Source organism: Blastocystis hominis (assembly GCF_000151665.1).
Source record: "Blastocystis hominis, Singapore isolate B (sub-type 7) whole genome shotgun sequence assembly, scaffold_2".
Taxonomy (NCBI): Eukaryota; class Bigyra; order Opalinata; family Blastocystidae; genus Blastocystis; species Blastocystis hominis.
In genome coordinates, this window is record NW_013171827.1 from 408,320 (window position 1) to 544,002 (window position 135,683).

The 135,683-nt window shown below is 45.4% G+C and overlaps 40 protein-coding genes; 25 read left to right on the forward strand and 15 right to left on the reverse strand.

Moving 5' to 3' along the window:
- Positions 1 to 5,204: 5,204 nt before the first annotated feature.
- GSBLH_T00002585001 (uncharacterized protein) lies at positions 5,205 to 8,209 on the forward strand (the record flags this gene model as incomplete). XM_013041056.1 has 4 exons in its annotated part: positions 5,205 to 6,305; positions 6,354 to 6,684; positions 6,715 to 7,981; positions 8,015 to 8,209. The coding sequence occupies 3 exons, from the start codon at positions 5,205 to 5,207 to the stop codon at positions 7,353 to 7,355; spliced, it is 2,073 nt and encodes a 690-aa protein (XP_012896510.1). The 3' UTR covers positions 7,356 to 7,981; positions 8,015 to 8,209.
- A 1,691-nt stretch (positions 8,210 to 9,900) lies between these two features.
- GSBLH_T00002586001 (uncharacterized protein) lies at positions 9,901 to 14,096 on the forward strand (the record flags this gene model as incomplete). XM_013041057.1 has 5 exons in its annotated part: positions 9,901 to 10,077; positions 10,109 to 10,212; positions 10,250 to 10,425; positions 10,517 to 12,593; positions 13,063 to 14,096. The coding sequence occupies 5 exons, from the start codon at positions 9,901 to 9,903 to the stop codon at positions 14,072 to 14,074; spliced, it is 3,546 nt and encodes a 1,181-aa protein (XP_012896511.1). The 3' UTR covers positions 14,075 to 14,096.
- A 27-nt stretch (positions 14,097 to 14,123) lies between these two features.
- On the reverse strand, positions 14,124 to 15,325 carry GSBLH_T00002587001 (uncharacterized protein; the record flags this gene model as incomplete). XM_013041058.1 has 4 exons in its annotated part: positions 14,124 to 14,475; positions 14,506 to 14,716; positions 14,748 to 14,993; positions 15,029 to 15,325. 4 exons carry the CDS (start codon positions 15,323 to 15,325, stop codon positions 14,150 to 14,152), a joined length of 1,080 nt encoding a protein of 359 aa, XP_012896512.1. The 3' UTR covers positions 14,124 to 14,149.
- A 4-nt stretch (positions 15,326 to 15,329) lies between these two features.
- Positions 15,330 to 16,681, forward strand: GSBLH_T00002588001 (uncharacterized protein; the record flags this gene model as incomplete). XM_013041059.1 has 7 exons in its annotated part: positions 15,330 to 15,752; positions 15,783 to 15,833; positions 15,863 to 16,013; positions 16,046 to 16,101; positions 16,133 to 16,318; positions 16,347 to 16,425; positions 16,458 to 16,681. The coding sequence occupies exons 1-7, from the start codon at positions 15,726 to 15,728 to the stop codon at positions 16,679 to 16,681; spliced, it is 774 nt and encodes a 257-aa protein (XP_012896513.1). The 5' UTR covers positions 15,330 to 15,725.
- An 11-nt stretch (positions 16,682 to 16,692) lies between these two features.
- Positions 16,693 to 17,137, forward strand: GSBLH_T00002589001 (uncharacterized protein). XM_013041060.1 has 5 exons: positions 16,693 to 16,732; positions 16,762 to 16,809; positions 16,842 to 16,919; positions 16,967 to 17,011; positions 17,043 to 17,137. The coding sequence occupies exons 1-5, from the start codon at positions 16,712 to 16,714 to the stop codon at positions 17,106 to 17,108; spliced, it is 258 nt and encodes an 85-aa protein (XP_012896514.1). The 5' UTR covers positions 16,693 to 16,711; the 3' UTR covers positions 17,109 to 17,137.
- Positions 17,138 to 20,912: 3,775 nt separating this feature from the next.
- Positions 20,913 to 21,947, forward strand: GSBLH_T00006451001 (uncharacterized protein; the record flags this gene model as incomplete). The annotated part of the gene is made up of 3 exons (XM_013041061.1): positions 20,913 to 21,007; positions 21,034 to 21,863; positions 21,916 to 21,947. 3 exons carry the CDS (start codon positions 20,913 to 20,915, stop codon positions 21,945 to 21,947), a joined length of 957 nt encoding a protein of 318 aa, XP_012896515.1.
- A 932-nt stretch (positions 21,948 to 22,879) lies between these two features.
- Positions 22,880 to 24,361, forward strand: GSBLH_T00006452001 (uncharacterized protein; the record flags this gene model as incomplete). The annotated part of the gene is made up of 1 exon (XM_013041062.1): positions 22,880 to 24,361. The coding sequence occupies one exon, from the start codon at positions 22,880 to 22,882 to the stop codon at positions 24,359 to 24,361; it is 1,482 nt and encodes a 493-aa protein (XP_012896516.1).
- A 182-nt stretch (positions 24,362 to 24,543) lies between these two features.
- GSBLH_T00002590001 (uncharacterized protein) lies at positions 24,544 to 26,378 on the reverse strand (the record flags this gene model as incomplete). XM_013041063.1 has 9 exons in its annotated part: positions 26,168 to 26,378; positions 26,050 to 26,132; positions 25,902 to 26,020; positions 25,795 to 25,873; positions 25,236 to 25,764; positions 25,056 to 25,202; positions 24,912 to 25,024; positions 24,815 to 24,882; positions 24,544 to 24,786 (listed from the first exon to the last, which is right to left on the reverse strand). Exons 1-9 carry the CDS (start codon positions 26,245 to 26,247, stop codon positions 24,544 to 24,546), a joined length of 1,461 nt encoding a protein of 486 aa, XP_012896517.1. The 5' UTR covers positions 26,248 to 26,378.
- A 1,380-nt stretch (positions 26,379 to 27,758) lies between these two features.
- Positions 27,759 to 29,968, reverse strand: GSBLH_T00006453001 (uncharacterized protein; the record flags this gene model as incomplete). The annotated part of the gene is made up of 2 exons (XM_013041064.1): positions 27,759 to 27,869; positions 27,911 to 29,968. 2 exons carry the CDS (start codon positions 29,966 to 29,968, stop codon positions 27,759 to 27,761), a joined length of 2,169 nt encoding a protein of 722 aa, XP_012896518.1.
- Positions 29,969 to 32,190: 2,222 nt separating this feature from the next.
- Positions 32,191 to 34,058, forward strand: GSBLH_T00002591001 (uncharacterized protein). XM_013041065.1 has 7 exons: positions 32,191 to 32,624; positions 32,656 to 32,778; positions 32,809 to 32,932; positions 32,963 to 33,056; positions 33,086 to 33,237; positions 33,268 to 33,853; positions 33,883 to 34,058. Exons 1-7 carry the CDS (start codon positions 32,598 to 32,600, stop codon positions 33,971 to 33,973), a joined length of 1,197 nt encoding a protein of 398 aa, XP_012896519.1. The 5' UTR covers positions 32,191 to 32,597; the 3' UTR covers positions 33,974 to 34,058.
- Positions 34,059 to 34,094: 36 nt separating this feature from the next.
- Positions 34,095 to 35,473, forward strand: GSBLH_T00002592001 (uncharacterized protein; the record flags this gene model as incomplete). The annotated part of the gene is made up of 10 exons (XM_013041066.1): positions 34,095 to 34,222; positions 34,257 to 34,394; positions 34,427 to 34,475; positions 34,506 to 34,583; positions 34,616 to 34,675; positions 34,705 to 34,831; positions 34,863 to 34,930; positions 34,964 to 35,272; positions 35,303 to 35,392; positions 35,423 to 35,473. The coding sequence occupies 10 exons, from the start codon at positions 34,095 to 34,097 to the stop codon at positions 35,471 to 35,473; spliced, it is 1,098 nt and encodes a 365-aa protein (XP_012896520.1).
- A 496-nt stretch (positions 35,474 to 35,969) lies between these two features.
- Positions 35,970 to 36,489, forward strand: GSBLH_T00006454001 (uncharacterized protein; the record flags this gene model as incomplete). Its single annotated transcript, XM_013041067.1, has 2 exons — positions 35,970 to 36,041; positions 36,079 to 36,489. The coding sequence occupies 2 exons, from the start codon at positions 35,970 to 35,972 to the stop codon at positions 36,487 to 36,489; spliced, it is 483 nt and encodes a 160-aa protein (XP_012896521.1).
- Positions 36,490 to 36,664: 175 nt separating this feature from the next.
- On the forward strand, positions 36,665 to 38,466 carry GSBLH_T00002593001 (uncharacterized protein; the record flags this gene model as incomplete). XM_013041068.1 has 6 exons in its annotated part: positions 36,665 to 36,905; positions 36,935 to 37,227; positions 37,257 to 37,416; positions 37,448 to 37,547; positions 37,576 to 38,380; positions 38,412 to 38,466. The coding sequence occupies 6 exons, from the start codon at positions 36,665 to 36,667 to the stop codon at positions 38,448 to 38,450; spliced, it is 1,638 nt and encodes a 545-aa protein (XP_012896522.1). The 3' UTR covers positions 38,451 to 38,466.
- A 246-nt stretch (positions 38,467 to 38,712) lies between these two features.
- Positions 38,713 to 39,150, forward strand: GSBLH_T00002594001 (Cold-shock protein DNA-binding; the record flags this gene model as incomplete). XM_013041069.1 has 5 exons in its annotated part: positions 38,713 to 38,751; positions 38,786 to 38,850; positions 38,883 to 38,929; positions 38,960 to 39,021; positions 39,052 to 39,150. The coding sequence occupies 5 exons, from the start codon at positions 38,713 to 38,715 to the stop codon at positions 39,142 to 39,144; spliced, it is 306 nt and encodes a 101-aa protein (XP_012896523.1). The 3' UTR covers positions 39,145 to 39,150.
- Positions 39,151 to 40,941: 1,791 nt separating this feature from the next.
- On the reverse strand, positions 40,942 to 42,935 carry GSBLH_T00002595001 (uncharacterized protein; the record flags this gene model as incomplete). XM_013041070.1 has 6 exons in its annotated part: positions 40,942 to 41,031; positions 41,065 to 41,133; positions 41,169 to 41,240; positions 41,275 to 41,364; positions 41,400 to 41,493; positions 41,517 to 42,935. 6 exons carry the CDS (start codon positions 42,933 to 42,935, stop codon positions 40,961 to 40,963), a joined length of 1,815 nt encoding a protein of 604 aa, XP_012896524.1. The 3' UTR covers positions 40,942 to 40,960.
- A 3,147-nt stretch (positions 42,936 to 46,082) lies between these two features.
- On the reverse strand, positions 46,083 to 46,710 carry GSBLH_T00002596001 (uncharacterized protein; the record flags this gene model as incomplete). The annotated part of the gene is made up of 5 exons (XM_013041071.1): positions 46,083 to 46,188; positions 46,218 to 46,303; positions 46,336 to 46,463; positions 46,493 to 46,627; positions 46,656 to 46,710. The coding sequence occupies 5 exons, from the start codon at positions 46,708 to 46,710 to the stop codon at positions 46,083 to 46,085; spliced, it is 510 nt and encodes a 169-aa protein (XP_012896525.1).
- A 1,386-nt stretch (positions 46,711 to 48,096) lies between these two features.
- On the forward strand, positions 48,097 to 49,056 carry GSBLH_T00002597001 (uncharacterized protein; the record flags this gene model as incomplete). XM_013041072.1 has 3 exons in its annotated part: positions 48,097 to 48,313; positions 48,342 to 48,531; positions 48,561 to 49,056. The coding sequence occupies exons 1-3, from the start codon at positions 48,160 to 48,162 to the stop codon at positions 49,054 to 49,056; spliced, it is 840 nt and encodes a 279-aa protein (XP_012896526.1). The 5' UTR covers positions 48,097 to 48,159.
- A 664-nt stretch (positions 49,057 to 49,720) lies between these two features.
- On the forward strand, positions 49,721 to 50,748 carry GSBLH_T00002598001 (uncharacterized protein; the record flags this gene model as incomplete). XM_013041073.1 has 4 exons in its annotated part: positions 49,721 to 49,832; positions 49,868 to 50,000; positions 50,031 to 50,427; positions 50,462 to 50,748. 4 exons carry the CDS (start codon positions 49,721 to 49,723, stop codon positions 50,678 to 50,680), a joined length of 861 nt encoding a protein of 286 aa, XP_012896527.1. The 3' UTR covers positions 50,681 to 50,748.
- Positions 50,749 to 50,957: 209 nt separating this feature from the next.
- Positions 50,958 to 52,826, forward strand: GSBLH_T00002599001 (uncharacterized protein). XM_013041074.1 has 5 exons: positions 50,958 to 51,330; positions 51,362 to 51,438; positions 51,469 to 51,532; positions 51,564 to 51,627; positions 51,658 to 52,826. Exons 1-5 carry the CDS (start codon positions 51,006 to 51,008, stop codon positions 51,782 to 51,784), a joined length of 657 nt encoding a protein of 218 aa, XP_012896528.1. The 5' UTR covers positions 50,958 to 51,005; the 3' UTR covers positions 51,785 to 52,826.
- Positions 52,827 to 76,057: 23,231 nt separating this feature from the next.
- Positions 76,058 to 78,664, forward strand: GSBLH_T00002600001 (uncharacterized protein; the record flags this gene model as incomplete). The annotated part of the gene is made up of 1 exon (XM_013041075.1): positions 76,058 to 78,664. The coding sequence occupies one exon, from the start codon at positions 76,058 to 76,060 to the stop codon at positions 78,662 to 78,664; it is 2,607 nt and encodes an 868-aa protein (XP_012896529.1).
- A 2,959-nt stretch (positions 78,665 to 81,623) lies between these two features.
- On the forward strand, positions 81,624 to 85,303 carry GSBLH_T00002601001 (uncharacterized protein; the record flags this gene model as incomplete). XM_013041076.1 has 1 exon in its annotated part: positions 81,624 to 85,303. The coding sequence occupies one exon, from the start codon at positions 81,624 to 81,626 to the stop codon at positions 85,257 to 85,259; it is 3,636 nt and encodes a 1,211-aa protein (XP_012896530.1). The 3' UTR covers positions 85,260 to 85,303.
- Positions 85,304 to 89,923: 4,620 nt separating this feature from the next.
- On the reverse strand, positions 89,924 to 91,775 carry GSBLH_T00002602001 (uncharacterized protein; the record flags this gene model as incomplete). Its single annotated transcript, XM_013041077.1, has 8 exons — positions 89,924 to 90,211; positions 90,239 to 90,661; positions 90,693 to 90,800; positions 90,829 to 90,901; positions 90,937 to 91,367; positions 91,399 to 91,474; positions 91,510 to 91,587; positions 91,621 to 91,775. The coding sequence occupies 8 exons, from the start codon at positions 91,773 to 91,775 to the stop codon at positions 89,924 to 89,926; spliced, it is 1,632 nt and encodes a 543-aa protein (XP_012896531.1).
- A 175-nt stretch (positions 91,776 to 91,950) lies between these two features.
- GSBLH_T00006455001 (uncharacterized protein) lies at positions 91,951 to 93,204 on the forward strand (the record flags this gene model as incomplete). The annotated part of the gene is made up of 2 exons (XM_013041078.1): positions 91,951 to 92,008; positions 92,051 to 93,204. The coding sequence occupies 2 exons, from the start codon at positions 91,951 to 91,953 to the stop codon at positions 93,202 to 93,204; spliced, it is 1,212 nt and encodes a 403-aa protein (XP_012896532.1).
- Positions 93,205 to 93,269: 65 nt separating this feature from the next.
- On the forward strand, positions 93,270 to 94,093 carry GSBLH_T00002603001 (uncharacterized protein; the record flags this gene model as incomplete). Its single annotated transcript, XM_013041079.1, has 2 exons — positions 93,270 to 93,572; positions 93,608 to 94,093. The coding sequence occupies 2 exons, from the start codon at positions 93,270 to 93,272 to the stop codon at positions 94,091 to 94,093; spliced, it is 789 nt and encodes a 262-aa protein (XP_012896533.1).
- Positions 94,094 to 94,343: 250 nt separating this feature from the next.
- GSBLH_T00002604001 (uncharacterized protein) lies at positions 94,344 to 94,752 on the forward strand (the record flags this gene model as incomplete). XM_013041080.1 has 2 exons in its annotated part: positions 94,344 to 94,579; positions 94,618 to 94,752. 2 exons carry the CDS (start codon positions 94,344 to 94,346, stop codon positions 94,727 to 94,729), a joined length of 348 nt encoding a protein of 115 aa, XP_012896534.1. The 3' UTR covers positions 94,730 to 94,752.
- Positions 94,753 to 95,142: 390 nt separating this feature from the next.
- On the forward strand, positions 95,143 to 98,152 carry GSBLH_T00002605001 (uncharacterized protein; the record flags this gene model as incomplete). The annotated part of the gene is made up of 7 exons (XM_013041081.1): positions 95,143 to 95,191; positions 95,224 to 95,692; positions 95,721 to 95,901; positions 95,933 to 96,021; positions 96,050 to 96,416; positions 96,448 to 96,542; positions 96,574 to 98,152. 7 exons carry the CDS (start codon positions 95,143 to 95,145, stop codon positions 98,150 to 98,152), a joined length of 2,829 nt encoding a protein of 942 aa, XP_012896535.1.
- A 526-nt stretch (positions 98,153 to 98,678) lies between these two features.
- Positions 98,679 to 100,233, reverse strand: GSBLH_T00006456001 (uncharacterized protein; the record flags this gene model as incomplete). Its single annotated transcript, XM_013041082.1, has 4 exons — positions 98,679 to 98,975; positions 99,008 to 99,795; positions 99,831 to 100,109; positions 100,131 to 100,233. The coding sequence occupies 4 exons, from the start codon at positions 100,231 to 100,233 to the stop codon at positions 98,679 to 98,681; spliced, it is 1,467 nt and encodes a 488-aa protein (XP_012896536.1).
- Positions 100,234 to 102,126: 1,893 nt separating this feature from the next.
- On the reverse strand, positions 102,127 to 102,768 carry GSBLH_T00002607001 (uncharacterized protein; the record flags this gene model as incomplete). XM_013041083.1 has 4 exons in its annotated part: positions 102,127 to 102,267; positions 102,300 to 102,488; positions 102,523 to 102,683; positions 102,733 to 102,768. 4 exons carry the CDS (start codon positions 102,766 to 102,768, stop codon positions 102,162 to 102,164), a joined length of 492 nt encoding a protein of 163 aa, XP_012896537.1. The 3' UTR covers positions 102,127 to 102,161.
- A 2,127-nt stretch (positions 102,769 to 104,895) lies between these two features.
- On the forward strand, positions 104,896 to 105,918 carry GSBLH_T00002608001 (uncharacterized protein; the record flags this gene model as incomplete). XM_013041084.1 has 4 exons in its annotated part: positions 104,896 to 105,068; positions 105,099 to 105,161; positions 105,191 to 105,780; positions 105,818 to 105,918. The coding sequence occupies 3 exons, from the start codon at positions 104,896 to 104,898 to the stop codon at positions 105,606 to 105,608; spliced, it is 654 nt and encodes a 217-aa protein (XP_012896538.1). The 3' UTR covers positions 105,609 to 105,780; positions 105,818 to 105,918.
- A 3,223-nt stretch (positions 105,919 to 109,141) lies between these two features.
- GSBLH_T00002610001 (uncharacterized protein) lies at positions 109,142 to 110,904 on the reverse strand. XM_013041085.1 has 7 exons: positions 110,866 to 110,904; positions 110,359 to 110,833; positions 109,685 to 110,325; positions 109,557 to 109,654; positions 109,477 to 109,525; positions 109,298 to 109,446; positions 109,142 to 109,263 (listed from the first exon to the last, which is right to left on the reverse strand). The coding sequence occupies exons 2-7, from the start codon at positions 110,750 to 110,752 to the stop codon at positions 109,188 to 109,190; spliced, it is 1,407 nt and encodes a 468-aa protein (XP_012896539.1). The 5' UTR covers positions 110,753 to 110,833; positions 110,866 to 110,904; the 3' UTR covers positions 109,142 to 109,187.
- Positions 110,905 to 111,039: 135 nt separating this feature from the next.
- On the forward strand, positions 111,040 to 112,604 carry GSBLH_T00002611001 (uncharacterized protein; the record flags this gene model as incomplete). XM_013041086.1 has 6 exons in its annotated part: positions 111,040 to 111,187; positions 111,220 to 111,364; positions 111,401 to 111,456; positions 111,491 to 111,916; positions 111,948 to 112,423; positions 112,457 to 112,604. The coding sequence occupies exons 1-6, from the start codon at positions 111,062 to 111,064 to the stop codon at positions 112,602 to 112,604; spliced, it is 1,377 nt and encodes a 458-aa protein (XP_012896540.1). The 5' UTR covers positions 111,040 to 111,061.
- A 51-nt stretch (positions 112,605 to 112,655) lies between these two features.
- GSBLH_T00002612001 (uncharacterized protein) lies at positions 112,656 to 113,183 on the forward strand (the record flags this gene model as incomplete). The annotated part of the gene is made up of 3 exons (XM_013041087.1): positions 112,656 to 112,785; positions 112,820 to 112,935; positions 112,968 to 113,183. 3 exons carry the CDS (start codon positions 112,656 to 112,658, stop codon positions 113,181 to 113,183), a joined length of 462 nt encoding a protein of 153 aa, XP_012896541.1.
- Positions 113,184 to 113,435: 252 nt separating this feature from the next.
- Positions 113,436 to 114,302, reverse strand: GSBLH_T00002613001 (uncharacterized protein; the record flags this gene model as incomplete). Its single annotated transcript, XM_013041088.1, has 3 exons — positions 113,436 to 113,810; positions 113,846 to 114,238; positions 114,270 to 114,302. 3 exons carry the CDS (start codon positions 114,300 to 114,302, stop codon positions 113,436 to 113,438), a joined length of 801 nt encoding a protein of 266 aa, XP_012896542.1.
- Positions 114,303 to 115,398: 1,096 nt separating this feature from the next.
- Positions 115,399 to 116,922, forward strand: GSBLH_T00002614001 (uncharacterized protein; the record flags this gene model as incomplete). XM_013041089.1 has 5 exons in its annotated part: positions 115,399 to 115,654; positions 115,687 to 116,271; positions 116,302 to 116,396; positions 116,425 to 116,597; positions 116,627 to 116,922. The coding sequence occupies 5 exons, from the start codon at positions 115,399 to 115,401 to the stop codon at positions 116,847 to 116,849; spliced, it is 1,332 nt and encodes a 443-aa protein (XP_012896543.1). The 3' UTR covers positions 116,850 to 116,922.
- Positions 116,923 to 117,957: 1,035 nt separating this feature from the next.
- On the reverse strand, positions 117,958 to 120,220 carry GSBLH_T00002615001 (uncharacterized protein; the record flags this gene model as incomplete). XM_013041090.1 has 9 exons in its annotated part: positions 117,958 to 118,284; positions 118,316 to 118,445; positions 118,476 to 118,626; positions 118,657 to 118,746; positions 118,785 to 118,936; positions 118,967 to 119,082; positions 119,113 to 119,448; positions 119,474 to 119,600; positions 119,631 to 120,220. 9 exons carry the CDS (start codon positions 120,218 to 120,220, stop codon positions 118,072 to 118,074), a joined length of 1,905 nt encoding a protein of 634 aa, XP_012896544.1. The 3' UTR covers positions 117,958 to 118,071.
- Positions 120,221 to 120,812: 592 nt separating this feature from the next.
- On the reverse strand, positions 120,813 to 122,571 carry GSBLH_T00006457001 (uncharacterized protein; the record flags this gene model as incomplete). Its single annotated transcript, XM_013041091.1, is given in 8 exon segments — positions 120,813 to 121,029; positions 121,058 to 121,188; positions 121,205 to 121,519; positions 121,549 to 121,770; positions 121,801 to 121,928; positions 121,958 to 122,241; positions 122,266 to 122,378; positions 122,458 to 122,571. The coding sequence occupies 8 exon segments, from the start codon at positions 122,569 to 122,571 to the stop codon at positions 120,813 to 120,815; spliced, it is 1,524 nt and encodes a 507-aa protein (XP_012896545.1).
- A 107-nt stretch (positions 122,572 to 122,678) lies between these two features.
- Positions 122,679 to 127,357, reverse strand: GSBLH_T00002616001 (uncharacterized protein; the record flags this gene model as incomplete). XM_013041092.1 has 1 exon in its annotated part: positions 122,679 to 127,357. One exon carries the CDS (start codon positions 127,355 to 127,357, stop codon positions 122,723 to 122,725), a length of 4,635 nt encoding a protein of 1,544 aa, XP_012896546.1. The 3' UTR covers positions 122,679 to 122,722.
- Positions 127,358 to 132,254: 4,897 nt separating this feature from the next.
- GSBLH_T00002617001 (uncharacterized protein) lies at positions 132,255 to 132,536 on the reverse strand (the record flags this gene model as incomplete). Its single annotated transcript, XM_013041093.1, has 3 exons — positions 132,255 to 132,350; positions 132,380 to 132,447; positions 132,479 to 132,536. 3 exons carry the CDS (start codon positions 132,534 to 132,536, stop codon positions 132,255 to 132,257), a joined length of 222 nt encoding a protein of 73 aa, XP_012896547.1.
- Positions 132,537 to 133,252: 716 nt separating this feature from the next.
- Positions 133,253 to 133,812, reverse strand: GSBLH_T00002618001 (Ribosomal protein S8). XM_013041094.1 has 2 exons: positions 133,600 to 133,812; positions 133,253 to 133,565 (listed from the first exon to the last, which is right to left on the reverse strand). The coding sequence occupies exons 1-2, from the start codon at positions 133,727 to 133,729 to the stop codon at positions 133,306 to 133,308; spliced, it is 390 nt and encodes a 129-aa protein (XP_012896548.1). The 5' UTR covers positions 133,730 to 133,812; the 3' UTR covers positions 133,253 to 133,305.
- A 360-nt stretch (positions 133,813 to 134,172) lies between these two features.
- GSBLH_T00002619001 (uncharacterized protein) overlaps positions 134,173 to 135,683 on the forward strand; it is a gene marked incomplete at both ends in the record, with an annotated part of 1,575 nt that continues 64 nt past the window's right edge. The window contains 4 exons of the mRNA XM_013041095.1: positions 134,173 to 134,207; positions 134,244 to 134,346; positions 134,378 to 134,520; positions 134,553 to 135,683. The exon at positions 134,553 to 135,683 is cut by the window's right edge and continues 64 nt beyond it. Of these exons, the coding sequence (XP_012896549.1) occupies positions 134,173 to 134,207; positions 134,244 to 134,346; positions 134,378 to 134,520; positions 134,553 to 135,683 (1,412 nt within the window). The remainder of the gene's footprint in view (positions 134,208 to 134,243; positions 134,347 to 134,377; positions 134,521 to 134,552) is intronic.

Genomic DNA, 135,683 nt, shown 5'->3' on the forward strand with positions numbered 1-135,683 from the left:
TTATCATTTCCATGAATGTTCTATCCAAACCCAATCAAGTCATGTTCAATATTGTGGACTCAATCAATGTGGTGACAAACACCAATGGTGAAGAGGTAATGATCTCGCCTGGTTATAATACACTGACTGAAATCATTGCCATTCTGAACACCATGATTAATACTACATTCTCAATTTCCACAATGGCTACAAGTTATGAGTGTATTTGGATCCAGTCTCCTTACTCTATCGATTTCATGAGGTACATATGATATTGAAACGATCATCGCAATGTTGAATGCGAGTGATGCTCTATTTGAAATAGTGTATAGTGGAGAAAATGCATTTCGAGTCTATAACCAGTTTGTGATTCTTCCTCTGACACAACTTATTCATTCCTTGAATATAGTGACTCATTTATCGAGGTGTGTGGGGAGCATAAATGAGATCAAGGAACTACGCAAGCCAGCAAAACGAAGAGGTGCCACTCGAATGATCATTAGTGGATTCAAATGAAACATATACTTCATCGATCTTATCGATTTCTCTTCCAAACAACACAAATCGATACAGGAAGTGTTAGGAAGACAAAAGAGTACTGGATTCCACAAGAATCGTGGATACAAATATGTCCTTGTATGTATTGATGGATATTCGAAATACCTGATGACTCAGAAACTGAAAAGCAAGAGTGCTACAGAAGTCACTCATGCGATGAAGGACATCATTCAAACATATGGTGAATCACCAAAGCATAGTTGCTCGGATCGAGGTACCGAGTTCACCAATGCCATCTTTCGTACCAACATCCTGGACAAGTATGACATCACCATGTATCATATGGATTCAGCGAATAAGGCGGTACTAGCTGAACGAGCAATTCGAGATATCAAGGAAGACATCATGGTTCCTTCTATTCATTCAATCAATCAATGGAAAGGTGTATGGTTTGATTTGATCGATGGTGCAGTTCGTAGACATAATGGAAGGAAGAACAGAGACATCGGATATACACCCAATGACATTTGGAACAACGATATCTTGTACATGGAGAAGACAGAACCATCCAACATGACAGTAAAGGACACAACACCTCAATTCGATGTTTGTGATTATGTTGGAGTGACACGAAGACCTCGCATTTTGGAAAAGCGATCATTGACGATCAAATGGTCTCAGGACTTGGTTGAAGTGGTTGATATTGACGATCACATCATGCCATTGATGTACGAAGTGAAGAATGTGGAAAGCGATAGCACCCAAAAGTGTTATCATTGAGAACTGCTGGCTAGCAAATGCAAACCACAACCAGCACCACCCATCAATCGATCCAAGAGTCGAAAGGAACCCAATGCATTGAGAGAGGCAGCAACATCACATCGACCCATTACGAGCACCCAGAAGAAGAAACAACAACCTCGCCCAAGTGTTTGAAAACGATCGTGATGCTCTTCACACCTCCCAAACATACAAGAGAAGGGATATTCGTGAATGTAGAGATCGTATGACTCTCACTTGTCCAATCTATTCCATTTAGCAGTTTGGTATGGGAAAGGGTCACAAGATTGTTGAGTGTATCGATGAATGGCACATCGAACAATCACACACCATCCATTGAAACATTCACCTTGTATCCCTTACCCACAATCGATTCGATGGAATCACAATGTTTGAATAGGGCATCATTCTCATTGTAACATGGAATCGATATGATTATCAGATATAAAGCCGAAGGTAATTGGAATTGGCATTGATTATTGAATGGTTGAGTGGATGTGGGTGTATGTTCCAACAGTGTGGCATTATTGACTTTCACAAAACAACCAAAAGATATCGTTCATGAATATTGAGGAACGCCATCCATTGTCTCACACACGAGGACATGTTTGCCGTCGTTCTCGGGCATATTGATGAACATGTTATCGAGCTTCCTGAACGTGTAGTTGTTTCCATTGCTGCTGAATATGTACGACATTGATTCATTCAATTTACTTTGGTTGATTTCGTTCATAGTGTTTGATATACACACCCTTCAGATAGGCGCCATCATCGATAAACAGATCGGACAACTCGGGAGGCACTTCATCATTCACGACCTATAGACCACGCGTACATAGTAGTTGGAGAAGAAATAGATCGCACGATTCTCGGTGATTACACCGATAATGTGAGGAGGCAGTAAATCATTCCTCCAAAACACATTCAGAGGCACACCGAGCAGACCATTGGATTCCGATTGAGGCAATAGATACTCCCATTCATCCTCGGTAAACAAGGGAGAGTAAGTATTATCTAGAATCATCTCGATGCAATTGTAGTCATGCAGGATCAAACCACAGTTCACATTCGATTGTGGGGTACGAACACTAAATCCGAATAGTCTCTCTGAATTGATCGGATACTTGGTATGGATAATGATAATGTCGGCGAGTTCGATATTCTCGTCCTCCCAAGTACATACCAGGGAAGACCATGTGTTATTCTCGGTTTTCTTGTATTTTACATAATCAAAACGTGAAATAGGGTTAAAATAGATAAATATAAATATATTAATATATAAATGAATAGACCTACTCACACATTGAACCCCAATACAGGACGAGAAATTCAAATTAACGGAGCTCGCTTCTGGAACCTTCTCAAGCATGGATTTAAGTACAACGAGAAATTGAATCACTTGTACGATACACCTATGCCATTGAATACCACGAAGTACGTTCCCAAATCGAGTTTTATTTCTCCCAGCAATCGTTTCACGATTATTGGAAAATCTGTGTATACTGAGTACTCCATGACAACTATAGACCACGAGGCGGCAAATGGGTGAAGATGAGCAAAGAAAAATCCGAAGTGTACGATAATGATTGGAACATCAAGAATATATTCATTGACGATTAGAACGATGATTCGAACGATTCGTCGTCCGAGTCTGATTACATCGACATCGATGAATTCGAATATGAAGAAGACGGACATGCGATTTTCCCATTCTAGGTCGGAAATCTGCTAACTATTTCCAATTCATAAATTCTTCACTTTGGATTTAAACAATTTGTCACCTATATATAAATGGATACTCATCGCGACGAATATACTATCAACCCTGAGACTGGACGAAAGATCAAGATTGACACTCAAATCTGGAAGCGATTGGCAGCCAAGTATTACATGATCGATGGGAAGTTCACCGATCAGACCATTCCTGATTCACGAGTGTATGTGTCAAACAAGGTATGGATGAGAATATGAGGTCAATGGAGGCAGCAAAGAAACCAAAACAAACAACTCCTCGGAAACGAGTTGGTGATCCCAAAGGAGAGCGTAAGTATCTGATTGTGGGAAGCAAGGCATGGAACGAGCAATATCTCGAATATGAGTGGAATAGACATGAATTCGGTGAGAAGCGAAAACAACCGTTGCCTGAATTCATGAATACGGTAAAGAAGAGACGTCAAACACGACGAAACAAGTTCTTCACTCCGTTCGATTGCAAAGTCGCGGAAGGGCGCTTGTCGGATGTGATCGACTCGTCACTCGGGTATGCACTCACGTATTATCACCACATAGATAAGAACATGTACAAGGAATGGATGAATGAGAAACGAACCAAGAAGGACTTCCGGCTCAATAACGATGATGACAAAAGACTATGGATTCGACTTCCGGATGGAAAGAGCGAAGAGGAAGTGGAACCGATAAACTCGATGATGAACGAGATGGATCAGTTCAATGAGGTAGCGAAGAAGTACATCTTGAATGACATGCGCGATTATCTTAGTGTTTATCATTATCATAGCATACAATCTCATGTGGACACATGCCGGAGAGGCCAAGATCCTCAATCACACCAATGATCGATTGGGACACAGTCATATTATACGCCGAGAACGCAACGACGAGTGGTTGGAAGATTATCTGAAATGGTACAGAAATGCCATGGAGGAACAAGAGATCGAAGGAAGTGGATTTGAGTACTGTAATTGGATCGGTTTCCATGTCGAAATGTTCCCACTTCGTACATTCGTGGACTACAAGCACCACACACCTTTTATCATTGGACGCACTGTGATCACCCCCAATATCGATGACAACCGATGCCTGCAACGATATCTCATTCTGGCAAGTGAAGGCGGACACAAGATCATCACAAATCGCAACATTTGCGATGCGAGTGTGTACAACAAGTGGTGGAAACAACCTGACAAGTACAAGGTATTTGGAGTGACAATTCATGAGGTGGAGGAAGCAATGGACATTTACGATAACAAGGCATTCGATCAAAGTGAAGAGAATTTTGTGAGATTGGAAGAACTGTTGAAAGTCTCTTTCAATGTCTTCGAAATCACTCTGTTGCCTGGATATGATGACTACTCCAAGGACAAGTAGATTTATTCACGAGCTTTCAGATATACAAGCCGAATGGCAATGGAGGAAGTGTGTCGCTTTGCATCGTGAATGACACACAAGAGGGGAAAAAACCCAAGCACTTCTTGTACATCAAGGATTTGAGCGATTTCAAACATCGTATCTTTCGTCAGAGTGATGCGAAGAATAGACATACAGCAAGAAACGTGAAGTGCAGATTCTGTGACGACTTTTTCGGATCTTGCAAAGCCGTTCATGCTCACGAAGTACAAGCGCATCGTGAACTCGTCAATGAAAGCGAAGAGTACGATTTGTAAAACGAGGAAACTCGGTTGCGATTCACAAACCAGCGATACGAAATGCCAGCAGCTGTCGTCGTGTACGCTGACTTCGAGTCAGCCATTGATGACAAGAACAGACACAAGCCGATCATATTGTTTTATTTGGGCATGTCACACGTTCTAGACATCCAGAAGCCACTTCGAGTCTTCCATGCACCACACGAGAGCGAAGAAGATCTTCGTCCTTTCATAGACTATCTCATGCAATTACAAGAGAGAGTGAAAACGTATCTCTTCGATGAATTACCCCTCGAGAACACTCCCGAAATCGAGAGAGATTATCAGTCTACGTCTGTGTGACCATTCTGTCGTAAGAAACTGGAGGACAACCGGGTGAGACATCACGCACATGTGGCAGGTGAATACACCACAGGGAAGGGAGAAGTACGCCACTTCGAAGCCGGACAGTATATCTGTACCTGTTGCAACAAGTGCAATCTATAACTCTCGTTCAACAAGAAGAACTATCGTTTGCCAGTCTACTTCCACAATGGATCTCACTACGATTTCACATTCATCATGAAACTCATCGCGACGATGCCTGGCGGGAATCTCGAAGTCATTCCAACCACTGAGGACAAGGAAATGCAGATCGAGTACAACGGCATTCAATTTAAGGACTCGTTGAAGCTCATCAGCAGTCCACTGCGTTCCATTGTGGCTCAGACACTTGGAGGTAACTTGGACCTCTATGTGCACACCAAACAACAACTACGCAAGTATTGCGAGTCTAGAGGCAAGCAATGGAGTGACGAGTACATCGATTTGTTGACACGGAAAGAACCCATGTTCTACAGTCTCATCAAGTCGTACGAGTCATTGAACAATACAGTCATTCCTTCTCGTGAGCAATGCATTGATGATATGAAGGGAGAAATGATGCCCCAAGACGAATATGATGACATGGTGAAGCTGTGGAAGACCTTCGATATCAAGACATGGGGTGAATACTACGAGTTGTACAATGTACTCGATGTAACTCTCATGGCTGATGCATTCGAGCATTTCCGAAACACCACACTGAATGCATTCGGTGTTGATCCAATGCATTACATCACAGCACCACAAATGGCCTATTCGCTATTCTTGAAGGTCACAATGGAGGGTGATCATAGTAAGAGTAGCCTCATGACCCTCGCAAGGAAATGGGCTCAGGATATCATGCGCATCAACGCCAACGAGGGACTCGCCGAGAAACAACTGGTGAAAGTGTTCTTGAATCGCATGGGTGAATTCTATGATAGCAAGGGCATTCGATTGATGGAGACAAATGATATCGATGACTTCATGCGATTGTTGAAGAACCTGCGAGGAGGTATCACTCAGATCGTGAAACGGCATGCCAAGGTTGACATTGACAACAAGGAGCAAGCAACGTCGTCCCAAGGCATCTACTACCTGGACGCCAACAACCTGTACGGTGGAGCTATGCATCGAATGATGCCTTACGAATTGGTGGGTGTACCTGAACGTCAAGAAGTGATGGAGAAAATCAATCATGACCCGAATGGGTGGGTGCAATCACTCAAGACGTTCGGCAAGTATGGATTCTTCATCGAATGTGACATCGAGGCACCAGTGGAACTCCACGACAAGTTCAATGACCTGCCATTCTTCCCCGTACAGAAGGCAGGCATGTACTCCGATGGAATCAAGAAGTACGCTGAGAAGAACGACATTGTGGACAAAGTGAAAGAGGTGAATACACCGAAGCTCATCTGCGATCTTGTGCCTCGTCAAAAGTATCTCGTACATTACTCACTGTTGCAACTGGGCATTCAACAGGGATATCGTGTCACGCACATTCATCACATCATTCGTTTCAAGCAGGCACCGTTCATCTTCGAATACGTGAACATGCTGAGTGAGAAACGAGCCAAATCCAAGACCACTGTGGAGAAGAACCTGTACAAGCTGTTGGCAAACTCGACCTATGGCAAATTTGTGGAGACTGGATTGAAACGGATGAAAGTGAAGTTCGCTAACACATGGAATGAACGTGAAGCCATCATTCAGAAGCATGGGTAAGATATGATCGCCGGGATAACCATGTATTCCGAGAATCTGATCGGCATCAAGCTGAATACACCGGTGCGCAGGGTGGTGAAGCCATTCTTCATCGGGTTTGCCATTCTCGACATGTCCAAACACATCATCTACGATTTCTACTACAATGTGCTCAAGAACACATTCGATAGCGTGGAGCTGTTGGGACAGGACACGGACTCGCTCATCGTACAACTGAGCGACAAGGGCAACATCGTTCACAAGATGTGCGACATGTACAAATCGTTCGACTTCTCGGAATTGGATAACACTAGCTACTTCTATGGTGAACTCGTGAAGTACTATGAGCATGAAGTGGACAAGAGCAAGTTCCCTTCATTGGACTCGTTCCTCAACTTCAACAAGAAGTTACCTGGTCCGATCTTCAAGGACGAACACAACGGATATCGCATCACAGAATTCGTTGGACTGAGACCGAAGATGTACTGCTTTGTTGATGAGAAGCATGTGATACACAATGCAGCAAAGGGAGTTCCTCGCAATGTGGTAATCGATGGTGAGAGAATAAGCGTGAAGAACATCGATTTGTACAAGCGTGTCTTCGAGGCCAAGAGGAATGGAAATGTAATCATTGAGGGCTCCTTCAAGAGAATCAATAACTAGACCTTCGATATCAGCACGAAGGAGCAGACCAAGACACTCATGACGTGCACAGACAACAAACGATGGATCTTGGACGACAACGTGCACACACTCGCGTTCGGGCATTACCGACTGAAAGGCATGTAAAGGAGATGTTGATTTTTACTTTGTATTTTATCAGATAGTGTATAAAGGGCAGACAATGACCAAAATGGCATAAAATGGTAGAAATAACTTTCGCGCTTTTTACGTCATGGCTATCGAGGTAGCCGAGTTGACAATGGTCGAAAATGGCGACCAGGTAGAAAATAGGCAGCCAGGAATAAAATAGCAGAAAAAGGCGTCGTCGATTTTCGGCTAAGGTTGATTTTGGTGACCTTATTTCTTATGAAAGCCAAAAAAGTAAAGTTGTCAAAGTCACCTCTCAGACCCCGATTTTAGGGCATTTTCCTCATGGATTTGAGGTGTAAGGGCCTGAAAAGGGCAGAAAGGGCAGAAAAGGGCAGAAAAAGGGCAGAAATATTTCTCGCGCTTTTTATGTCATTTACCTACTACTAGTGAATATTGATCGTTTTTAGATATTCCAAATCTTCAATATGTCAAGCTACCTTACGCTTACCAGAGAGTTTGGTCGAAATCAATATCGAGTATTGTGTTGATTGATTTGATTTCATTCATAGATGTTTCTTCCATTCTAGCTGATCATGTTCATATCACAATGGATACAGCTGTGTCACCAAAGCAAGCACCGTTATCTATCATATGGTAATAATAGAATCGATGTTTCTTTACCTTATTTCAATATATTTCTACTTCTTTAATTTCATTCCATTCCATTCAATGATTATTGTATATTCTCTATGTTTCTCTCTGCTTGTTTCTTTGTTCCACACTCCTTACCGTCATTCATTGGTCATTTCAATAGTATCCAAATATCGATTTGCTCTTTTTCTTCTTTACAACGGAGACTGTTTTAGTTTTTTCCACTTCTTGTATAAACAGTTGAATAAGTGAAATGGGTAAAATACCGAAAGTGAATGATATGACTGATACAATCTCGATTGTTTCAATGTTCGTAGAAAGGGTTGTTTTGCACTTGAAATATCACTAACTAAATTATTGACGATTCAATTAGATTGTGAAACAAAAATTACCATAATTTTGAAGGATACGCAGTATGATTGACTGAATGATTTGAATGATGATCGTCTTTTTTCCACTCCTCAACAGTACTCTCGAAGTCTTCTTTCTATTCACATTATCACCCTATTACTATTATTACTACTTTAAATACTCTATTATTGTTATCGGAGTGGAAGTGTGTGATGTTAACTGCTTCATTTCGAATCTGTTACAAATTTACACAAAGCTATCAGTATTCTATTTCCATCATTGATTTGGACACATCCCATTTGTTCACTGTTTTCGATTAATATTCATTTCTACTCCTGCTATTATGATTCTTGTAATTCTCTATCTAATAATCAATAGCCATTTTTACAAGAGAGAGAATAACCGATAATGGATCATACCTACTAATATCGCACTCTATCCTGTATTTTATTTTATACATACCTTATGATATAGATTTCTCTACAAACAACTCCCCTATTCAAACAATGATTCACATTGTTCGCACTTCCGAAAATCCATGTATCGTTATTAACACATCAAGATATCGATTGAAATCTAATGCTGACTCGACGAGTTTAATAAACACACTATTCTATCGCTAGTTCTTTCCTTCTTTTTTCCCTACTACAACAAACAAACAAACAAGGAATCTATTCTTCTTTGTGAATATTTGCTTCTTTTCACCCCGTTTATCATAAAACTCAGTACTAACTAGCGTATTATTTTACAAATCGACTCTGATAGTTCAAACTAGTATTACAAAGTGAATCCACACAAACTATCGACCTTTCATCAATACCCACATACGGTTAGAAATAGACAGAAGAGAGAAACGCATTGTTTTCGAAATCTCTCACAGAGTTGCTCAATATTCTATTCCACAATCTTCTCTCTTTTGTTAGTGCACAATTAGAATCGTAATTTACACCAAATTCAAGTTCTTGATATTCCCTTACACTCTCTTACCCTATCAAGCTCATTTTCATTTCTCTGTATCTTAGATGACTGCCCACCTCCAAAACTTCAACCCTTCCTGTTCATTTTCCTTCTCAAACTCTCGAATTGATATTACCAGGTTTTCGGAAATCACACTTCAAAAGAACGCAAAGCCGCCCAAACCAAACCACCAACACAAAATGACTCTGTCCTCAATCACCGCTTGTTCTCAACCTCCAATCACCCAACTCTACTAACCACACCCTTCCATGGTTTCGTTTATCGATAAATCACATAAGAGGATAAATGGGGAATCCATGAATGAATGAAACTCCCCAAACGTAGAAACTCATATAGATTTACCTGTTCCTCTATATATTGTAGCTGAACAATAATGCTGTCAAGATTATTGCGTATTACAGCGCCTATTGCTGCAAGGTCTTGTGCCTTTAATACTACTGCTGCTACAAAGGCTGTTTTTGGCCGTTCGCTGTCTATGCGTGTTGCTTGCGATGGTAACGAGGCAGCAGCTGCGTCTGCTTATAACGTCTCTGAAACAGCCATCATTTTTCCTATCACACCCTCATCCCCTATGGGAGAGCATTGCGATAACTGGTCGGTTCAGGGACGGAAGAATATCTTTGGACAGCCTGTGCGCGTCGTTGAAATGCAGGTAGGCCTCGTTTGACTGCTTCTATCGTTAGTCTGAGGCGGGTGCTATGGGAGCCCTTCATGGTGCTCTGGTGGGAGGTGCTTTAGGTACCACGTTCTCCTCCTCGCAAGGTTTGATGCTTATGATTCCGGATATGTACGTTTTTGGTGATGCTGGCGGTTCTCATGATTAGGCTGAAAGTTGCCGGTGAACTGCTCCCCGGAGTCCTTCACGTGGCCAGCCGTTCGGTTGCGAAGCAAACTGGCTGTCTGTACTGCGATTACAGTGATGTGTTCACGACTCGCGGAGTTTGTGGTTTCTCTGTCCCCTCACCCCTAGACCGGCTTCAGCTACCTGTCCTCTCACTCTGTGCAGGAGGCTCTGGACAACATTCATCCTTGGTGGCGTCATATTGCTAAGCGTCAGCGTCTTCCTCTGTATGTTGTGTACTAGATCGTAGGTAGTCTGGAGAGCAGCTACCCGATGCTTCACTTCTTCGATGGTTTCCGCACCTCCCACGAAGTGGCTTCGATCGAGATGATAACCCCGGACGAGGTGAAGAAGATCTACCCGTTCGACAAGGCTCTGGAGTTCAAGAAGCGCGGATTGAACCCCACGCATCCCGAATGCATGGGTGTCGTGGAGGGTGGCGATACTTGGATGCAGCATGCTCTCGCCAACGGCCCTCTGCTCGCCAAGATCCCTGATAACGTGCAGGCGGCGATGGACAAGGTGGCGAGCATCACGGGTCGTCAGTACCATCTGTTCGACTATGTGGGCGCTCCCGACGCGGATCGTGTGATCGTGGTGATGGGCGCCTCGGCGAGTACCGTGGAGGAGACGGTGAACTATCTGAACCAGCACGGCGAGAAGGTGGGTGTGATGAAGGTGCATCTGTGGCGCCCGTTCTCGCTGAAGCACTTCACTGCTGCGCTGCCGAAGACGGTTTCGAGCATCTGCGTGCTGGACAAGACGCGCGAGGATGGCGCGTACGGAGAGCCGCTGTACGAGGATGTGTGCGCCGTGGTGAACGACATGGACCGCAAGATCAAGGTGGTGGGCGGCCGCTTCGGTATTGGAGGCAAGCAGTTCACGCCCACGATGGCGAAGGCGGCGTTCGATAACCTGAAGGCGGAGAAGCCGAAGAACCGGTTCTCGCTGGGTATCGTGGACGATGTGTGCCACAGCGATCTGCCTCTGGGTCCGAAGATCCACGTGGGAGGAGAGAACACAAAGCAGTGCATTCTGTACGGACTGGGCTCCGACGGAACGGTGGGCGCCACGCAGGAGGCCGTGAAGCTGATCGTGGACAACACCAAGCTGAACGCGCAGGCCTATTTCGGCTTCGATGCGCACAAGTCGGGCGGTCTGACGGTGACGCATCTGCGATTCGGTCCGGAGAAGATCACATCGGAGTACAACATCGAGAACGCGGACTACGTGGGTTGCCATACCAGCGGGTACGTGCACAAGTACGACATGCTGAGCACCATCAAGGAGGGCGGAACCTTCGTGCTGAACGCGCCCTGGAAGACGGTGGAGGAGCTGGACGCCAATCTGCCGCCCGCCATGAAGCACCAGATCGCGGAGAAGAAGGTGAAGCTGTACGTGATCGACGCGACGTCGGTGGCGCAGAAGGTGGGACTGCGTCAGCGCATCAACATGGTGATGCAGGCGGTGTTCTTCAAGCTGTCGAAGGTGCTGCCCGAGGACCAGGCCACCAAGCTGATCGCCGACAACATCCGCACCCGCTACGCGAAGAAGGGCGAGGAAGTGGTGAACATGAACATCACCGCCATGGAGCAGGCCGGAAAGGAGCTGGTGGAGATCGACTATCCTTCCTCCTGGATCGACTACAAGATGGAGCCGCTGCACAAGTTCCCTCCCAACGCGACGGACGCCTACAAGAACCTGCAGTACCACGTGGCCATGATCACTGGAGACCAGCTGCCCGTGTCTGCGTTCATTCCGGGCGGTCGCCAGGAGACGGACACTGCGCAGTTCGAGAAGCGCGGCATGGCTACGATCGTACCGGTGTGGAACAAGGACACCTGCACGCAGTGCAACCAGTGCGCGAGCATCTGCCCGCACTCCGTGATTCGTCCCTTCCTGATGGACGCGGAGGAGACCAAGAAGGCGCCCGCCAGCTTCACGTATCTCCCCGCCGTGGGCGACGAGCTGAAGGGTCTGAACTTCACGATCCAGGCTTCGCCGCTGGACTGCACGGGCTGCGAGGTGTGCGCGACTGTGTGCCCTACGGAGTCGCTGAAGATGGAGCCTCTGACGAAGGTCTCTGCGGTGCAGAGCAAGAACTGGGACTTCGCGATGACGCTGACGAACAAGGGCCATCTGGTGGACAAGACCACGGTGAAGGGACTGGCCTTCCAGGAGCCCATGCTCGAGTTCAACGGAGCCTGCGCTGGATGCGGAGAAATGACGGTGGTGAAGATGCTGACGCAGCTGTTCGGAGATCGCATTTCGTTCGCGGATGCCATGGGATGCACGATGGTGTCTCTGGGAGGCACTGGAGTCGTACCGTAAGTAGTGTGATTTGATTTGATGTGATGTAAATTGAATTGGGATGGGTGTTTGATTCGCTGGCTCACGGGATGAAAATGAGGTCCGTGTTTCTGAGAGGAGACTCGTTGACGTGACCTTAACCTTTTCTGATGGCTTTGAGTGAATCAATGAATCAATGAATCAATGAATCAATGATTGGAAGGAAGGAAGAGTGATGTAAACGTTGTCCGTGTTTCGTCTGAGAGGAGACTCGCTGACGTGAAAACCAACGATTCTGACGTTCCTTCGTTGCTCGATGGATGCGAGGATGAAATGCAAATCCATCTTTCGTCTGAGAGGAGACTCGATGACGTGGCGTTGCTTTCTGAGATCCGAGATCCGAGATCCAAGATCCGTCCATCTCGCACAGCATTCCAAGAGAAATTTCAGCATGAATCATTGCTCTTGAACCCTTGCTGTGTTGAACCCTCTCTCACCTCCCTCTAGCTTCACTCGCAATCAGCGTGGTCACGGACCCACTTGGGGCTGCTCCATGTTCGAGGATAACGCCGAGTACGGCTACGGTATCTACAAGTCGCAGGTGGTTCGTCGCAACAAGCTGACCTCCGCTGTCGAGGCCGCCCTCGCCTCCTCTGCGCCTTCCCCCGCTCTGAAGGCCGCTCTGCAGAAGTGGTACGACGGTCGCCAGGACCCCGATGTGTCCATTGCCTGCTACGACGAGCTTCTCCCCTTGCTGGAGAAGGAGAAGAGCAAGCCTGAGATCAAGGCGGTGGCGGACTACCAGGACATGCTCCCCAAGGCCACGACCTGGATCCTGGGAGGCGATGGCTGGGCCTACGATATCGGCTTCGGCGGTCTGGACCACGTCATGGCTTCGGGCGACGACATCAAGTGTCTGGTCGTGGACACGGAGATGTACGCTAACACGGGAGGCCAGCAGTCGAAGGCCACGCAGATGTCCGCGGTGGCGAAGTTCGCTGCGGGCGGCAAGCGTCTGATGAAGAAGGATCTGGGCAAGCACATGATGGGCTACAAGAACGTGTACGTGGCGTCGATCGCGGTGGGTGCGGACCCGCGCCAGGCCATCAAGGCGCTGATCGAGGCGCAGACGTACAACGGACCGGCCATCGTGATCTCCTACTCGCCCTGCCAGCAGCACGGATTCCCGAGCAAGCTGGGAATGAGCCACCTGGCCGAGGAGGAGCAGCGCGCGGTGGAGTGCGGCTACTGGCCGCTGTACCGCTACGATCCGCGCCGCGCGGAGAAGGGCGAGAACCCGTTCCAGCTGGATTTCAAGAAGCTGAAGGGCAAGGTCAGCGACTACCTCGCCGGACAGAACCGGTACAACATCCTCGAGAGACAGCAGCCCGCCGTGGCCGAGGAGCTGCACAAACAGCTGCAGGAGGAGATCGAGAAGAGACACGCCGAGCGCGTGCGCATGGCGATGTCGGACAAGCAGTTGTGGAAGGAGCTGAACAAGGTGTACGGAAAGAAGTAATAATGTAACTATGTTAATCACTGTCGTGTTTGTTGTTCTCAAAGAGCCAAGTAAACGACCTAGGAACTACGACTCTCATTCTTCGGGCTCTCTCTGCTTTCGAGCCACGGTTTCCTTCTTCTCCTTCTCCTTCCTCAGAATCTTCAGCGCCTTTATCTTGCGGACCTGCATCTTGTCCACCTCCTGCTTGGTCATATGCAGCCGTCCAATCTTCTCGCCGAACACATTCTGCGTCACGTTCTTCACCTTGGGAGGCTTGGTCACCTTCGGCTGGATCAGCGAGAGCTTCTTCAGCTCCGTCGTGTTCTCGTGCACGCGTCGGATCTCAAAGTCGATCGACGGACCCATCAGCTCGAGATCCACGCGCGGAATCACGCCGCCCACTCGCTTCAACTCGGTCGCTACCCGTGAATTCGCGCTTTCTCACCCACAATACACGCGGAACAGCACCACAGGCTTCTCTTGCGTCTCATCGCCGATCGCCGTCACGGAAATAACGTAGCTGAGTCCTGTGAGGTTGACGGTGTCCACTTCCACGCCCCGGAAGAAGTCAAGAATCAGATTCTTCAGCAACATATGTCGCTCCGAATATTGCCACAAATCGCTCTGGAACAGGAACATGGGCTTCTGACCGACCTGACTCTACATGGAATGCGGAGAAAAAAGAGAGAACCTTCATTGATTTGAACGAGTCGATTGATTTGTAGTCCAGCACTCCCAGCTCGATCATATCGAGAATTTGATAGTTAAAAAAGCGTCCCATGACGAGGTTGTTCGGACGTTTCTTCGAGTGGCTGGCAACCATAAACAAACTGCAGTCGTTCTTCTTTGATAAAAATTCGAGCGAATCCACTGCATCAAACGGACGAATATCGTTCTTCCTTGAAAGTGACTTAAAAAAGGGTTTCTTCAAACGAGCCTATGGAAGCTAAACGAGACAATAGAGATACATACCAAATCTTTCATTACATTGAGTGTTCGTTGGTTGGCCGTGGTTGAGCGAATGAACATAGCCGACTTGGGATTCTCGTTGATTTTCGGTTCAGCACGCTTCAAAGCACGTCGCACTACTCCTCGCTGCCTCTTTGTCTTGGGAGCGCTAGACGCGGGTTTTGTCGCCGAAGCTGTAGCAGCCTCTTTCTTTTTCCCCTTTTCAGTTGCCATTCCACTTTGATGGAGAGAAATAACTATTTTTTGTGTGGTTAGCTCACTTTTTGCTTCCTTTGATTTATCGAAAATGCTTGCTTGCATGAGAAATTTCAACTTCGCGAATACGACACGTATTGTGTTTGGAAAAGGCCAGATCGCAAAGTTGCCGAAGTTGATTCCTTCTGGCAAAAAGATCTTGATGACCTATGGAGGCGGTAGTATTAAGCGCAACGGAGTCTACCAGCAAGTGATGACTGCTTTGCAAGGATACGATGTTACAGAGTTTGGCGGAATTGAAGCGAATCCCGATTTCGACACTGCTATTAAGGCGGTAGACATTGTGAAGAAGATTGGTGTGGATGATTGTTTCCTGCTGGCAGTAGGCGGCGGTTCTGTTGCTGATGGAACGAAATTCATCGCTGCCGCTTCAAAGTACACCAAGACAGCGGATCCATGGGATATGGTGAAGTCTGGCGGAAAGGGCATTGAAAGCGCTGTTCCAATGGGTTGTGTTATGACTCTTCCTGCTGTTCGTGCTAGTGCCTGGCGTAATTCATAGACGGGTTCGGAGAGCAACAACGGAGCTGTGCTGTCGCGCAGAAGCTGCAACGTAAATCCTTCCCTTTTTCTTTCATGAAGGCAAAATACGCGTTCAACTCCAACCTCCTCTTCCCTCAGTTCTCCATCCTCGATCCCGAGACCACCATGTCTCTTCCAACCCGCCAGACCGCCAACGGCGTGGTCGACTCATTCGTTCACGTCTGCGAGCAATATCTCACCGTGTGTCTGAGTATTACTTCCGATTCTTTTCACGACTCTCAGATGCTGACGTGCAGGATCGCTACGCAGAGGCTCTTCTCAACGTCCTCATCGACAATGTCCCTCTCTCTCTCTCTTTCTTCATCTTAGGGCAAGCTCGTGATGGCCAATCCTCACTCCTACATCGCTCGCAGCAACATCATGTGGGCCGCGACGCAGGCTCTGAACAAATGGCTTTCGCAAGGCGTGATCGTGGATTGGGCGACGCATATGATCGGCCACGAACTCACTGCCTATCTCGGAATGGACCACGCGCGCACGCTCGCTTGCATTCAGGTAGAATTGACAGGGATGTAGCACGTAGCCGCGCGTTCTGCGCTTCCAATTCGACGCGAAGATGCAGAAATTGGCGCAGATGGGAGTGCGCGTGTTCGGAATTTCGAGTAAGCGATGAGCGTTCAGGGATCGAGAGTAGAGGGAACCGTGCCCGAGATCGCCATGCAGACGATCGAGAAGATTGAGGACTTTTACGAGAACGTGATGGGCGTGCCGACGCATATTTGCCAGTACAAAGTGGATCAGAACAAGGATTGGATTGGTGAGGTCGTGAAGAAGTTCAAGGAGAATAATGTCGTTTTAGGAGAGAATAAGAGAATTACTCCCGAGATTGTGGGACGTCTCATTGAAGATAGTTACTAATTCTTTCTCTTGGAGTCTTGTGTTTGTTTTATGAGTTCGGATAATAGCACGGTACGAATAGACTGTAGTTTTGAGAATAGATCCTTGTTATCCAGGAACTGGCGCAACTGGCGTCCAATTTGAGAGAAGTTGCATTCTTTCTCGGTCGCATCACTCATAGACGTCCGATATCATAGAGAAGTTAAATAACCGTGTGGTTGAACTCAATCAAAGTATGAGAAAGCTAGAACGTTGCTATGTATGTATATATTTATTTATAAAGTTTAAAACTCTCTGACGCTGTAGGGAGATCTGACACTTCCCTTTCAAGTTTCGGTGTATGAACATAGTGTTTGAATTTGTCCCTTCATTCACTGCACAGATTCAAAACAACGCGTCTTCCATCACGAACAAGACGGAAAGCATCCAGACGTCACCCCTTCAGTAGCCAGTTTTGTAACATTTTCTTGTCCTTTTTGCTTTTTTGATGGAAAACACACAGGAAACACCAACGCAGACAGATAGATATCAAAAAAAGGTACTTCTCGTTTATTTGTATAAGTTGCTAGTTTTCCGAGCTTGCTGATAGAAAACGATTATTTCCTTACAGTAAGAATTCCCATCGAATATCATCAAGTAGAATACGACTCTGACACAGAAAATGACGGTGATGTGTCTTGGAAAGCGAGACTTAAAGAGTTTGAGCCTCATTCAGTATATCGTAACCATACATATCCTAAGTCAGGAGGTCGACTCGGGAATTGTTATTTGCTCTGGGGAGACGAGCTGAAACATGACTATTTTCCCTTTGTAGCCATTGTGGGTCCCGACTGGAAAATGCTTTTTATGACGCTGAGTCTGCCTTTGATTGTTCTTCTATGTTATGTTGGATACTCACTCACTCTGCAAGTATATGAGTTTTGGGGATTTGTCTCCGCAGTTGCTGTGTGTTTGCTAAGCGAGTTTTTCTTTTTGATGACGACAATGAGTAATCCTGGAATTGTGTTTCGAGGCATGCGTCCTACCACTGAAGATAATCCTGTGCAATGCGGTATGCGATTTCGGTTGCTTTTAATTGATATAGAGGAGTGCCATTGCGATCGAGTCTCCTTTCGTGTCCATCATTGCTATCGTTGTAATTTATGCCACTATAAGGTGGGAAATGGAGACAGGAATGAATCGTAGTTGGATCACCATTGTATTTGGATGGGAAAGTGCATTGCTGTAAACAACCTCAGGTTTTTCTGGTTATCTCTGGTTTTCCTCTATGTCTGTGCTATATGCTGTATGGCGATTCCCTTTATAATGAGGAACTTGTAAAATTCGGATTTATCGCTGTTTGTTTTCAGTCATTAGTTCTCGTATGAATGTTCGAGTGATTTTGGAGACTCTATCAAATGGAAGGTCTTCTTCTAATCAAATTAGAGAGGCCCTCGTGTCTGTTATGAGTTTACCGTATCAGGGTTCGTTTTAAATATCAAGTTTCATAATTATGTAGAGCACGAGAAGAAGAATTATGAGGCATTAATGAGGTGCTGTAGACTCATTCTCATGAAAGATGAACTGAAATACCTTCAAATATATGTCATAGGAGCAATGACGCAACTCCTAGTTATGCGTAATAGCTTTCGTTCGATTATTATCTGAAGAAACGGCAATTCCTGAAGACTTGAACGATACTTTAGTTCCGATTGTCGTGAATATTTTGGAATCAGAGCTAAATGCAGAAGACCATACGGGAATCCTGACTTGTCTGACTTGCGTTTCCTCTCTTTGCGTTTACAGTATTATTCTTTTTATTTTGTTTCTCTCTAGTTCACCAGTGTTCCCAGCTATGCAACAACGAGATGTTTTCTCTTCTTTCTCGTGTTACGGATCTCTACTTCGATGACCTCGTGATTATGCAGCAAGTTTCCACGATTACCATGTTTTTCGCGGGTCTGGAAGGCTGGGAATCCTCTCTCATGGACAGTGGCCTCATCCAAAAGATCACCTCGTTCACGTATTCCGTCTGCCAGGATCCAATTCCCTCGATTTCTCTGTCCAGTTCTGTGTATCCACTCGTCTCCATCACTCGCAATCTCAGTCTCTCGCGTCGAATCATCGCTCGGTTCTCACGAATAGCCTCAGGCATCGACTTCATCTTCCGCTATCACTTGCTTTCGTGCATCAAAGACGTGTACATCCATTGTCGAGGAACGAACAATCTCTCCGATCTCGTCTGTCGCATTCTCCTCCGCCTCACCGCCACGAGTCGCTTCGATTTTTTTCTTTTCTCTTAGAAGAGAACTGCGAATCGATGTTCAAAGAGGGCGGAATCGGGCTTCTCTTCGCCGTAGCGAAATCCTGCGTGGGAAACGAGGAAACCATCCGCATGTGCATGCAAGTTCTGCGCGTGATCGCGTTTATGGGAAGTAGTTTTTCTATTTGCCTCTCAATTAGGCGACGAAGTCTCGCTGCTACTCGAGCAAAACCTCTTTCTTCTCATGGAAATGGTGTTCAAATCGCACCCACTCTCGTCGTCCGTGCTGCTTCACAGTCTTTGCTGCATGATTTACGTTCTGAAATCGCATGGTACGCTTCTCTCCTCGCCTTCATTTGCTTCAGCGATCGATTTGGATGACTTGCTGGACACCCACGTCATCCAAACCATCGCTGTGATCCTCGAGCGCCATCGCGAGCCCCGCTTGCTCCGCGTTTCCTACATTCTGCTCTACAACATTCTAATGAAGGCGAAAGAGAGTACTTTTCGTTCCTGGCGTCCATCGCAGCGGTGAATCAGCGCGTTCACAAAGAAATCATAGCCCATCAAATCATCCATCTCTCCGTTTTCGTCATTCAGTTCATCTCGATCACCTCCGAAGCGCTCGTTTCCCTTCTCAACTTCCTCATCCTCGCCTGCAAAGACAGTACTGCGCTCTCTTTTGTTTCTTCCTGACCTCCAGTCAACATCCGTCGTTTGCTTTATTCCCTCAACATCATCACCATCATCTTCAAATTCATTCGCATCCAGAACGTTCCGCTCAACGTCCAGGAGCTCTGCATCGCGCTTCTCTCGCGTCTCGCCGCTCTGCAGCCCTGTCGCGAAGTCATCGTGGAGCAGGGCGGGATCGCGACGCTGCTTTCCTTCATTCACGACAACACAGAAGAATCGATTTGCGTGTTTTGCGGATTGTCGTGCATCGGATATCTCACTTATCATAGTTTTTTTAGTATGGCGGAATGAATGGAAGATGTGGAGGTCTGCGAGCAGCTCCGCGAGATGGATGCGATGCGGCTGATCGTGTATTGCTGCGTGAAATATGTGGAACGGCACGATAAAGGAATCGTGATGCAGGTGCTGGGAATCATCTCCAGTATGTTCGGAGTGCTAAGCACGAGGAAAAGCCAAGGTGGAAATAACGATGGATTGGGACTGTAGAGCGGCTGGTTGTCTCATTGCTCGTGAATGATGTGATTCCGCTGCTTGACAAGCTGATGATGATTTACCTTCGAGATGAGCGGATCATTTACCAGTGTGTTTCGTCTCTGGCCGTTTTGTCGTTTACGCTGGAGGGCCGAACCTATCTGAAGAACACAGTTGATATTATAGATCACTTGCAGCGCATCCTTGCGTTCTATGAAGATAATGATGATATCGCCAATCTAACGACGATTACTCTCACGAACCTGGGTTGTGCTGTGTCTTAGTTCATTGTTTGTTTTATTCAGTACGGTCAGTTTTTTTCTGAAACATGAGCAAGACGCTGACGGTATCTTGGGGAGGAATCTTTGATGGATATGCCTCTCAAAAAGTGAAAGTCTCTGGCGATGATGAAGAGCTCGTAATTCCTTTTAATGAACCTCATGAAAGCATGTACTTGACTTGCAAATGTAAAAATAATGCATTAAATGGCATAGGGCACATTTTTTGCAATGGAGAATGTTTGGCAGATCTTACTTTTGAGAATGATAAGCTTCAGCGGTCCTTATAAGATTTACTATAATGGAAAAGTGACTTCTTGCGGAACTCTTCAATTAGGAAAGCGAGAAGGCGAAACAACAGAGTACTGTGATGGCGTAGTCACTTTTAAAGGGTCGTACATGAATAATCGGCGTGAAGGAGAGGCAAAGGAATTTGATATTCACGGCTTTCCAATCTATGCTGGGAAATACAAGCGAGGAGTGAGGATTACCACTGATTATTTTGTATCGTATAACGCTGTAACATACAAGTGCCATCTCTTGGATTCAACTCTGCTTCGTGGTCAATATGATCCCTACACGAGCCAGTTTCACGGCTACTGTGTCGAAGTCGATTTTAACAACAATCCAATTCAGCTTTCCTACTATCAAAACGGTGATCCTGTATGTCAGCTTCGTTTATACAATAGCGGTAACATGATGGAATTCAACCAGAACCATTCTGTTGTGTACGTTGGTTCCTATGCTAACAATCCTGGCTTGTGGTATCCTCGTGAAGGATTTGGATTTGAATTGTGTCACTCTGTTCCTGTGTATAGTGGAAACTTCCACAATGATGCTCGTGAAGGAGAAGGTCGTGCGTATTACATAAACGGCTCTCTTTTATACGATGGAATGTGGAAGAATGGGCAGATATCGGGTCAAGGAGTTTGCTATTGTGAAGATGGCTCGATTTTTGGAGAAGGAGAATGGGAAGAGAACTCGCGACAAGAAGCAGACGGAACATTTGCTGATTTGAATCGTGCGATAAAGGAGGATCGGGATTTGAAAGACATCATGTTGCACTCCATATCGTTTTGTCTTCGTGGAGAAAAGTTGCAATCGATGGCGGATGTTTACAAACTGGACACGATAAAGAGAGTGAAGAGTCGTGAATGTATCGAAATCGAACCCATTTTGGAGGATAGTTTGGGAGTGGGATCGAATCCGATCAGTTCCATCGAGGTGGGCATTGAGGTGCTTTATTCGTTTTTGAACGAAGAGAATTTCTGCCAAGATTCGTCCGTTGTGAACACTCTTGCCCATGAGAATCAGAACAATGGAACGCAATCGATGGCGAGCGTGGATCCAAAAACTTCCAATCGATTGTCTACGAAGAATCCTCCTCCGGAACCCCCTGCTTCCGACGCGAACAACGAGAATGAGCGCTTGTCGCTCGTGTTGTCTTCGATTGAGAGCATTCCCAAGCCTGGAGATTCTTCTTTGGTCTCCATCTCGACAATCCGAGGACTTCTCTTCAGTAAGGACGCGAAGCCGCTCTATCCCTCGACGATTCCGGAAGTTCCGGAAAGAGACGAGCAAGTGGTGGTTCGTGTGCCGATGAAGAAGACTGCTGTCGTCGATGGCAGCCGATCGTCGGTTATTTTGCGATCGACGAAGCCAGTCCTCACCGAAGAAGGAACCCCGAAGTCGGACGAAACGCCGACGTCGAATGAATCGCCAACGTCGAATGAATCGCCAACGTCGAATGAAACGCCGAAGTTGGAGCGATCTGTTTCTTCTGCATCGCAAAAACTTGGATTGAGTGGGGTCGCTGCGACGCTGTCGACGTCTGCCTTCAGCAAGATTCCAGAAATCCGAGCCAGTACTTCCTTCCAGTTTACGGGCATCGATCAATTCCCCAAAATCGATGGAGCCTCGTTGTATGATTCCACTGCTGAATCGCAAGGCGAGCCGAATCCGATTTCCAATTCTGCTCGATCGCAAGTCGTGAATGAGCAGCTTCCTCCTCCTCCTCCTCCTCCAGTGGCGAATGAGCCGCCTCCAATGGAGCCAAAATACTCAACTCACTTCCCTCTGGTCAATGAACCGCCTCCTCCAATGGTGAGCGAGCTGCCTCCCATCCAACCCAAGTATTCGACCCACTTCTCTGCTACAACCCAGCCTCCGAAAGTGGAAACGGGGAACTCGATTCATTCATCTACTATAAACAAGCCTCCGAAAGTGGAAACGGGGAACCTGATTCCTCCTCCGCCTGCTGCTTTGAGACAAACGAGCACCGAAGCGATTCCTCTCTATATCCCTCCTCTTAACCAGAATCGAGATTCCACTCCTGCGTTCCCTTTCGTTTCAACCGTCAAATTGCCGAAGGAAGCAAACGACCAACCCGTGCCATTGCCTTTGCCTTTGCCTTCCCAGTACCCAACTCCATCCAATGAACCTAGTCAATCAATGCCTTCTTCTACTGTTGCTTCTGCTTCTTCTTTTTCTTCTTCTTCTTCTGCTGCTGCTACTGCTGTTCCACAAAACAAACCAATGAGCCCAATCCAGCCAAACCAAAGCGGCAGCTTGCCATTCGCCCGCTCCACTCAATCTGCGAGTCAACTCCAACAATCGAAAGGATTAACGAACTCGTTATCGAACTCATCCCTCCGCAGATCGACCTCCTCGTCCAAAAGAGGCGTCAAAGGCCAGAAAGTCGACACAGAGCGAGATCTCATCTATACAGGAACGTTTATCGATGGCAAACTGCACGACAAGGGCGAGGTCCGAACGCTTTCCTCCAACGCCTTACTTGAACAAGGAACTTTCCGGGACGGATGTTTGGTCAATGGATCGATTTACAACCCCCACACAAACGCAATCATCAGCAGAGGAATGTACAAAGACGGAAAGCTCCACGGCCACGGCATTCTTTACTACGCTAACGGGCAGAAATACTGCGAGGGCGTTTTTTCGAACGAGAAGCCCCACGGGAAAGTGGTTTTCTATTGGGAATCGGGGAAGATGATGTTCAACGGGACGATCATCGACGACCAGCTCTGCGACTTGTGCAAATACTACAACGAAAACGGCGTTTTAACCAAAGAGGTGGAGTATGAGAATGGAAAAGAGCGATCGATTGCCACCTACGCGATGGGTCGCTGCACGTGCAAAGCCTTCATGCAGAACGGAAAGCGCGAAGGACCCGGCCAGGAATGGGATCTGGCGGGGCATCTCGTGTTCAAAGGGCAGTACCACGACAATCTGCAGTATTCTGGAGTGTATTACAGCTATTCAATGCGAGGCATGGAGGTGATCGGCTACGTTCTGACCCTAAAAGAGGGAGTTCCCGATCCCACCGTGCAGATTTTTGCGACTCCCAACTTGGAAGCGATGGCGATCGACGAGTCGTGGCGCTGCGTGTACGTCGGAGGATGGAGCTGCATCAACAACAACCTCAACATGATCCAGAAGGCCGGGAACGGCGCGCTGTATCTGCCAGACGGGCGAATTCTCGATGGGCAGTGGCAGAGCGATCGGATCCCGCCGGAGACCTTCGCCACCGTCTACGCGCCCGAAGTGCCCGAGCGGTTCCCGCAGCGGAAGAAGGCGTGGTATGTCGGGAATGTGTGGCTGGACGACAGCATGTCGGTGCTGCAGCCGACGCTGTATTACCACGGCCGCGGCCGGTTTTACTTCCCGGACAAGAGCTACTTCGAGGGTCAGTGGAATCGAGGCGTGTTGGAGAGCTATTCGTGCATCTTCTGGGAGAACGGGAAGGTGAAATACCAGGGCCAGATCAAGCAGTACGACCTGAACGATCCGAGCTGCATCCACGAATATCTCCCTGTGGGCCTCGTTCGGTATTATCCGCTGAGTCAGAACCTGATCGTGGAGGGGCAGTTCGACGACCATTACAACTGCATCAACAACCCGATCACGCTGTACAGGCTCGATGGATCGCAGATTTGCCAGCAGAACGCGGACTACTCGATGGAGCCAGACAATTACAATGTGCGATATGTCAATTTTTGATGTTCATTCCCTGTTTGTTCCTATCATTCGTCATCGTGTTTGTTCCTTTCCTTTCCTTTCTCATCGTGTTTGTTCCTTTCCTTTCCTTTCTCATCGTGTTTGTTCATATATTATCCTTCCTCATCGTGGTTCTCTCTCCCCACTCTCTTTATTCCAACAAACACTCCCAGCTACCACGTTCCTCACTTCAAATACTCCTCCTTGAAGAACTCCACCACGCGATCGCAGTCCTCGTACGTCGTCAGATACCCCAGCGAGATCCTCACTCCGCCCGCCATCACTCCGTTCACCACCGTCAGCGCCGACTGATGCACGCACTCGTTCGAGAAGCACTGATGCTCCCGAATCTGCTTGATCACCATCTCCTCCGACAGTCCCAGCGACGCGTACGCCGCTCCGGGGTTGCAGTGCCATCCAGCGCGCAGCTAGCTCGCAGTTTCTGCCCAAACCTACGTGGATTCGGTGCTGCGCGGCCGCTTTTTCCACCTCGGCGAACGAAACCAGCGAGCCGCTCGGGTCCACTGCGATGCACCGCGAATCAATCGCCTACGCACGTTCACCGTCACGATGGGGCCCTGCAGTCCCGCGGGAGTGTCGTGGTTGCCGTAGATGCGAAGGAGAGGCGATCCGTTGGAATGACGCAGTGCGCGCAGTTTGGACGCGCTGTGTGTGATGCGGAATGAGCATTGCGTACAGATAGCGTGTCACAATCATTGTGTGCGTGTTCACCGCATTAATTCCTCCGACTTCTTTGATCGCCTCGAACCCGGGAATAATACTCAAAATCCCCATGAAATTTGGAGTTCCGTCTTCGAACCGGCGGGAAATCGAGCTTGGCACACTATTATAAAATAGTCCGGATTTGTGGAATTACCGATGATCCCCCGATTTTGTGACCGTCTGCAACACGCTCCCTCCTCCATAGTACACCTTGTTCAGCACATGAGCGCTCTGTTTTCGAACCAGAAGCGCTCCGAGTCCCGTGGGGAAGCCAAACATTTTATAGAAGGACATCACGACGAAATCAGCGGGGAATTCTGTCAAGTTGAGATCGTGCGTCGGAACGTATGCAGCGGCATCGAGGAGGACGTACCAGTTCCCCTGGCAGTGGAATCGGTTCTTTCCTTGGATCTGCGTGATCCAATGCAAAGGGAAAATTTTCCCAGAAAAATTCTCTTCCAGAGGAAACGCGAAGAGATTGTTCACGGGATCCGAGTCCGTTGGCGAGGACTCGGAGGCTTGACATTCCTGCTCGATGTCAGTGCTGCTCACAACATGAAAAGTGGCTCCGTTGTGCAGAGCGATCTCGCGAATGCCTAAGACCGAGTTGTGATTCTCGCGCAGATAGTAGAAGTGGGACTTCTTGGACCAGGAGAACGTTTCTCCGATGAGATGCAGGCCAGCTAGAGGTGATGAACTCATTGCATGCAGACCTGTTGCTCCGGAGGTGAATACTACTTCGTAGTCGTCGCTGGTCGTGTGAAACCATTCAAGAATGGCCTGACGAGCTTTCTAGATTCGAGGAGGACAGAAAACCGACATCCACTTCGATTTCAGAGTTCTTACTTGCAGGGCTATTGCTGTGTGTATTTCCAAACGGAATATTCTTAATAAGGTCAAACGTTTTTTTGATTTGGGAATCTCGGTGTTGGCCAGCACCTTTATAAAATCCGTGTCAGCAACAATACCAGTATAGTCCATGTATGTGGAATCCTTAAAGCGCGAAAAGTCTTCTCTTCGAATTTTCTCTAGAAGTCCGTTGTAGCCATATCTAGGTGAGAAAGGAAGAACAAAAAGAACACATACCCACTCTCATCCACATAAATCTTACGAAAGCTACTTCGCGAGGCGGGACTTACTAGAAAAACATCTTTTTCAGATTTCATTCCACCCCACTGTCGAAGCGACTACAAAAATAGCGATTATGGAGCACGTACTGCAATTTCGCAAGCTCCCATAACCATCAAGAGTACAGAACAAACAGCAAGCAGCGCAAATTCCATTATTCCAGAAATCATAAAATTCTTTGAAAAAATTCTGTAAATCTGTTTTCTAACAAACAATCTGTCATACCACAAACAACACACACTACAACTAGGCAAAACGGCTCGCATTCAGCTTCTTATACCACTCCTGCATCTGTCCGATCTGTTCCTTGACCACCTTTCCCATCTCCTCCGAATGCACCTCCAGCTTCTTCATACTCACCGAATGATCGCTCTTCATCTCATCGAGCAGCAGCTTGAACGTCTCTATCTGCTGCGTCAGTCGCACATAGCGGTCCGAGCAGGTCCCTGCGTCGGCCAGCACGCGTTCCTTCAGTCGCTTTTCGTCTTCGCGCAGCACTTCCAGCTCCAGCATCATGCTTCCGTCGTCCGTCTGCTTCGTCCGGAAGAACCCGCGCGACTTCCCCGCGTTGCCTCGCGCCGCTCCGTCCTCTTCGGGCGTCGTCACCGCGCTGAGCTGCGTCTTGACGAGCGACAACTCCGCGAGGAAGGCCTGCTGGCGACCGTCCCAGTCCTCCTGCAGCACGGCGATCTGCGAGCTCACCATGCGCTGGGAGCTCTTGACCTCGCGGAGGGAGGTGGCGAGGACCTCGACGTTGGTTTGGAGCGCCGAGACGTCGGAGACGAGCTTGGGCTGCGTGATGGAGGAGGAGGAGAGGAGATCGATGCGCGTTTCGAGGGAGGAAAGCTGGGATTGGAGCTGGGAAAGCGAGGAAGAGGACGAAGAGGAAGATGAAGAAGAAGAAGAAGAAGAGGATGAAGATTGCTGCTGAGCGGTGGAGACTAGATGCTGAGCGGCGTCCAGATTGGATTTCATTGTCTCCATCGATTCATTCAGCTCGTCGTGCAGCGCACACACTTTCTTCACCTCGTCTTTCATCGATTCCACTTCGCGATTCATTGCAGACAGACAATTCGACGCTGAGTCCGAAGTCGATTTCAAAAGATCCATCGATTCTTTCTTCATTCGCTCCATTTCATTCAGCATTTCGCTCGACGACGTCGTCGAATTTTTCATTTCGTTGTTCATCGACTCCACTTCGCCGCGGATTTCGTCCACATCCGATCGCAGCGAGTCCAAATCCTTCCAATTCGCCATCGCCGATTCCACGTCGCTGCGCAGTCCGTTCAATTCGTCGATGTTTTGTCGCATCGATTCGATGATTTCTTTCGTTTCGTCCACTCCGTTCATGGTTTGCTGCATGGTGGAAATCTGCAGATTGGTTTGTTTGGCGTTGTCCAAATCGATCTGTAGATTGGAAAGGTCCTGTCGAATGGCCTCGAGATCGTTCTGCACGTCGTTCCGCAATTCATCGATCTGAGTGATGGTTTGTTTCATTGAATTCAATTCGTTTTTCACATCATCAATGGTTTCAATTTTCTGCTTCAATTCATTCACTTCCGTTTTGGTTTGACCCAATTCGCTGATTTCTCGATTCATTTCCTCCACGCTGCTCTTCAGTTCCTCCACTTCCTTCGCGTTCTCCTTCGCGCTCTCCAGACTTTCCTTCGCCTCGCTTCCCTGCCGCTCCAATTCGCCCACCTTTTCGTTCATTTCCTGCACTTCGCTCTTCACTCCATCCACCGCCTCAAACAGATTATTCACTCCACTATTCACATCCTCCATTCCGCTCTTCAAGATCTCGATCTCGTCCTTCACCGCCGCCATCTCGCACGTCGCTTCGCTCTTTCCGCTCTCCACGCTCGCCGCCACTTCCTGCGTTTCTTTCTTCACGCTCTCCACTTCGCTCTGCAGCTCGTCCACGCGCTTCGACGTCGCTTCTGCACGCTTCGCCGTGTCTTCGATCAGCGTCCGCAGCGGGTCCAACGCGGACATCGCGATCGTGTCCGACTGCGCCGAGCTCATCATCGACTTCACCGCCGAATCGGCGATCGACTTCGCCGAGCTCGCGAGCGATTCAGCCGAGCTCGCTCTGCGATTTGCTTCGGCCGCTTCTTCCTTCCATTCCGCGGCTTCGGCTCGGCTCTTTTCGAGCTGGCTTTCCAGCGCCGCGATGCTCTCCAGCGCGGAGGCAGCGCTCGACGCAGCGTTCTGCGCCTGCTGGCTCAGATTCTGCACGGCGACGCTCTGCTCTTCGGCCAGTCCGTTCGCAGCCATCGCGGTCTGCTCGACCTGCGTGAGCTGGTTGTCCATATCGTTCACAGCGTCGGTGATCGACGTGATCTGCTTGATGATGTCGTCCACCGTGGGCAGGACCGAATCCAAGTTCGACTGCAGCGTCTCGATCGCCGCTTGGGCGTCCGCTTCGCTCGCTTGCTGCGCCGAAGACACCGCCTGCAGCTGGTTTTGAAGCGTCTCGACGGCTTCCTGCGCGATTTGGAGTTCGCTCGCCGTGCCGTTGAACGCGTCGCGGAGCTGCGATGCGTCATTCCGGACCTCTTCGAGCTGGCTCACCGCGTTCTCCGCCGTCTGCTTGGCCTCCTCAGCCGCCGCGTTGAGTCCATTCAGCTGGCTCTCCAACGCATCGGACCGTTGCTCCTCGGCCAAGACGCGCTTCTGCAGCTCCTCCATCTGTCCATACGCCGATTCTGCGATCTGCTTTGCGTCCGACACGCCGCTCTGCAGCTCCTCCACTGCGCTCGACACGCCGCTAACGGACTGTTTCGTCGCCGAGACGTCCTCCTCCACGCCTTCCAACGCCTTCGAGAGCGACTCCGTCTTCTGCTTCGCCTCGTCCGCCTGACTCATCGCCTGCGAGACGCCTTCGGTAGCGGCGGAGCACTGCGATTTGACCTGGTTCAGCTGCGTGCTGAGCAGACGGAGCTCGGCGGCGAGCTGCTCGTTCGAAGCGGAGGCGGATTGGGAGCCCTCAGCGGTGATGCGAGAGACTTCATCGAGCATCGCCGTGACGGACTCGGATGTCTTCAGCACCTCGTCGGCGTTGCGATTGCATTCCGCCGTGCTGCGAGCACACTCCTCGGCGTATTGTTGAGCGGCGTCCAGATTGGATTTCATTGTCTCCATCGATTCATTCAGCTCGTCGTGCAGCGCGCACACTTTCTTCACCTCGTCTTTCATCGATTCCACTTCGCGATTCATTGCAGACAGACAATTCGACGCCGAGTCCGACGTCGATTTCAAAAGATCCATCGATTCTTTCTTCATTCGCTCCATTTCATTCAGCATTTCGCTCGACGACGTCGTCGAATTTTTCATTTCGTTGTTCATCGATTCCACTTCGCCGCGGATTTCGTCCACATCCGATCGCAGCGAGTCCAAATCCTTCCAATTCGCCATCGCCGATTCCACGTCGCTGCGCAGTCCGTTCAATTCGTCGATGTTTTGTCGCATCGATTCGATGATTTCTTTCGTTTCGTCCACTCCGTTCATGGTTTGCTGCATGGTGGAAATCTGCAGATTGGTTTGTTTGGCGTTGTCCAAATCGATCTGTAGATTGGAAAGGTCCTGTCGAATGGCCTCGAGATCGTTCTGCACGTCGTTCCGCAATTCATCGATCTGAGTAATGGACTGCTGAGCGATCTGCACGTCGTTCCGCAGCTCATCGATCTCCGCCAGATCGTTCTTCAGCGCCGCGATGTCTTTTCGCATCGCCTCCATCGTCTGCGCGGTGCCTTCCATTCCGCCCAGCGTCAGCTGCAGCGTCTGCACGTCTCTCTTCACGTCGTCGATCGAGTCCACCGCTCTCTGTATGCTCCGCATGTCTCTCTTCACGTCGTCCACCGCACCCACCGTCTGCTGCAGACTCTCCACGTCTCTCTTCACGTCCTCGATCGCATCCGCCGCCCCCTGCACCGCCTGCAGATCGTTCCGCACCTGCTCGATCTCGCTCCAGTCCTCCCTCAGCGCCGCCACCTCGCCCTGCAGCGCCTGCACGTCCAGCTTCACCAGCTCCATCTCGCCTTCCTCGTTTCTTCCTCCTTGCTCTCGACTCGCTTCTTCCTCCTGACTCTGCTTCACTTCCTCCACCGTCTGCTTCACTCCCTCCACGCACGACTCCAGCCGCTCCGCCCTCTCCTTCACGTCCTCCAGCTCGCTCAATCTGCTCTGCACCGACTGCTCCAACGCTCCCAAGCGACTCTCCACATCGTTCGCCATCGCTGTCTCCATCTCCAAGCTCTTCAGTCGCGTGTCCAGCTCCGCCAGCCGCTCTTCGCTCGCCGACTCGCTTCCCAACCCGCTCGGTTTCTGCGCAGCGACATGCATTTCCACCGCACTCAGCTTCTGCGTAAGTCGCTTCTCGCAGTCGTTGATCATTCCGGTGGCGAGCGTTTTGTTCTCCGCGACCTCCTCTTTGAGATACATCAGCGACGTCATGAGCGACGCGGTGTCTTCGTCCGGCAATTGGTCGACTGGCTGATTCGGTAAGGAGTCCAAGCGATCATAAATATCCTCCGTGTCCGTCTTCAGATTGCCGATATCGCGCTGGATCGTCTGCATCCGCGCCGACATGACGGCGATCTGCTTCGTGACCGAAATATCCTGATTCGAAGTCGGCGTTCCCAGCAATTGCTGCATCGAGTTCACCTGCTTCTCCAAATCATTCAGCTGCAACGACGAAAACGACTGCCCCGCAGAGCCTCCGCTCGCTCCGCCGCCCGTCAGCGAGGCCTGCGAGAGGTTGTCCACCTTGCGACGCAGCTGGACGAACGAGGCCTGCAACTCAGCGATGCGATCGTTCCACTTCGACATGCTCTCGTGAGCAGATCGCTCATACGCCTCGATTTTCTTGCGCAAGAGCGCGATGTCGGACTTCGAGCCACCGCTGACCTCGCCTCCGTCCACGCTGCCGTGCGAGGTCAAGCTCCGCGAGTCATCGCCACCCCCCGTCTGGACCTCCTTGCGAAGATCTTCCAGCTCCTGCCGCAGATCTTCGATCTCTTGCAGGCAGGACTGGTTCACCATGGCGGAGTACACCGAGTCTTCGGAGGTGATGGAATCGCGGAAGCTCCTTCGGAACTCGACCGACTGCGAGTGAAGATGGTCAAACGTCGGATCGCGCGGATGGATGAGATGCAAACCAGAGATCATCACGAGTTCATCTCGAAGGGATACACCTGCCTTCTTGATCGTGTAATTTCCGGGGAGGATACGTCCGTTCAGAGCTAAAACGTAGTGTGAAGGAGTCATGTCTGTGATCGAACTGTCTCCATTCTAGTGTTAATCGACGAAGATTCCTCTACAATCACTTCCTCGATCAGTTCCGCCATCGTAGAATGGTCGGAAGCAACGAACTCGTACACTTTTCCTTGAAACTTGATTTTTACAAGCGTTTCTTTCAGTTTCCGGTAAATCTCCACGACCGAACTGGGTGTGACCTTAGCTTCCCAAAAGGTCTTGTTCTCATTGGCAAGAACTCCATTAATAACAATACAGATTTCGTTTGCAGGTATTTTCACTTGATTCTACATATCAATTTTCGAAAGTGGGACGACCGAAAGGTATTGCCGTAACCAACCAATCTTATTGGATTCGTTATAGTTCGCGACAAATTCCTTTTTGTCAAAACGAATTGTCAATCGACCCTCCACCATTTTTTTTGAAAACGGTCCAGAAAAAACTGGACTATTTTTACCTTTTTGTGTTTTGTTGATTTTTGCTGTTTGGTTGCAGCACAATGCATGTGGTGAATAGCGAAACGGTTGCCAGCACTTTCGACCGAAATCGAAACTCGTGCACTGTACATGGAGGGAGTTGACATGGTTCTAAAGGAGCGGACCGAGTTTCTGAAGCTGGAGTGCTTCTGTGTGCGATGGTTCGTTGGACCATCATTAGAACCGCGGTTATTTGGACATCAATCGATTAAACGGTTCCTCAAACTCCGTGTCCATAAAAAAGGTGTACTCGCATCTTTCTTTTGCGTGCTTGATAGTCTTTGACTTGATAAACGTAATTGAAGCTGCTTGTTGTCTTTCTCTTTTCATTTTGCCTTTGCTGATAAGTTCATTCATTTCGATATGGAATCTCCAAATACGATGTCCCCGTCTTATTCTACTACTCTGGGCGCCTCAAACGACTCGAACCTTGAGTTACTTTTGTATGTGAAGTGTTGTGTCCGTTGAGGATCTAGGTTCTTGTTTAATGGGAGTGCGTTCGTTGACAAAGCAATTAGTAAGGTCGAGGAATCCTTCGGGAGGGAAAATAGAAATTTTGTATATCCAAAAGATTGCGTTCCATAGGCCCCTTAACTTGCACTTGCCTGAAGGCGAGGCATTATGCCCGACTATTCTTTCAAAAATTTTATTCAAAGATGGATTGGCATACGTTTAACTATGTTGTAAATCCTCTCTGAGGATTGTAAAGCATAGGACACTGCGTTAGCATGCTGCTATCTTGCCCTAAAGGTCCAAGATTCGAAAGAGTGGCGAGCACTGTCGGTCAAAGAATTCCTAAGGATCACTTATCCGTCGTGGAGGGATAAATGTGATCGAGTCGATATGCATTCGACTCATTATCTCTAGAGTACAGAGACTATGGAGTACATCTTGCCTCGAATGGAGTGCATCGTACTCAGTGGGATCAACTTTGACCTGACTCTCAACATTCCGCATAAGTATGTGCAGAAGTGCTGTCACGCGGCATATGGTAGTGGTTCGTAGCCTCCACCATCTTTAGGAGTGTGTTGTGAGGAGGTGAACAAGCGTCTGCCGAGCTTGCCCTCGAAGGACGTCGACTTTGTCCACCTCATTCGCTTTTTTCTTGACATTGTGTACGTCTCTCTCTTTCCCTCTTCCCAAGACTCTCTTCCTGGCTCTGTATTGTCTACGAGCCCAAAGTCCTGGCCGCTGCTGCCGTGCAATACGCCTCGGAGAAGCACATCGCCCACTTGAAGGCGTTCTACCGTCCGTCCTGGCTGGCCTCGCTGGGCCTTTCCGACTCCGAGGTGCAAAGTCGTTCCCTGCATTCCGCCTCATGCGCAGACATTCTCCGGCAGCGCCACGAGCTTTCCTACCGCCTCAAAGCCCAGCAATCGAAGGAATCGGGCGCCGAGCAGCGCGCTGCGAGTCGGCGGCCGCGCACGCCGCTCTCCGACTCCAGTCCCGACCTCGGCGATCTGGCCAAGCGCGCCCGCCTGCAGCCGCCCGCCTCCAAGTCCCCCCGAGACTCCAGGGACTCCAGGGACTCCAGAGATTCCAGAGACTCCCGAGATTCCCGGTCTCCTCGCGACTCTCGCGACTCTCAAGACCCCTCGGTTCCCTTGGTTCCCTTGGTTCCCTTGGTTCCTCTGGTTCCTCTGGTTCCCTCGGTGTCCGGGGCCTCGTCCCCCTCGCAGAGCGCGCCCGCGCCCATCGCGCCCATCATTCCCAACCTGCGTAGCTCCGCGCAGCCCGCGCCGCTGATCCCCGTCCAGCCCGCGCCCTTGCTCCACTCGGCCCCGCTGGCCCCGCTGATCCAGGCCGTCCGCGACGACTCCAGCGCGCAGCCCGCGCCGCTGATCCGATCGGCCGCGGGCGCGGCGCAGCCGGCACCCCTGCAGCCCGCGTCGGTGGGCACAGAGGCTGCCAAGTAGGCGTGGAGAGGAGGAATCATGGCAGAGAGTCGTTCTGGAGGCCGCACGCAGCGCCGTTTCCGGCGTATAAACGGACCGCGGGGACCAAACAGGAACTCGTTGTAAACGCTATTTGAGGGAGACGCGCCCTCGTTCCTTTACTGAACCATACAAAATAAAAATAAAAATAAAACCATTATAACTATACTATAACTGCCGAACGATGTGTTTGTTGCAGACCGACAGACAGATGGATGCATGGATGCATGGATTTCAATTTTCGCAATGCAGGGTGCTGAGTTGAGTGTTTCGCGTGTGTATGCCGATGTAGTGGCGAACATGCCCCCAGAATACGCCGATTACGACGCGGTGGACATTAAGTGGGAGTATGCCTCCTTGGACCTGTGCGATATGCTCTAGTTCTCCGGAACGATACCAAATCATCCGCAAGGTGGGAAGAGGCAAGTACAGTGAAGTGTTTAAGGGAATCGATGTTCAGACAGGAGATGCTGTTAGTATCAAGTACCTCAAGCCAGTGCGTTTTGCAAAGATCAAGCGGTAAGTTTCGGATCCATAGCGTGACGTTTCAGCGAAATCAAGATCATGCAGCAGCTTTCCGGCGGTCCGTCGATTCTCCCTGTTTTCCTGTCTAGATTTGTTTATTCCTAGCTACTGGCGACCGTGCGTGAGCCCACAACGAATGCTCCTAGTTTGATAACTCGCTGGGTGGAATCGAAGGATTTTAAGGTTTTTTTCACTCAATGGGCTGCTGATTCTAGGAGTTCTACTTCGGTCTCACCGACTACGAGCTTCGCTACTATTTCTACAAAATCCTGATCGTATTTGCTGTGCTGTATGTTCACTGTAGGGGCTGGACTATGCGCACAGCCGAGGAATCATGCATCGCGACATCAAGCCCCAGAATATTCTCATCGATATCAACACGAAGGAAGTGTTCATTATCGACTGGGGCCTCGCCGACTACTACAAGCCTCGTATCAACACTCTTGCCCTCCGACGCTCTAGACGAGAAATACAACGTGCGTGTGAGTACGCGGAACTACAAGGGACCGGAGCTTCTCACGAACGACAACGTGGGCAGCGTAATGAAATGCTGATGTCCGTAGTACTACGATTACTCCCTCGATATTTGGTCCCTGTCGTGCATGCTCCTCGGTATCGTGTTCAACAAGACGCCGTTCTTCCGAGGCAAGGACAATTACGATCAATTGCGGAAGATCTCGGAGGTGCTCGGCAGCGCGGATCTGGACAAGTACATCGAGAAATACAACTTACGGCTGAACCGGGAGACCAAAAGCCTGCTGTCGTACTTCCCGCGACGGAATTGGAAGGAGTTCATCAATCCCTCGACAAAGAAATTTATAAATGACGATCTGTTTGACTACCTTGATAAAACGCTGGTTTATGACCATAATGTGGGTGATGGAGGGAAATGTTGTTTGTAGGATCGGTTGACCGCCAAGGAGGCGATGGCGCACAAGTGGTTTGATCCTGTACGCGAGGATGTGGAGAAGGAGCTGAAGGAACGTCAGCTTGTCGGGATGCGGTTTGGGGATGATGAGTAGATGCAGCAGAAGGGAGAAGAAGCACCGAAAAAGGCACACATTGAGGAATAGTTGTGTTTGTTGGAGAAATAATTATGAATGAATGAAAGTGGAATAATAATAATAATAGGTTATGGAATGGTAACAAGAGAGAGAGAGAGGTAGTTTGTGTGGAATTGTATGCTACACAATATAGCGAGTAGGATATACTACAACAGGCTTCAAATAGTAATAACAATAAACATGAAATGTTGTGAATAATAAATAATAAAGCAAAAAAGAACTCCGAAGCGGGGAATCGAACCCCGGTCGTCCGCGTGACAGGCGGAAATACTAAACCACTATACTACTTCGGATCTGTTTTAGAAATTCTACTTGGATATATACATGCCCGATTCACATCGATTCATCTTGGATTTCCTGCAAACATAACAAACTATAATAGGTACAACTCATACAAACATTTCTAAGGAAAACCTTCACTGTCGGTTGTGTAAAGGATTTTCATACCTATTTTTATTTCCTAAAGTATGAAGTCTCAATATCAATTGAATGAAGTAGTTTTTCGATGGCATTAGAAACATTGATCCAGGGAAGGATAATATCGATCCCAACGCTTGATGAAGACGTAAAGTTGCAGGTATGCTATTCACCTCGTGCAACGGTCTCATGTCTAGCTTCGTGCGTGTGGAGAGCCTATTTGCTTGTTCGGAGAAGGTCCTGGCGATCGACGAAGCCGACTGCGCAATATATTAATACGGAAAACGCCAACCGAAGAAGATTTGGCTCTGCAGCGAGAAATAGTAGAGCAGAACTCCTCTACGGTGAAAGAAGAAGCGAAACCGAAAGAGACTGTATATACGCGTGCCGCTCCCGAGCTCATCGCGGCTCGTCAGTTCATATTTTCCTATTCCATCGAAAAGTCATCCCACGCTCCTTTCACTCATATTGCAGATGCAAAGAGCGCTTGGAACGTCAGCGGAAGGAGGAAACCGACATGGATTATCTTCGATCGCACGAACTTCAGACCAAAGCTCTCTGGGACCAATACAGCGTCCCTTCTCTCTCTTTCCCTCTCTTATCTCTAGAACCTCTTCGTGGAGTCCTCTCAGTTCGGCGCCGACCGTCCGATTTCGTGCTGCGATTTGAATAATGGAAATCCAGAAATCGCCTCGAATTTGCTCCTCACCGGCTGCTTCGGCGGCGAGGTCCGGCTCTGGAACGTCGACACGACGGATCGGATCTATTCGTGGAAAGCACACGATGGCCGCGTGTGTTGCGTCAGCTGGAGCCCCACCTCGACATTACATCTCGATCACGGCGTCCTCGTCAACCAGAGCTCCGCGCCCGTTTTCGCAACGTCCTCGCTGGACAGTACTTTTTTCTCACGCTCTCTCCCTAGAAACCGCGAAGCTCTGGTGCATCCATGATGATCATCCGTCTCTGGTCCACACGCTCTCCGGACACATCAATCGCGTCAGCGCGGTGGCCTTCCACCCCTCAGGTCCTTCTTTCTCTCGTATCTCACCCCAGGCCGCTTCGTTGGCACCGTCAGTCTCGACTCTTCTTTTCGTCTCTGGGACGTGGAAACGGGGAACCAGCTGCTCCTCCAGGACGGTCACGCACGTGACGTCATGGGCTTATCATTTCAGCGCGACGGGAGCCTCGCGGCGACATGCGATCAATCGGGCGTGTGCCGCGTGTGGGACCTTCGATCGGGGCGCAGCGCGCTGGTTCTGCAGGTAAGCGACGGAGCGGTGAGCGGTGACGCGCAGGGCCACGCGAAGGGAATGCTGTGCTGCCGCTTCGCGCCGAACGGGTTCCAAGTAGGTCCGAAAACCGCGGTGAAGGGTAGCTGGCGACGGCGAGCGACGACAACACGGTGAAGATGTGGGATCTGCGGAAGCAGAAGGCGGTTTATACGGTGCCGGCGCACAGAAATGTGATTCCGGATATTCGGTTCGATGCGTCTGGCGAGTTCTTGGTGAGCGGAGGGTTCGATCGGACGGTGAAGGGTAGGAGAGGAGGAGGAGGAGCGAGGAGTAGTGTGGTCGACGCGAAATTTTCAGTGCGTGAAGACATTGGAGGGGCATGATGGGAGTGTTACGGGAGTGGACTTCTTGACGAACAAGGTGGGCGTGGTGTCGTGCTCGCATGATAAGACGTGGAAAAAGTGGAGTTGCGATGTTTTTTAAGCTTTGTGTTTGTTTGAATTTTATGGAAGGCGGAGAAAGTTTTTTTACAGTGCAGTACTATAATTCAACGATTTCGAAAAAGAGACCGAGGAGCGAGTTGCTACCTGTAGGAGAATGTAAGAAGAAGGGTAAATTGCAGAGTGGTGCCCAGGAGGACAAAAGCGCTTTTCCAGAGACATCGAAGATGGTGGAAACAGGTTTTTCCATGCTGAAGCCCTGGTATCCTGCTGGGAATCCATCCCTGGTCTCAAACAGAAACATCTCGTATGATAGCAAGGAACTCGACTCCAGTGACCAGTCGGTTCCGTCTAGCTATCTTTCAGGTTCGCAAAGTGGCTTGGGACCTGATCTAACCTTCACTCCTCCTGTGGGGGTGCAGATGGTCGAGAACGTCCCAAGCCAGCCCTGTTTTCAGTATTACTACCCGTATTACCAATCGCCAAGTTACCTCCCAATTCCTCAGATCGTTCCACCCCCTCCAAGTGTTCCTATTATCAACCCGATTGTGTACGATAATAACATTGACGTCGGTATGTCCGACTTGCATTATGTTTCTTCAGATGCGTTCACCATTTTGAACGCGCGTCCGCGGCAAGACATTCGAATTCCGCGTCTTTCAAAACCGTTAAAACACCGAACTCCTTCGGAATTGATTCCCTCCTTACTTCCAACCCAGAAGAAAACACCTGAGCTAATCGGTGTAAAGCAGCCGGAACGAACTTCGGATTCTCCCTCTGTGATTGTGCATTCCAATCCGAGTAATGAAGAAGACAATGGAGACAAAGTATTTGTTCTGGGCTTTTCTTGGAATGAAGTACACACTCCCTGTGTTTCTGAAAACGATATTTGGGTGAAGAAGTGATTGATCATTACTCAAAGCATTTTTGCACTTTATATATACATATACATATACATATATCTCTTATGAATAGATAGATAGATAGATAGATCACGTTTTGTTCGATAAGTGTTTTGCTCATTGCTTTTGTAGATATTAATTAATTAATTAATAAATGAAAGAAAAAAATAGTTTTTTGAGTTTGTTTGAAAATTGATGAAATAACCGCGGTTGTTGCAGAACGAGTAGAAACTACTTAAGAAATATTTCGCGGTAGGATGTTTGGTTTGGTAAAGTCTGTAACATCTGTCGTTCCCGTACTCTGCGATTTATGGAGATTAATGGTTTTAGAGAACAGCTGCTTGTTTACGTTATGTGTACACTGGAAAGTGCAAGTGGTTCAACAACAAGAAGGGGTATGATTTTCTGTACACTAAATTACGTATAGATATGGTTTTATCATTCCTGATCCTGGCAGTGACCTTACTACAGATAGTAAGGATACTCTTTGTGAATAACATGTAGTTTTCGTTCACCAGAGTAGTATCAAGAGCAGTGGTTTCCGTTTCTTGAAAGAGGGTGAAAGTGTACGTGTTCGAGACGTTCTTGATGCATAGGTGGAGTTTGATGTCACAGACGGACAGAAGGGAAAGGTAGCTACCAATGTTACTGCTCCTGGAGGTCTTGCTTTTAACCGGGTCCTTGTTTAATGGTTTTTCGTGTTTGTAAATAAGTAAACAAACAAACAAACAAACAAACAAAAATAAGTGATAAAATAAAAGAGATAAAAATATGGTACAAGTCAAACAGATAAGTGAACTCGTTTGGAATCAGCCTCCACCTCATCTCTCCGACGAATTCGTGCGTGTTTCAGTTCGAGAGAGTGAAAGCTCTCATATTTGGAGTGCTCTCCATCCACTCGCTCCATCACAAAATCATCATCCACTGGAATCAACTCAATCTCTTCTAACCCAGTCAAAACGGGACTTTCTCCACGGCTAAACTGCAACGTAGCCCCGCTCGAGTCTTCTGACGCTTTTCTCAAGGATCGTGAGAGAAGCAGCTCATCCTCGTTTTCATTCAGCGCACTGAGCTCCAGAGAGTCGTTAGAAAGAATACTCAAATTCACAGAAACCGTTCCAGAATCCTTATGTGATACAGTGTTTGCTTCTAATGATGACTTTGGTTGAGGAGAACAGTCCTTCTTCCCAACTGAACAACTTGGCCTGTTAATTCGTAGCGATAACACGCGATTTATTTCTTGAAGAATCCGCACATCGCCAACACTGTCTTCGGACACTACTTTATCTCGATATATTTTGCACAGAGACATTAGATCGGCCAGAGACATCTTTTCCAAATCAGGCAAAATCCTAGTAATATCTTCGGAAGCTAATTCGGCTTCATGACTCATAGAGCCTGATTTTCTTTCATTCGGCTTCGTAGCAAGCTGTACAGTAATATTTGCATTATGATCAGACTTTTCTGGAGCTGAATTACAACTAGCTTTACTATCTAATGTAAGAACAGAATGGCAATTATCTTGAATCTCCGAGTGATCACATTTATCATCATTAGTTCGTATACAACTTGATGGTTCGGAAAAGCCAGTAGATTCAATCGTTTCACTTCCACCTCTTTCTCTGGTGCTATCTGAAATCTATTCTATCAAGAAAAAACGAAGAAACAACCTGAGTTAAGGATTTGGCAGATGAAGGAATATTCACATCTTCTAAACACAAATGCTCAGACAACACTGCATTTAGCTCACTCATGAAACAAAATAGAGAGATAACTATAATAATGAATTGCTAATGACAGATATAATGGAATATAGTAATATGTTTGAAATATTAACGACAAGAAAGTTCTTGGAATACAAGAATGCGGGTATCATTCTGATGGGTGACTTACACAAATTGACTACTGCTTGTTTTTGGAAGAAGCATAGAGAAGCAGAGATTATTCTGATTGACAATACTGAAAGTGAAAGACAGTGGAACATTATTATAGCTAAAATATAGTTTACTTTTTGTCCGTTGTATTAGAATTAAAATCCGGTGTGGAATAGGTATTGGGGGATAAATTGCGTTAAGTGTGAAGTGAAAGATTTTCTAACTATCCATATATGTATGTATTTTAAACTAAATCAAGAAGAAGTGCCATATTGAAACCATTTGTTAACAAAATAAAAGAATTATTCGAACAGAAATGGTTTTGATAATATGACTAACATTTCATAAACCTGCTATTGGAGAGAATGATAATGTATTTATGTATCATATTATGGAAAAATACTGCTATTACATGGTATAACTATGTCTTATTTTGAATGCATGAATGAATGAATGAATGAAATGAAATGTAATGTAATGAGTTAATGGAATTGCAGAAATATCTATAGGCATAAGCGACTCAAAATGGCATGATAATACACATTGACACTCGAACCAATATGATAGAAGAGTAATTTGGGATAAGAATATGCATTGAACAAACAACATTATTGTTTTATGAATATGCATTTCACAAAGACGTCACACCAGTTTTGCTATCTGCTTTAAGTTCGACAAGATCAGCAAGAATGGAAGAAATATCTATGGATGAAATCAAATCAAGGAAAATAATACTAGAAATCAACTTCGAATTAACTCTTTCGAATGCATATGGCAAATCAACCTGTTGTAGATTTGGAATATCTAAATACTATCGTAATATATATCATCCCTAATACTTTCCAATGTCACTACACGAGCAAAACGGAAACTTTCACTTTTAGAACGGATAAATGTTAGATTCGGAAGGTCTATTTAAATCATTTTGAATCATTTCATTATTACTTCGCATTATCAAGGAACAAGATTCATCTTCATTACCTATCCCAGCAAGCGCATTAGTACCGAGTTGAATGGATCGTAATGATGGAAGATCTAGATTCATTATGTCCTTCATTTTCATTCATTACTTTCGATTACAGTTGAAACAGATGCACAGAATGCACTATTACCTAATGTAATGGATTGAAGATTTGGAAGATTTAATGATAAGAAATATTCACTCTTATAGTAATACCTCGAATCACAAATGAACTAAAATAGAAATTGTATGAATCATTTCCAATTGTACCAATTTGAATAGATTGTAAATGTGGTAGATTCCACAATTCAAATTCTCCAGCAAAGTCAGTAAAGCTGTATTCACCAATTTCAATCGATTGCAATGATTCACAGTTCAATATGTGGAATGATTTCGATTTATTATTTCCATACCTATTCTTTTTCTGAGTAAATGAATTGTTTCCGATTTTGATCGTTTTCAATCGATTCAATCCATCGATTTTGCAGGTTGTTACTTGATTACAAACCCCATCTCCAAATGTAGCACATTCATCTTTATATGTATACAGCCTATCTAGAATACTTGGCTTGAAATATCTTGTTACCTTATATATAGATCGAATACTCCTTATATAATTGAAAAATAAAAAGATGAGACCAGGGATATATATAATGTCCAGGAATAACACCACTATTATAGCAAGAGGGTTGGTAAATGTATATGTGGAGACACATAACCAAGATACTGAAGGGAGTATTAAATTTACCATAGCATACAGACTTTTATGTTGTCCTTTCACCCATTCTCCATCATATTCTATTATATTGTTTTTAAAAGATGTTCCCAATCCATGCCGTTTTCCATTTTCAAACTCACCGTCATAAATAACATTCTGGCCATCCTGATCATATTCTTTTCCAGATACTCGAGAAAATCCTGTCTCAATGGAACCTTCATAGTATCCTTCAAAACACTTTACACCATCTTTGTATTCGATCATTATATCCTTTTCAAATCGATATAAAATCGCTATTTCTTCATTGTTTTCCCAAATACTGGCTCGGTCCAGTAATCCTGCTTTATAAAAGTAGCACAATCCTTCATTCATTCCATTTTCATTCTTGTGACAAATCGAAATCACATTTCCTTTCCCATCCAATTCTTTCCAATAACCTTCCATTCCATCCATTCTTTCATACTGACGGACCCTACATCCTTTTTCAAAGCGCCCTTCAAATATCACATTCCCATTCTTATCATACTCTTTTCCAAATCCCTGACGATACCCATTTTCAAAATTCCCTTCAAAATATAATTCGCCTGAATCATAGTACAATATACATTGTCCCTTTATCTCATTACTTTGATACTCGAATTCTGCTATTATCGTATTGTTCTCTGTTTTGAGAGTAGCTTTTCCATTTAATTTTCCATCTTTCATCTTCGTTTGAATAGTATAACCTTGATGTGGAGAACCAATGTTCAGAATCACATTCTCACTATCAGTATTTTTTATAGTACTAATGGGAAATTGATTAGCAATACACCAACTCCAAATATCAACCTCAAACCCCGATTTGTTTCCCTGGTCATGAGACACGTTCAATGGTGCTATTTCGACTATACAACTTGATTGAATTCCAGAATCCGTAGATGAATTCATTAAAAAATGTAATATTTAAAACCAAAAATAAGAAACGAACATATAGTATTTGATTGCAGTATAAAATACTTTTACTGGATTTTTTTATCTCCCATGTACACTATTATCAAACGGTAATACTACAACATAAATATAATGATTTACTTTTATAATTATTGTTAGGATTGTTCATTTATCACAATTACCATAAGAAATATCAATTATAGTATACTCATCAGTACATATGCCTAACTAATACTAATATAGTGTCCACTAATAATAATAATGGTTTCACATACTCACGACTGTTTGCCACCACTCATTAAGCTTCTCTTTTATTCTTTTCACAAAGCCTATAGAAAATGTATAATATAATGCAATCTATTTCCATAGATGTATATTAACACGTTGTTGGAACAACAACATCATCAGACATGCACAATGAATTCTGATCGTTCCATTCTACTATTTCTAATTCCTATATTCTACAATTACAACTATTGACATAAAACACATTACGTGATGTGACAAAAACGAAAGTGAAACGATAAACCAAATATATTTAATTCTTTTAAGCAGATATACCTAGCATATACCAAAATAGAAAGATCGCATTTCCACCTATTTTCTCCCTTCCAATTAGTATTCTGTTGGCACATTATTATCGATATACTGAAACTACATCCATATAATGTCTTTTAGACGTGTTTGGTAATATATTTTAATAAGTTCGCAATTCTTTTTTTTCTTTGATTATACATAAGAGAATTGTTATTTGTTGAATATATTATTTATTTTAAAAATGAATTACTCTATTGTAGCGCACAATAAAAAGCCGTATGTCACGTGCATTTCATATGGCTGATATAAGGCATAAACGATTTATTACTATGGCCAACCAATTTTCTTGTATTTATTATTGATAAAATCAAAATATAGATTCGTTAAAACAATCTAGAGAATCTAGATACTTACTCAATGACTACATTACCAGGGAAAAGAAGATTATTTCCCATAATGGGGTACAATATGAAGTCACTCTATTTCAAGGAGATCATTCCAATGAGTATTTGTTGAGTGAAATGAAAGAGGGTAAAGTAGAAGGTCGTTGCCAATTATTCAATCGAGGAATCTTGAGCCTTACATGGATGATGAAAAATGGTAAACGAATCGGTGAATTAACTGAATATGAAAATGGTAAAGCATTACAAAAAGAAAACTGGAATTCGATTCTCGGAAATGATGGAGATCGAAGAATGATAGAAAATAGTAAAAAAGGATTGATGATGACAATTCGAAGTAAGCGTGGAAATGATAATGATGAAGAGAATGATGATGGTGATATTGTGATCTATCGAGGTGGATTTGATGAAGAAATGAATCGAAATGGTTATGGAATCGAATATGATATAGAAAATGATGGTAAAGAAAAGATAGAAGGATATTGGTCAAAAGACAAATTGATTCGAATGATTCGTGAATTTGATGTTGATAATAACCAAATGATCGAATATGCTGAAAACGATGATGAGAATAGTAATGATGAAATATTGAATCGAATTCCAGTATATATAGGAGGATATAGTATCGAAAATGGTAAATTTGTCCGAAATGGATTGGGATATTTGCTTGATGAAAGCAGTGGAACAGCAATTCGTGAAAGTGAATGGGAACATGGCAAAGAAAAGGATGGAGGAATTCAATTGTATGAAGGTTGGTATGTGAAAGGAATGAATGAAAGTATTCGAAGTGTATTGAAGAATGAAAATCTGAGTGAAATGAAAACTGAACCAATTGTAAATGTGCCTTCCAAACGAATTGAAGTGAACAATAGTTCTGAATTGAATGAAATGGATTTGAACGTAACGGAATTGGTGACAACTAATTTTATCTGTAACGAGATAAATGTACTAGACTTAAACAAATTCAAATGGTTGGAATCAATTGAAGTTGGTATAGAATGCTTCAAAAGAGTGCAAACGTTCAATATCGATGGATTGAATCGATTGAAAACCTTGAAAATAGGAGAAAATGCATTTACTGAAAAAAAGAATTGCAATGGGAATAATACTAGGAAATCCTTCCACATATTGAATTGTGAATCATTGGAGTCGATTGATATTGCTCGATATAGTTTCAGTGATTTTGGAGGAGACTTTGAATTGAAGAATTGCCCACAACTAAAATCTATCAAAATTGGAGTGTTCAGAAATTACTCAAACAATTTCCTTGGTAGTTCATTTATAATTCGAGGTATTGATGTGATTATGAATATAATATGATTAGATTTTCCTAATTTACAATCAATCACCCTGGGATATACTGCATTCAGTGGATCCAGCTGCACAATAATTGAAAGTATAGAATGAATGTGAATGAAATGACTGATATAGATCTTCCATCATTACAATCTATTACACTCGGTTATGCTGCACTTTGTGGAAGTAATATTTATGGATGTTCCTTGAGAATGCGAAGTATATATGAAATGATTTGAAATGATTGAATGCATAGATCTTCCTAATCTGACATCACTTATTTCTGATGGATGGAGTTTTTGTTATTATTGTGCGGTGACATTGGAAAGTAGTTTTGAAAAGTGCTGAATGTTGATAATGTTTAGATATTCCAAATCTTCAACAAATAAAGCTACCTGATTCATTCCAGGAAGTTCGATCGAAATCAATTCTGAGTATTGCTTGATTGGTTTTATTTCGTTTATAGATGTTTCTTCCATTCTCGCTGATCTTGTCAAAATCAAGCAGACATAGTCTTCACAATCCAATTTATGTGATACGCTCAGATTCTCTTCAAGGCTTTGAGTTATTGTGAATGATTATTTGTGTGTTATGTTTCAATCATGTTGTTCATTATTATACTAAGTGCAATAGTAAATGTGTCTTAACTTTTACCAAATTCAAAGTGCATCACTGTTTCCTCATACAAAGGCAATCATCTATTTAATAAAATATAGTCACAGTAACTAGAAAAACTGTTACAAATCATATTATAAACCGTTCTTTTATCTTCAAAGACGTGTATTCCAATCGAAGTACTATTCATTACTGCGTAGATTACAAGAAGGATTTCTCTCTTCGTCACATTACAATGATAGCATAACTCTGAACTCTTTATCTTCTCGTCACCAATCAATGTACCACAGATTATTCAACAAACACAAGAGTCAGATTTACTCTTTTCAAAAAAGTGCATGAAAAAACGAATCGGTAAGATCGTGTTAGTTCGCTTTTTATACTCTTCCCACTCCGGATGACTATATTCAATCGATTCCACATCTTCTACCGCTCCATTCGCTTTTCTTTGGTTATGATGCGGGTGGCAAACACCGTTCCCCATACATAGAACAGAATTATCCACGGGAGCCAATGCTACGCATTATCGCTTCATTGCCACTCTTCACATTGGACAGGAGAGCGTATGAAGAATAAATAAGAACTTCACCGAGGTAATTAGGACTTCGAATGTATTTGTACATTCCATCCATGATCAGTCCCTTCTTATACTGTAGAGTGTAGTATTTCTGAGCATCTGGTTGAATAGGAATGCTCTAGTCCTACCTGACACCATCATGATTGCCACTCCCAAATTGTGCATTAACACACAGATCGCCATGACAACAGTTGGCGGAGCAGTCGTATAACCTGCTGCAATCAAATAAGGAGCAACCCAGTAAGGAATTAGAATGAAAACCACTATGTAACGATTCTACAACTGTCCTACTGGCACCAATACTCGATCCAATCGTGCAACTCTTTTCAAAAGCAGGATCTGGCATAACCGCACTTTTTAAGAGCCAAATGAGTCCATAGGAACCATGCAATGCCCAGTACTTGTGAAGAAAAGCACTGTAGTGATTCTGTTTTAATGGATATGTACAAAAGAAGTTGAAGAGAAGTATTCTTGAAAATCAACATCAACAAGAGGACATAGATAAACGTTCCTCCTTTCTAATAGAAAGTATGAATAACGACAATCGATACCTGCAGATTCACCGCTGTCTTCACCTTGAATATTTTGGGACCACCAAAACAATCTTCCATACAGTAGAGCATAATCGGCTCAAGCGCGCAGTAAAACTTCTGAATTAAACTCATTTGCGTTTACACAAATCTGGTACGAAGTACAATAATGAAACTCCAGGTGATTTTGTGAGAAAGTATTTCTTATTTCCATATCGATGAATCGAAAACCAATAGATTCATCGATTTGGAATTCAACGACTGGTTTGGCCTCGCGACAATGAAACGCAGGGCGGACCGGTAAAACCGATTATGACTGTGTTAGCCAAATCTGATGGAAACTCCAAGGGATGATAGGAAGGTACTAAAAATCGGTGATATTCTCGCTATGATGACGAAACGGCTGAGTTCAAAATGTCTTTCGGGACATGATGTAGAGACTTGTGTTGGTACATAAATCTGAGCGAGCATTTCTTTCTACACCTATTTTCGTGAATCTCGTATCGTCGCATTATATATGAACCCCCACATATTTGCAATCCACCTAATCATTTACCTCTTTATTATTATTATTATTATTATTACCTAAATCAACAATCTCTGCTTTTCACACACATTTTTTCAGTTATGAGTAGTTATCGCGGTGACTATTCTTCTGAACATAGTAGAAGGCAATAGTATAATCTTTTGGAGTGATTTCTAGGACACATTCCAGTCATTCGAGACGATCGAGCCAACCGACTGAAGACTCTTACGGAAGGGGAGAAAATCGAACGTTCCGATATTCGAGAGGTGAATATGAGGATCGTGAGGAAGATTATCCTCGAGAGTCGTATAGTCGTTACGACAATCAGGAAAGGGATAACTATGGATCTCGCAGTTCTCGACGAGGTCCAAATGACTCTACGGCACCTCGTCGTCCAGCTCCTCGACCCAATGACTATAAGCGTCGTCTTCCACCTCCTCCAGACGATTATACGGATTCCTATGAATCTAGAATCGTGCAGCGTCCACATCGTTCATCATCTACTTCTGAACGTTATGGCTACGCCGAAGAGGACTATTCTCGTTACAATGCAAAAGAAGACGAAGACGCAGACGAAAACGTGTACTATGACAGTGAGGGTCGTTTGTTTGATCATGCTGCGCCTCCTCCGACTCCTGCTCCGCAACCCAAAGAAAAACGCGAAGGTTTGCAAGGCCTCATCGAGATCGTGAACAAGATCCAAGAAGTGTTCGCCATCGTGGGCAACAACGTCCTCGACATGCCCCAAATCGCCGTCGTCGGCGGCCAATCGAGCGGCAAAAGCAGCGTTCTCGAGAACATCGTCGGCAAGGACTTCCTTCCCCGCGGGAGCGGCATCGTCACGCGCCGCCCGCTCATCCTGCAGCTGATTTACGACGACTCTGTGCGCGCAGGTTTGCGTTGGAGCGCGCTGTCGACTAGATTTCGGCGTGTTTTTGCACAAACCGGGCCGGCAGTACTTCGATTTCGACGAAATCCGCGAGGAAATCGAAGCGGACACCATCCGCGAGACGGGCACAGGCATCTGCGTGTCCGAGCGACCCATCATTCTCAAGATCTACAGTCCGCACGTGATCAATCTGACGCTCATCGACCTCCCCGGAATCACGCGGTTCCCCTTTGTTTCTCCGATTTATGTAGAGTGCCGGTGGGGGACCAGCCGAAGGACATCGAGGTGATCATTCGGCGGATGGTTCTGAAGTTCATTCGGCAGCCGAACTGCATTATCATGGCGGTGACGGCCGCGAATACGGATCTGGCGAACAGCGACGCGATCCAGATGGCGCGCGAAGTCGATCCGGAGGGCCTGCGAACGGTAGGCGTGCTGACGAAGCTGGATTTGATGGATCGCGGGACGGACGCGTTCGAGATTTTGTCAAATCGCGTGATTCCGCTGCGTTTGGGGTACGTGGGAGTGATTAACCGCGGGCAGAAGGATATTGACACGCGGAAAAGCATGGCGAAGCAGTGGCGGGACGAAGAAGAGTTCTTGCGAGCGCGGTATGCGTCGATTGCGCGGGTGAACGGAACGCGATTTCTGCGCGAGAAGCTGAACCAGCTGCTGCTGAACCACATCAAAGTGGGCCTCCCCGCGATTATCACGAAGGTGAACGAGTTCAAAGCGGAGAAAATGTGAGAGAACCGGCTCTCGCTGAGTGGTAGCAAGGAATTGGAGGCCATGTCCGTCGGGCTCAGCACGCTCTCGCAGATGCAAATCGCCTTCTTCGATTCGCTGAACCAGTTCGTTGCGCGCTATCAGCAGCTCATCGACGGAAACGCGTCCACCGAAATCGGAGAAGTCGTCGGAGGCGCGCGAATCCGATACATTTTCCACGGTTTCCACTTTTTGAGAGGTGGGATCTAGACGTGTTTCGATCGAAAATGGACGCATTGGACTATGTGCAAGAGATCCCCGACGCCGGTTTCCCCTTTTGTTTCCCCTTTTGAAGTGCAGAAATTCTGCAGGACATCGCGAATCAGCAGGGCGTCAGCGGCGGTCTCTTCACGCCCGACCAGTCGTTTATCAACCTCACGAAGAAGGGGATCCTCACGTTCTACCCGTACTGGTAGTTTCGTTATGGAATTCGATCGAATGCAGCGAGGACTGCACGCGATTGGTCGAAGAAGAGCTCGTCACGGACCTCCAGCTCGTCGATTTGCCCATCTTCACGACCTGTCCTCTCTTCAAACAGCGGCTGTTCGCCGTGCTCCAAGCCCTCATTACCTCGTTTCCACGTTTGGTTTCCACGATTGGTAGGCAGACGCAGAAGACCGTGGAGCTGGTTCGGCAGCTTTTGGCGATGGAATTGACGCTGGTCAACGTGCGACATCCCGATTTCAACGGGACGCACATCGAGAAAGTCCGCGTGGAGGCGACCGCCGCGGTGCAGAAGGTGGCGATCCCCGCGGGGAGTGATGGGTAGGAGCTGCTAGCGAAGAAGGCGAAGCAGACGCCGAGTTATTCGCTGCCAGTGGTGGAGAATTGGCTGTAAAGGAGGGGAGAGGACTGAAGAGAAGGGACAAACGGAACAAGTTTCACCAGTACCAGCGACGTTTTGTTCAAATTCAAAATCGAATCTTGTTTGTTTGCCCGTTTTGGGTCACTTTCAGAACCTATGCACACAACACTTCCATAAACGATCCTTCTTCCGAGCCCCACTCGTTCTCGCTCGAAAACGCATCCGCGCGGATGCTGGAGGCCAACCAGGCCGCAGGCGAGTACGTCTTTGAGATCCAGGCGGAGCTTCGCACGCTCCAATTCCGCACCAATCAGCAGCAAACCGCGGAAAACTGGGTCAATTGGGTCACGGCGTGCAGCAACGAAAAACGCTATCAGGACACGCTGAAGCAGTTGCTGCACACGACGGAGGAGGGAGAGGAGGATGCGGAGAGCGTGCTGAACGACGCGGCCGCGATGGAGAAGAAAATATCCGCGGAAATCGTGAAGCGGATTTTGAAGTCGTATTTTGACATCGTTCGGAAGAAGCTGATCGATGCGATTCCGAAGGTAGGAGAGCGAGGAGGAAATGGATAGAATGCAGGCGATTGTTTATATGCTCGTGAACAAGGTGATGGAGCAGATGACTGCCACGGTGGTCGAGGAATTGTTTAACGACCAGGCGGTGGTGGAAATGCTGGCAGAGGACCCGGGAATCACGAAGAAGCGAGAGGAAACGCAGCAGGCGATTGTGTATTTGGATGAGGCGATCGAGAAGATTAACTACATGCAGGCTTCGGGCGATTTGGAGAGAGGGGAGTGAGTTCCACGTTGATTGAACGTGTTTTACCATGAGACTCAAAAGGAATTGTTTGCTCGAGAGATTCTTGCTCTATTTTTGTTTGAATCACTCTTCGAAAGGCCCTAACACTTTTAGGATTTTCAGAAATAAGAAAATCCAATTCCGAAAAGAATACTGGATTATTGTTTCCCGCGATTATTTATTTATTTTTGGGACAGATCGCTTCTTCAATCAATCTACCTCATTTTGCATTTTAGGTGAGAGTAATGGTGGGGAAACGATTCGACTCTGACTTGTAGGGGAATCATGAAGTGAATAGCAGCCTAATTCCTCTACTAAAGTGTGCATGTTTATTGACTCTAATAGTAGAAGCGAAAAAGAGAATCGGACATTTAGCGTGAAGGTAAACAGCTTTGTGGCTCGTCATGAGTATTCTGTGCTTCGACATTTTGCTATCGACAAGAACGGGATCCAACAAGACTATTTAGTGCGTGTGATCAACAAGTCTACTCTAAAGAAGAATTCTAGAAGATTGCCATTTGATGTGAGTGATGATGTGCTGGACGGCATTGACAATTTGTACAACGAGCTCGAGATTCGCAAGCAACTCAGCCACCCTAATCTTCTGTCGCTCTACGCCATCCGAGACACGACCAATTATGTAATTCTTTGTTGGTTCTGCGAGTGTTTTGTTTTGTTTAGTTGAGGAATTTTGCGGCGGCGGACTCTGCATGAAGGCCACCGACGATTACCAGTATTACATCCCCACTCGCGACGCGGTTCCTCCCCGCACGCTGGCTAACGCCTAGAAAACGTATTCGGAAGAGGAAGCAGCGCGCATCATCTTCGATGTCTGTAGCGGGCTCTACTACCGTTAGAACCTCCACACTCCTCACATAGCTAGTTCACTCTCGACAGATTTGCCATCTCAACCTGCGTCCCGATCGATTTGTCCGCACCCGCAGCGGGTCCACACACTTAGAACACTCAATAGCTAGGGACACAAAGATCTCAGGTCTTTCCTACGTCTGCAATGTACACAACGATCTTTTAGGTGGATTACGCGAGAGCTTCTCGGGAGACCGCTTCTTTCAGGCGCCAGAGTGCTGGAAGGGTGCCCGATGATTTCCCGCTCAATGGTAGACGGACTCTTTTCGTCGTATTCGGCAGATATTTGGTCCATCGGCGTCTCTCTGTACGTCTTGATATACGGGAGACTGCCCATCCAATTTTCCAATTTGATGGATTATATGGTAAAAATGAAAAACTATAACTCGCCTCCCCCGCTCGACGGGATTTCGAGTGAGCTGAAGCAGCTCCTCACGTCTTTGCTAAATCCTGATGTCGCTTTACGCCCAACGCTGAAGGGCATTTTGGTAGGTTGATTGGCAGGACTTTTCCAGATAGACTTCCCAGTGGATAAAACATTTTGGATTTTCGTTTCAAGAAGCCGGTTTTTCTGAAACGTACAGTTATTTCTTGATTATCAAGGTAGCTCGCCACTCCAAAATAGTTCAAGTAATTCAAACATTAACTGGACGTCTCCATCGTTCCTGCATGACAACGATGTTATCGATTATCTCGTCACGCTCATTGACGACGTAGGTCCGTTTTTTTCGATTACCGTTAGAAGCTCTTCTGCCAAAACTCTGACCCTGCAGCAGTTTCTTCTACCGCTTCTGCGATTCGACGAGATGCAGAGGAGTGGCAACAGGCGTTGATGCGCCCCGTTTTGCGCATCCGTCGTTGTCTGCGAAGCCAGAGCGTCAGCTGCCGCGTGGAGGTAAAAGCAGTCGATTGATGGGACGTAGCTTCCCCACCAAGAGCAGCTCTGGTTCAAATCTTCAAATGTATGTCAATTTTGCTATCTGCGCTGTTTGTTGTATGTGGAGAAGGGCCAGGCTGTGATTAGTTATGGCTGGTGGCAAAAAGTGAGGTCGGGGAGACGGGATGATGCGTAGAAGGTGGAAGTGATTGATCTGACGACTGCATATTTGGTAGAGCATGCAGAGAATGTACGTCTCTTTGAGGTACGTTTGGAGAGCGTCTGGGACGTAGATCCGCACAGAAAACGGCGATTTTTATTTGTTCAGAGTCAACTCTGAGTTTGATTGCCGCTGTTGGGAAGTAGCGATTTCCTATGCCATTCGACTAGGAAAGTAATGGTGAAGTGTTTGTTTGAGTCACTTGAGACAAGAGAAGACAAGAGAAGAGAATCGAATTGGGAGGAATGATGGATGTGCGACAACAAGGAGAGATATCGTGCAGAGAGGGTCAGCGAGAGAAATGAAAAAGAGATTTGGAAGGCACGAAGTTATTGTTTTATTATAAAAAATGGAAAGGAGTGAAACACACAGAAGATGCGTGATGACTATATACATTCAATCAAATTGGTTTCTAGAACAATCAAATAACTCTATCATTTCCATAAACTTCATAAATAGATATCGCAGTAATCTTCGTTCCAAATTATTCCGCTCTCTACACTTTACTTGCCGAGAACACGCTCACGTATTGTAGATCGCACGGTCGTTAAAATAGTTAATTTCGGGCTTCTTCATCTGATCCATCAGCAATTGGAATGTCTACCAATCGACTCAGCCCCATTCAATTTACCTCTGACGCAGCCTGCGAAATGGTTCTGCGTTGGGAATAGAGCTTGATTAGGATCTCGAGGAGCGGAATGTCCGAGAGGAAGTAAATGCACGCATTGTCAAAGTCATGATCTTTCAACATTACTTCAACATCGTCATAGGAACAAAACGAAAAATATTGGTTTAGACATATCATTTCGGAGATATAGTTGGCTTGATACAGACTTGTCATCAAACAAACATAATGTTCCTTATTGGTATGCAGCGACTCCACTGCAAGTCAAGCAAAACACACAAAACAAAAAACGATTTAAAAAGAAAGAGGAAGCCTTGCTCCAGAGACGAAGATGATACTGAATGTTGGGAATCAGTGAAGAGCGCGAGAATTCGGATTTGGGGTGAAGGCAATAATGATTTTCTGGCGGATTCCGCTGAATAAAGGGAAGTACATCCACTGATGACAGATCGAGTTTACTACATGGTTTTTGAGTGTTTGGAGGCTGGCAAGGGCTCTTTATGTCTAAAATAGAATAAATGTAACAAAAAAACGTGATATAAGACTTTCGACTTCTTCATGATCCCAGTCAAACTGGTTGAAATGGCTTCGCTCCCAATTCTGCAACGCCTAGAAAGGATGAGGAGAGAAGAAAAGAAGAAACCAAATTCCAATGTAATTCATAAAAATAGAAATAGCCAAGCAAATAGTAGGAGTAGCAGAGAAGAGCGTCGTTTTGCCCCTGCGGAGCTTCCTTTGTTGCATTTTCCACAAATTTCAGAGAATCTTCGATGTTTAGGTTGGACTGAGACGCAGAACTAGGGAAAATCAATCACAGGTAAAAAAACACACGTTTGCAAACTACCTCTATTACTTCGAATACGATCGATCTCCGTTAAAAGAGCAGCTAGATGCATATTTAAAGTTAGTAAACCTTTCTGGGAGCTTAAGTTTGCCACTTCGCAATGGTCACGCAAATACTGGTAAAAGGAATACTATACATATATTTGAAACTATCCAAATAATAACAATTTCCTGACTATTCAAGAAATCATGAAGATGCCATATCATTAAGTTGCGCTGAGTAAATATTTCTAATACAGCCTTCATTAGCATAATTTTCTCCCCTTCGGGCAGGTTTGTATTATCATCCGGCAAAGTCCATCCATTTACACAATACTGTATTGCTCGATGAGCAACAGATTCCACTACTGATAATACAGTAATAAGAATACGTGAATATACTTGCTGGTCGACTATTGCTAGATCCCCTTTACCGTTTTGTAATAACTCTTTGCGGTGTAGTAATATGTCTACCCAAGTAACTTTGGACATGAAAAAACAATAATTAGTGAATAACAGCAATTCCTGTAAAGTGCCTTATTCGTATTGCTGTTATATAAACATGCTTAATAAGGAGTAAATGCTTTTCCTTACCATGTGGTTAATAGCACTCGATAAGCACATTACAGAAACGTCTATCTAACATGTGATTCATTTCGCAAGTAATGCACCAAAATTATGATAACAATAAGATAGGCGACAAATGGAAGTGGCAAAGTACTAATACCGTGATATATACAGGTCTGACGAGTGCATCGATAAAAATTGAATTCAAGTGATTGTATATATTAGTATAGAGTGTCATACACAACAACGATTGACCAAAGAATCGTAATAGGGAATTTTGAACAAATGAGCAAAGAAATGAGTACGTATTGAAAGTATAATGATCATTGACTTCAATGACATGAAATGTAATGCGCAGTATTTTACTAGAACCACCTTATCTATTAATAGGGGACAAGATCAGCAAGAAGTGGAGCTACATCTATGAAAAGAACCAAATCAATCAAACAATACTCAAAATAGTTTTTGATCGAAAATGACTGAATGAACAAGGTAAACTAACATGCTGAAGATTTGGAATACCTAAATACAATCAATCTCAATAATATTATTATCTACTTATTAATGTCAATGAATTAGCCTCATAGAAACTTTCTCCTTCAGAATTGATGTAAGTAAGATTCCGAAGATCTAGATTTAAACAATTCGAATCATTTCATTTTTACATTTCATTTTCAACAAACTTGATTCATCAGATTCTCCGTGAAGTGCAGCACGACCGAGTCGAATGGATTGTAATGATGGAAGATCTATATCAATTATTTCATTCTAATTCATTCAATACTTTCAATTATTGTTGTTACGGTATTACGGAATACTTCATCACCTAATTCTATGAATTGTAGATTTGGAAGATCTATGTATTCAACTTTTCAGTCTTATAGCAATACCTTGAACCACAAATGAACTAGAGTTGAAATTTTCTGATTCACTTCCAAGTCTTCTGGTTCGAATCTATGGAGTGAAAGTTATCCAGAAAATAGGGTAGTCACACAGGTGACAACCAATCTCAACACCCATGCTCTCTATGCCTTTTTTCAAAACGAAACAAGAAGTAGATAAGATTCTTAAGTAATACTGTGCTATTCGATTGAAACTAGTAAATGAGAACATCATTTTGGTTGAAAACGTAAATAACCCTAATTCTAAAAATGTACGTACTATACGAATGCAGAATATTAAACAGTTCACTACATCTACAACAACTCTCTCCTGACTTGTTCTAACCAACTAATAATGTTATCATCATTAATATTATTATTAATATTCACTGTAACTCATGTCATAAAATATCCACATTCCTTCAAACGAAAGATACTGTTCAGGAAAACAATTGTGAAATGGAGTACTATCACAAAGCAAGCAATGCTGACTCATTCTAGCACATTAATTTCATACAAACGATACTGATTATTAGAAAAGCAATATTGATGGCTATTTCCATATAATATTAGTGTCTTTATATAGCTGCGTATGTTTCTTCTATGTATTCCCCATTTCATGTGATTTCAAGAATTAGCTCTAATTCACAAGTATTTATTGTAATAAGTAGTAGGGGAATGACGTGAAAAACGCGGAACCCAAAGTCGCCCCTCCGACCTCATCTACGAGAGTGCGCGGCTCAAAGTCGCCCCTCTGACCCCATCTTTGTTTTCGCGTATTCCCGTCAGAACACAAAAAATCCCCCAAAGTCACCCCTCAGACCCCCTCAACTGGTACCTTGATTTTTGCGTTTCATAAGAATTTCAGCACTCATGAGTAAAACACGAGTGCTGAAATGTGCGATATCCATGACTATTATGGTTGTTATTGCTGGTCAATGTGATCATTTTCGACCATTTCTGCCATTTTCTGCCATTGCCTGCCTGGCCACCGTATTGTCCATAACAAGAAACGCGCGGAAACCCATGGCTGCCAATTTCGGCAAATTTCTGCAATGTTAACCTGACTTCCATTGTAGGCCATGATATCCATGGGTGTGATGGGGCAACGTACGTTGCCCCGGGAGGAATCTTCGATTCCTCCCCATTGTCTTGTTGACTAAGGTAAAGAGAGAAAGACCATGCACTACTCCATGCTTATTCAAGGCTCACCTACCAACGGCTCATTTACATGGGTTAATCCGTACAAGTACAAGAATCCCTATATCACTTCCATGACTGTCCTGTTTCATCCTAATGGTTCGATGTTCAACAACGTGGACACGACGAATGTGATTACTAACAGCAATAACGAGACTGTGACAATCCCTGCTGGTTATTACACGATCAGTGAGATCATTGCCTTGCTCAATACCATGACCGATACTACATTTTCCATATCGACGAATGCCTCGTCGTTCGGTTGTATCTGGATTCAGTCTCCACACACGATTGACTTCACGGATGCACCTGACATTCGTGAGATCCTCGGCTTCGATGGACGAACGGTCATTCTACCTGCTTCGTTCAGTGGATCGAACGTGATTGATATCACGCGAAATCGCCAAGTGATCCAGGTCTACTCGACGATCGTGCGATCATCGGACTTGAAGATTGCCAACCAGAACAACAACCTGCTCACCACGATGATCATTGACGATCCAACGGCTGACTATGTGCGAAGTGTGGAAGACGTGTGCATACCAATGATCACTCGGTTTGATCAATTGATGTTCGTGTTCCGCGATATGGATGGCAAGATGATGCGACTGAACGGCGAATTCGAACTCCAGTTGACGATTGAGGACGTGATGGAGGAAGTGCCTTCATCGATGGGGGAAGCTTCGCTTCCCCCGGGGGTGACATCGTCACCCCCAACGATTGTCTCTGCAAACCAGTTCAGTATGATTGAAGTGTTCGGCAATACCACCAAGAAGGAAGTGAAGCTGGACAATCCTCTCTCGTTCGACCAGTGCTACATCTCGTCTGTGTCGTTGTATACGGACTTCGTGTTGCACAACGTGCCGACTGATCAAATGGTGCTAATCAATGCTGGCGCTACGATTCAAGAGATCACGATACCACGCGGTGCATATGACATCGAAACGATCATTGCAAAGCTGAATGCAAGTGATGCCCTGTTCGAATTGGTGTATAGCGGTGAGAATGCGTTCCACATCACGGTAGATCACTTCTACATGATTGATTTCACGAATGCACCAGAGATCCAATCGATCCTTGGTTTCGAATCGGACATCTTGGTGAAAGGAGTGGATAACCCGAAGCGCTACTACATGTCTTCCTCGTGTAATCACGTGGTTGTTACTGATGGCACTGTCTCGCACATGTTGACATTGCCTGTCGGTTACTACACGTTCTCCGAGTTCATCGAGGCTGTCGGTGCTGAAATGGTGAAAGTGCTTCCTCTCATATCCATGACGATCGAGAATGATCATGTTCGCTTCAATGTCCAAGCAGACGGATGGTATTTCGATCGATCCAGTGTTGACACGACGATCGATGGTTTTGGTTGGACTCCATGGTTCAAGCTGTCTCCATCTGTGCAGAACCTGTGCATCGAACGACCAGTGGAAACTTCGTTCAACCCTGAAAGCGATTCACCACCTGATATGACGAATGATCAAGGTATTGGTGGTCATGCGTACATAGGATCAAACACCTTCATTGCGTATGACTGGAAAATGCGTACGAATGATAATCGGTTCCTGCTAAAGCCTCTCGCGACATACACGATGCGCCTAGCTGATGGCTCAGTACTCGATAGTGGTGAATTCTACATAACGGACGATACGTCTACCCCGATCAAGATGAATACTCTTACAACCACATGTTTTAATGAACTCAATGCTCGATATGCGAGTGCTATGGAGCTACCTCCATCTCACCAGAATGCGATTGCGTGGACGGTGAATGACAATAGAGAAAGCATGTCATGGACTGCGAAGGACTATGCACCAGAATTGGAATTGCATATCACATCGGAAAATACAGGTGACTTGGTGTCATCGAATGGTTCTTCGATCGGACCTTGGTATTCCAAGGATAGTATATATCACACGAGAGTGTTTATCGATACGACGAATTTTATACTTGGAATACGTGGATATGGCGAAAGACCTCTCACAATCCAACGAGGTCATTATAGCGCTGTTGATATCGTGAATATGATCGCTAATGTGATCAATAAGATATATGTAGATGCGTCTCTCGGAGGGTACTTGGTATATGTCATTGCAGATAATGGTGGTCGAGTACGAATGGGATGTCGAAATGGTACAGAACCACGATTCATATTGTTTTGTGATAATCCATGTTTCAAGATTATACCCGGACCATACGCTGAACCAGGTGGTGTGTATCTGTCTTGTTATTTCGAGTTTTATCGCAATTACTACATCAGGATGCCCGAGTTGACATCACCTTACGAGTTTGCGATGGCAAACATCGATGGTCTGAATGTGACGAATATGATCAAAGGTAGTACGTATTCCGATCGTGCTGTGTCGATCGAATTCATACAACCGACACGTGTTACGTATGTGAGGAATGATGAAGTTGTTGTTCCATCATTGGGTACCTTCGTTGACTGGGATCAATCTGAGTCGTACACGGCTAACACGACGATTCGCTTCCCGTACGGAATGATGACACTGGACGATAGTGCTGCTGAGACAGTCATTACGTACACGGATGACACGGTGAACCACAAGTGGACCATACCATCACGATTGACACAGGCTGACATGATATGGCGCTTGAACCAGTGTTTTGACTCGGCTGTACTGAACATACGATGGAAAGCTGAGTCAGATGCGTACTACATTCACGCGGACTACGTGTTCTCGTTGAGTGGTAACCTGGGAACCATCGTTCCCGCTTCAGGATCGCAATCGCATACATGGCGTATCCCTTTCGACGATGGTGTGTACTATGCCAACTATGGTCCGATGGTTGCCGAATATCCTGTCGATATCACGAACGGTCTATCGAACATACAGCTGTATTGCAACATCGTGAAAAGCAAGACGATACCACTGCTTGCGAATGTCCCGATGGACAGCTTGTACAAGAATTACTTCTACAAGAATCGCATGTTGGTACCATGTTCTGAATTGCTTGATCGCATCGTGTACGAATTGAAGGACGAAAATGGTGAACCGCTATCGTTCATTGGGAACGTGTACCTGCTAATCGGATTCACCGTTTCAGGAGGAAATAATAAATGAATCTAGTGTTCAACATTGCTCGAACGTACGAACATGAATTCACAAGTAACAATCTCATCAAAAGCGACATGGTAATCGACAGAGTGACTATGAAGGGAGAATCGCCTGGCACCTGCCTTGTCCTTGATCGAGTGAACAACATGCAAGAACGACGACAGTCTCCGTTGGTTGTATTGAACGAGGAGTTTACGGAGAATGCACACATGAACGTCGTGGTACCCAAAAGTCGCAAATGGTCATTCTCGTTGACCGATAAGACCGGTGCAACGATTGCCCTGCCAATGCCGATTACAGTGTGCATTCACTTCCATGTTCTCCAAAGTAAATGAGTCATAATCGTGCACTACCGGTGAGTGTGATTAACCACAATACAGTAATTCCGAAGAACAACGAACGATACCATGAAACGTTCAATACAGTGATCATGCCTCGTGACCTTGTGTACAAGATCACTTCGATTACATGCAAGATCGATACCACTTCTCTATGGAACATTCGTGCAATGAATGTGGTGAAGGTTCAAATGCTGTCAGGGTTTGAAATGGTGTACAACGTCGGTCCTGGCTACTACTCGATTACCGAGTTATGCCGTGCGATAGCCGATTCCATCCAGGTAGACGATGTTAACCGAGCATACTTGAACAGTGATGTGGCGACCGCTGTTGACCTTAGTGGCGCACCTGATTACACGAGTATCCTCAAGTTGGAAGGTATCGTTGAGGCAGGTATGGTAGCGAGTGAACCCTACGACATCACGAATGGCATGAGTGTGATCCGAGTCTACAGTAGTATCAATGCTCAAACATTCGGTCTGAAGAGTCCGTTGATCGATAACCTGATTCATGTATCGATGGGACTGAACAACATGATCACCTGGGACAACCTATCGATCGATGTGATTGAACAATCGAACCTGGACTACATTGACTGGGTACTGACGGACGCGAATGACCGTCCGATCTCCTTGAATTCGAATGTGTACATCTCATTCACGATATCTTGTTACACCAAAGTAAAGTAGGGGAGACGGCAAAGTCGCCCCACATTGTTCCTCCCATAGTAAATGGATGAATACGTTGCTACAATTCCAATCATTCGATACAAGCCACACAAAGTGAAGTCGAGAAACATGATGGACAAGATGTTGAATCGTTATTTCGATAAAGTCGTTGAAAGTGAATTCAATCAACAGCGAATGAGGAGCGAACAATGGCGACAAAAGCGAACCTTGTTTGATTCGTACATGAATCTCTCACCCGCTGAACGTCGCCGTGTATCCGTCTCTGACATGCGTGGATATCAAATGCAGCGAATTGACGATGAGAACGTACTGTTGTACTCATTCGAGGACAATGTGGTCTACAATGCTAAAATTGACAATAAGTTCAACAAGATCATTGTCCAGTCTGTGAATCACAAGTTGTCTGACATGGAGAAACGAGCTATCTTTGATAATCCATTTGGATATGAGCCAGTATCACCCTATCGTATCCGCTACCAGAGATCACAGGTTGGCGATGCACAAATCGTGAATATAACTGGTGATCTTGGAACTAGCATCAACGAAATGAAGAATGCTGCTGATGCCATAACGGTTGCAGCTCAACAGATGGGAGATAGTATCAACACAGTTACTCAACAGAATGCAGCGATTATCAATGATTTTGCTGGCTTGCGAGACGATGTGGGTGAACATGGTGATCCAAATCGAGATGTCCTGCTGTGGAATGACGATAATACTACGGCATATAAAAGAGGTGTGACACACACTACGAAACGAGGTAGTACGAAATATAGAGATTTGGTAGCTGAAGGTCGCGTTGAACGTGATCGGTGGTTGATCAAACCTGAACAACAACCTCTGAATGTGACGAATCAGATCGTACAACAGATGGATGTGACGTCCATTATCACCAAGTTGGATGAAGTGATAACTGTGATGAACAGCTTCGATATCCAGGTGAACCTTGGCAATATTTATAATGCAATAGCTTATGTAGCACAACGAATCAATTTCCTGGAAGATAAGGACAAGGGTTATCCTAAGATGTTAGAATTGTTGGAAGGTGTACAAACAAAATTGACAAATACGAACGATGGAATCAAGTCGTTGAGTGATAAGTATGCTGAAGTGGCAACAAGCATTGCAACAGGAGATGACAATTTGATCCAGAGTATTGGTGACTTGGTAAATCAACAGAAGGCTGTGATTGAGGAGAGTAATAGATATCTGCAAGGAGTCGAAGCTCGTCTGCAAGGTATTGAAAACAAACCTGATCCTCCTGCAATTGCTGATATCCAAGCATTGATTCCAACCCAAAGTGAAATGCGAATCGATGAATTGACAGAGTTCATGAAGGCGCAGTACAATGATTTCTTGAAACAATGGCTAGAGCGAAACAGCTTCATTCAGCAATTTGTATCTGCTGAGTTGGCAAAAGCATATGATGAAATCAACAAACGGTTGGTTGAATCATTCAATACATTCACACCTTTGATTCAAAACGTGTCCAATGAATTGCAGACTACGAATCAGAATCTGATAGCTCTTGGTAATGCGGTTGCAGAAGAGGGAAAGGCAACTAGGAAACAACTATTGGATGGTACGAATGCTCTGGGCAACCAATATGAACAAGGACAAGCTCAAACAACCAAGTTAATCAAAGATTCTACGGGTGCAATTGTTAATCAACTCACTGACAATCAGACTCAAACTAACAACCTATTGACAAATGGATTCAATTCCATGAGTAGCCAACTCACTGACAATCAGACTCAAACTAACAACCTGTTGACAAATGTTGGTAATGCAGTTGTTGATGGACATGCTCAAACTGGTCAGCTGATTACTACAATGAGTAATCATTTTGCTGATACTCAGCTGTCCCGGGAACAATTATATCAACAATTGTATCAGCAGAATATGAGAGGAATCCAGAACTTAATGGATGCCATTTGGCAATCATATGAATATTTCCGGAATCAGCCACAAATTCAACCTGTGATTGTACTGGACGGTCGTCAATCTGAAAGTGTAAATGCTAGTTTCACACCTCAAGCAATCGATCAAGTGAATCGAGCTGCAGCCTTGATTGACGCGTATGAAAGTAAAGATTCTAATGACACCAAGGAAAGTTGGGAAAGCGATGATACTCGCGAAGATTTCATTGCTTTCTCAAGTTTGCTTGCTCGCAATTTCAACAATCCTGTTTTCGCTCAATTTGCTAATGACCTTGGATTCTCACGTCTCTTCAGGGCTTATCGTGATCGAAATGAAGACCCCGAACTGATGAGTTTCTTCATACGAGTAGCTAATAGTAAGGATCTAACTCCTGATTATTTGGACTACATGAAAAACAAGATCAAACGGTTTGCTGTCAATGTAGATCAACAATTCGAGCAATATCTGCAAAATACGTACAACACGATCAAGGATATGTTCATTACACAGGGTTTCAATGGCTAATGAATATATCTTTGATCTTCTTTTCACTTTGTAGGCATGGGGCACTTCGTGCCCCCGGGGAAATCTACGATTTCCCCATACATAAATGGCAATTCCATTCACTGTTGATATATCTGCCTTTTATGGCGAACCCGATTTCCGAGAACAGGATAGTGGAACGATTGTGGATCGACGCAAGACATTGAATCTACACAAGGAACTCGAAGCACCAGTGCAATCAAAGCGATCACGAAAGCGAACACCAAAACGAGCTAGTAAGACGAAAACAGCTGGTGCTATTGCTTTCAATGGGGCGACCAAGGACACCGGTGGAGCCATTGCTTTCAAGGAAGGTGGTGCATGTCAGACAGACTCTAAATCCGCTGGAGCACTGGCATTCAATGAAGCACAATTGATGAACGAGCTGACCGGACTAAAGAAAGGCGGAGCACTTGGTACCATCGCTGCCACGATCATCCCAGCGCTCATTCAGATGGCTCCACAGATCATCTCGAGTCTCAAAAGTTTGATTAGTGGTAAGGAGGGAGGTGCACTCAAATTCGGAGGAGCTTCTGCTGTGTTCCTCAATGGAATCAACCCTAGCGATTACGACGACGTGTTGAAGACCATGAAAGCCATCGAACGACAAAGTAAAAACATCGAAGTCCGAGGTGGAGCCTTGTACGCCGGTTCAAGTCGTGTTGGCACGTTCTTCAAGAATGCCTGGAACAAGATCAAAGGTTGGTACGACAACAATGCCGACAAGTTAAAACCTATCACCGATATCCTGGTCAATGCTGGCACGAATGCCGCGAACAACGCGATCAACAAGGGTGTGAACTATGTGAGCAACAAGACAGGATCGGACACCGTGAAGCAGCTCGCGAATGTGATAGGTGACATGGCGAAGGGTACGGTTAGCGATGTGGCAAACCAGATTCAGGGCAAGGAAAGCAAAGCCGGCACTGGTTACGATATTTCTGACCTGGACAACGAGACACAAGCAATTGAAGTCCAGACGAAAAAAAAGAATCGCATCCTCACAGCCCTTCCACAGAACGAGAACAAGATGCACGAGTCAGTGATTCGAAGGAGAGTGTACTGAGGGGCAGCGTCGCTGCCCCGGGAGGAAGCAGAGCTTCCTCCGTACTAAGTAAACTCTACAAGCATGGATACATGAATGTGGATGCTGAACCAATGACTTTCGATGAAGTTCGAAAACTGGCCAAGCAACTCGAGATACCCGACTTCGATGTGATGGAATTGGACAAGTACAAGTCCTTGGCCAAAGAGTACAAAGAACCGGCGAATTGCATCATCTGGATACCATTCGAGGATAATAGTAAGCTCGGCCACTTCGTGTCTTGCTTCCGTGAAGACGACGGAACACTGAACTACCAGGACAGCTTTGGTGAGATGAATGACTTCCCGTTGACAGGTACGAACCGTGTATTCCGTGTGAACAAAGTGAAATACCAGTCGATCTTTGCCAACAACTGTGGCTACTTGGCACTCCTTCACTTGTACACGCACGACGCTGTTGACCCAGCTATCCAGAGGTTGTGAGGGGAAGGCGAAGCTTCCCCGGGGGCACGTTGTGTCCCCTACTGTAACTATTGTACTTAAAAGAGTTCAATACATAAATACAAATAGAAATGAAATTCGAAGAGATTGACTTCTACGACTACAAGATTCGTATGTGCCTTGATAATGGTATTCGAATGTACCTTGTCTCTGATCTGTTGAGACAGTACAACGAGAAGCACGGTACAAACAAGCTATTCAAGAATTACCTACAAAACAAGCAGACCCAAGAACTGATCGAACATATGGCAAAAAGCGTAGGCTGGAATTCCAGCCTACGGTCTGAAGGTGAAAATAGTGCCAAAAACGGTCAATCTACAGTAGGTCGGAATTCCGACCTACCGTCAAATGGCACCCAAAACGACAAGTTTGACATTTGCGACGTGATTCAATACATCACGACATCATCGTCTGTCGGTACAAACAAGGGTTACATAGTATGCGAGGAACTGCTCCATGCTTGCCTTATGTGGGCAGATCCTGCATTTGCCTGCGATGTGCTTAGATTCCTAACACGTCTTCGACAGGAGGACAATGACTACCTTCGAAAGGCAAACGAAGAGCTGACCCATGAGAACAAGGAATTGAAGGATCGCCGTGTGCCAAATAAAGTAGGTCAACAATGGTACTTTTTCATAACGTACATCGTTGAAAATGATGATAATGTGCACATCTATTCACAACATGTTAAATCAGATAAATGGAAGAGTACATGTTCCAAAATGGATAGAGAGGGACGTGTATGTGTGTATAGAGTGAAAGACATACCGAATGGTTTCACGTTCAAAGACGAGATCGATAAAATCCTTTTAGACTTGTGTAAGAAGTATGGTGGGAAAAAGGTACGTAAGACTCATTATACGATTCCAATGGATGTATGGGAAAAAGAGAGGGGGTTCATCAAAGTCAGATTCGTACAGAAATAGAGAAAGAAGCAAAGCAGGCTCGTGTTGGCCTTGGTTGGCGAAGTGACTTGGATGGTTAGCCCAAAGTAAACATGGTCGATCCTTTTTCACTTTGGCCATCACGGTTATGTCAAGTCGTACTTGGAACGCAATCCTTTGCCTCGGGACGACTTCGTGGGAAGCCGAAGGCTTCCCGGGGCGATGTACATCGCCCCCTTCGTCGTCCCGGCGGGACAAAGTCCCGCCATGCCTTTCTTCTGCTTGGTAGAAGTGTCGCTCGTGTAGTTCTGCGTTCCATCTCTCGGTTTCTGTACGAACTGGAATTCCTTCGTGTTGATGGCTTTGCTGTAGTCCTGTGGTTTGATTTCAACGGCTTCTTTGATGTCCAAGAGATTGTACGTGCGCGCCTTATTCACTTTGGCTCTATCACTTCTCGCTATACCCTTACCAAGTTCCTCTTCGAGTTGCTGCACTTGTCGTTGCTTCTCTTCCACTTCTTTGCGTTTTCGTTCATCACTCAATGCCTTCGGTAACTTCGATCGCATCTTGTTGATTGCTTGTTGTTTGCTACTCAGTTCGTATGGGACGTACTCGACCAGCGAATCGTCATCCAGGTAGTACCATCGTGTGTGCATGCCCATCTGGATATCACGAAGTACCTCGGATAGATTACTCGGTGGTGGTATCTTCATTTTGCGCCACAAATCCTCTCGTCCAAGGATATCGTAGTACAAGAAGATTCGAGTGGCGTTGTCCAGGATCTTGTTGCTCAATCGAGAGAATCCTTGAAATGCAATGAAACAACTGGTCTTCCGATGTCGACTCATGCAAGCCATGGTGTCCATGAAGTTCACCACCCAGTGATCGTTCGGCTTCGTGTACAAGTCGTCGAAGATGTAGATGGAGGGGTATGTGGTGTCGTTGTAGATCGCCACACTTGATCCATCGTCATTCAATTGTTTGTACGCGACGTCCTCGCTGTCCGTGAATTCAGGACGTACTTCGCTATCCGTGTTGATCCATTGCGTCTTGATGCCTGCTTTGTTGGCGACATGTTTGAGCACTTGTGGACACTTGTTTTCATAGCTGACCTTTCCCATGAAGAAGCAGATCTTGTCGAACGAGTGAGGTATCTCATAGCACAACTGATTGATGAGGAACGACTTGCCCGACTTGGAAGGAGCAATGATGAGCGTGAATTGATTGAGGAATGTGTCCTGACAATCGAGTTCCCAATCGAACTTCATAATGCCCATGCTCTCCTTGTTTTGTCGAAGGTCTTGCAATTGCTCGTCAATGGTTTGCTCTGGCTGGATATAGTCGGCTAATTCTTTCAGTATTTTGGCATATTGCTTGCTCTTTTCTTCATCGGTTTCATTCTCCATCCGTTGTTTGATGGTATCCTGCATTACTTCGGCTTGATTGAGCGTATTTTCTGTTCTTCTCGTCAATCGTTTGTTGTTATACGGACATCGATGGTTAAATCGTCTTATTCGGTTCTTGATCGAGAGTAGTGTAGTGTCTATGTTGGGAATGTACGGACTATCTTCCATTTATTAGGGAGGAACTTCGTGAGAAGCCTTCGGCTTCCCGGGGCAACGCAGTTGCCCCTATTTACTTTGGTTATCACGACATCCGCGACGCCCAAAGTGAAAAAGGAATCTATCACACATACCTCTTACAAGAAATCGCAATCGAAGACACTATTCATACTCTTGATCTTGATTTGAGTTGCCGTGAGTGATATGTACGAAAACATATCACCATTTTTGCCCTCAAATTCATTGCTCGTACCGGTTACTACGATATCGATCGTTGCATCCTTGTATTCGCGAAGATCGGCACAGGGCACATTTCGCAGATCGATCTTGATAGGCTTCTTGTCGTTATTCACGATCTTCGTGCTCGGACTCAATTTCACTTTGAACTGGATCTCACCTTCGTATTCACTGTACGATCGACTATCTCTCTTCGTCTCATCAAGAATTCTTTTGAACTCTTCCGATTGCTCCTTGGGCAGTGTGATGGAGAAAGTGTTGAACAGTTTCTTCTTGTCTGTTTCGAACTTCGAGTTGTCACCCACGAAAACAATGGTAGCATCGGTGATCTTGCAAACATACTTAGCCGATTCGCCTTCTTTCTTGAATCCAGTGGAAGTGAGAGACACATTGGAAGCATTGGAAAGATCGAAAACCTGAATCTTGTTGCTCATATCTATTTATATTTATGTTTTGAAATCTTTAAGTACCACTTAGGCACTCACCGTGTTGGCACGGATCATGATGAGGTACATCTGGGTCGTCGCTGCAACCTCCTCTTCCAACTCGATTTCAAACTGGATCTGATTCGATGCTCGCATCGGGAACCACTCGGCTAACGGGAAGGCAAAGATTCGGAACTGATTCAACCACGTCTTGTACGTCAACAGCATGTCGTACTCGTCGGAACGACTATTGCAAAGATAGTCCATCCATTCAAAGAACGTGTGATCAATTCCATCAGGTGTGTTCGTGTTGTCCACATTGATGATACGCTTCTGTTCACCAGCGATGTTCAATGAGATCCGCTTGAATCGAATGTCCTTGAGTGTCGAGAAATCACCATTGTCGTCCGTGAACATCATGAACATCATCTTGACGGGGAAGTTGACCAGCACACGATCATCGATGAAGTTCTGGCCAGAAGGAATGCGGAACGTCTTGGTCATGATCTGGTTCTTCACCAACTGAGTGTCTTCAGGATCGAAGGTCGAATCATCGCTCGTCTTGTAACTGTGATACCAAAGCGTACACGTATCGAAGTACACACCGGTGAAAGCCGTGGCTGATGGAACAGCGTCCGGACTTGTAGCGGTATTGATTTTGCCAGCATCGATGTAGAAGTATGCATCGTCGTTCGTGGGATAGATCTGAGCATCCATCTGCGTGAGATTGATGAATCGTTCCTGAGAACAACCTTCAAAGATGTCTGCAAAGTTCACATTGATCGTCGTGTACGCCGTGGTTGATCCAGGTGGCTGTACGAACTTGAGCATGTTGTAGAATAACTTCCCGCCATAAGGTCGACCCAGGATGGCCGCAGCTCTCTCGGTTTCATCGTCAGTATCGTAGTCCAATGCATCGTAGTAGATGTAGGACAGTTCCTTCAATCCTTCATTCACCACATTGTTGTGCTTGTTGTCCGTGAGCGCATTCAAGAGTGATCGGATCTGACCGATGTTCTCATTGTCTGCACTCAGAGGCAAGGACGCCAAGTTCTCACCATTCCAATAGGTGTACGTGACCTTCGTGTTGTTCACAATGCCCGACATGTTCTTCTTCACCGGAACATAAATATCCTTCGACGAACTGCCTGCATTATTTGCCAACCCGGTGATCTTGAGCTTGAAGGTCATTCGTGACTTGTAGAGATTGAAGTACACGTCATCACCGGATGGAGCGATCGTCCAATTGATCACATCGGTCGACTTGATGTTATTGGACTGATTGCTGAACACAATCTGCGATTCGTAGTTATGCACAGGAGGAATTGTAGTTGCCATTTACTACAGGGAGAAATTCTTCAAGCCGATTTTCTCCACAAAGTAATCAAGGGGAGCCGCAGGCTCCCCCGGGAGGAAACGAAGTTTCCTCCCTAGTATAAATGTCAAGCACAGCAGAGAAACTTGTATATCTCCAGAACGGAGTATTCAAACGCAAGGAGATGACGACAGGTCTCCAGTACTACCATAATGGAGCATTCAAGACCTTCGCATTACCGAGCGGGAATGGCACCTTCGTGCTCAGCAATTACAACAACGACTTCACCTGGGTTGATGCGAGTAGCCTAGAGTCTGAAGACTTCACCACGCTCGACAACTCGTACTTCAAAGACAGCAACAGTCAGGCAATCACCATCGCCACTCAAGGTACGATTCCATACTTTACCAGCAATAGCACCTTCGGTGAGCTCGATCTGCCGGGTAGCGGCAAGTACGTGCTGAACATGGACGAAGATGGCAATCCTTCGTTCTTGTTATTCAGTGCGACTACGATCAACACGGCTATCGGTCTCGGTACCACATCGAACAAGTACGCGATTGCCAACTGGAACTCGACAACGAGCACTCGTACAAATCTGTTCCTGCCAGATCAGTCCGGGACGTACATCCTGAAAGGAGTAGAGGCTGGGGCTTTCGGAATTCAGTACACATTCGAGACAATGAACGCCTCAACTCTATTCCACGATTGCCTCGGCGTGCAGTCGACGAACCTGTGTCTCATTGCTTACAAGGGCAATAGTGCATTCGGTGTGAACGTGCCTGCGATGAATAACTCTTCTGGCTACTTCGTCTTCAAGAACGAGACAAATACTGAAGTACCCACAACGAGCATCCTTGACTCCAATGTAATCTATAAAGATATTCTTGGATGTACGAATGAAGAACAATGTATCGTGATCAATTATGGAACGGGTGTGAGCAAATTGACCATCCCGTCCAACTCAGGATCGTACTTGCTGAACGTGACTAGCAGTGGAATATCCTTCGAGCCACAGCCTACCAAGTTCTCCAAGACGTTCACGTACTCTTGGTCTGGTAGTGGTCACACCGTCGTATCCGAGATACTCGGATCAGACAATTCGAACTTGACGGAAGATCTCATGTTATCTTCGAACAGCAAGTACCTGGTCACGATCGATTTGAGTCTCAAGTGTGGTAACTACGAACAGGCACTCGTAGGCTTTACAGACACGCCGACCTTGGTAATCACTACGTCTCAAGCAACGTTGCTGAAGACAACACTTGACAACCCGACCCCAACAATGAACGTCTCTGGCACATCTATATTTTCACCGTTAAAAGATGGTGGATTACAACTCGTTGTGACACGCAGTGGTGATACAACTATCTCGCACTTATACTCGAACTTCCAAGTCACGATTGTAGAACTTTAAGGGACAAAGTGAAATAAGGGCGACTTGGAAACCATAGCTTCCAGTCTTTTACTTTGGCGGTAATCGTTTACCCGATACACATTCGAGTTGATCAAATGCAACACCATCGATATCAATGATAATTATATCACCACCTAATGTCATCACACGATGACCTTCGATATCATAGATATTCTCATTGAAAGCACGGAGTTCAGCAAGTCCTCCTACTTCGTGGGGAGGCGAAGCCTCCCCGGGGCGACTTTGTCGCCCCACTTCACCCCACTTCACTATGTATTTATCATCATTACATGATTTCACAAGAAGATGTTGAAGATCAGGTGAATTTATCAACATATATGGAGGATTATACTCATTATGATAATTTGTACCTTTTGGGTCCTCAACAAATGAATTAATCATATCATGCACGTATTTACGTGTGATATCAAGACGTTCATCATTCATCCAACAGTTCATTTGTATTTCTATTTATGTTTACATTATTTAAATCTATTTAGGCATCCCTCATTTCACTTTAATCTCTGTCGGACTGATCGATATGTCACTTCCACTGTCGTCATCGGATCCATTCTTCTCATTGTACACGCACAAGCAGTGACATCTGTCCTTGCATTTCGAGTCCACCACCAGTTTGTGGTTCTTCCTTCCACTCATCCATTTCCATGCACTTTTCAGCCATTGAATAAAGCGGTTCATTTATGAATGAAATCAAGGAACTAAGGAAACCAGCCAAGCGAAAAGGTGCAACTCGAGTGATCATCAGTGGATTCAAGAGAAACATATACTTCATCGATCTTATCGATTTCTCTTCCAAACAAGACAAATGGATTCAGGAAGTGTTGGGCAGACAGAAGAGTACAGGATTCCACAAGAATCGTGGATACAAGTATGTCCTTGTATGTATTGATGGATATTCGAAATACCTGATGGCTCGGCGACTGAAAAGCAAGAGTGCCACAGAAGTCACGCATGCGATGAAGGATATCATTCAAACATACGGACCACCAAAGCATATTTGCTCTGATCAAGGCACCGAGTTCACCAGTGCCATCTTTCGTACCAACATCTTGGACAAGTATGACATCACCATGTATCACATGGATTCAGCGAATAAGGCAGTACTAGCCGAACGAGCAATTCGAGATATCAAGGAAGACATCATGGTTCCATTCAATCAATCGAAAGGTGTGTGGTTCGACTTGATCGATGGTGCCGTTCGTAGACACAATGCAAGGAAGAACAGAGACACCGGATATGCACCCACTGACATTTGGAACAACAACATCTTGTACACGGAGAAGACAGAACCATCCAACATGACAGCGAAGGACACAACACCTCAATTCGATGTGGGTGATTATGTTCGAGTGACACGAAGACCTCGCGTTCTGGAAAAGCGATCATTGACGAGTAAATGGTCTCAGGACTTGTATGAAGTTGTTGACATTGACGATCGATTCATGCCATTGATGTACGAAGTGAAGAATATGGAAAGCGGTAGCAAGCAGAAGTGCTATCATTGGGAACTCCTGGCGAGCAAATGCAAACCACAGCCAGCACCACCAGTCACGCGATCCAAGAGTCGAAAGGAACCCAATGCATTGCGAGATGCAGCAAGGTCACATCGACCCATTACGAGGAGTCAAAATGGGACGACGAAGTGGGGCGACTTTGTCGCCCCGGGAAGCCTTCGCCTTCCCACGAAGTCGTCCCGGCGGAACGAAGTTCCGCCACAGAAGAAAGGTGTTCGAAAACGATCGTGATGCTCTTCACACCACCTAGAAGCATGAGAGGAAGATTCGAATACGTACGAAGGACAGGAGAATTTCCTCCAATATTCACAACAGCATAACCAGTATGAGATACAAGACTATTCAATGTATCGATGTACGGTCTGTCTAGGATAGGCGTGTTGTCAAACGTGACTAGCACTCGATAACCCTTTTCAACCACCGATTCGATTGAGTCGCAATCGTTGAACACGTCGTAGGGGGAGGCATGGCCTCCCCCGGGGGAAGCAGAGCTTCCCCCATTGTCGGGAAGGTAGGTTATGACAGTCGTGGTTATCAGGTACGATCCGGACGGCATAGGCGGCATACCATCACCACCCCATTCGCCATTGAATGATTCGGTAGCATCTGGCGTGTACTCGAAGACAAATGCTTCATTCGCTTTCACGATACAAGCCGCACTCCCCCACGAGTATTGAGGAACACCATCCACTGTCTCTCGAATTAGCACATGATGACCGTCCTTCTCTGGCATGTTGATGAGCATGTTGTCGAGCTTCTTGAACGTGTAGTTGTTTCCATTGCTGCTGAAAATGTACGACATTTACTTTTTTATTTACTTTGGGGGAGACGATGTCTCCCCCGGGGCAACAGCGTTGCCCCCGTTTGTCTTTGATATGCACGAACGTACACACCCTTCAGACACGCACCATCATCGATGAACAGATCGGACAACTCGGGAGGCACTTCATCATCCACAACTTTGAAGACCACGCGAACATAGTAGTTGGAGAAGAAGTAAACAGCACGATTCTCTGTTTCCACAGACACCACATAGGGGGACAGCGAAGCTGCCCCGGGGGAGGCTATGCCTCCCCCTACATAAGGCTGTGTGTCATACGTCCTACAGAAGACATTCAGAGGCACACCGAGCAGACCATTGGATTTCAATTGAGGCAATAGATACTCCCATTCATCCTCGGTAAACAAAGGTGGACGAGTTTCATCCAATGTCATCTCGATGCAATCATAGTCGTGCAATATTAAACCACAGTTCACATTTGCTTGCGGAGTGCAAACACTGAAGCCGAATAGACGCTCGGAATTGATCGGATACTTGGTATGGATGATGATGTCGGCGAGTTCGATATTCTCGTCCTCACAAGTGGTACCAGGGAAGACCATGTGTTGTTTTCTGTTTTCTTGTACTTCATTTAGGGAAGCATCTAGGGTTAAAAGAGAAAATATAAATATATAAATATATAAATGAATAGACCTACTCACACTTTGAATCCCAATACAGGACGAGAAATCCAAATCAACGGAGTTCGCTTCTGGAACCTTCTCAAGCGTGGATACAAGTACGACGAGAAATTGAATCGCTTGTACGACAAACCATTACCACCGGATACGACGAAGTACGTTCCCAAGTCGAGAATGCTTTCTCCCAGCAATCGCTCCATGATTATTGGTGGCACAGCATACTACGAGTTACTCCATGACAACTATAGACCACGAGGTGGCAAATGGGTGAAGATGACGAAAGAAGAAGCCAAAGCATACGATAATGATCCAGACATCAACAAGATATTCGCAAACGACGATTCAGACGATTCGTCGTCCGAGTCTGAGTATGTCGACATCGATGAATTCGAATATGACGAAGATGGCCATGCGATTTTCCCATTCTAGGCTGGAAATTCCATAACTATTTTCCAAGTCACACCATTTTCACTTTGGTCACTTAAAGAATTTGTCGCCTATATATAAATGGATTCTTTTCGCGACGAATATACTATTAACCCTGAGACTGGACGAAAGATTAAGGTTGGGAGTCAAATCTGGAAACGATTAGCAGCCAAGTACTATATGATCGATGGGAAGTTCACCGATCAGACCATTCCTGATTCACGAGCGTATCTGTCGAACAAGGTATTCGGGCTGAAACAAGTAACACCTAACAGACGAGTGACACATAGGCGCGTCAGTGATCCCAAAGGAGAGCATAAGTATCTGATTGTTGGAAGCAAGACATGGAACGAGCGATTTCTTGAGTATGAATGGAATGGACATGAATTCGGTGACAAGCGAGGTCGTCCGTTGCCTGAGTTCATGAACACGGTGGAGAAGAGACGTGAAGCACGTCGCAATAAGGCATTCGCTCGGTTCGATCGCAAAGTGGCCGAAGGGCGCTTGTCGGACGTGATCAACTCGTCACTCGGGTATGCACTCACGTACTATCACACCGTAGAAGGAGACATGTACAAGGAATGGATGAATGAGAAGCGCACCAAGAAGGACTTCCGCCTCAAGAACGATGATGACAAGAGACTGTGGGTTCGACTACCGGGTGAAAAGGGCGATGAGGAAGTGGAACCGATCAACCTCGTATTCGATGAAAGCGAGGAGTTCAATGAGATCGTGAAGAAGTTTATCATGACTGGTATGCGTGAGTACAACCAGTGTTTCGTCACCATCATGGCATACAATCTCATGTGGACACATGACGGAGATCCCAAGATTCTCAACCTCACCGATGGTCGATTGGGACACCTCCGCATCGTTCGCCGAGATCGTATCGATGAGTGGATCAAGGACTATCTGAAGTGGTACCGAAATGGTGTAGAGGAACAGGAGACAGAGGGCAGTGGGTTCGTGTACCATGGGTGGATCGGCTTCCATGTTGAGATGTTCCCACTACGCACATTCGTGGGATACAAGCACCACACACCTTATATCATTGGACAGACTGCGGTCAACCCGAATATCAATGACAACCGGTGCCTGCAACGGTGTCTCATCCTGGCAAGTGAAGGCGGGCACAAGATTATTGCAAATCGCAAGATGGGCGATGCAAGTGTGTACAACAAGTGGTGGAAGCAACCCGACAAGAACAAGGTATTCGGAGTGACCATTCACGAGGTGGAGGAGGCGATGAACATTCGCGACAATGCACCCTTCAACGCGAGTGAAGAGAATTTTGCGAGATTGGAAGAACTGTTGAAAGTCTCTCTCAACGTATTCGAGGTCACACTCTTACCTGGATACGATGACAACTCCGAGGATAAATACGATCTATTCACATGTTATCAAGTGTACAAGCCGAAAAGGAAGAGTGGATGTGGGGAGCAACGAAGTTGCTCCCGGGGCAACGAAGTTGCCCCATGTGTGTCGCTTTGCATCGTGAATGATACACGGGAGGGGGAAGAAATTCCCAAGCATTTCTTGTACATCAAGGACTTGAGCGATTTCAAACATCGCATCTTTCGTCAGAGTGATGTGAAGAATAGACATACAACGAGAAACGTGAAGTGCAGGTTCTGTAACGACTTCTTCGGATCTCACAAAGCCGTTCATGCTCACGAAGTACAAGCACATCGAGAACTCGTCAATGAGAGTGAGGAGTACGAGTTGTCGAACGAGGAGACTCGGTTGCGATTCACCAACCAGCGATACGAAATGCCAGCACCGGTCGTCGTGTACGCTGACTTCGAGTCAGCCATTGATGACAAGAACAGACATAAGCCAATCATGTTATCCTGTCTAGCCGTGTCTCGTATCCCTGCCATCCAGACTCAACTGAGAGTCTTCCATGCACCACACGAGAGCGAAGAAGAGCTTCGTCCTTTCATGGACTATCTCGTGCAATTGCACGAGAGTGTGAAAACATATCTATTCGATGAATTACCCCTCGAGAACTCTCCGAGCATCGAGAAGGACTTTCGTGCAACAACCGTGTGTCCCTTCTGTCGCAAGAAACTGGAGGACGACAAGGTACGTCATCACGCACATGTGGCAGGTGAATACACCACAGGAAAGGGAGAAGTACGCCACTTCAAAGCCGGACAGTACATCTGCACCTGTTGCACCAAGTGTAACCTACAACTCTCATTCAACAAGAAGAACTATCGTCTGCCAGTTTACTTCCACAATGGATCGCACTACGACTTCACATTCATCATGAAGCTCATCGCGACGATGCCTGGTGGGAATCTCGAAGTCATTCCAACCACTGAAGACAAGGAGATGCAGATCGAGTACAATGGCATTCAATTCAAGGACTCGTTGAAGCTCATCAGTAGTCCACTGCGTTCCATCGTTGCACAGACACTTGGAGGCAACTTGGACCTCTATGTGCACACCAAACAACAACTACGCAAGTACTGTGAGTCTCGAGGCAAGCAATGGGATGATAAATACATCGATCTGTTGACACGGAAAGAACCCATGTTCTACAGTCTCATCAAGTCGTACGAGTCATTGAACAATACCGTCATTCCTTCTCGCGAGCAATGCATTGATGATATGAAGGGTGAGATGATGTCACAAGACGAATATGATCACATGGTGAAGCTGTGGAAGACCTTCGGTATCAAGACATGGGGTGAATACTACGAATTGTACAATGTACTCGATGTGACTCTCATGGCTGATGCATTCGAACACTTCCGAAACACCACACTGAATGCATTCGGTGTTGATCCCATGCATTACATCACAGCACCACAAATGGCATATTCGCTATTCTTGAAGGTGACAATGGATGGCGATCATGGTGAGAGTAGCTTCATGACCCTCGCAAGGAAGTGGGCTCAGTACATCATGCGCATCAACGCGAATGAGGGACTTGAGGAGAAACAACTGGTGAAAGTGTTCTTGAATCGCATGGGTGAGTTCTATGAGAGCAAGGGCATTCGATTGATGGAGACAAATGATATCGATGACTTCATGCGATTGTTGAAGAACCTGCGAGGAGGAATCACACAGATCGTGAAACGACATGCCAAGGTTGATATTGCCAACAAGGAGCAAGCAACGTCGTCCCAAGGCATCTACTACCTCGACGCCAACAACCTGTATGGTGGAGCCATGCATCGAATGATGCCTTATGAGTTGGTGGGTGTACCTGAGCGACGAGAAGTGATGGAGAAGATCAATCGTGACCCGAATGGGTGGGTACAATCACTCAATACGTTCGGCAAGTATGGATTCTTCGTCGAGTGTGACATCGAGGCACCAGTGGAGTTACACGACAAGTTCAATGATCTGCCATTCTTCCCCGTACAGAAGGCGGGCATGTACTCCGATGGAATCAAGAAGTACGCTGAGAAGAACGACATCGTGGACAAAGTGAAAGAGGTGAATACACCGAAGCTCATCTGCGATCTTGTGCCTCGTCGAAAGTATCTCGTGCATTACTCACTGTTGCAACTGGGCATTCAACAGGGATATCGAGTTACACACATTCACCATCTCATTCGATTCAAGCAGGCACCGTTCATCTTCGAATATGTGAACATGTTGAGTGAGAAACGAGCCAAGTCCAAGACCACTGTGGAGAAGAACCTGTACAAGCTGTTGGCAAACTCGACCTATGGCAAATTCGTGGAGACTGGGTTGAAACGGATGAAAGTGAAGTTTGCTAACACATGGAATGAACGTGAAGCCATCATTCAGAAGCATGGGTACGATATGATCGCTGGGACTACCATGTATTCCGAGAATCTCATCGGCATCAAGTTGAATACACCGGTACGTAGGGTGGAGAAGCCATTCTTCATCGGGTTCGCCATTCTCGACATGTCCAAGCACATCATCTACGATTTCTACTACAATGTGCTCAAGACGACATTCGATAACGTGGAGCTGTTGGGACAGGACACGGATTCGCTCATCGTGCAGTTGCACGATCGCGCTAACATCGTTCACAAGATGTGTGACATGTACAAATCGTTCGACTTCTCGGAATTGGATAACACGAGCTACTTCTATGGAGAACTCGTGAAGTACTATGAGCATGAAGTGGACAAGAGCAAGTTCCCTTCATTGGACTCGTTCCTCAATTTCAACAAGAAGTTGCCTGGTCCTATCTTCAAGGACGAGCACAACGGACATCGCATCACGGAGTTCGTGGGACTTAGACCGAAGATGTACTGCTTGGTTGATGAGAAGCATGTGATACACAACGCAGCAAAGGGAGTTCCTCGCAACGTGGTGATCGATGGTGAGAGGATGAGCGTGAAGAACATCGACTTGTACAAGCGTGTCCTCGAGGCAGAGAAAAAGAAAGATGCAGTGATCGAAGGCAGCTTCAAACGCATCAACAACCAGGCCTTCGATATCAGCACGAAGGAGCAGACCAAGACCCTTATGACGTGCACGGACAACAAGCGATGGATCTTGGACGACAACATACACACACTTGCGTTTGGACATTACCGATTGAAGGACATGTAAAGGAGAAGTTTTTTACTTTGTTTTCTTTATCAAACAGTGTATAAAGGGCAGACAATTACCACATTGGCAGACAATGGGGGAAGCGAAGCTTCCCCGGGGGAGCAAAGCTCCCCCAATAGCCGAAAAATTTTTCGCGCTTTATGCGCCATGGCCATCAAGGTAGGCAAGTAGGCTAAGGTTATTTTTTCGACCCTTATTTCTTATGAAAGCCAAAAATTACAGGTTGACCAAAGTGAGTCATGATGAGCTATGGAAGTTGGGGTCTGAGGGGCGACTTTGGACGACGGGCATGCAGTTGAGGGGGTCTGAAGGGCAACTTTGGCCGAAAAAGGGCCGAAAAAATTTTCGCGCTTTATGCGCCATTTCCCTACTACTACTAATGTATTCTATAGGTGATCAAAAATAGAGGGCGGTAAACATGTAATAATGATGATTTATACTAAGATGGTTAGTTTTTTACTACAGAGAGATTCCACTGAAACTAATTCTCAAGTTTCTAATGTCATTTTTCTAAACATTCCTAAGACTCAAAAATAAAGTTCTATTAATATGATTATTTCGAGGAAGGAAAAGAAATGACCCTGAAAATACGTGCCCTTATCTTTATCTGTAAGGAGAATAAGGTAATAAGCAAACATCATCAATTTGTATAATAGTCATTTGTAATCTAGTGGGATATGGGTAAAACAACGTCAAAAAGAAAAAAAACAAAGAAACAAAACACGTCTATAACCCTGTGAAAAAAAACAATAGTATAAAAATAACACCAGACACATGCTTTTTCATATTACAATAGTTCAAGAATCTAATAAAACCTCGTAACACATTACCACGGAGATAGTAGTAAAAATTCACTATTTGAAAAGCATTACGATTTTTGTTCCAGAAGATACCATTATTGGACCTAGGCATGGAAAGAACAATAAGAATGTAATTTTCGAAACATCCACCCCACGTATAATAACTCGGACTCATAATAAGGCACATAATTATTTATTTCATTGTAAACTAGGGAGAGATAGAAAAACGTCCATTAATAAAACTCATTTCCTTGTTTATTATGAGATACTGATTACTGTAATAACTGGTAAATGTCTATCTCATCAGCATTGCTATATACAAAGGTTTTATAACCAAGTGAACTATTCTCTTTACTTGATCAACAATCTGATGAAGTTTGATTGAACATTATTGGGCTTCAAGATCATTCTAAGAGAATAGAGGAATGACTTTGTCTCTAAATATACCCCATACAAAATGACCAGGGACCAACAATTCTCAAAAAGGAAATCCCAAGAAAAACACTATTAAAAACCCTTATGCATATCAGTTCTATTACTAGTATTAGATATTACAGCAAAAATACATATGATAATGGTAAAATAATTAACAACAAATACATCACCGGTGCAAAACTAGCCTTAACCGGCATGCGAGAAAAATGAAAGGGCAACTACCCATCAATCTTCTATCTATTGTGTATTCAATGAACATTTCTCAGAAGATCATATCACTAGTACTTTCCCTTGGAGATTGTTGGTTCAGAAGTTTTGGTGCATCAAATGAGACGATAAGGTGTGATATGCTTGGATGAACAGAAATAACTAACCAATGAATTACGTCACTACAGAATATAGATTGTGTATTCGACAATTATCCAAAATATTCTTAATCATGCAATTATTGGCTTTTGCTTTGGTTTGCACGTTTGTTTTCTGTAGTATCCCTACATTTGACCTAATTTCTAGCCACGGTTACGAGTGATTGTGCCGCAGGAGAGGTTGCTTTAACTTTCCAACGAACTACAAAAAACTACGCTACTGAAGAGTCTTTGGACATTTATGCTGGAACCTCTGCTACCGGAACACCTATTTATTCCGAGGTGAATTCACAAATGATTAATAATAAAGTTTATGATCCTACTGATCACTGCTTGGCTCATGGAACGTATTATGTACAAATGCGAGACTCTTATGGAGATGGATGGACTACTGGCTCAATTCTCTCCATTAAGCAAGGAGGTGAAGAAATTGTTCAAGTTGTATGGACTTGTGGCGGCTCTAATAATAATCGTGTCTATACTTGTAGTCAGACATTTACGGTTGGGCCTCCCGCAGAATGGCAGTATTCTTCGACTGCCCAAACAAGCTCTTCTTGGACTACTGGAGAGTTGGATTGGACTAGCTATGCTGGAAATTATCCTGCTCCTACTACCACGACTCGTTACTTCCGTCGTTCGATTGAAATGACTGGAACCGATAATTTTGGTATCCGTGTTGCTCTTACAATTAATGGTGGCGCTGTTGTATATGTAAATGGTCAAGAGCTTACCCGATGGAATCTTCCTGACGGAGGGATTTCCTCTTCTACGGAAGCAACTGTCTCGACAACTGGTAAACACACTTATGTTCAGCTTTTGGCTGCAATTCCTACACCTGAAAACGATACATATGTTATTGGTGTTGAAGTGCATTCTGGCTCAAGTGCTCCAAGTGCTGAAGAGTTCCAATGTAGTGTTTCCTATTTGAATGAAGATTATCGTCTCATTGATTCTGATGGATCTTATTATTGCATTCCTGATAATCCTAACAGACCAGCTGAAAATGGAGCCAAGTTATATGATGGAAATACTTCTACTAAATGGTGCGTGGACGTTACTTCTGCATCTTTCCCTACTACTCACATCTGGACGTTTGGTAACAACGATCGTTTGGTTGTTAACAAGTATGCGTTTTCGACAGCTAACGATTATGATATTCGTGATTGTGTTAATTGGGACATTTTTGGCTCTAATGATGGAAGCCAGTGGGATCTTCTCGATACTCAGAGTGGTATAACATGGACTGCGCGTTACCAGACTAAGTACTTTGAGATGGAGAATCAGCTTGCTTATAACAAATACAAATGGCAGTGCAATGCTGTGAAATCTTTATCTGGATTTTATGGTAATGTTATTCAGATGTCTGAGTGGAATTTGCTGTTCACTGGTGCTGCTTACGTTCCTCCAGGCATTTCGTATCCTCAGGATGTTTATTCCTGGTCGGTGGGTATTGATAATGTGGACATTACTCCTGGTAAGTCTGGCTACACGAACTGGCAGATTGCTGGAGCTGGTGGCGCTTCTCTTCCTGCTGGTCTGAACTTCGATAGCACGAGTGGTGCTATTACTGGTATTCCTACGGAGGGTTTGGAAGAAACTGTGTTCACTGTGTCTGCGACGTATTCTGTGGACAGTCAGGTCTACACTTGCACGATTACGATTACTGTTTTGTCTTGCGATCTGCCCAACTACATTTCGGTTTCAGTGGAGAAGGTGAACTACAATACCGCCTCTGAGACTTGGACGATTAAGAACAGTGAAGGACAATCGGTTCTTGCATCGAGCAACACGGAGAGTTTGGTGGGTACTTGCTTGCCTGTTGGTGAATACACGGTGACGATGACGAGTTCTTCGGGTACGACATGGCAGAGTACTTCTTTGATGACGATTAATGCTCTTGCTGACGGTCATTCGTTTGTTTTGGCGAAGACTCGTCTGACGATTGCGGGTGAGGATTCGTTTGTGTTGCCGATTGATCTTCCTCTGCTTCCTGCTTCGGCTGGTTCGTTCAAGTATCTTGCTGATGGAACGGTTCCTTCGAACTGGTACACGAGTGGTTTCTCGGATTCTGCCTGGACGACTCTGGATGCTTCTTCGCGTCCTACGACTGCGCAGAAGGTGAAGCTGTTCCGTGCGACGTTCAATGTGGCTTCGAAGGAGGGAGCTCAAGGATTTGAGTTGTATCTGAAGGCTCGCAACGGAGTTCTTGCGTACTTGAACGGAGAGGAGATCTATCGTTCTTATCTGGAAGCGGGTGATCTTACGGCTGAATCGACTCCGACTGGAGGAAGCTCGGTGTACAATTGGAGACGTGTGACGGGAGCGATCAGTCACATCAATGCTGGAAGCAACACGATCGCTGTGGCTGTGCTGACTCTGGGAAGTGCGGATATCGAGATTGAGTTTGATATGCATCTTCGATTGCTGAAGGATTCGCACATCCATCCTCGCTATTGGGATTATTCGACGGCTGGTACTACTTCGAGCGAGGTTGGTAAGCTGTTCGATATGAATCCTTCGACTTATGCTTATGTGTACAAGGCGACTACTCCGATTCAGAAGTTCACGATCCAGTTCGCGAACGATGGAGCCGAATATTTCAACAACTACTGCTTCATAACGAGTTCTCAGTCGAATAATTATGATCCTCGTGAGTGGAGCATTGAGGCATCGATGGATGGTCAGACCTTCAGCGAGTTGAAGAGCGAGTCTGAGGTGTACTTCGATTCGCGTTCTACGGAGTATTGCTTCTACATGCCTTCGAATACAAAGGCGTGGACATACTACCAACTGACTCTGAAGAAGGCTCGTGTGGACGACACTGATAACTACTATGCTCTTGCTGATTGGAATTTGTTGTTGCAGGACTATTCTTCGCTGGAGATTCCGGAGCTGTCGTTCAGTCCGAGCGAGATTACTGCCTATACGGGTGCTGAAGTGCCTGGATGGACTTGCTCTTCTTCCTATTACAACACGTTCTCGATCACTCCTGAGCTTCCGACTGGACTTTTGTTCAGTACGACGACTGGAATGATCACTGGAACTCCCACGGACATCAAGGCTTCGACCGTGTACACGATCACTGCGCTGAATCCTCTGGGCGATGAGAAGACGGCGACGGTGACTCTGACGGTTCAGGAGTGCGCTGGAGACATGGTATCCTTCAGCATTGAATTGACGTTCGAAACGGGAGCCTCTACGTGCTCGTTCGTGTTGAAGGATCGTGCGACTGGCGAGGAATTGGAGGAGCGCTCGAACTTCGCTGACCACAGTTCGATCTCGATTCCGATGTGTCGTCCTGCAACGACGTATGCTCTGGTGCTGAAGAAGCAAGGCACTGGCGGTTGGGGCAACAACAAGGCGACGGTGAAGCTGGCGGATGGGCGCACGCTTCTGTCGGAGTCGCTGGCTGCCGGAGCGACGGAGAAGGAGTACAACTTCAATCCTGCGTATTCTGTGTATCCTCAGTGGACTCACTGGAGCTACCTGGTGGACGGCACGGCCGCTCCTGCGGGCTGGAACACTCTGAGCGGAGCTCCCTCGAATTGGGAGACGCAGCGACCGGGTCAGTTCCCTGCGGCCAGCGGTGTGACTCAGTACTATTTCACGAAGTTCCAGATCGAGGATCTGACGGAGTTCGCTTCGATGGACATCGCTGTGAACGTGAAGGCCGGAGTGGTTGTGTATCTGAACGGAGTGGAGATCCGTCGCTACAATCTCCCCGAGAATACGGAGGTGAAGGAGGATACTGCGGCTACGGGCGAGAGCGGTGAACCGTTCTTGCTGGTGATCGGAGAGGCCGTGCAGAGAGAGCGGCTGGTGGTGGGCGAGAACATTCTGGCGTTCGAGCTGCATCGCTATGAGGCGAACGAGGAGACGAACAGCTTCGATGGATCTGCGATTCTGATTCTGGACAACATGTACATGCTGCTGGATGGTACGGGTACGACGGTGCCTGCTTTGACTGGAGTCGAGGGATCGGACAAGGTATTCGATAACAATTCGGCCACGAAGATGCTGACTGCTACTGGAATCTGCGAGGGTGTGGAGCTGATCTGGTCGTGGAGCAATGATCGTCGTGAACCGATCGGTCGATACGGTCTGGTGTCTGGAAATGACTGCAACAACCGCCATCCTTCGGGTTGGACTCTGTATGGTTCGAATGACGGAGAGAACTGGACGATTCTGCAGTCGAAGGCTGGTCAAATGTTCACTTCGTACTTTGAGCAGAAGCTTTACAACATGTTCAATGTGAATCCGTACAACAAGTACAGATTGGTGGCTACGGAGTGTTCCAACACCGATTCGATGAATTGTGATAACTGGGGACAGACGAAGAGATTCCAGCTTGCTGATTTCTATCTGTTCACCAAACTGATCGCCTCGAATGAGTATTGCCGTCCTGAAGGCGACTTTGAAGGAGCGATGAACGGAGATATTGCTTATGCTGAGTGTCCGAATCTTTATGAGGGAACTCGAAGCCGTTATTGCAACAATGGAACGTTCGCGGAGGAAGTGACTGCCTGCTATCCTTCCATTCCTCAGGGTATTGATTATGGTGCTACCACTTTGGAACTCACTCAGAACAAGGAAGTGAACATTGTTCCTACGATTCTTGGCGTTGAGGTGACTGTGACTTCGTTCCCCACGTTGCCTGCGGGTCTGACTCTGGTTCCTTCGACTGGAGCGATCACTGGCAAGCCGACCACGGTGCAGGACTCTCGAAAGTACACGATTTCTGTGACAAACGAGGGAGGAACGATCACCACTACGATCAACATTCTGGTGTTGGAAGCTCCTGTGAACTATGTGTTGATTGTACTGATCGTTGTTGTCGTGATCATCGTGATCGTGGCGATTGTTGTTCTGATAGTGTTGTTGAGCAAGAAGAAGAAGAGCGGAGCGAAGAAATCGATGCCGAAGTCGGCTAAGTCTGCGAAGGCTCCGGCTCCGAAGCCAGCTCAGGTAAAGACGAAGACTGCTGTGAAGGTCTAAAGTCGAGAGCTATGAATAATGTTGCACGTATGCAGAATTGGCTAGATTTGTTTGTTTGATTCCTATTTTCGATTATCTATTAGGGATTGTATAACACTATTTTATTGCTGTTCTTTCTCATACATAACTATTTTTCATTATCATTAACAAAAACTGAGTAATATAATACGCTGATTGTAATGATTGCTATTTTCAATTATATAGAATTCTCACCTTTCTATTTATCATCATATTTTACTTACTTAAATGTATAGTTGTTTCCATATCTGTATTGATTTTGATGTCATAAAGGTAATGCATTTTGTGAGCAAACTAATTCTATCAACAACAAAAAAGGTTGATTAGTATAAAACAGTTTTATATGAAAACTATGAATATATTAGTGATATCGTCAATACGTTTAGTATCTTGCACTTTTCTAGCTGACATGAAAGATAGTACTTGCACGAAAATCGTTGATTCACAACCATAACAATTAGTGATTCACAATTCAATATGTGGAATGATTTCGACCAGTTGTTTTCATAATCATTCTTTTTCTGAGTGAATGATTTGATTCGATTTTGATAGTTTTCAATCGATTCAATCCATCGATTTGGAATGTTTGCACTGATTCAAAACAATCATTGCCGATTTCGATTGATTCCAAATTATACAATAATGAAACATCCCAATCAACCAATACACAATTGTCAATCAGTTTCAAATGTTTCATTCCGATATTCAATGGTTTGCTGCCATCTCCTTCATATTTTTTATCAATATCACTTTCAATTCCATTATACCATTCACATTCGTTTACTAATTTACCATATCGATCATACACTTTTCCAATTCCAAATCGCTTATCATCACACCAATATCCTTCATATTCAATCAAACCATTATTATGATAACTCGTTCCATATCCAAATCGTTTCCAATTGATCATTATGCCCTTGTACACCAAGAATCCATCATCATCATACATTTCACCATATCCAAATGGAATTCTCAACTTGTTTTCTGTCAATACCAAGCCTTCAAATCGACTTCCATGATCCAAATCCACTATTCCTTCTTCTATTTCTTCTATAGATTGTTCAATATTATACGAAATAGAACCAAATTGATGATTTCCAAACACTTTCAACACTTTCTGTTCATTGAGGACAAATCCTTGATTCATGAATGCACCATAATTGAATTGCAATACTACACATTCTCTATTATTACTCAAAATGAGTGAAATCCAGCCATTTGGCTTTATTTCTTTACCTAAGAATCTATGCACAATTTTGGTGGCGAATCTAAGAATATATTAGAAACTATAGTGGAATTGACAAAATCAGCAAACAATGCATTGTATCGAAATGTCAAATTTAAAACAGTCAGTTATTTCATATCACAGGCAAGAGTTTTATTTTATATTTTACTAATTCGTAAATAATATCATACTAAAAAGCTAAGATAATCACTATAAAATTACACTAGTACATCAAAAAGTCACTATTCTATTTTCATCACACATATCAGTAATACGATAGATATTTTAAAAATTAACCTGCTTCACAATACACTTCACATACAAAGAAAGAATATACTTGTGTAGATCAAGTTATTATGATATATTTAAGGTCATTTAACGAAATCCTACTTTTATTTGTATTTTTATTTGAATTCTTATTATTTGTAATAATTTGTAGTATTTTGACAACGTTTTCTGAAAATAAGTATATCAATATTTACTTTGTACCATTGACACAATATATTGTTTAATTTACCTTAAACGTAATATTCATTATGTAGTTTTTCGTGTATTTATAGAGAAACATGATATTACCTCCCACATCCTCCATTACATATTACTCTATAGTAATCTCTATTAAAAGTGATTAGATACTGATTACTATCATTTTTTAATAAGCGATGATGACATTTTACTCCCGCTGATACTTCATCACTATACAGAAATGGAAGGTATACCAACACTATCTAGACGATGAAGAATCGATTTGACTTGACAAAGACACAGCAAAATGGGTACAACAATTGCTACAATTAACGATCATAAATATGATAATAGTATATATTATTTACACTTAGATTTGATCTAATTCTTCTATATCACAACCAATAAACACTTTATAAATCCCTATTTATTTCAAGAACTAAACTATTTGATGGGTGAATTAATTGAAAGAATTCAGCATCTACGAAAAAATAACAAAGAAGAAATAAAAGGACTAGCAACCTTACATATTTCTAAATGATAATCATGAGAGAAACGAATTCAATTGGATAATAGTATTTTATGATATTATCCATGATATTAGCTTTTATAGTTTAACAAGCATGATGCAGTAAACTGTAAACGAATTGATGTACAGTAAATCATAAGAATCTCTTCTGTAGATAATATAAAGGTCTTTTGATATTAAATGGAGAAGACAAAGCAATAATTAAGGTGTGCATAGATAATAATAAGCGATGCAAATTGAAAACGAAAAACTCCGAACCACAAAATAAAAAAAGAATTGAGAAGATGGCTGTTTTATAATTAACTTGTAAGTAATACTGCATACCAATACTAGCAATAGGATAATGATCGAAAGCATAAATACCTCAATACACCTATGAATTTTTTGGTTGTAATTACTGACTGTTTTAAATTTGACATTTCGATACAATGCATTGTTTGCTGATTTTGTCAATTCCACTATAGTTTCTAATATATTCTTAGATTCGCCACCAAAATTGTGCATAGATTCTTAGGTAAAGAAATAAAGCCAAATGGCTGGATTTCACTCATTTTGAGTAATAATAGAGAATGTGTAGTGTTGCAATTCGATAATGGTGCATTCATGAATCAAGGATTTGTCCTCAATGAACAGAAAGTGTTGAAAGTGTTTGGAAATCATCAATTTGGTTCTATTTCGTATAATATTGAACAATCTATAGAAGAAATAGAAGAAGGAATAGTGGATTTGGATCATGGAAGTCGATTTGAAGGCTTGGTATTGACAGAAAACAAGTTGAGAATTCCATTTGGATATGGTGAAATGTATGATGATGATGGATTCTTGGTGTACAAGGGCATAATGATCAATTGGAAACGATTTGGATATGGAACGAGTTATCATAATAATGGTTTGATTGAATATGAAGGATATTGGTGTGATGATAAGCGATTTGGAATTGGAAAAGTGTATGATCGATATGGTAAATTAGTAAACGAATGTGAATGGTATAATGGAATTGAAAGTGATATTGATAAAAAATATGAAGGAGATGGCAGCAAACCATTGAATATCGGAATGAAACATTTGAAACTGATTGACAATTGTGTATTGGTTGATTGGGATGTTTCATTATTGTACAATTTGGAATCAATCGAAATCGGCAATGATTGTTTTGAATCAGTGCAAACATTCCAAATCGATGGATTGAATCGATTGAAAACTATCAAAATCGAATCAAATCATTCACTCAGAAAAAGAATGATTATGAAAACAACTGGTCGAAATCATTCCACATATTGAATTGTGAATCATTGAAATCTATTCAAATCGGTGAATTTGGTATAAGTGATTATGCTGGAGACTTTGAATAGAAGAATCTACCACAATTCCAGTCCATTGAAATTGGTACAATTGATAGTTATTCAAGCAATTTGTATTGTAGTTTATACTTGATTCGAAGTATAGATATGATCTTGAATAATTGAATGATTAAATCTTTTAAAACTACAATCCATCACATTGGATAACGATGTATTTTTTATCCTCATCAACCGTAATCGAAGGTATTGATTGAAATGAATAAAATGATTGATATAGATCTTTTATCATTTCAATCCATTCGACTTCAATAGAAGGTACTTAAAGGTTAAAATGATAATTCTTTATGTTTTTTGATGATCTGATGTAATAATGAAATGAGTCGAAATGATAAAAAATAGATCCTGCAAATCTGATATCCATTACCTTTTTCGTAGGAAGAAGTTTCCGTTTTTCTAATTCAAGGATATTGGAAAGTATTATTGAATGCTGAACACTGATAGTGTATAGATAATCCTAATCTTCAAAATGTATGTCTACCTAACTCTTTTTATGAAGTTTGAGGAATATTGATTTTAGTGTATTTTGTTCATTTATTTTTAAGTTTAGGTGTTACTCTTATTCTCGCGGATCTTGTTTATATAAAAAAGTAATCATGGTAGATTGATCCGATTTAGAGATAGTTTAGTCTTTTTCGGGATATGTTGATTGGTTACTTTTCACTATTCCTTTTTTACCTATCATGCTACTCCATGGAGTCTTCTTCATGTTTATATTACAAATTATAGTGTCTATTGCATATTATTTTGCTTTCACATTACCGTTTCTATCGATAATATGAAGTATTGGTAGTTAAGTCTGCGTTACAATTGTCTTTTTTAGTTTTGTATGCCTTTTTCTTATTACGTTTACCTCATATTGTATTTTTAGTTATTTTTTTATCTCTCTGTGATTTCTAACAGTAGAAACAATCACATTCTATATGCAAACATTACTCGTATTGCATCAAAAGACAACACTTTCGCACTTCTTACCATTCTCTTTCAAACAAACAATACATCCGTTTCCCCTCTCAACCCAATTCATACACTCACCAATGCAGTGAATTCACTGTTACTTCTGGAATTACATGGAATCGAGTGTGAAACATCGCATATGCTTCCTCCGATCCTCTCTCAATACCCAATACATCATACACTTGCTTTCCACTCTCCAATAATCGTTCAATCGAGAACGAAGATCCCTCTCGAACATACCAATTCTACGTTTCCACTTTGTTACTGCCCCTACTCCCAACTCCTCCGCGATTTTCATCATATTCTCACGCTTTTCTGGACGAATCTGCCCGCCTCCATTCAGGCACCCGCTCGGACACGCCATGACTTCCACAGCGTCATAGACGCACTTCCCTCTCTACTGAACCCCTATTCCCAAATCTACTTTGATCTTCATCGCAAGATTCTGTATGTTTCGAAACCCATAAATAAACGCTCCTCGAAACACGATTTCCTCCCCTACACACACCGAACTCTCCACAAAATCGCTGTTTCGCACTGTTCGTGTTCTTTTCATTGAGTTTTCAACAAATAAAGCAAACACTAACCGGGCTGCTGGGCGCGAGAGCAGCTCAAACTTCAGCAGACTTTGCAGAACGCCCCCCGAACTCATCAGCACGTCGTCGAACGCCGTGCGACACCCCGATTCCATCGCTTCCCACCGCTTTTCGTCCCACCACACGCGAACCGGCGCCGAAGGAGCCGAAGGAGCCGGTTTCTCCAACAGTTCCGCGATTTCCTGCGTCGCCAGCACGCAGTCGATCTCGTGGATCCCCGCGGGATCCATAAAATCGCGTCGTGAAGCTTCCTAAAAAATAGCTTCGACAATGAACGCCGACGAGCTTTCGATCGTAGCACGACACAACCGACGCAATATAAATATCCTGGCTCTGAATGGGTTCGTTTGTCAAGGTCGGAAGCATTTTGCGAAGCAGACTTCCCATAATCTACATCGCATCACTGCTGGAGCCAAACCTGCTGCGCCGATTTTGTGGTGGAAAGAAAAGGAACCAGGGCGTGTGTTTTTTTCTCCGCATAACAAACCCAGCTAATCATTAACACGACTGGCGACCGATTGATTACCCGGGACAATTGCTGGTGATAAAAGGGTGGTTGGCAGTGATAGAAGGGTGCGAAGATTCGTTTTGGAAATAGGAGGGATTTGAAAGAAGCGTATAGTGATCATTGGTAGAAGAGAGGTGTTCAATATCAAGACTACTGAACAGCTGGCCTTCTTTGGGATAAACAGAACGAGTCGAATCGATCGCGTAGGAGGGGTCTTGTGAGATGGATGAAGGAGAAGAGGTGGAGCGACGACGATGATCGAATTCGGTGATCGATTCCAACATGGCGATTACTTCGCCCAGATCTTGACGGACGACCACGGAAACTCCATGGGAATAGAGAACGGAGCGAATGCGCTCGAACGCTTCATCGATTGGAATGCCGAGCTTGTTGGCGAGAGACACGCAGGAAGGTCTTGACACAATAGCAACGTAAAGTTTGTGGGCTTTCTGCAGGTCATTGGCATCACCCCATAACTACAGCTTTGAGTTCGTCTAAAAAGGTCTGCAAGCTCTGTTGCTGAATTAACACGGTTTCCGCACTCGTTACACAGCCACTACACGGTGAGGGACCCAAATATCAAAAGCAAACGTGCACGCCAAACAGTCTGCCAGTGAAACGCTCGCTACTTTGGCTACATTCGTCTGAATCACACTCGATGTTGCTGAACTAGAAAATCACAAATAAACACTTCAAACATACCCGTAATCATCTCCTAGATCATCTTCCATTACAAGTTGCATTTTTCCTCCCGAAGTTGAAGTCGCATCGCCAAAAACTCCCGTTGAACATGCCTGCGCAGGAGCAATGAAGTCATCCAACTCGCCTAAAAGGACTGTTCCTGAAAAATAACTCATTTTGGGATTTTGAAGAAATGGAAAAATACCTCCTATTTCTGGATGTAGGAGGCAAATGAGAGCAAGACTCTTTCAACCCAAGTTTCTCAAACTAGAATTTAGAGAAATGAACAGACTCGCTATTTTGGAATTTGTATTCAATTGTGTTCTCATTGTTTTGTTCACGTAACGCGCTATGATTGCACCAACTGAAAAGACTTACTATGGATATACAAAGGTACAACTCCTTTGCTGTATGGTGTGCTATATTTGCTTTCTCGTTTTTGGCGCTGTAGATACCTCAAAGAGCGTATATCTACCTCTTATTCAGAAGTTTTATCATCTGGAATATGATTACCAAGGCTTATTTGTGTTCACCTCATCTATTGGGTATATTACTCTCTCTCTATTTGTTGGGTACCTGGTGGTTCGTCTCGGCATAAAGATCACTTTGACTATGGGACTATCCATTCTGATCATCTCTATGTTAGGAGCAACATTTTTCGTCAATATCTGGGTTTTGCTTGGATTCCTTATCATTGGAGGTTGTGGCAGCGTTTTCATTGATGTGGGAAGCAATACCTGGGGTACCATGCTCTTCCAACATCACAAAGCCGTAATGATGAACACCCTTCACTTCTTCTACGGTCTGGGAGCCTCGATCGGTCCCACCTACACTGGTTGGGCCAGTCTTCTCATCGACAAGGACTATCGTGGCGTGTTTATTTCTCTGTTCATTCTCCTGGCTGTGGGTCTGATTGCGGTTCTCTGCATCCCCAAGCAGCAGTCCGTGAAGGACGACGACGAAGAAGGAGCCGACCCCAACTTCACCATCCTCTCAGCGCTGAAGGATCCTGCAGTGTATCTGCTTGGCTTGGCGCAGGGCTGCATCGCGGGAACGGAGAACATCACGACGAACTGGAGTCCGATCTATTTCCGAGACCTGTACGGGTGGGATGTCCACACGAAGGGCGCGCATTTCGTGACTCTCTTCTTCGCTGTGTACTCCATTTCGAGAGCTGTGAGCGGCTTCCTCATCGATGCGATCGGCGAGATCAAGTCGCTGATGCTGCTGCTCTTCTCGGTGATCCTGCTCTATATCCTGGGCTTCTGTCTGGGAGAAAAAGGCGCCGCCGTTCTGATTTCGACGGGAGCGTTCGTGGCGCCCTTGTTCCCGACCTTCCTCACCGTGGCCATGCTTTTGTTTAAGCGAAACGTGTCGAAATGCACGTGCGTGATCCTGTTCTTCTACATGATCATCTCGCAGATCGTGCAGTATTTCGTGGGACTCATCTGCAAACACATGGGCGTGCAGTGGGGATATCGCTTCGTTGTGGTTCTCATGGGAACGGTGCTGGTGGACGTGTTCGTTCTCAGCTGCATTTTGAAGAAGCGCGAAGAGAAGGAAAAGAATGATGCCACCATTGAGGCGCTCCTCACGGAGGCCTAAGCCATTCGGAGATGTGTTCTAATTTTCTTCTTCTTCTTCTTCTTCTTCTATTTGTGGGCGGATTGATGGAGTGTTTGTTGTATGAAACAGAGCGAAAGAAAAGGACTGATTGCGACTCTCGACACGGATGTTTGCTTCGCTGCACGGTGGACAGACGTTCTCTCTATTCATACGATCCTATTCGACAAATCTGGCAAAATCACTGCTTGTCTGTAAAAGGGTTGATTTGCATTTCGATTTTAGTTTGCGGACCGAGTGGAGTCGGAAAGACAACCTTGATAAAGAAACTCATGCAAAACTACCCAGATCGCTTCGGGTTTTGCGTTAGTCACACAACGCGTCCCAAACGCAAAGGAGAACGAAATGGAGTATCCCTCCAAAGAAAAAAGCTCCTGACTTGTAGATCGATTACCACTTCACGACGCCAGAAATCATCCAGAAAGAAATTCAACAAGGAAATTTTATCGAACACGCCGTGGTTCACGGAAATATCTATGGAACCTCGTTTTTGAGTGTAGAAGACGTTATCCGCAATAACCGCATTTGCATATTGGACATTGATGTCCAAGGAGTTCAAAATATACTGAAAAGGGTAGCAGATGCAACCACCATTCTCATTCTTCCTCCAAGCATCGAGGAATTATCAAGCAGACTCCACAAGCGCAATACAGAAAATGAAGAAACCATTCAGCTCCGATTGAAAAATAGTGTTACAGAGATGGAAAAAGCCTCTCATATCCCGTTTACAAAGGTCATTGTAAACAAAGACATCAACGAATCGTACCAAGAACTGGAGCAGTCCATTTCTCACTTTTTGGATTCGTTTGTTTACTGTATCAAATTCAAAACAAAAATGTATATATATATATATATATATATATATATATAATTATACACATCTACATAAAGTGAGTCTTATAGAACGGCATCTGTGGAGATGAAAACACTCTTTCCAGCTCCTTTTCTTCATTCCTCAATTTTGAAACCCTTCCCATTGTATTCCCAAGCAATTCTGAGAAACATTCAGAAGGAAGGAAGAGGTTTCTATCACAATAACCTTTTAATACCTACTTTTGCATTTTTGTGATGCTTCAACTACATGCTTCCAGAGTTAAACCTTATTATGATACTTCACAAAAATGAACAGTTCATCGAGTCGAGTGCTAATGCAAGGCTATGTGCATGCCACAGGGCCCAACATTGGCTTTGCAGTCGGTTATAAGCGTTTCTACTTTGTTCTCACAGATGACCTTTCATTCTATGAAACAAAGGAATCATTCGATTCTGGATGCAAGCCTGTTGGGACTCTCTCTCTCGATGTGTTCAACATGTCAGTAACTCAAGATCGCGGAAAATATGAATTTGTAGTCTTTGCGTACGAATAATAAAATGTATTTTTTTAATAATTTGTAGCTATCCGTCGTCGGTGGAGTGTGTGGTGGAAAGCAACCAAATGTTGCAGGACTGGGTGAATGGTTTCAATACGCTTTCTGAAAGACGGAATCTGCCGAACTTTTCTCTGTAATCTGTGTGTTCTATGCGTTTTTGGCGATGTTTGTTGGTTGACCCGTTTTGCCTATTGATTTCTCTCATAGTTTCGAATTTGTGATAAGCAAATATAGTGCATAGCTCGACCGATGAAAAAAGAAAGATTCGGGGCGTTTCATCGAGGGAATCTTATGAAAAGGTGGCAGAGTAAATTTAGTGCTAGTTGATTTCGCGATATAATATAGAGAACAGACATCATATAAGTGAGACAACACGATATCTTGTCAATCGTAGAATGAGTAACGAAGAAACGGCAAATGTAAATTCGAACAAAGAGGATCAGTTACGCAGCGAAGTATCTATCGAACTCTCGTGTGATCTAGGTGGAGACTCTATTAAGTCTTGAATCCTTCGCAAAGTGCAGGGATCTTGTAGACCAAATGGACGAAGATGGCTATATTCATCTCAACACGATTCTTTCTTCTCCTTCCATTGTGGAGTTTTCGGCCTCCCTGGAAGAGATCCAGAAAGCCATAAAGTCCAGTGACAAGCTGCAGTTGTCTTCGGACGAAAGCAGCGTCCGCCTGATCATCCCCGTCGAGCGCAAGACGCTGATTCTCCGCGAAGTTCCCAAAGAGGCCACCGAGTCAGAAATCCGCGCCCTGCTACCCGACCAGCCCATCCTCCAAATGCGTCAAGAAGTGGACTCGATCTGGTTCCTGGTGTTCGACTCCGAGTCCTCCGCGCTCCACGCGCTCCACCGCCTCCAGTCGCAGACGCTTCACTCCCAGCCGCTCAAAGCGCGCGTCAAAAGCGAGTTCTACAAGAAGGAACTCCAGCGCCGCCTCGATTCCCTCGCTCCCCCGCGGAAACTCTCCGCCGACGCGGCGCCCTTCGAAGTCGCGCGGTCCCCCACGCCGCTCAACCGCGCCGCGGAGCCGTTTCTGATGCCGGAATTAACGCTGCGGTGGGGTTTCGTCGGTCTCCCCAACGGCACCGAGTTTCCACGTTTCCCCTTTTCGATGTAGCTTCGGGTACTACTACCAGCCGTCGGTTTCGACGGTGCCGGTGGTGATTACGACGCCGACGAGCCACGGCTACACCGGTAATTTTGTGAAATATCCGCGGGAGGAGCTGTACGCGATCGTGCAGAAATGCGCGGATCTGTCGCTCCCCGCGGTGAGCGAGGAGGTGTGGAGTCTGGGCGTGGTAGGGATGGAGAGAGGCGTGTAAAGCGCAGGTGAGCGAGGCGGCGAACGTGGAGCTGGTGGAGAAAGGAAGGACGGAGTCGATCGACGACGCGCTGCGCAGAAGGGCGCCGAGGACTTTGTCGGTCGATAGCGTGGACTACACGGAGATGGTCAGGGGCTCGATCGGAGAGGAGACGGCGGAGAGGGCGAGGAAGCAGAGGAGACATGCGAAGAGGAGGGCGAAGTGAGGGAAGAGGAAGCATGGTGGATTGTTTGTTCGAGATTTATTTTTATTTTGGGGCCGCGCCTGGTGTTTGTAGAGTCGATCTATTGTGTGATTCTGGAAGTCTATGGACAAATCTTCGTCCATTCACGAAGTTCGTTGGGATGATATGCGCGTTTTGCTGGAACAGTTGCAGAAGGAACTCGAGAGCACGCTGTAGGGGAATGGATTGCGGTCAATGCTCTAGGACGACGAGGCAGCGAAATCTCGTGATGGGAAAGCAACACGCCGAAGTCACGCATGAATGGAATGTACGATTCTTTTCAAAGCGTTCACCCATAGAAATACAAGCTTCAGAAAGCCCGGTTGTCACATGGTTTGGCCATCATCTCTAGATTTCATCCAGTCGAATTCCCCGCAGGCCAGACCCAGCCAAAGTAAAAATTTTTTCCACTTCACTCCACCTAGCAAAATTGCAAGAGCGCGTTCATCTTCGCCCGGTTCATCGTCGTTTGTGAATCAGCTGCACTCCCGGTTTCGAGGCGAGCCATCCAATCCGAGCGGTAGCGACCTATCTACCTCGCATCGTTTCGCTTCGCACGGCGAGCACTCCTTCTCTTCCTACCGCCTCCCCGCTTCCTCGCGCGGCGATTCCCTCGAAGCCTCCCACTACTACGAGCCCGTCCGTCCCCTCATCGACCTCCCCACGCCGGAAAGTCTCGAGATTCCGCCGTTGAAACTCCCGAACCGCGGACACGCGATGCAATCACTCGAGAAAGATTTGGACATGGGCATCAGCACGCTCGAGTCCTACGTCAACGGAGAGCTCGACAAATACGACTCGATTAGTGGAAGTGCAGAATTCAGGCAGTTTTTGGACACCGTCGACGCGCCCAAGGATGAAACGCTCGTGAAACTCCTGATGGAGGAAACGTCCGATGGAAACGGGGAAACCGGGGAAACCGGGGAATCGGGGAAATCGTCGAAGCAGTGGAGTGGAAACTCGAATGAAAGGGTGAGTGAAACTGTCAATGAAACTGTCAATGAAACTGTCAATGAAACTGTCAATGAAACTGTCAATGAAACTGTCAATGAAACTGTCATCATGTCATTCAATGGAACAATAATACAATCTCAAAACACAAATCCATCAAATGAAACTCTTCATGAAACTCCCAATGAAACTCCCTTCGAGGCGTTTCAGAACCAGGACGATTCGGAGGAATCGCTTCATTTGAATTGTGTTCTGGAACAACGTCAAGAAGACGAAGCCTTCCTGAGAGAACTTCTTTCAGAACCCTCCTTCCCCGCGGGAACCGCGGTCTCCCAACCGCTCCCTTTTTCCACAAATCCGCCCGATTTTCTTCCACCCCTTCCGAAATCTCCCGCGGGAACCGCGGTTTCCGCGCCCCTGTTCTCATCGAATTCGAAAAACGAAACGCACGAAACGCACGAAACGCACGAAACGCTGGAATTATCTTCGTTCAGCGAGGCGTTGCCGCCCTTTTCCGAGCGAATTCCTCCCGTTTCACCCATCTTAGCGAAGCCCGGTGCGCTGGCGCACACTTTTGAAGGTGTGGCTGCGGTGCTGGAGCTGACGGAGGAGGAAGACGTGAGCGACGTGGGCGAGAGCCTGCACTTCAGCGAGGAAAGCGACTTCGAAGCGAACCAAAATAGACTGAAGCGAGCGATCAAAGCCGATGAATACAACTTCACGGACGATGACACCGATCCTGGGAATTACCCGGTCGGCCCGTCGAGTCTCGAGGAGGCGGAGGAAGAGCCGGGCAATGCGGGAGAGAGGGATGGTGGAAACGGGGAAGAAACGGGGAGGGAGTATCCAAAGCATCGCGATACGGTGGTGAGTCCGAAGAAAGAAGAAGAAGAAGAAGAAGAAGAAGAAGAAGAGGAGGAGGAGAAGGAGGTGGTGGTGGAGGAGGAGGAGGTGGATCTGAAAGCGATTCAAGCGAAAGTGCTGGAGGAAATCGAAAGACGGGCGAGAGAAATTGTGAATAGTCGATTGTGCCAAAGTTTCATTGTTTGTTGAAAGAAGTGGAGCGGAGAAGTGAGGGATGAGTGAGAATGCAAAAGGAATGATCGATTGATCGAATCCTTTGATGGAGAAAAATCATGGAGTACTGAGCTTGGTAATAATAATTGGAGAAAAAACTATAGCAATGAGTAATTATCCAAGAGTTATTTTGGGGTTATGATAAAAAGGTTTATTCGGTGTGCATGTTATATGAATGTTTAAAACACTTGAGATCTATCATCACACTTATAATTTTAACAAATAATTGGTGGTCAAAGCATTGAGTTATTCTTACCATCTCTATGCAACAAGAGTGCTTGTAAAGTCATAATTCATTCATTCTACAACAAAAACAACGCACTAGAATGTAGTTAACTACGATATATACACATTCTTACTAAAATGAATCCTTGCCCTTCAACGGGTAGAATAACAAGTCAAACCATTCGCATCGATTCGCTCTTTTAACAATTCAATTGCTTATTCGTAATATTACAATTCCAAATCTTCCCAAAATACAATCTCATTATTATTATTATTTTTATATTCGCTGTCTCTCCACATAGATCTGCTTTGTGTAAAAGTCTCGGACCTCGCACTCCCACAGCGAATTTACGTAAAACAACGAAAGAACGAATTTCACTTCGCCTTTGGGCAGCGAGCGGAAGTTCGACCATTCGATGCACTTCAGTCGGACGTTCTCTTCGGCCGTCTTTTTCTCTCCCTGGTAGAACTCTATTCGCATACACTGCGCATTGTCGACGGGTGTGGCGAGGAGTTTGCGAAGCGGTTCTCGAGACATAAGATCGCCGTTCTTTGCCAGAACCACCATCTCTCCCTTCCTCGGAATCCAAGCGTCACCGTCAGTACTTCCACTAGTTTGATTCGCCGACCATTGAAAGGAATGCTAAAGTCATGGTCGCTCTCCGACCAGATGTGGCAGAACGTTGCCGCGCCCAAAGCCACAACTTCGTCTGGATTGACGTTGAACTTGAGAGAAACCGATGATCCGAAATGTTTGGTCAATGCTGAATGAACGCATCGCAAACGAGAAGAACCGCCCACCATCAGAATTCGCTTGATGTCTTCTTGATGAAGTCCTGCCTTCTCGATAGTGTTGTCTATCACCTCGATCGTACGCCTGATAAACGGACTCAGAAGAAAATCCATTTTGGCTCTTGTCAAGTCTATCAGTTCCATCTCTTCCAAAACCTTTTCACTGGCAATATCGCTCAGATCGATTTCATAAGATTGTGCTTCGACCAGCCCTTCTTTGGCTTCATGGCATTTCCTTAGTAGTTTTTGCATTCTTCGTTGATAGTCTTTGCTTTTAGAATCATAGATTTCCAAGGGTGTCACTTCCCTGACTTCACGAATAACCCAATCTCGAATCGTTTCATCAAATGCTAAACCTCCAATCTTCTCATTGCCTCCATAACCACAGATCTTCAACACATCGTCACTGATCTGTATTATCGTACAATCAAAAGTGTCTTCATTTAAATCATATACCAAAGTGTAGCTTCCGACCATGCCTTCAAGTCCATAAGAGATAGCCGCAGCTATAGGCTCTTTCAGTAAGCAATAGTTCTCCTTTGTGAAACCAACTTGGCGAATTGCTTCTTCAGTATCAGCGATTTGTTCTTGTTTATAGTCTACTGGAATGTAACAACCACTTTATCCAACTTTCTACCTCGATAAACTTCAGAACGATCTAGCATATGTTTCATTAATTTCACATAGACAGAAACAGGGGTTTCTGTCACTTCCCAACCTTCCTTGTAAAACTCAACTTTGCCATCTCTGCCTTCTCTCATTTTAGCAATGCAAATATCTGGATTCGATAATACTCTTTCAGAATTGTATTGATATCCTATAACTCGCTTTGCATACTGAATTGAAAAATGAGTAGGGGAAAGCATATAAGGAAGTGCCGATTCACAAATAGATACTTCGTTATTTTTGTTGATAGCTAAGACGGAAGGAAATATACGTCTTCCTTGTATGGTCGTTACACAGTCAGATCCAGTTTTCTGATATGTTGTAATCACCGAATTCCTTATTCCTATATCGATTCCACCACAGAATGCACTCATAATAAAACACACTGTTTTCAACTACAGCAATGAGTAAACAGAATGTTATGAAAAGGAATCGTTTTTTGCAAATAATAAGCGATAATAGGCAATTATTTCGAATAGAGGGATCATAAGTGAGCTTATGTCTAGAAAGTGGAAATCAAGTATCTTTAACTATTATTCGATATGGGTAATACACATTTTATATAACAATCTCGATGATATGGCAGAACTGTTTATTACTCCATTCTACTGTACAAGTTGATAATCTAGTTATTTAGTTATTTTATATAGCCCATTCAAATCTGTAGCTTCAATAGGCAAATACTCACCATATTTAGATAAATAACACACTGATTAACGTAATTCTAAAAGCAATGTTCTTTTCACAAATTACATGCATTAACAATCATTGGTTTGTGTATTTCAATAGCCAATACGTTCGCAAAATCATTCTATTAATAAGTTATTGATCAATATTGGTGTATTATCTTCTGTGATTGATAAGCAGTTTAAAGAATTGTTATGAGTACTATTGATTGACAAGTACTAATCATACGGTTGTTAGTGTAAATACTGTTTTATCGATGATGATTAAAGTCTATCAGCAACAATATAACTTTTCGACAATGAACATGGTTTACCACTCAGTATAATTATCGATTCCGACTGTAATGCCATGAGTAGTCAAAAAGAATGGAAATATTAAACTGGCACATATACTTCGATCGTAGATAGTTATGATTGATTCTATTTGCTCGGTCTATTTCCATATGAAACATAAACTGCACAATCTATCCCCACTCATTTTTTATTACTATTCTACAAAAAAGAAATGATAAGAATTGAACTCATATATGTTTACTGAGCAGTTGTAGTATACATTCCTAGCTATATTTTCATAGTATGATTCTTCGACCATACTTGTTAATCAGCAATACCTACAGTGTTATAATCCATGACATTACTGAAAGATCAATATTTTAGTGTTCTCAAAATGTTTCTTCTTCTTTTCCTTATATTAATCATCAATTACTGTAACAAAAAGAATAATAAAATCACTCATAAATGCTACTAAATCATCTTTACGCAATGAATGTACCATAGTATAAAACTACAATCGCTTTTCGATACCGAGGCAATTAATCCATTTTCATAAGAGTTTGCAAATAGAAATACTGTTTATCAAAATTGATTTTTGAATACGGAATAACCATCAATACGATTGTCAAATTGTGTTTCAAAAAACAAATGACTGAACAATTTTCACAATTCTAGACTAGTATCTTGTTTAAACCATTCGCCAAACAGCTGGTCTGTTGAGTCATTATAATACACATGCTCTTCTGTGAATGGATATTCAACAGAATCACAGAACAAAATAGAATCAGTAGAAAAGAAATCACTGTACTCCTCTCGATCATTCCAATTAATGTTGATATCATGATTAAGATTATCAATCAGATGATAATCGGTATCATATATTGCTCTTCAATTCATTATTAATATCATAGCATACTCATCGATTAATAAAGGACAAGTAGGCAATGGAATAGCAGAGACCACTTTATTCCTTTCCTGAGATTTGCTGGGTCCTTTTTTTCTATGAGAATGTGAGTTGTGTTTACCTGCTTCATACTCTATATTCAGAAGTTATAGCAAAACCTACTCTTGTAATATTGACTTCTTCTTGATCGACATATTTTACACGTCTTTGGAGCTACTTCTCTCCCATTACACTTAATGGGGAGGAAATAGGTTGCACTGCGATAACACTTGCAGCAACTGCACCTCCGCCTTTCTCTATAGTTGTTCATTCAAATTAATTAAGTTCCAAAGAAGTACAAAACCCAAATATTCGTGCGCACGAGTTCGTACGGAAGCACAACATCGTCGATTTCAAACAAACAGTAATAAAACCACCTTTCAACGAGCAATGACACATCTTACTTCTTGGTAGAGACACCCACAGACTTGCCGAAGCGGCCAGTGGTCTTGGTGTGCTGTCCACGCACCTTCAGGTTCCAGTAGTGGCGCAGACCACGGTTGGCTCTATGCATCACCATCCCCAATCGCTTTTCTACCTCATCTTCTTCAGACGGTTCAGATCCTCACGGAGATTGGCCTGGAGGTTGTTGGAGACCACCTGACGGTACTTTCCGGTCTCAACGTCCTTCTGTCTGTTCAGGAACCACTCGGGGATATCGAACTGGAGAGGAGTGCTGATCACAGCAATGAGCTTCTCAATCTCATCGTTCGACAGCTCACCAGCGCTAAAAATAAAAACCAATTGAATGAAATAAATACCGTCTCGAGATATCGATCTCGGCCTTCTTGCACACAGCCATGGCGAAACGACGACCAATACCCTTAATAGAGGTCAAGGCATACACAATCTTTTGCTTTCCATCAATGTTGGTGTTGAGCACACGGAGAATGTGCTGGAACTCTCCCTGATTCACAAGAGACTAGAAATTGGGTGAGAATGCGAACATATAGCAAAGTAACACTTCCTACCATCTTGAAAGGTGCTTTCCAAATAATCTGAACCATCCATCCAAACGAGGCGGTCCCCGCGGGAATAAAGTACTTTTACGAGTCCATGATGGACTATTCAAATACATAGATTATCTCAACAAGAATATATTTTATATATATATATATGTATGTATGTAAGTAATATGTGGAATAGGGTTGTATAATTCAATAGTTCAATATTGGTTTCTATTGCTCTTTCACTTTGAGTTTTGAAACGACATCTCTTCACCACAGTCTTTTGCGCAATGTTCGCTTTACTGGTTTCTATTTATTGCATGGATGCAATCGAATACGATTAAGACAATTATATATATATAAGAATAATAATATAAAAATAATAGGAGATATCATGTGTAATAGATGTAACAAGTTTATTTCACTCGCCACACAACCATTATTATAAATAGTTACTCTATTTCCCACACTGTACCCTATTTGTACTCGATAACCTACAAAATACGATCATTATCAAAATAAAATCCGTGCCATCTCTGCATTTTTATTAATAGACTCGAATCGCTGAGTTTACTGTAGTGATGAAGCACTTTTCCTTTCTGCTTGAAGTATCGCTTGTTGTGCTCTTCAGCAAATTATTGCTGGTATTCATTGTAGTTTTATATTCTAGTTGTAGTGTTGTTGTGATTATTCCTTTCTACGCAAACTGTCGGTAGGATTGCGTGTTTTGTATTAGTTTTAGAGTGGAGCTCCCGGATATGTAGCACTCTGTTGATTTCTGTAATAACGATAGAAAACTGTGTACATGGTCCCTTTAAGGAACCATCATACGGAAAGTACTCCTTTTATAATAGCAACAGAGCCCTTGGTACTCTCTGCTAATAAAACCGGGATAGAGGAGAATGCCACTCCCAGCCCCACAAGTCCCAAAGTAGGCCGTTTGACGGAGATCCACAATGTCATAACACCCAAGAGATCGTGGAATAAGCCAACGCATTCGCTTTCCAAGCCGAAGGTTCCTGAAAAACCTGTTCCTCTGACGCCGCGCTCTTCATTCTTTTCGACCCCATCGATTCCAAAGATAACAGTCTCTCCGACTGAATTCTTTCCTGACATTCTTTCGTTAATGCAGTCATACAATGTCTCCTTCCTTTTCTTCTATTATCTTGTAGTTTCCCTTCACTTCGTACCTCTCTTCTTCTCCTCTTTCTCTCTAGTCCTCTCCTGACCCTCGCCACCACCATCATCAAAACCAATGTTCGTTCCCCGTTTCTCCTTTGTCTCCATAGGACCCCAACAAAATCCTCATCCAAACCAACTGTCTCAAAGTCCTCAACTCGTTCCACCCCTTCATCCGCACCATCGTCTTCTCCAAAGACGCCGAAATCCCCTACATTCGAAACTCCCACCTCGCAATCGTCCACGACGTTTCGTACCGATCCCCGCGGTTTTCTCACCCATTCAGCACCAATCCGTACGGGACGCCCTTCTTCAAAGCGATGATGCAGCACCTGGAGGCGCACGCGAGCACGCCATTGATCGGGTTTTGCAACGGCGATCTTTTGTTTTCGTCTTCGTTCGTGCGCGCGTTGGCGTTTCTGCTGGACCAAATGCACCGCCAGGAGCTTCTCTCCAAAGTACTTCTCTTCCTTTCTCGCTGATTCATCGATTCTCATCGTGGGGCGGCGTGTCAACGTGAATTTCAAGGCCGGTCTGGAGCTGCCCGCGGCGCTGTCGAAGCAGGACGAGTTCATAGCGACGCTGGCGCGGTCAGGGTCGCTTTTCCAGACGGACGCGGAGGATTTCTTTATCTTCACAAAGGGAACGTTCGACTGGAAGGAGATCGTGAACGTGGTGATCGGCAGGCCCGGCTACGACAACTACCTCGTGAACTACGCGTACTACCGCCGTCGCTGGATCTCGCTGGTGGACGTGACGAACGCGGGTGGCTTCTGAGGAGGAGAGAGTGACGGCGTAGTGCTGGTCGTGCATCAGACCGATCGATTCGGAACCAAGGCGGGGTTCCGCGCGAATCCGGACCGGAATTGGAACCTGGATTTGATCGGAGAGAACTGGTACATGGGGCGCACGGAGTTCTCCACGTGGCGATTGGGTTCGAAGGAATTTATATTGGCATAACAAGCAGAGCGAACGGAATCCGACTCGCTGCATTTGATTCTGCGCGAAATGGACTCGGTGATCTGCGAGGACGCCTTCTTGTCCACGCAGCTCTCCGTGTTCCGTCGGTTCATTCGCCCCACCGACGTGTGTCTGCAGTTCGGACGCGAGGCCACGCTGGGCTCGCTGCTGCAGTTCTGCCGCGAGCTGGTGGTGGTGGTGTGGAAGGGAACGCACGTGCAGTGAGGAAGGGAGGAGAGAATGAGGCGTAGGAAGCTGCGACGCCATTTTGAGGGGAATCCGCGCGTGCGGATTGTGTATAGTCCGGGGTTTGAGTGGGTTTTGGGGGAAAAATGGGAGGTAGAAACCCGAAGCCGATTCATTCGTCGATGTTTTATCGACGGTATATTGATTCGGTGAAGACGAATGGATTGAAGTATGATGTGGTGATCATCACGAGCGTGGTGAAGCCGCAGATCGCCTATGCCATATCCGAAAAGCGTCAAATGAATTTATTCATTCATTCATTCATTCATTCATTCATTCATTCATTCATTCATTCATTCATTCATTCATTCATTCATTCATTCATCAATTCATCAATGAATCACTTTGTGTATTTATTGATCATTTCGTTATTCATTCAACCATATAATGATCACTTTTTGAATCATTTAAACATTTTAAAAATGAATCAATTGACCCTTCATTATTTCATTCACTCACTTCATTCTATTGATTCTCAATCCATGAATCATCTTCCAAACCCCTTCTATGAATGAATGAATGATTGAATGATTGCATGGATGGATGGATCGAATTCAATCGATTGTTTTCTTAACTGCAGGTTCGTGAGAACCTTCCTCTAGGCGGCTACGTGATCGTTCTGGACACAGCAAAGCCCGAAAAGCACTACTACAGCGAGATCTCCAAGTTCTACACTCTGGTCGAAGAGTACTCTTCTTCCTCCTCTCTCTCTCATTCCATCTAGCGTCCCCACTTCCCCCATCGTCGGCCAGGAATTTTCCGGGATGCAAGTCTTCCAAAAGCAGAGCGAGACCTGCAACTACGCTTCCTTTCCGCCCTGGTGGTTCTCTGTTTGTTCACAAACACTCCATAAAAATAAAGGCTTCACGCCAACCGCCTGGCCCTCCACGGAGAGCTGCCCGCGCATGCGAATCACTTGCAAAATCGTGGATCGTTCCACGAACTGAACGCGAAAACTCGGCAATGCCTCCTCCCCCAATTCCTGCTCGTGCGCCGCCATCGGCAGCGGGATCACGCGCTCCACCCTCCCGAACGTCTTCGCGAACGAGTACGCCTCGTTCACGTCGTAGAACAGCGGGAAGTTGAACAGACACACCGCCACGGGGAACACGCTCATCTGGTGCAGCTGGAACGGCCGCAGCACGCTCGGATCCTGCGCCGCCACCAGCAAACTCGGACTACGCCATGACCTCGCCGCGCCTCGCCTACTGCACATAATCGCGGATGTTCAGCAGCGTGGAAGCGGAGAACGATCCCACCACCGTCACCAGATTGCTCCCGTTCCCCAGCTTCTCGCACACGCTGTTCATCAGCTCGCCCTCGCTGCGCGTCGTCCAGTACGCCACGATCATCAGGTTCTTCCGCGCGCTCACCAGCGAGTCGTACAGCGTCGCCAGCTCGCCCAACGCGCGCAGGAACGCTGCATGCTGCACCGACGCCCCCAGCGCGAAAAACGTCACCAGGATCCCCGCGTCCTCGCTCCCTCGGCTCCCACTGAGCCCGCTGAGCCCGCTGAGTCCATTGAGTCCGCTGAGTCCGCTGGGTTTGGGGGCCGGCGAGAGCGACTGCCGGTCCTGCGGGTGCGGACTGCTGCGGAACGGACTGCGACGCGACACGCTCGGGACAGTCGGGACAGGAGACACATTCGGGACAGGAGACATAGTAGGGACATTCGGGACATTCGGGACATTCGGGACAGGAGAGACCCCATTTACGCCCGCCACGCTGGGCATTGCCGAGTAGGACCCGGCTTTGCCCAGCGCGCCGTCCGAGCCCAGATACCCGAACGAGCCCGGCGCGTCCACGCCCCGATCCAGTGCGAATCCCCGCGGGAATCGGTCGCTGAGCCGGCCATTGAAGGAAAACGGACGCAGCGGCTCCGCGATCGTTTCGCCAAACACGCCGAAACGCTCCGAGTACGACGTGAACCGCGGATATCCCGCTCCCAACGGCTCGCTTCCGTGCCGGTCCCGGTCCGACCCGATCGTGGAAACTGGAGAAACCGTGGAAACCGGCGGGAGCGCGGAGGAGGAGGAGGCGAACTGGGCGGAGCTGCGGTGCGACGCCCAGGCGGGCGCGTAGACCTCGCTGGAGAAGCCTGGATGGAAAGGTAGAAACGTGGAAACGGGTTCGGTCGCGCGTGAAGTCGGCGGAGCGGTGGGCGTCGGCGCGAGAGGGCACGTAGAAGGAGGCGGGGAGGTGCTTGGGCGTGAGGAAGGCGAAGTCGGAGTCGGCGGAGCGGTCGGCGTCGTCGAGGCGATCGCATTCCGGAGAGAAGGACGGCGGCGATTGGACCGTCTGGGAGGCCTGAGAGGAGGCCTGAGAGGAGGCCTGGGAGGCCTGGGAGGCCTGGGAAGGCTGAGAGGCCTGCGGAGGCTGAGAAGGCTGAGAGGAGGGTTGAGAGGAGGGCTGGGAAGAAGGGGAGGGGGAGGGAGTGTGGGTGAAATCCCAGGAGAACTTGGAGTTCTGGCTGACGTGGAGGTCGGGCAGCTTGGAAAACTGGACTTCGAAGGTGAGGGAGTCGCCGTGCACCGGGAAGGCTTGCGATTGGATCACTTGCTTGACCTCATCGGCTTCTTCGGGGGAGCTAAATTGAATGAGGGCTTGCGGACCCGCGTGGTGCTGGAAAAGGAGGATTTTTAAAACGGGGTGGACTTTGTTGCAGATCTGCAGTGTGAGAAGAGGAAAAGAAAAGGAAAATACATCGGCCATTTCAAAGATTGTGAATGGTGATTTCGAACATCCGCACATAGTCACTAAAAGAATATGAGAAGGAGTGTAGTCAAGAGGGTTGCGTTGGAGATGCTGATGTACAGAATAGTTGATCTCAACTGAATGATTGCGAATGATACAAGGTTCTGTTAAATAATGATTATATAAAGAAACGGCATCTTCGAGCCGATCCATCTCCACAAGAGCCTTGGAAAATAACTACACACTTCACAAAACTTACTTGTTCTTTAGGACGCAAAATAACACATATTTTGACAGACCCAAAACTATCAACAAACTTTAAAAATTCTTGCTGAATTGTTAATCACCTCCACAAACCCAATTCCTACCTTTGACACTACTTTTGGTACATTCTTAAAGTGTAGTACTGCAGAGGGAGCAATTTCCTCGTTCGATCCCTTTTCTGGTTCCTTAGTGGTATCTGAAAAGTCAGGTTAGGCCAAACAATAGAACCTGGAGTATCCATGGACTACAAAAAAAGAATCAAACAGCAAATCTTTTATAGCTATGCGATAAATGGAAATGTTGAACATTTGCATAACCGCGGTAATGAAAGCAAATGGGAATGAACAAGCACAGGTTACTAAGTTAGTGAATAAAACAAACAAAACTTGGAAAAATAAACGACAGGTTACAACTATAATGTGTGAGATACGGAGGCATTATAAAGGTGAGGCACTGATGTAACAAAAGTGCATTTTATAATGTACTATACACTCTACAGTCTAGCATCCAAGCATGTACACATTTGAAGCAAGAAAACCTCACCTCAAATGTAGAGTTTCCACCTTTCTAAAAACATCTCCATGCTAAAGAATGCCGGTCACAATAATCACCGCAAAATACTTACCTCTGCTTCACCACGAATCTGAAAGAAATAATAATGAAGAGAGTGGAAATCAAAAAGTGGCCATTATTTGGAATTGCAAAAGGGGTCAAGAAATTGGGAAGAGATCCTATAGATTGAATGGGAAGAGTCGAACTATGCGTAGGAAAAAATATTATGGAGGGGTGAAGTATGATAATTATAGTGTAAATATGTTAATACAGGAAGGCGCATATCTGTGAAGAAGTAGTACTAGTACTAGTAGTAGTAGTAGACTACGACTACTATTTGCAATATCATGGAATCGGTGAAGAGGAAGTAACAATTGGAATAGTAGAGAAATAGGAATCAGAGTTTATGCGTTCCATATTATACTAGATTACACCATAAGAAGAAGTGAGAAAACGCGTTTTCACCGATTCTCTTGACCCAATCTCCCAAACCCAACCACTGCATGATTCCACAAACAAACAAACAAACAAACAGCTCTCTCGACACTTTCCATACTTAACAACCCAAAATTCTTTTCTCTCCCTTATACAATAAACTCGATCTCCTTATAGTTCAATCTCTCCAAAAACTCGTCCAATTCATCACACGAACTATGCTCACTACATTCAACCCCTCCCCTCTCCCAATCCCCACCTGTACGGCAATCCAATCGTAATCCGATTCCCCTTCCTCCGAAACGAATACGCGCAAAGCTCCGGATCGTCCGGCTTCTTCTTCTTGGACACCTCCTCCCACGTCCACCCTGTGGGACTCAACACGACGACCCTCTGAAACTGCGCCGTCTATACTCCCAAAAAAGCCCCGATTTTTACCTCCGCCGGATCTCGGAAGAGCTTGCCCCTCGCCATCCCCACCCACAATCTACCCATCAGTCCTCCGCCGCTGCGCTCACGGCGTGTCCGTCTTCTCTGTGGTGATATGCTGCTTATAAACGCTCTCAAACTCCTCGTAGCACGCGATCCGCGCCTTCCGCTCCCTTTTTCTCACGCTCTCCCGCGGTTCCTACGCGTCCACAAACACGGGGAGGTCGAACGTCTTCGCCAGATGCAGCCACAAGTTCTCCTTCCCCACGGAATACGACTCGATCAGCACCACCAAATCCGATCCGCGGTGCAATCCATCCCGCCAAAATCGGTCCAAAACCCACGCTGCCGTGTTCACCACGCACTGTTGCCGCGGGAAATTGTACGCCTCGTTGTTGTACGTGTTGTCCACCATCAGGAGATCGAGGCTCTCCCCGCGGTTATCGCTGAATCGACGCAAAATCCCGTCGTCCAGCATTCGCGACTCGAATCGGAAGTCGCCAGTGTAGAGAACGCGGTAGAATAAATGGAAGGATGGTTTGTGGGGGTCGGTTGTTTCGTTCCAATCAAACAGAGAAAACAAAAACATGCAGGAGCCGGGACAATGATTCGCATCAATGACATCGACTCGAACAAGTCGCGTTTGGAGGGCGGAGTCGCTTACGTTTTCGTTGAGGATAAGGCTGGTCGAATTGAGAGGGTAGGAAGGGTCCTCGCGATGGATCCATTCCATCACGGCTGGAATGTGCTGCGTCTTGCAGTTTGTAAGGTAGTAATGTTCTCCGATGCGGAGAGGATGTAAATGGTGTCTATCGATTTGAAATTTGTTGGCTACTAGATTGCATGTTGTGGGGGTGGCTTGATTATAACAATAATCATCGCAAAACATACCGAATATATCGCCAATAAACTTCTTGGTAAGTCCTTGCATGTGGTCCGTGTGAAAATGAGAGAAAAACACCGAGCAACCAGACCTAAAAAAATCACGAAGGAAAAGCGTGTGCGGGATTCGCGCACTCGGATTCTGTCGCTGAGGAACCGATTGCCATTTCTTAGTCTTTATCTTTTTCACGGAACTGGACGACAGTGGAGATAAGCTCATTTGAGAATCCGATTCTGTGGCATCCGACGAGCTCACAGACTTTGTGAAATACTGACTAACGAGGTTTCGTTTCGTTTTTTTCGATTCGGAATCTACAAGACACTGGTTTACGTGGACCATTCGAAAGCTTTCCGTGAGAGAGGTAATGTACTCGTAAAGGCGAAAATAACCATTGCAAAACATTCGGATATGTCTTTTCCACACACAGGGCAGTTGATAAGATCCTTCTTAGTTTTGGAGGGATTATCGCCGGGCTTCGTTCCACTACATTCTAAATTAAATGCCACTTCCAAAACGATTTGAGTGTCAACATGGTTCAGTGCCCTTCAATAGGTTGAACAAAAACAAATGCGGAAAAATCAATGGGAATTTTGCAATTCCAAGAATCAACCCATTTCTATTCGCACCCCGTTGTATAGTAATACTATTGATTTGTATAAGAAATGATTCAACTCAAGTTTTTTTGCTCAGGAATCGGAAGGACTTGAAACCATGAAGGAAGTATCAATGATTATTAACGCTGGATGGGTTGTTCCAGTCATCCCAGAGAACACTGTGTATGAGAAGTACTCCGTCATCGTGGACGGAAAAACGATTTTGGATTGCCTCCCGACATCGGTACCCATTCAACTTTGTCATTATTGTTATAGGAGGTTGCTTCCAAGTACACTTCTGCCAATGTTGTAGAACGCCCGAATCATGTGGTAATGCCTGGTTTGATTAACATGCACACGCATGCTGCCATGAGTCTCTTCAAGGGTTTCAGTGATGATAAGTCTTTGATGGATTGGCTTCGTATTTTGCTTATTATTTTGAAAGTATAACTCGCAGAGAAGGACATTTGGCCCGCAGAAGGCAAGTTTGTGGGACCCGAGTTTGTCATTGACGTATTTTCTGAACCAATATCATTTATATTTTTAGGGAACCAAACTCGCCTGCGCCGAAATGATCCGCAGCGGAACCACTTGCTACAACGACATGTACTTCGCGGTCGACGAAGCTGTGGAAACCACCACCAGCATCGGCATTCGCGCCACGCACGGCCCCGGCGTCTTCGGTTTCCCCACCAGCTGGGCGCCGGGTCCTGCGGAGTGTCTCGAGAAAAACCGCCGATTTTTGGAAAAACACACGAAGCTGGATAACGACTTGGCTCGCTACTCCGTCTGCCCGCACGCGCCCTACACAGTGCCGGAGGCCTATTTAATCGAGACGAAGGCGCTGTGCCGCGAGTTCCATGTCCCGATGCACATCCACGTGCAGGAGACCAAAGCGGAGCTGGAAGATTCGATCAACGGCACGCCCAGTTCCAGCAGACACCTCAGCGAGGCTCGCTGCAGTCCGATCGAAGTACTGTTTTTCTCTGTCTGGTTCCTTGCAGAATCTGGCAGCGCACGATCTGCTGGATCACACGATCTGCGCGCACTGCGTGCACGTCACCGACCACGACATCGAATTGTTGGGATCCCACCACGCTTCTGTGGTGCACAACCCCACCTCCAATCTCAAGCTCGCCTCCGGCGTCTGTCCGGTGCAGCGCATGCTCGACCACGGCGTGAACGTCTGTCTGGGCACGGATTCGGCGTGCTCCAACAACAACCTCGACATGTTCAGCGAGATGCGCAATGCCGCGCTGGTGGGGAAGGTCGCGGCTATGGACCCGCGAGCGTGCTCCGCGCCGACGGTGCTGCGCATGGCGACGGCGAACGCGGCGAAAGCGCTGGGATTGGAGGGGAAACTGGGCGTGGTCGCCGAGGGCGCGCTGGCGGATCTGATCGCGGTGGATCTGCAGCGCGTGGAGACGTGGCCGCTGGCGAACGTGATTAGCCACTTGGTGTACGCGTGCGGACGCGATCAGTAGAGATGATGATGATGATGCGAGGCGTGTAGAGTGACGGATGTGTGGGTCAACGGGAAGCAGCTGATGAAGGAGAGAGAGTTGCTGACGCTGGATATGACGGAGCTGAAGCGGATTGCGGAGAAATGGGATCGGATTTTGAAGGAGTTCAGAGCCAATCAGCAGTCTTTTGTTTGTTGAACACGCAGTTTTCTTGTAATTGGTGTGCACTGGGTGCGTGCTGTAGATGGGATGGCGCAGTTTCTAGACAATTTTCCCATTATTAACGTGGTCAACGTCAATGTTCTCGATAATCCCTCGTCAATTACAAATCCATTCCAATTTGAAATTATATTCGAGGCACGATGCGATCTGGAGGACGGTGGGGCGCTTTCCAGCTTTTCTATCATCATTAGACCTCGAGTGGAAAATGACGTATGTCGGAGACTACCGCTCGACAGAGGGAGATCAGGTGCTGGACGATGTGCTCGTGGGTCCGATAACCCAAGGAACGCACAAGTTCTGCTTTCAAGTCCGAAGTTTCCGCTAGCCTTTCATTCGTAGGCGAATGCTCCCAATCTAGAGATTATTCCGGATGATTGTCTAATAGGAGTGACGGTAATTCTCATCACCTGTTGCTACCACAACCACGAATTCATCCGCATCGGATACTACATTTCGAATACGTGCGATAGCAACTGGAAGGACTTCTCTCAAATCCAACGCGAGATTCATGCCGACAAGCCCCGAGTCACTCACACGCCCATTTGCTGGGAATAGTTTTGTACTATACAATCGTTCGTTTACTTGTTGTTTCTTTTAAAGTATACCTAGTATGAATATAATGAATATAAATATGAATGTTATTATTAATCATCCTTTATTTGTATCATCAAACAAACAACGCAAAAAGACATTTGCTGAATTGCCGCGCGATTGGCTTTGATGTCCACTCGATCCGTCGCAGCGATCCCGTTCGTCTGCAGAAGCTCCACGCACTCATCGTTTGAAATCCGCAACAAATACTACAAGTCACATCAATTGAAACCATAAAATGATTACAGCCAGCTGTGCTACTTCGATACTCGGAAAGAGCGAGGAAAGGAAAATCTTGAGTGCGTGACGACGAATCGTAGGTAAATAGAGCTGCATCAACACACGACCATACTTGGGTGCAGTTTCCATCAACTTCAAGTAGTACAAATAATCTACAGACCGAACTGCCTCGACCACAAGCAGCGCATGTTGGATACAACGTTCGGTAATGTGATGTTGTGCAACCACAAGATGATGGTGAATATCGAGTGTATTGTTCATGATAACGTCATAAAGAATGTTATAAGATAGAAAACGAAGGCTTTTGGGGCTTGGAATGGTTTTGTACAATTTTGAAAGCATTGACTGGCACTAATTCATTACGTAATAAAAATTAGAGTAAAAACTTGGTTCAATTCATTCAGATCATTACACACAATGGCGCATTTCACGTTGAATTCGTAGACTTGGACTGTGAATTCGTTGTTGATGTCTTGCACCACAAGATCTTGACGAATGGCTTTCAGTTGGTCCATTACGTACGTTTTTCGGTCTTCCTTCTTCCAGATCTTCTTTAATCGATGCAATGCTTCCTTTAGAACGGGTTCCGGACGGATTTTGGACGGATCGACTTCTGAGGTGAGTCGAAAATAGGATTTTTCGAGTTTACAACACGTTCCCACAATCGGCTGAGAGAGATCACGAGGTGAGACCTGGGTGCTGGTTTCTGCAGAATGGGTAGCAAATCGCTGTCTCCTGCGCTTTATCTCCTCTTCCGTAGGTTTTTCTCCCTCATCTATCTATCTCCTCATCTGGTACACAATTCTCTACAATCGATCCAAACAAAGTCTTTTCCTTCTTCATAAATTGCAAAATCCCAAAAGAAAAAGAAAAACGGAATGGAAAAGCAGAATTGTGTTTACCAGTTTGAGGAATCGGAATGTCATTGTCGTATTCCGTAGATAAGAACGTTTTCAAGTAGGACTGAATGGGAATCGTAAGGGGAAGGTATGTTTCGCACTTTATTCATGGAAGTGCTTCGAACGATGAGAATTTGATGAAGGACGTGAACTCGTTCATAGCAGGCGTGAAATCGTGCGTTTTCTGCTGGTGCTGAATGGTAGTGTGTTGGTATCATCAATCCGCTCACTGAATTGTTCTACCGACTTCAAAGGTCCTCTCACTGAGATTGCGGACTTTTTTGACGATCCCTCGCTTCCTTCTATTTCCTCCCTAGTTTCCGCGTCTTCTCCCCTTTCCTCCTCCTATTCCGATCTCCTCTCCTCCTGCTCTTCCGAGATCCCTCTTTCTCTCCTCTGCGAGGAATTCATCTCTCTGCTCCCCGATCTCTCCTTCTCTCCCGCTCCTCTCCCCGTATTTCCTCTTCTCTTCCTCCTATCGATCCCAGTGCATCACTCCTCTCTCCGCCCTCCTCTCCCTCCACGCCTCCCTCGCCCAGCGCGATTCCGCCCTCCATTCCATTCGAATTCTATTCCAGAATTCCATCGAACCTTCCTTCCACTACGGAATCTCCACGCTCTCCCCCGCGGTTTACTTCATCGACTTCGACGGAACCCTCACTCCCACCGACACTTGCGTTTCCACGTTTCCACGTTTCCACGATTAGGACCTCGGGATCCGCGCAGGAGACCTGTTTTCCCGCGATTCCATCGACCGGCAGGCGCTTTACCGCGATTTATTCGTCGATTTCTCGCGGGAATACGATTCCAAATTCCCCGCGATTCTGGATTCGCCGGATTTGGAGGCTTTTTTCCGCGGGTACAACGCGTTGGACCGGGATTCGCTGATCCCCGTGGTGAAAAGCGGGCTTTTCCGCGGGTTGCGGCGCGATTTGGTGCGTCTCACGGGGCGGCTGGTGGATTTCCGCGGGGGAGCGCTGGAGTTCGTGCGCACGAAAAGCGTGGAAACGTGGATCGTGTCGCAGTCGTGGTACGGAGAGATGGTGAGCGAGGCGCTGCGCCCCGCGGGAGTGTCTCCGGAGCACGTGGTGACCTCGCGGCTGGTGTACGGAGCGGACGGAACCGCGGGGGGCGCGCTGGATCCGCTGTGCGGAGGATGCCTCGCTAAAAGAGAACGACTGCGCGAGATTCTACGCGGAGAAACGCCAGGACGAAACGCTCGCGAAGAGGACATCATTGCCTATGAGGATCGTGGAAACGTGGAAACTGGGGAAACTGGGGAAGGAAAGAGCGTAAGTCAGTGGAGGGTCGGTCTATTGGTCAGGCAGAGCCCGCCCAAAGCATTGACCAGTCTGCTGCTCACCAGTCCGCTTCTACCCAGTCCGCTGACCAGACCAATGCTCAGTCCAATGACCAGACTAATGACCAGACTAATGACCAGACCAATGTTCAGTCTTCCTGGTACGCTTCTGCTCTCTCTCTGCTCTCTCTCAGCTCTCCCGTGTTCTCGGTGGGCATCGGCGACGGCCTGGGCGACCTGGCCATGCTTCTCAGCACGGACCTCCCCATCGTCCTCTCCCCCGGCTCTTCCTTCCGCCGCGTCTGCGCGCGCTTCGGCCTCGCGCTGCGTCCGCTCCTCCTCCTCGACTGCCCTCCCTCCCCTCGCACGCTCTACGTCGCCGACGACTGGGCCCAGATCCTCGCCGTTCTCTGCTTCGCCCACATCGACGCCGCCCTCCAGCCCCTCCCCGCGGAACCGCGGCGCCGCTGCACGCCCGCGGAATGCCGCCTCATGGCGCTGACCAGCGACGCGCTGAACGCCGAGGGCGGCGAGGCCATGGAGCGCGCGATCTTGGAGAGCGTGGAGGGCGGCGCGACGATGATCCAGATCCGCGACAAGACGGAGGATTTCGGTGGGATTTGAGGGAGCTCTGCAAGCAAAGACCGCATGATTTCGCACGCCAACCAGCTCAAAGAAATGCTGCGACGGCGAAACGTCCCGCTCATCATCAACGACCGCGTCGACGTCGCCATTCTGGTTTCCACGTTTCTCCTTTTCGAGGTAGTCGGACGCGGACGGCGTGCACATCGGCCAGTCGGACATGGACGCGGCGTTATGTCGCCGGCTGCTCGGCCCGTCCAAGATTCTCGGTGTCTCGGCGCAGACGCCCTCGCAGGCGGTGAAGGCGCAGCGCGACGGCGCGGATTATTTGGGCTGCGGCGCCGTGTTCCCTACGCAGTCGGTTCGGAGCGGACGGTTGAGCGTAGGTCGAAGGACGACGCGGACGCGGTGGGATTGGAGGGGCTGCGACGCGTGTGCGAGGCGGTGAGCATCCCCGTGGTGTCGATCGGCGGGGTCACCGCGGGGAATGCGGGAGCGACGATGAAGGAAGGAGCGGTGGGCGTGGCGGTGATCAGCGCGATTTTCGGAAGAAGCGACGTGAAGGAGGCGGCGAAGGAGCTGCGCGACGCGGTGGAAAAGGCGCTGTGAAGAGGCGGAATGGGCGGAGGACCCATTGTGCGGAGGTCTGTGCGTGCGCAGATCGGATATTTTGGAAGGAAATGGGGTGTTTGTTGGAAACGGAAAGAAGGAAGGGTGGAGGAAGGAGATGATTTAGGGATTTACCGAGGTATTGAATCCTTGAATGGAAGATCTATTGAAAAAAGAACAGTGAACATTGAACACATTCAAGTTACAAGTAGTGTCAACAACAATACCACAGTTAATAGTGGCGAAACAATTGGTAACTACGTAAATAATATCGATTGGAGTATGCAAAAAACAACTTCACAAAAAATCACACACACAATGAATTATGATAAGGCGAAATACTGATATCACAATGATACATATATTAATTATTGGCTTTCCGTTCCCAGCGTTCTTTACGAGCAAATCTTACAGTTAACATCACAAAAACATCAAAATACTTCCAGGACAATACTGGCTTCTGATCTTGCCGTTGAACCTACGCTTATCACTTGACAAAATACAACTCACTTCAAGTTCATGCTCATAAGTGGACTTTTGCATTGCTTCACGAAGAGTTTGGTCAATATGTAATTGAGATATTTCGCTACTTAACGATTGAGCTCGATCAAAATCTCCTTCAGTTAGCGCTTTTTGAATATCCCTCTCTAAAGCAACCTAAAATGAAAAAAACTGAAGAGTATAACTTCCTTGGCAGTTAATGGTTGCTCCTTGGTAAAATCAAGATACTTAATAAATAGCTTCTGTTCGGGGGTGATCTAGAGAGAAATCACAAATGTGATGCGGATTACTGTTTCTTTGGTGTTTTTGTGTTTATGCTTGAGCGATAAACTTTGATCACTAGGTTTTAATCCTAAAAATCAAAGAAATGCGAAAGGAGGTACCTTTTAAATCTTTATCACTACTATTACCTTTTAATTCCTTCCTACTCTTCATTCTATCAGTTTTAGTTTTGGATGATTGCATGTTGGCAGCATGTTTCAGTTTCAAAGCTTTGATCCTCTCACTCACATCGTCATGCTTCTTTTCTATACTTTCTTCCATTATTACTTGATAATCGATCCAACAAACAAAAACATTTATCTTACAAAGTATTCAATTCATATTCTTCTATTTCTTTTCTTTCTTTTTCTTTTTTCTCTCTCCTCCTTCCAACTATTTATCTATCTCTATTTCATCCTATTGTGTATTCTCTACATTCCACCAATTCCCCATTCATCCATCAGTCCTTTTCGACACTTCCATTTGTACCATTTTCCCACGTTCCATCCAGCCTTTCTTTCCACATATCAATTCCGTCTACGCCGTAGCTCACAACTAGCACACATCCATTCACACTCCAGTTTACTCTCCATACTGCTTCCGAATAGCTTTTATTCAGACTTTGTTTCCACGTTTTACCACATTTCCGCGTCCAAACCAGTACTTGTTTGCTCTATTCCTTATTCCACTCCATTGCTCTTCACTCTTCCACACGATGCGATTACATCCGTCGAATCACCGATCTGCGGGCTCCACGCCACATCTCGTACTCGATCTTTATGTCCTCTCAGTTTCGACTCGAATTCCCACCCGTTTTCGACCGATTGTCCACATCTATTCCTCGCTCCACACCAATTCTCTCACTCCATTATGTGCACATACCCATCGCCGCCTCCGATCGCTACGCGCAGAATATTCGCGTTTTCCGACGTGCCCGGACGGAATGGAGCCCAGCTGATGCAGTTGCAGCCCAGTTGACAAATCATCGTTTGGGTTGTTCCCCATTCCCATTCATCTCCATAACACACACTCAACACTTCCATACTCTTCTGATATATACACGACATAGAACCATCGCTCGATACCGCTGCGAGACAAGCACCATATTCATAAGGCGACCAACACACAGAGTTCACTAAACAGATATCACCAAAGTCCACACAACTCACTTACCAGATGCTTTATGTCCTTCATATGTGTAAACGACCGAATAGGAAGTGTCTTCAAATTTGAAAATCTTCACACTTCCATCATAACTACAAGAAGCCAAAAGAGATCCATAACGCGGATGAGACCATGCGATTTTCCATACAGGTCCGGAGTGTCTTCATTTTAATAGCAAACACGACACAAACTCCTTCAAAGTAAAGAGGAGTTCAGGAACATCCTGATTCATTGAATAAATACGAATTGTACAGTCTGAAGAGCAAGTGGCGAGTAATTTGGAATAATAGTCTAGCTGGACATCATTCTAGAGTAAATGGAACGAAATAGACGAAACAATCATATCTCCATTTTGTATATCAATAGAGATCGAGGGTGGCGACATTTGTAGAGAAGAGTAAAAGGAATGTGAGGAACAAACAAGAAAGTCATAATGAGAGTGCTGTTTAATGGGATCCAAGAGATTCAATTCTTGCTTGGAGAAGATATACGGTAGTATGTACCTAAAAAGACATAACGACGAGTGAATGCGAGTGTACTTTCTTACATAAATAAGCGCCATAAGTCCGAGTGGGAACAGCACTGCGGTATTAACAGAAGATTTGAGAAAGAATAAAACGACGAGGAGCAGGACTTGGACGATGGTATAGAGGTTAATTCTTCGCAGAGGCAGCTAGAATAAACTCGAATGCAGCAACTGCAACTCTCTTTCTGTAGTCGTCAATGTAGAGATTCCGGTCCATGAAGATGAGTCGGATTCCGGGGAACAATCCATCCGAGATGAAGAGCGACGCTCCCATGTACAGCAAAAGTCCGTAGAAGAGTCTAGTGTGTGAGCCAACGATGGGATCCCACGCCTCCGGGATCACGGACAAGGCTCGATCGAAGAAGAAGACGCAGTAGAAGAGAACGCCCAGCACGATCCCGGGCACCCGCGTCTCGCTGACCTCGATGAATCGTTCGTCGAAGACGCCGTAGGGCTTGTAGACGTCCTCGATCACCGACAGCGCCTGCAGGTGGTAGAACGACCGAATGTACATCGCGCTCACCCACGGCATGCCCAGACACGACATGACGAGCGTGATCACCGCCGTAATCGTAGTGTCCAGATAGTCGTACGGACCCCCTTTCTTCAGATTGTTTTCCGGTTTCTCGATGAGTCCGCTCGTTATGTTGTCCTCCAGATACACCAAGATCGTGTACGGAATCGCGGGAAGGATCGTCGCAAACACGGCCCACCACGGAAACACGCAGTGAGACACTTCGGCCAGCAGATCGGTGGAGTACGGACAGGTCTGGACAGACGCCGTTTCGTTTCTAAAGAATCCAAACAACGCGTGCGAACACATACAACGTCCAGTCGTTGATAGCGAGCGAGGGATGATAATGGAGCGGGTGAATGAACCAGGGACGCTCCTGGTAGGAAGGGACCAGACTCTGCACATTAACGAGTCCAGGCGAAACGACCGATGGAGACGGCAGGGAAATGGGCGTGTAGTGAAGACTGGGAAAGAGCTTGTTCACTAGTAGACCCACGATCACGATCGTGAGAAGTTGGGATCCCAACCGGATAAAAATCCGCATTCCCTGTACGAGAAACGTCCTAGAAATGAAGAGCAGAGCGGAAGAAAACGTGGATTTGATGTCGGAAAGTATTTCCATCGTGAAGAGGGTCAGAAGAATCACGAGAGCCGCGAAAAGGAAATACGTCCAATCATGCGTCGGGTCTTCGTGTCTATTCGCTAAGAGGAAGCCCGATCCAAACGACTGCGCTGCCTCGAAGTCGTGCTGAACATAATGGAAGACTTCCACGATGAACAGCACGCTGGTTAGGGAGGAAAAGATGTGCTTTGTGAACGAGGTGATCGGAGGAAACTAGAGCGGATAAAGAGAAATGGGGAAGAATGCACGATTTCCGCCTTGTTAAACGCGACGAGGAGAAGAAGAAGAAGCGATGTCCAAATCCCCACCCACTCATAAACCACAAAGAATGGAAGAGAGAACCGTCTAGAAGCAAAAGCGAGTCCAAATCGCAAACTACACCGAGAGATCGTACAGAACTCCCACAAAAATAGCGATCGGTCCCGTGAGTCCCATTAAAATCATCGGCTGTCCTCCCAGAAAAGCCCAAATGATGGAGGTAATGCTCTGGCCGAGGAGAGTCTCAACGGTCCCGATGTTGCCATGAGAATATTTGTGAATCAACACAGCAAAGATAAGAGTCGGACCGAGCTGGGAAATGAAGATGAGAAATCTGAACAGCAAATTCGAACGACATGTACGTTTTCAAGATCGTGTTCACTGTGTATCCATCTCCGAAGTCCGACCAATAATAGCGCGATCGGGTTGCAACATCCTTCTTCAGCCCACAAAACAACCCTTTCTTCTTTTCTTTCCCTTTCGGATGCTTCTTCTATTCGTCAGCGTACGAGACTTTCTACACTCACCCTTCTCTGGATCCTCACAGCCATATCAGCCAGAGCGTGGATAACATCTGCTCGCGATTTTGCCAGGAAAAGGTCGGAATAAAGCGACTGATCAGTAACGACCTTTGATAGCAGCGTGAACAGATTATGAGACCATAAACTATGGGATGCATCCGATGAGATTATGAAAACGAATCTAGGAATCGAAGAAATCGTAAATGAAGACTTGAGTTGTTGATAATCCTGCTCTGGAATAACAGATCGCTGTGTAAGTCGCGCAAACAAAACATCGTTAAACACTTGGCTTTCTCGAACACTCTACTAACCAATCGATATCACTTCTATACTTCGATCAATAGAAATCCATTTAGGTAAACAAGACCTTTATCCGAAGCTAAACGACGTGCATCCAAACCAGAATCAACTCCTTTTTGTTTATTATATTTTGTTATGATGCCTTCCAAGATTTGGACAAGCGATTTTCCATTACTTTCTTCTTCTAACAAAATCAATCCTGAGTTCAGCAGATCGCAAATAACATGTAAATCTTCAGCATCTTCAGGGTGAGCCTATGTTCAATCCCATTCGCTTCTAAGTACGCGAGAATACATCTCTTCCTGACTGCTCCAGTTGTTGGGAACCAAATTGAGAGGGTGCGGCTGCTCTTCCACATCCCCTTCCAATACCTCACTTACATAACTATTAGCCGCAATGATTCGATTCAACTCTAGAATCGTACTGAAAACTTGCAAATACCTCCCTGAGAACTTACCGACTTTGTGTAATTGGACGAATGAATACTATCATTATCCTGCTTCGAATTGGGAGTCACTCCTCCATGTGATTTGTAATGGAGGACTATGCTGTTGATTGTCGAACTGTACTGAGAAGAACGTTGGAGGTCAAAGCTCGGAGAACGTGACTCAACCTCGGAAAGATAGCTAGAACCATATCTATCGTCCTCATCATCATCCAGTAAACTATTTTGATCATTGTGAATAAACCCGTGTTCACTCGAAACCGACAAAGGACGAGTTGCACTAAAAGTAACGAGAATATACTACGAAGACATTTGAACATGCTCCAATTCCTCAACGACTGAAGTATCTATGCAATTTTGTTTTCTATTATCTTCTTTCCTTAGTTCTTGTCTTATAGTATCTTCGTCTCTTGATTTCTATTTTATTACAACTGGAAAGAGAGGAAACAGTATCCAATTTTTGTAAGGCGCGTTGTAAACGTATTCTATCTCCTACTGCATAGATTCCTAGTTTATCCATATATTCCTCATTGATATCGGGTAATAACGAAACTGTGATATTGTTTTGCAAGAAAGCTTGGGTATAGCTACATTTCACGTAACCCATCATGATATTACTGTTCTAGTCCGTTCTCAGCAAGCCATGTCTCTAAATCACCTTCCTCACTACTCATACAGCTAATAGATAATCGAAAATAGGAATCAAACAAACAAATCTAGCCAATTCTGCATACATGCAACATTATTCATAGCTCTCGACTTTAGACCTTCACAGCAGTCTTCGTCTTTACCTGAGCTGGCTTCGGAGCCGGAGCCTTCGCAGACTTAGCCGACTTCGGCATCGATTTCTTCGCTCCGCTCTTCTTCTTCTTGCTCAACAACACTATCAGAACAACAATCGCCACGATCACGATGATCACGACAACAACGATCAGTACAATCAACACATAGTTCACAGGAGCTTCCAACACCAGAATGTTGATCGTAGTGGTGATCGTTCCTCCCTCGTTTGTCACAGAAATCGTGTACTTTCGAGAGTCCTGCACCGTGGTCGGCTTGCCAGTGATCGCTCCAGTCGAAGGAACCAGAGTCAGACCCGCAGGCAACGTGGGGAACGAAGTCACAGTCACCTCAACGCCAAGAATCGTAGGAACAACGTTCACTTCCTTGTTCTGAGTGAGTTCCAAAGTGGTAGCACCATAATCAATACCCTGAGGAATGGAAGGATAGCAGGCAGTCACTTCCTCCGCGAACGTTCCATTGTTGCAATAACGGCTTCGAGTTCCCTCATAAAGATTCGGACACTCAGCATAAGCAATATCTCCGTTCATCGCTCCAGCAAAGTCGCCTTCAGGACGACAGTAATCAGTGGAGGCGATCAGTTTGGTGAACAGATAGAAATCAGCAAGCTGGAATCTCTTCGTCTTTCCCCAGTTATCACAATTCATCGAATCGGTGTTGGAACACTCCGTAGCCACCAATCTGTACTTGTTGTACGGATTCACATTGAACATGTTGTAAAGCTTCTGCTCAAAGTACGAAGTGAACATTTGACCAGCCTTCGACTGCAGAATCGTCCAGTTCTCTCCGTCATTCGAACCATACAGAGTCCAACCCGAAGGATGGCGGTTGTTGCAGTCATTTCCAGACACCAGACCGTATCGACCGATCGGTTCACGACGATCATTGCTCCACGACCAGATCAGCTCCACACCCTCGCAGATTCCAGTAGCAGTCAGCATCTTCGTGGCCGAATTGTTATCGAATACCTTGTCCGATCCCTCGACTCCAGTCAAAGCAGGCACCGTCGTACCCGTACCATCCAGCAGCATGTACATGTTGTCCAGAATCAGAATCGCAGATCCATCGAAGCTGTTCGTCTCCTCGTTCGCCTCATAGCGATGCAGCTCGAACGCCAGAATGTTCTCGCCCACCACCAGCCGCTCTCTCTGCACGGCCTCTCCGATCACCAGCAAGAACGGTTCACCGCTCTCGCCCGTAGCCGCAGTATCCTCCTTCACCTCCGTATTCTCGGGGAGATTGTAGCGACGGATCTCCACTCCGTTCAGATACACAACCACTCCGGCCTTCACGTTCACAGCGATGTCCATCGAAGCGAACTCCGTCAGATCCTCGATCTGGAACTTCGTGAAATAGTACTGAGTCACACCGCTGGCCGCAGGGAACTGACCCGGTCGCTGCGTCTCCCAGTTCGAGGGAGCTCCGCTCAGAGTGTTCCAGCCCGCAGGAGCGGCCGTGCCGTCCACCAGGTAGCTCCAGTGAGTCCACTGAGGATACACAGAATACGCAGGATTGAAGTTGTACTCCTTCTCCGTCGCTCCGGCAGCCAGCGACTCCGACAGAAGCGTGCGCCCATCCGCCAGCTTCACCGTCGCCTTGTTGTTGCCCCAACCGCCAGTGCCTTGCTTCTTCAGCACCAGAGCATACGTCGTTGCAGGACGACACATCGGAATCGAGAGCGAACTGTAGTCAGCGAAGTTCGAGCGCTCCTCCAATTCCTCGCCAGTCGCACGATCCTTCAACACGAACGAGCACGTAGAGGCTCCCGTTTCGAACGTCAATTCAATGCTGAAGGATACCATGTCTCCAGCGCACTCCTGAACCGTCAGAGTCACCGTCGCCGTCTTCTCATCGCCCAGAGGATTCAGCGCAGTGATCGTGTACACGGTCGAAGCCTTGATGTCCGTGGGAGTTCCAGTGATCATTCCAGTCGTCGTACTGAACGAAAGTCCAGTCGGAAGCTCAGGAGTGATCGAGAACGTGTTGTAATAGGAAGAAGAGCAAGTCCATCCAGGCACTTCAGCACCCGTATAGGCAGTAATCTCGCTCGGACTGAACGACAGCTCCGGAATCTCCAGCGAAGAATAGTCCTGCAACAACAAATTCCAATCAGCAAGAGCATAGTAGTTATCAGTGTCGTCCACACGAGCCTTCTTCAGAGTCAGTTGGTAGTATGTCCACGCCTTTGTATTCGAAGGCATGTAGAAGCAATACTCCGTAGAACGCGAATCGAAGTACACCTCAGACTCGCTCTTCAGCTCGCTGAAGGTCTGACCATCCATCGATGCCTCAATGCTCCACTCACGAGGATCATAATTATTCGACTGAGAACTCGTTATGAAGCAGTAGTTGTTGAAATATTCGGCTCCATCGTTCGCGAACTGGATCGTGAACTTCTGAGTCGGAGTAGTCGCCTTGTACACATAAGCATAAGTCGAAGGATTCATATCGAACAGCTTACCAACCTCGCTCGAAGTAGTACCAGCCGTCGAATAATCCCAATAGCGAGGATGGATGTGCGAATCCTTCAGCAATCGAAGATGCATATCAAACTCAATCTCGATATCCGCACTTCCCAGAGTCAGCACAGCCACAGCGATCGTGTTGCTTCCAGCATTGATGTGACTGATCGCTCCCGTCACACGTCTCCAATTGTACACCGAGCTTCCTCCAGTCGGAGTCGACTCGGCCGTAAGATCGCCCGCTTCCAGATAAGAACGATAGATCTCCTCTCCGTTCAAGTACGCAAGAACTCCGTTGCGAGCCTTCAGATACAACTCAAATCCTTGAGCTCCCTCCTTCGAAGCCACATTGAACGTCGCACGGAACAGCTTCACCTTCTGCGCAGTCGTAGGACGCGAAGAAGCATCCAGAGTCGTCCAGGCAGAATCCGAGAAACCACTCGTGTACCAGTTCGAAGGAACCGTTCCATCAGCAAGATACTTGAACGAACCAGCCGAAGCAGGAAGCAGAGGAAGATCAATCGGCAACACAAACGAATCCTCACCTTCAATTGTCAGACGAGTCTTCGCCAAAACAAACGAATGACCGTCAGCAAGAGCATTAATCGTCATCAAAGAAGTACTCTGCCATGTCGTACCCGAAGAACTCGTCATCGTCACCGTGTATTCACCAACAGGCAAGCAAGTACCCACCAAACTCTCCGTGTTGCTCGATGCAAGAACCGATTGTCCTTCACTGTTCTTAATCGTCCAAGTCTCAGAGGCGGTATTGTAGTTCACCTTCTCCACTGAAACCGAAATGTAGTTGGGCAGATCGCAAGACAAAACAGTAATCGTAATCGTGCAAGTGTAGACCTGACTGTCCACAGAATACGTCGCAGACACAGTGAACACAGTTTCTTCCAAACCCTCCGTAGGAATACCAGTAATAGCACCACTCGTGCTATCGAAGTTCAGACCAGCAGGAAGAGAAGCGCCACCAGCTCCAGCAATCTGCCAGTTCGTGTAGCCAGACTTACCAGGAGTAATGTCCACATTATCAATACCCACCGACCAGGAATAAACATCCTGAGGATACGAAATGCCTGGAGGAACGTAAGCAGCACCAGTGAACAGCAGATTCCACTCAGACATCTGAATAACATTACCATAAAATCCAGATAAAGATTTCACAGCATTGCACTGCCATTTGTATTTGTTATAAGCAAGCTGATTCTCTATCTCAAAGTACTTAGTCTGGTAACGCGCAGTCCATGTTATACCACTCTGAGTATCGAGAAGATCCCACTGGCTTCCATCATTAGAGCCAAAAATGTCCCAATTAACACAATCACGAATATCATAATCGTTAGCTGTCGAAAACGCATACTTGTTAACAACCAAACGATCGTTGTTACCAAACGTCCAAATGTGAGTAGTAGGGAAAGATGCAGAAGTAACGTCCACGCACCATTTAGTAGAAGTATTTCCATCATATAACTTGGCTCCATTTTCACTTGGTCTGTTAGGATTATCAGGAATGCAATAATAAGATCCATCAGAATCAATGAGACGATAATCTTCATTCAAATAGGAAACACTACATTGGAACTCTTCAGCACTTGGAGCACTTGAGCCAGAATGCACTTCAACACCAATAACATACGTATCGTTTTCAGGTGTAGGAATTGCAGCCAAAAGCTGAACATAAGTGTGTTTACCAGTTGTCGAGGCAGTTGCTTCCGTAGAAGAGGAAATCTCTCCGTCAGGAAGATTCCATCGGGTAAGCTCTTGACCATTTACATATACAACAGCGCCACCATTAATTGTAAGAGCAACACGGATACCAAAATTATCGGTTCCAGTCATTTCAATCGAACGACGGAAGTAACGAGTCGTGGTAGTAGGAGCAGGATAATTTCCAGCATAGCTAGTCCAATCCAACTCTCCAGTAGTCCAAGAAGAGCTTGTTTGGGCAGTCGAAGAATACTGCCATTCTGCGGGAGGCCCAACCGTAAATGTCTGACTACAAGTATAGACACGATTACTATAAGAGCCGCCACAAGTCCATACAACTTGAACAATTTCTTCACCTCCTTGCTTAATGGAGAGTTTTGAGCCAGTAGTCCATCCATCTCCATAAGAGTCTCGCATTTGTACATAATACGTTCCATGAGCCAAGCAGTGATCAGTAGGATCATAAACTTTATTATTAATCATTTGTGAATTCACCTCGGAATAAATAGGTGTTCCGGTAGCAGAGGTTCCAGCATAAATGTCCAAAGACTCTTCATTATAGGCAAACGACTTTGTAGTTCGTTGGAAAGTTAAAGCAACCTCTCCTGCGGCGCAATCACTCGTAACCGTGGCTAGAAATTAGGTCAAATGCCAGGATACTACAGAAAACAAACGTGCAAACCAAAGCAAAAGCAATCAACTTCATGATAAAACTTTATTTAAGGTAATGTTATTTGTAGAATACAAATTCTGTCGTGAGTAAATTTATTGGGTAAAAGTATTAGTGCATCCAAGCATTACTCATGATTCAAACTTATTTGATGCACCAAACCTTCTGAACCAATTGTCTTTGAATAATTTTCATTTTTGCTATTTCCTTCTAATTATTGTCGAATACACAACCATTTTTGACCTTAACCTATCTTGTGTTGTTATATTTACTTGAAATTTTAATCACAGTGTTTCTTAAGTTCCTATTTGAGGTTAGCCTATCTTGGGTGTATTTTGCTTATTGAGGTCGAAATGTATCTATTCTGAAGCTATCATGAATTGAGGTATATAGAAGTTTTATTCATGCTTCTGGTCATGTGTTTCTGTTTTATAATAATAATGACTACCTTTTTTTACACGAATACTTATAGTCATCGTTATCTGTACAATATATCGGACATTTCTTTCATTTCGTATTTTCAATGGATAATAATATGAATGTCGGTGTATCTTAATAATTCTGATTTGTATTGACTACTTGTAATGGAAAACAGAGTTATTAAGATTAGCTGTTCGATACCAATAATTCTGGAATTCCTATGTTCTATATTAATAATTGTGCTTTTCTTTTTATTTGCACTTTACTGAAGTTTTAAAATTTATCTACCTTAATTTTGGCTAGCATTCTATTTAGATAAGTAGCTGTTGTGAATACTACAGTCTTCTGTTCGTTTACATTTATAAGGTCTATTAGGTAATACCATGGGGAGAGAGTATTGTCTGCAATGTAATGTAATGATAGCATTCTTTTAGTCAGTGTTTGGTAAGGAGGTTATGTTTACTTTGCTTGTGCGCATTTTTGGGAATGGATTCCTCTTGTGAGTATTATGCTAGGTTCAAATAGTTGGAAAGGGTTATTATGGTTCCTGTGTATTTTTGCTGGGTTTGTTTTACCATGTTTTTCCGTAAATATATTCTATTCATAATATTGAGTATTATTTCCTTTGTATATAATATTTCTCTTTTTGACAATATTTAATAAATCATTTCTTAATTCCAAGTGTTTCTTCCCATCGATGTTTTATTGCTGAAATCAAGATAGCCTTATTCTTTATTTTCCTTTCGTAAACAAAGAAAGAGCCAAAAATAGGTTTCAGCAACAGTTTGGAACTGTACTGCCTTATTTTCATTTTGAATTTTGTATTCCAGCCTATTTTGTCTACCTCTAAGCGTGTTCCATTACTTCAGGTAATCGCTAATTGCTTTTGTTTGAGTAGTTTTGTTAACTTTTTCCTTCTGATCATCAAAACGATAGATACCCCAAATTGTAAATTTTCCCATTCGCCATGAAGGAATTGATATTTGCCCCCCTAATAATAATATAGAGCATAGTACTGTCTTATCTATTTATATTCTATATTAAAAGGGATCATAGTAATATATAGTTATTGGAGGTGAATAAGAACAAGAGCTAGCAAGAGTTCGTGTAAATAGCAATAATGCATTAATAAGGGATGATAATCAGCTATTGCTAGAAGATATTTACACACATATATTAATGACTAAAATTGATTCTTTTTACTATTAATTGGCTTCGTTTTTGTGGATGGTTGTAGCCAAAGAGAAATATAATATTTTCTATTTCCGAAATGGATATTCTGAAGACTAAACAATTAGTTTGTTCTTTGGATAGTGTATTTCGGAATCGAATGCTTTGCTTTCAGAAATGTAGTCATATTCCACAAAAATGGAGATATGAGGATCACTTTTGTACACAGTAACAAATTCTGTATATGCTATTTTACATTAATATTTCTATTATTACTTTTAGAATTCTGCGAACAGCCTCTGTTTGGATTACAACAATGGATCGTACACAGACGAACTGTAATGCAAAGGAATCAGTATTTTGAGATAGAAAAATTAATATCACATGCTTGAATCATTGCCTTTTAAAAATAAGGGAAATCACACATATTGAATGATTATTTAATTATACATACTTTATTGTAGAATAATGTTATCAGCGCTATTTGTTGTGATACTGGCTTTTAACAAGCCCAGTGTCTTTATACAAGCTTGCATTATAAACCAGTACAAAACGATACTTATTATAGCTCAGTTCATGATCAAACATTATGGAAGAAACTCAGCATCGCTATGTATATTCTTAATCTTTTTTGGAGCGAAAGATAAGATAAATGTGAACCAGGCAGCATCATTAATACAGTTATTAAAGCATTTAATCTACAGTTATGCCAATAGAAAAGAAAAAGCGGTTAGTATTAGTGTTTATTTGATTCAATTAGTTTTTCTTTACTGATTATGTGAGTAGAATTATACGATTGATAGGTCAAATTGCTTTTTACTCACGATTCGAGATGATACAGGAATGGAAGAGGTGAGTGTGTGGCAATATCATAATTCATTCTCCAACTTTAGTTTGTAGTATATTATTCTCTGCTGTACAACCTCGCAATCTATTATCATGTATATTTAATCACCATTAAAAGTGTCACACTAATCTGATTTAATAGACATATAATATTTCAGTCATTTAGTTCATAATCTGCGATGGCAGTCATACGATATTCATTACAATCGTTATTGCATAACATGCATATTTAATGGTGGAAATAAAGCAATATATAAGTGTTGATGAATTGTTTGAATAGATGTAATAAAGAGTAGATGCAAACATCAATAACACCATACTGTTTTTATGCTTTTATTGACTTATTGGGTTCAGCAGTAGAAAGAGATTTTATGCGATTTTTGGTATCAGTATATGCATGGAATTCACTGGATATACTATGGCGATTATTTTTCTATTTGTAAAAGGAATGAATGTGTAGATTACTTTTTATTGTTGTTGGTTATCAAGGTAATTGGAGCATCTATCAATTTGCTGCTCATGGTTTTGATACAAAACGGATAATTGCTTTCTGAAAAAGAATAATGTGTTTATCTGGTTTCATTTTTAATGTATCGAAAACAACAGGGCAACGAATGCCAAATAAAGAGGAATTGGATAATGTGTAACTGGAATATATCGGGAGTAACACTTATTTTATGGGGATCATTCGCAAGATACAAGATACGATCATGACCTAGTATTATCGATATAGAAACAACAACAATACGCTTAAACGAATTACCATGTATGTGGGTGATTTCTTTCATTATTAATCGAAGTCATTCTACATATTAAATCTTGAGTCACTGGAATCCATTCTAAACTTTATACACTTATCAGAAATACAAACATTATATTGTAATTATTTTTCAGTGATACGAAACAATGATATGATATTGATTGACTGATTGACTTTTAGTTATGATTCCATATTATTTGCAATTAGGCATTCTCTCGATGTAAATATTTATTCTCACCCAGTAATATCATGTTTTCCATTTTGTTCCTTCAGTGACACTGAACTTTGATTGTTTCTTCAACAAACACGTCACAATACCCGATCAAACAACGCCCTCACATTCCACGCCTTCCCCTTCATTTCCTCTGCTCCCGATCGCATCATTCCATTACTCATCAACGCCTGAATCTCGTTCTGTTTCGCCTGTTTCTCCCTCTCTTCCTCTTCTTCCTTTTCTTTCCGTTCTTCTTCTTTTCGAATCGTTTTCTGCACCGACGCCAACGCTTCCGAACTCACCGCCAACTGCCCCGCGGATTTCCCCTTCCCGCGGGGAATCTGCTCGATCAGCCAATCCCCCTCGCCGTCCCGCGGTTCGATCGAATCGAGCGTTTCAAGCATGTCGGCGCGCTCTTTCTGCGCACTTGTCAAAGTGGTCAACATTCTTCGCTTCGTTTCCTGCGCCTCCGCCAAGGCCTCGAAACTCCTCCGACGCTGCGCCGCGCGGTTTTGGAGCACTTTCTAGAGTGAATCGATTTCCGCGGGAAAACCTCCAATTTTAGCACGAGGTCCATTGCCTGGTATAAAGCGTCGGATGTGTCGTCGGGGTCGTCGAGGAGGTCAGGGAGAACGTTGGTAAAGTCGTGTGTGGAAAGAGACCAGTTGGGAAGATGGCTGAGCTGGGATAAAGAATGGAGGGAAATGATTACGGAATCATGTAATTGTTCGAAAGTGGGTGAAAGAGTGGAAAGAGTGAATCCGGAAGTGATGAGGCTTTCGATGGTGTGGTGGTAATCGAAGGGCTCGTCGGAAGTGACATCTCCCTGGATGAGAGGGAAAACCGGAGAAGTACGGAATTGCTTTCAGGAGAGCTTGGAAACGAGTTGGATGTGTCGATATCGAACGAACGCGATGCATCATCGACCGAGTAATCTGCGGGCTCGTTGGGAACGGCGGTGGGAAGCGAGAAGTCGCGCTTTCGATTCATTGCATAATCTTCGGCAGCCAGTGCGATCGCTTCTTCCACCGATGCTTGCTTCTCGGGGGGAAGAATGCTTCGCGTTCGCCAAACGTCTACAATGTGGCGGATTTTGTTAACGAGAGGGTAGTGGTAGCGAACAGATTCGTAAAAAATGACTGGCAAATTCTAGGCTTTATGGAATTCGAAGACTTGCTCACTTTGGTATATTCTCCACTGAGTGGAGTATTTCGGAACGTTTGAATGACATCATTCAGGACATATCTACAATCTCATTCATTTTATTTGCATCAAACAAAAACAATAGTTTACGTTCTTCTTTACAATATCTGAAGTTTTCTTCCCACACCTACGATCAATTCCCCCTTTTTCATATACTTGATAGGATTCTTTGGCATTATATGGAAACGAACCAATATAGCGTGACGCATCCCTGATTCGAGCTTCTACTCATCAATCCCCTTCTTCTTGGTTCACCTGTTTGATCCAAGCTCCACAGCTTATTATACAGCACGTTGCTGTCAAATGCGTTCATTTGTGAATCGAACTATTTGATTCTGAGCATAAAAGACGTATTTCGATCTATTTTTTCATTTTGGTCACGATTCTTTTATTGTTGCATTTACTCTTTTTTCAGTTGTGAGTTTTTGGACAGTTCTGTACTGCTTATAGTGTATTTCTTGATTTCTGTGGAGATAACTTGTCACTGTCAAGAATCCAAGCTGAATCATCAATGTCAGAAGTATCAAATGAAGGGTCAACAGAAAATACTCTTAAAATGGAGCTTCGCCAGTTGATGGAAGAGCGTGCCTATTTGTACTATCTTATCTACCGTCGTGAAATGGATGCATCAAGTGATGGAAAAGAAGCAGTAAATGAAGAATTTGCGCAATTTTGCATGCAGGTTAAACAACTTTCGGGACAATATGCGCTCTTATTGGACGAGTTGGCTACAGCGGTGGATGAGAACGAGGAAATGTTCAACACACTGCAAGAGATCACGGATGAACGCGAGTCGTTGGCGATCGACATGCAACGTACTTCCAACGAGCTGGAATCCTGCAAGAGCATCCTGGACTTTTTAGTGTTGGAGCAGGACGAGCTGAAAAAAGAATCATCTACCAAGCAGGCGCTTCTCGCGACCTATCAGTCCATATTCAACTCGCAGTGGTTCTACTTCTCTCTCAAGCCGCTGACTCCACGCAAACGCATGAACAAAAAGTGATTGTTATGTTTGAGCACAAACACAGAAACAAAGTCCCAAGCTGACCCCATAAATCGTAGATGCAGTAGCCGTGATTGGTTTAATAGAAGAAACCAATGATCTTTCCACCGACGTGCTTGCGACGAGCCTCCTCGTGGTCCATAATGCCCTCAGAAGTGGTCAGGACGATGTGTCCGAACTGACGGCAGGGGAGCAGGTTGCGGGTCCACATCTCAATCTCGTTCAGCTTCACATCGAAGCGGGGAGAGATGCAGCCGCACTTGTTCAGACGACCAGTCAGAGTGACCACGACCTTTCCGGAACGGTGGTCATCAATCACGGTGATTTCACCAATGTAACCTAGTCCATAACTCGAATTCGCAATACGACTTACCCTTCTTCTGCATGCACTCAAGGAACTTCAGAAGCACCTTGGAGCAAGGGCGGACGAGCACTTGACGCTTACCACGCTTCTCAGCGTTGGTAATGGATTTCAAAGCGTTAGCAAGAACGTTCATCAACATGGCGATTCTACCACAAATGATTAGTACCGTTGGACATCAAATAACACAAAGAATACATACAAGTAACTTTTGAAGGTAGCTTAAGAAAACTTATTATATGGTGAAACTTGTGGTCAGATCGCAACGTCGTCGAGGATGAAACTCCCTTTTCCCAATCGTTATTAGACGTAGAGATTTATTGGTTTATGTGTAGGGACGAGTGATTGAATATAGGAGAATGCCGATAACCGTGTTTAGTCGAGCATTTGTGTTGGGCAGGTGAAGAAATTGACAATGTGGTATCGTACCTATTCTTTGATTGATTCCAAACTCTTTTCAATCCTCTTTTTCATAATCTGATCATTACAAGTCAATGACTCTATTTTGTGGTAGAAAATGCACACTTCAACCCTCTTTCTACACATTCCAATGCAATTTAAATCGATGCAATCACTCAGAATGAAATGAGTGATTCCCGCGGTTCACTTCAAAATGCGTAGTATTCACTCTCTAGTAAATTGTGAATCAAATGAAGTGTAATTGCTTCCTATGGAAATGGCTCATGTCTAGTCGATCTTCTCCATATTTGCGAGCCTCTTTGTACATTCCTTCCTGAGGTGAAAACTCCTGAGAAGAAGGTGATTGGCATTCGTACCGCTTGACTCCCAGGTTCCCTTCCGTGAGCGCTGTCTGTGGACTGTGGTTGCTTTGTTCGTTTACCTTGTGTGCTGCCAGATTCCTCTGTATGGCATTGCCAACGCTGCCTCCTCGGACCCCCTGTACTGGCTGCGTGCGATCTCTGCCTCGAACCGGTAGTTGGCAGTGTTTTGGTGTCATCGTCTAGCGGCACTCTGATGGAGCTGGGAATCACTCCCATCGTGACGTCCAGCATGATCATGCAGTTGCTGACGGGTCTGAAGTTGGTGGTGTACGATCAGAGCGTGAAGGAGGAGCGCGACCTCTTCGAGAGCGTGCAGAAGCTTTTTGGCCTGCTGCTGACCTTCATCACCTCGTTCGTGTACGTGGTGTCTGGCATGTACGGTCCCACGAGCGAGCTGGGCTGGATGACGTGCGGTCTTCTGATCTTCCAGCTGTCGCTCTCGGGCGTGATCGTTCTTCTGCTGGACGAGATGCTGCAGAAGGGATACGGTCTCGGTTCTGGCATCTCTCTGTTCATCGCGACGAACATCTGCGAGTCTGTGATGTGGCGCGCGTTCTCTCCGATGACGATGGACACGGGCCGCGGCAAGGAGTTCGAGGGCGCGGTGATCTCGCTGTTCCACCTGCTGATCACGCGGAAGGACAAGATCCGCGCGCTGCGGTACGCGTTCTACCGCTCGGCGCTGCCGAACCTGTTCAACCTGCTGGCGACGGTGGTGGTGTTCCTGGTGGTGGTGTACTTCCAGGGCTTCCGCGTGGAGCTGGCGGTGAAGAACCCGAAGTACCGCGGCCAGCAGGGCGTGTACCCGATCCGTCTGTTCTACACGAGCAACACGCCGATCATCATCATCTCCTCGCTCACCTCCAACCTGCTCATCCTCTCCCAGATGCTCTCGCGCCGCTGGGAGGGCAGCTTCCTGGTCTCGCTGCTGGGCCGCTGGTCGCACGACGAGCAGCAGAGCCGCCCCATCGGCGGACTCATCTACTATCTGATGGCGCCCGCCTCGCTCTCCGCCGCCCTCGCCGACCCCATCCAGCTCCTCGTCTACCTCGTGTTCATGCTGGGCGGATGCGCGGCGGTCTCCAGACTCTGGATCGAGTTCTCCGGAACCTCCTCGCGCGACGTGGCGCGCCAGCTCCGCGATGAGGGCATGACCATGAAGGGCTACCGAGACAGCGCCCTCATCGACGTCCTCAACCGCTACATCCCCACGGCGGCCCTGCTGGGAGGACTGTGCATCGGAGCGCTGACCGTGTTCGCGGACTTCATCGGGGCCATCGGCTCGGGAACGGGAATCCTGCTGGCGGTGACGAC

Excerpts from the sequence above, each read along its gene's own strand:
- GSBLH_T00002589001 (XM_013041060.1), top strand. The coding sequence starts at position 16,712 with ATGAGTTCGGATAATAGCACG. Across the intron at positions 16,920-16,966 it reads GAAAGCTAGAACGTTGCTAT|GGAGATCTGACACTTCCCTT; the intron begins GTATGTATATAT and ends CTGACGCTGTAG. Across the intron at positions 17,012-17,042 it reads TTTCGGTGTATGAACATAGT|ATTCAAAACAACGCGTCTTC; the intron begins GTTTGAATTTGT and ends TTCACTGCACAG.
- GSBLH_T00002591001 (XM_013041065.1), top strand. The coding sequence starts at position 32,598 with ATGGATTGGCATACGTTTAACTATGTT. Across the intron at positions 32,779-32,808 it reads GGAGGGATAAATGTGATCGA|AGTACAGAGACTATGGAGTA; the intron begins GTCGATATGCAT and ends CATTATCTCTAG. Across the intron at positions 32,933-32,962 it reads GTGCTGTCACGCGGCATATG|GAGTGTGTTGTGAGGAGGTG; the intron begins GTAGTGGTTCGT and ends CACCATCTTTAG.
- GSBLH_T00002599001 (XM_013041074.1), top strand. The coding sequence starts at position 51,006 with ATGTTTATTGACTCTAATAGTAGAAGCGAAAAAGAGAATCGGACATTT. Across the intron at positions 51,439-51,468 it reads ACATCCCCACTCGCGACGCG|AAAACGTATTCGGAAGAGGA; the intron begins GTTCCTCCCCGC and ends GCTAACGCCTAG. Across the intron at positions 51,628-51,657 it reads TTTGTCCGCACCCGCAGCGG|GGACACAAAGATCTCAGGTC; the intron begins GTCCACACACTT and ends CTCAATAGCTAG.
- GSBLH_T00002610001 (XM_013041085.1), bottom strand. The coding sequence starts at position 110,752 with ATGTTTTGCAATGGTTATTTTCGCCTTTACGAGTACATTACCTCTCTC. Across the intron at positions 110,326-110,358 it reads GTTTATTGGCGATATATTCG|CCACCCCCACAACATGCAAT; the intron begins GTATGTTTTGCG and ends GTTATAATCAAG. Across the intron at positions 109,655-109,684 it reads CGAAGACGTTCGACCTCCCC|AGCGTGAGAAAAAGGGAGCG; the intron begins GTGTTTGTGGAC and ends GAACCGCGGGAG.
- GSBLH_T00002618001 (XM_013041094.1), bottom strand. The coding sequence starts at position 133,729 with ATGTTGATGAACGTTCTTGCTAACGCTTTGAAATCCATTACCAACGCT. Across the intron at positions 133,566-133,599 it reads TGAGTGCATGCAGAAGAAGG|GTTACATTGGTGAAATCACC; the intron begins GTAAGTCGTATT and ends GTTATGGACTAG.